Raw genomic sequence first — 144179 nt, 5'->3', positions numbered from 1 at the left:
ATGTACATATAGACCCCCTGCTGTGTACCTGTTGTTATGTACATATAGACCCCCTGCTGTGTTGTTATGTACATATAGATCCCCCTGCTGTGTACCTGTTGTTATGTACATATAGACCTCCTGCTGTGTTGTTATGTACTTATAGACCCCCTGCTGTCTACCTGTTGTTATGTACATATAGACCCCCTGCTGTGTACCTGTTGTTATGTACATATAGACCCCCTGCTGTGTACCTGTTGTTATGTACATATAGACCCCCTGCTGTATTGTTATGTACATATAGACCTCCTGCTGTGTAACTGTTGCTATGTACATATAGACCCCCTGCTGTGTTGTTATGTACATATAGACCTCCTGCTGTGTAACTGTTGTTATGTAAATATAGACCCCCTGCTGTGTAACTGTTGTTATGTACATATAGACCCCCTGCTGTGTAACTGTTGTTATGTACATATAGACCCCCTGCTGTGTTGTTATGTACATATAGACCTCCTGCTGTGTAACTGTTGTTATGTAAATATAGACCCCCTGCTGTGTAACTGTTGTTATGTACATATAGACCCCCTACTGTGTACCTGTTGTTATGTACATACATACCCCCTGCTGTGTTGTTATGTACATATAGACCTCCTGCTGTGTATCTGTTGTTATGTACATATAGACCCCCTGCTGTGTTGTTATGTACATATAGACCCCCTGCTGTGTACCTGTTGTTATGTACATATAGACCCCCTGCTGTGTATCTGTTGTTATGTACATATAGACCTCCTGCTGTGTTGTTATGTACATATATTCCCCCTACTGTGTACCTGTTGTTATGTACATATAGACTCCCTGCTGTGTTGTTTTGTACATATAGACCCCCTGCTGTGTAACTGTTGTTATGTACATATAGACCCCATGCTGTGTACCTGTTGTTATGTACATATAGACCCCCTGCTGTGTACCTGTTGTTATGTACATATAGACCCCCTGCTGTGTTGTTTTGTACATATAGACCCCCTGCTGTGTAACTGTTGTTATGTACATATAGACCCGCTGCTGTGTACCTGTTGTTATGTACATATAGACCCCCTGCCGTGTACCTGTTGTTATGTACATATAGACCTCCTGCTGTGTTATGTACATATAGTCCCCCTGCTGTGTACCTGTTGTTATGTACATATAGACCCCCTGCTGTGTACCTGTTGTTATGTACATATAGACCCCCTGCTGTGTACCTGTTGTTATCTACATACAGACCCCCTGCTGTGTTGTTATGTACATATAGACCACCTGCTGTGTAACTGTTGTTATGTACATATAGACCCCCTGCTGTGTACCTGTTGTTATGTACATATAGACCCCCTGCTGTGTACCTGTTGTTATGTACATACAGACCCCCTGCTGTGTACCTGTTGTTATGTACATACAGACCCCCTGCTGTGTTGTTATGTACATATAGATCCCCCTGCTGTGTACCTGTTGTTATGTACATATAGACCCCCTGCTGTGTACCTGTTGTTATGTACATATAGACCTCCTGCTGTGTTGTTATGTACATATAGACCTCCTACTGTGTACCTGTTGTTATGTACATATAGACCTCCTGCTGTGTTGTTATGTACATATAGACCCCCTGCTGTGTACCTGTTGTTATGTACATATAGACCCCCTGCTGTGTTGTTATGTACATATAGATCCCCCTGCTGTGTACCTGTTGTTGTGTACATATAGACCTCCTGCTGTGTTGTTATGTACTTATAGACCCCCTGCTGTCTACCTGTTGTTATGTACATATAGACCCCCTGCTGTGTACCTATTGTTACTTACATATAGACCCCCTGCTGTGTACCTGTTGTTATGTACATATAGACCCCGGCTGTGTACCTGTTGTTATGTACATATAGACCCCCTGCTGTGTACCTTTTGTTATGTACATATAGACCCCCTGCTGTGTACCTGTTGTTATGTACATATAGACCCCCTGCTGTGTACCTGTTGTTATGTACATATAGACCCCCTGCTGTGTACCTGTTGTTATGTACATATAGACCTCCTGCTGTGTTATGTACATATAGACCCCCTGCTGTGTTGTTTTGTACATATAGACCCCCTGCAGTGTACTTGTTGTTATGTACATATAGACCCCCTGCTGTGTACCTGTTGTTATGTACATATAGACCCCCTGCTGTGTTGTTTTGTACATATAGACCCCCTGCTGTGTAACTGTTGTTATGTACATATAGACCCCCTGCTGTGTACCTGTTGTTATGTACATATAGACCCCCTGCCGTGTACCTGTTGTTATGTACATATAGACCTCCTGCTGTGTTATGTACATATAGTCCCCCTGCTGTGTACCTGTTGTTATGTACATATAGACCCCCTGCTGTGTACCTGTTGTTATGTACATATAGACCCCCTGCTGTGTACCTGTTGTTATGTACATATAGACCCCCTGCTGTGTTGTTATGTACATATAGACCTCCTGCTGTGTAACTGTTGTTATGTACATATAGACCCCCTGCTGTGTACCTGTTGTTATGTACATATAGACCCCCTGCTGTGTACCTGTTGTTATGTACATACAGACCCCCTGCTGTGTACCTGTTGTTATGTACATATAGACCCCCTGCTGTGTTGTTATGTACATATAGATCCCCCTGCTGTGTACCTGTTGTTATGTACATATAGACCCCCTGCTGTGTACCTGTTGTTATGTACATATAGACCTCCTGCTGTGTTGTTATGTACATATAGACCTCCTACTGTGTACCTGTTGTTATGTACATATAGACCTCCTGCTGTGTTGTTATGTACATATAGACCCCCTGCTGTGTACCTGTTGTTATGTACATATAGACCCCCTGCTGTGTTGTTATGTACATATAGATCCCCCTGCTGTGTACCTGTTGTTGTGTACATATAGACCTCCTGCTGTGTTATTATGTACTTATAGACCCCCTGCTGTCTACCTGTTGTTATGTACATATAGACCCCCTGCTGTGTACCTATTGTTACTTACATATAGACCCCCTGCTGTGTACCTGTTGTTATGTACATATAGACCCCGGCTGTGTACCTGTTGTTATGTACATATAGACCCCCTGCTGTGTACCTGTTGTTATGTACATATAGACCCCCTGCTGTGTACCTGTTGTTATGTACATATAGACCCCCTGCTGTGTACCTGTTGTTATGTACATATAGACCCCCTGCTGTGTACCTGTTGTTATGTACATATAGACCTCCTGCTGTGTTATGTACATATAGACCCCCTGCTGTGTTGTTTTGTACATATAGACCCCCTGCAGTGTACTTGTTGTTATGTACATATAGACCCCCTGCTGTGTACCTGTTGTTATGTACATATAGACCTCCTGCTGTGTTATGTACATATAGTCCCCCTGCTGTGTACCTGTTGTTATGTACATATAGACCCCCTGCTGTGTACCTGTTGTTATGTACATATAGACCCCCTGCTGTGTAACTGTTGTTATGTACATATATACCCCTGCTGTGTACCTGTTGTTATGTACATATAGACCCCCTGCTGTGTTGTTATGTACATATAGACCCCCTGCTGTGTACCTGTTGTTATGTACATACAGACTCCCTGCTGTGTACCTGTTGTTATGTACATATAGACCCCTTGCTGTGTTGTTATGTACATATAGACCTCCTGCTGTGTAACTGTTGTTATGTACATATAGACCCCCTGCTGTGTACCTGTTGTTATGTACATATAGATCCCATGCTGTGTTGTTATGTACATACAGACTCCCTGCTGTGTACATGTTGTTACGTACATATAGACCCCCTGCTGTGTTGTTATGTACATATAGACCCCCTGCTGTGTTGTTATGTACATATAGACCTCCTGCTGTGTAACTGTTGTTATGTACATATAGACCCCCTGCTGTGTACCTGTTGTTATGTACATATAGACCCCCTGCTGTGTTGTTATGTACATATAGACCTCCTGCTGTGTAACTGTTGTTATGTACATATAGACCTCCTGCTGTGTAACTGTTGTTATGTACATATAGACCCCCTGCTGTGTACCTGTTGTTATGTACATATAGACCCCCTGCTGTGTACCTGTTGCTATGTACATATAGACCCCCTGCTGTGTACCTGTTGTTATGTACATACAGACTCCCTGCTGTGTACCTGTTGTTATGTACATATAGACCCCCTGCTGTGTTGTTATGTACATATAGACCCCCTGCTGTGTTGTTATGTACATATAGACCTCCTGCTGTGTAACTGTTGTTATGTACATATAGACCCTCTGCTGTGTACCTGTTGTTATGTACATATAGACCTCCTGCTGTGTTATGTACATATAGACCTCCTGCTGTGTACCTGTTGTTATGTACATATAGACCCCCTGCTGTGTTGTTTTGTGCATATATACCCCCTGCTGTGTAACTGTTGTTATGTACATATAGACCCCCTGCTCTGTACCTGTTGTTATGTACATATAGACCTCCTGCTGTGTTATGTACATATAGTCCCCCTGCTGTGTACCTGTTGTTATGTACATATAGACCCCCTGCTGTGTACCTGTTGTTATGTACATATAGACCCCCTGCTGTGTACCTGTTGTTATGTACATATAGACCCCCTGCTGTGTTGTTATGTACATATAGACCCCCTGCTGTGTACCTGTTGTTATGTACATACAGACCCCCTGCTGTGTACCTGTTGTTATGTACATATAGACCCCCTGCTGTGTACCTGTTGTTATGTACATACAGACCCCCTGCTGTGTACCTGTTGTTATGTACATATAGTCCCCCTGCTGTGTTGTTATGTACATATAGATCCCCCTGCTGTGTACCTGTTGTTATGTACATATAGACCCCCTGCTGTGTACCTGTTGTTATGTACATATAGACCTCCTGCTGTGTGGTTATGTACATATAGACCTCCTGCTGTGTACCTGTTGTTATGTAAATATAGACCCCCTGCTGTGTAACTGTTGTTATGTACATATAGACCCCCTGCTGTGTTGTTATGTACATATAGACCCCCTGCTGTGTAACTGTTGTTATGTACATATAGACCCCCTGCTGTGTTGTTATGTACATATAGACCTCCTGCTGTGTAACTGTTGTTATGTAAATATAGACCCCCTGCTGTGTAACTGTTGTTATGTACATATAGACCCCCTGCTGTGTACCTGTTGTTATGTACATATAGACCCCCTGCTGTGTACCTGTTGTTATGTACATATAGACCCCCTGCTGTGTTATTTACATATAGACCCCCTGCTGTGTAACTGTTGTTATGTACATATATTCCCCCTGCTGTGTACCTGTTGTTATGTACATATAGACCCCCTGCTATGTACCTGTTGTTATGTACATATAGACCCCCTGCTGTGTTGTTTTGTACATATAGACCCCCTGCTGTGTACCTGTTGTTATATACATATAGACCTCCTGCTGTGTTATGTACATATAGTCCCCCTGCCGTGTACCTGTTGTTATGTACATATAGACCCCCTGCTGTGTATCTGTTGTTATGTACATATAGACCTCCTGCTGTGTTGTTATGTACATACATTCCCCCTACTGTGTACCTGTTGTTATGTACATATAGACTCCCTGCTGTGTTGTTTTGTACATATAGACCTCCTGCTGTGTAACTGTTGTTATGTACATATAAACCCCCTGCTGTGTACCTGTTGTTATGTACATATAGACCCCCTGCTGTGTACCTGTTGTTATGTACATATAGACCCCCTGCTGTGTTGTTTTGTACATATATATCCCCTGCTGTGTAACTGTTGTTATGTACATATAGACCCCCTGCTGTGTACCTGTTGTTATGTACATATAGACCCCCTGCCGTGACCTGTTGTTATGTACATATAGACCTCCTGCTGTGTTATGTACATATAGTCCCCCTGCTGTGTACCTGTTGTTATGTACATATAGACCCCCTGCTGTGTACCTGTTGTTATGTACATATAGACCCCCTGCTGTGTACCTGTTGTTATGTACATATAGACCCCCTGCTGTGTTATGTACATATAGACCTCCTGCTGTGTAACTGTTGTTATGTACATATAGACCCCCTGCTGTGTACCTGTTGTTATGTACATATAGACCCCCTGCTGTGTACCTGTTGTTATGTACATACAGACCCCCTGCTGTGTACCTGTTGTTATGTACATATAGACCCCCTGCTGTGTTGTTATGTACATATAGATCCACTGCTGTGTACCTGTTGTTATGTACATATAGACCCCCTGCTGTGTTGTTATGTACATATAGACCCCCTGCTGTGTACCTGTTGTTATGTACATATAGACCCCCTGCTGTGTACCTGTTGTTATTGTACATATAGACCCCCTGCTGTGTACCTGTTGTTATGTACATATAGACCCCCTGCTGTGTACCTGTTGTTATGTACATATAGACCTCCTGCTGTGTTGTTATGTACATATATTCCCCCTACTGTGTACCTGTTGTTATGTACATATAGACTCCCTGCTGTGTTGTTTTGTACATATAGACCCCCTGCTGTGTAACTGTTGTTATGTACATATAAACCCCCTGCTGTGTACCTGTTGTTATGTACATATAGACCCCCTGCTGTGTACCTGTTGTTATGTACATATAGACCCCGTGCTGTGTTGTTTTGTACATATACCCCCTGCTGTGTAACTGTTGTTATGTACATATAGACCCCCTGCTGTGTACCTGTTGTTATGTACATATAGACCCCCTGCCGTGTACCTGTTGTTATGTACATATAGACCTCCTGCTGTGTTGTTATGTACATATATTCCCCCTACTGTGTACCTGTTGTTATGTACATATAGACTCCCTGCTGTGTTGTTTTGTACATATAGACCCCCTGCTGTGTAACTGTTGTTATGTACATATAGACCCCCTGCTGTGTACCTGTTGTTATGTACATATAGACCCCCTGCTGTGTACCTGTTGTTATGTACATATAGACCCCCTGCTGTGTTGTTATGTACATATAGACCTCCTGCTGTGTAACTGTTGTTATGTACATATAGACACCCTGCTGTGTACCTGTTGTTATGTACATATAGACCCCCTGCTGTGTACCTGTTGTTATGTACATACAGACCCCCTGCTGTGTACCTGTTGTTATGTACATATAGACCCCCTGCTGTGTTGTTATGTACATATAGATCCCCCTGCTGTGTACCTGTTGTTATGTACATATAGACCCCCTGCAGTGTACCTGTTGTTATGTACATATAGACCTCCTGCTGTGTTGTTATGTACATATACACCTCCTGCTGTGTACCTGTTGTTATGTACATATAGACCTCCTGCTGTGTTGTTATGTACATATAGACCCCCTGCTGTGTACCTGTTGTTATGTACATATAGACCCCCTGCTGTGTTGTTATGTACATATAGATCCCCCTGCTGTGTACCTGTTGTTATGTACATATAGACCTCCTGCTGTGTTGTTATGTACTTATAGACCCCCTGCTGTCTACCTGTTTTTATGTAAATATATACCCCCTGCTGTGTACCTGTTGTTATTTACATATAGACCCCTTGCTGTGTACCTGTTGTTATGTACATATAGACCCCCTGCTGTGTACCTGTTGTTATGTACATATAGACCCCCTGCTGTGTTGTTATGTACATATAGACCTCCTGCTGTGTAACTGTTGCTATGTACATATAGACCCCCTGCTGTGTTGTTATGTACATATAGACCTCCTGCTGTGTAACTGTTGTTATGTAAATATAGACCCCCTGCTGTGTAACTGCTGTTATGTACATATAGACCCCCTGCTGTGTACCTGTTGTTATGTACATATAGACCCCCTGCTGTGTTGTTATGTACATATAGACCCCCTGCTGTGTACCTGTTGTTATGTACATATAGACCCCCTGCTGTGTACCTGTTGTTATGTACATATAGACCCCCTGCTGTGTACCTGTTGTTATGTACATATAGACCCCCTGCTGTGTTGTTTTGTACATATAGACCCCCTGCTGTGTACCTGTTGTTATATACATATAGACCTCCTGCTGTGTTATGTACATATAGTCCCCCTGCCGTGTACCTGTTGTTATGTACATATAGACCCCCTGCTGTGTATCTGTTGTTATGTACATATAGACCTCCTGCTGTGTTGTTATGTACATATATTCCCCCTACTGTGTACCTGTTGTTATGTACATATAGACTCCCTGCTGTGTTGTTTTGTACATATAGACCTCCTGCTGTGTAACTGTTGTTATGTACATATAAACCCCCTGCTGTGTACCTGTTGTTATGTACATATAGACCCCCTGCTGTGTACCTGTTGTTATGTACATATAGACCCCCTGCTGTGTTGTTTTGTACATATATATCCCCTGCTGTGTAACTGTTGTTATGTACATATAGACCCCCTGCTGTGTACCTGTTGTTATGTACATATAGACCCCCTGCCGTGTACCTGTTGTTATGTACATATAGACCTCCTGCTGTGTTATGTACATATAGTCCCCCTGCTGTGTACCTGTTGTTATGTACATATAGACCCCCTGCTGTGTACCTGTTGTTATGTACATATAGACCCCCTGCTGTGTACCTGTTGTTATGTACATATAGACCCCCTGCTGTGTTATGTACATATAGACCTGCTGCTGTGTAACTGTTGTTATGTACATATAGACCCCCTGCTGTGTACCTGTTGTTATGTACATATAGACCCCCTGCTGTGTAACTGTTGTTATGTACATATAGACCCCCTGCTGTGTACCTGTTGTTATGTACATACAGACCCCCTGCTGTGTACCTGTTGTTATGTACATATAGACCCCCTGCTGTGTTGTTATGTACATATAGATCCCCTGCTGTGTACCTGTTGTTATGTACATATAGACCCCCTGCTGTGTTGTTATGTACATATAGACCCCCTGCTGTGTACCTGTTGTTATGTACATATAGACCCCCTGCTGTGTACCTGTTGTTATTTACATATAGACCCCCTGCTGTGTACCTGTTGTTATGTACATATAGACCCCCTGCTGTGTACCTGTTGTTATGTACATATAGACCTCCTGCTGTGTTGTTATGTACATATATTCCCCCTACTGTGTACCTGTTGTTATGTACATATAGACTCCCTGCTGTGTTGTTTTGTACATATAGACCCCCTGCTGTGTAACTGTTGTTATGTACATATAAACGCCCTGCTGTGTACCTGTTGTTATGTACATATAGACCCCCTGCTGTGTACCTGTTGTTATGTACATATAGACCCCGTGCTGTGTTGTTTTGTACATATATACCCCCTGCTGTGTAACTGTTGTTATGTACATATAGACCCCCTGCTGTGTACCTGTTGTTATGTACATATAGACCCCCTGCTGTGTACCTGTTGTTATGTACATATAGACCCCCTGCTGTGTTGTTATGTACATATAGACCTCCTGCTGTGTAACTGTTGTTATGTACATATAGACCCCCTGCTGTGTACCTGTTGTTATGTACATATAGACCCCCTGCTGTGTACCTGTTGTTATGTACATACAGACCCCCTGCTGTGTACCTGTTGTTATGTACATATAGACCCCCTGCTGTGTTGTTATGTACATATAGACCCCCTGCAGTGTACCTGTTGTTATGTACATATAGACCCCCTGCTGTGTACCTGTTGTTATGTACATACAGACCCCCTGCTGTGTACCTGTTGTTATGTACATATAGACCCCCTGCTGTGTTGTTATGTACATATAGACCCCCTGCAGTGTACCTGTTGTTATGTACATATAGACCTCCTGCTGTGTTGTTATGTACATATACACCTCCTGCTGTGTACCTGTTGTTATGTACATATAGACCTCCTGCTGTGTTGTTATGTACATATACACCTCCTGCTGTGTACCTGTTGTTATGTACATATAGACCTCCTGCTGTGTTGTTATGTACATATAGACCCCCTGCTGTGTACCTGTTGTTATGTACATATAGACCCCCTGCTGTGTTGTTATGTACATATAGATCCCCCTGCTGTGTACCTGTTGTTATGTACATATAGACCTCCTGCTGTGTTGTTATGTACTTATAGACCCCCTGCTGTCTACCTGTTGTTATGTACATATAGACCCCCTGCTGTGTACCTGTTGTTATGTACATATAGACCCCCTGCTGTGTACCTGTTGTTATGTACATATAGACCCCCTGCTGTGTTGTTATGTACATATAGACCTCCTGCTGTGTAACTGTTGCTATGTACATATAGACCCCCTGCTGTGTTGTTATGTACATATAGACCTCCTGCTGTGTAACTGTTGTTATGTAAATATAGACCCCCTGCTGTGTAACTGCTGTTATGTACATATAGACCCCCTGCTGTGTACCTGTTGTTATGTACATATAGACCCCCTGCTGTGTTGTTATGTACATATAGACCCCCTGCTGTGTACCTGTTGTTATGTACATATAGACCCCCTGCTGTGTACCTGTTGTTATGTACATATAGACCCCCTGCTGTGTACCTGTTGTTATGTACATATAGACCCCCTGCTGTGTTGTTATGTACATATAGACCCCCTGCTGTGTACCTGTTGTTATGTACATATAGACCGTGTGTCCACTGCGTGTGTGTGTATGTGTGTGTGTCTGTGTCCAGTGTGTGTGTCCTTTGTGTGTGTGTCCAGTGTGTTTGAGTGTGTGTGTGTGTGAGTGTCCAGTGTGTGTGCGCGTCTGTCCAGTGTGTGTGCGCATGGGTCCAGTGTTTGTGTGTGTGTCCAGTGTTTGTGTGTGTGTGTGTGTGTGTGTGTGTGTATCCAGTGTTTGTGTGTGTGTGTGTGTGTCCAGTGTTTGTGTATGTGTGTGTGTGTGTCCAGTGTTTGTGTGTGTGTCCAGTGTTTGTGTGTGTGTGTGTGTGTGTGTGTGTGTGTGTGTGTGTGTGTGTCCAGTGTTTGTGTGTGTGTGTCCAGTGTTTGTGTGTGTGTGTGTCCAGTGTTTGTGTGTGTGTGTGTGTGTGTGTGTGTGTGTGTGTGTGTGTGTCCAGTGTTTGTGTGTGTGTCCAGTGTGTGTCCAGTGTGTGTGTGTGTGTGTGTGGTGTGTGTGTGTGTGTGTGTGTGTGTGTGTGTGTGTGTGTGTGTGTGTGTGTGTGTGTGTGTGTCCAGTGTTTGTGTGTGTCCAGTGTGTGTGTCCAGTGTTTGTGTGTGTGTGTGTGTGTGTCTAGTGTTTGTGTGTGTCCAGTGTGTGTGTCCAGTGTTTGTGTGTGTGTGTGTGTCCAGTGTTTGTGTGTGTGTGTGTGTCCAGTGTTTGTGTGTGTGTGTGTGTGTCCAGTGTTTGTGTGTGTTTGTCCGTGTGTGTGTTTGTTCAGTGTGTTTGTGTGCAGGTTCAGTGTGTGTGTGTGTGTGTGTGTGTGTGTGTGTGTGTGTGTGTGTGTGTGTGTCCAGTGTATTCCATTGTGTGTGTGTTAGTGTGTGTGTGACAGTGTATGTGTCCAGTGTGTGTGTGTGTGTGTGTGTGTGTGTGTGTGTGTGTGTGTGTGTGTGTGTGTGTGTGTGTGTGTGTGTGTGTGTGTGTGTGTGTGTGTCCAGTGTATTCCATTGTGTGTGTGTTAGTGTGTGTGCGACAGTGTATGTGTCCAGTGAGTATGTGTGTGTGTGTGTGTGTGTGTGTGTGTGTGTGTGTGTGTGTGTGTGTGTGTGTGTGTGTGTGTGTGTGTGTGTGTGTGTGTGCTAGTGTTCAGTTTGTGTGTGTGCAGGTTCAGTGTGTGTGTGTGTGTGTGTGTGTGTGTGTGTGTGTGTGTGTGTGTGTGTGTGTGTGTGTGCCAGTGTATTCCATTGTGTGTGTGTTAGTGTGTGTGTGACAGTGTATGTGTCCAGTGTGTGTGTGTGTGTGTGTGTGTGTGTGTGTGTCCAGTGTATTCCATTGTGTGTGTGTTAGTGTGTGTGTGACAGTGTATGTGTCCAGTGTGTGTGTGTGTGTGTGTGTGTGTGTGTGTGTGTGTGTGTGTGTGTGTGTGTGTGTGTGTGTGTGTGTGGCTAGTGTTCAGTTTGTGTGTGTCCAGCGTGTGTGTGCGTGTCCAGTGTGTGAGTGAGTGTGTGTGTCCTCCTGGAGGAGGGGACGTCTATGGTAGTGGGATTATTATTGTGCCTGGCTCTGTAACTGTTGTCAGAGCAGAACAGACTCCAGGACTTGTCATTGTATCCAAGATAACAGTCCTTCAACTCTCCTCTCCTGTTGATTCCTTTATATGTCACTCCTATAACAGGCCATCCCCCACTCCACTCTACCTCCCAGTAACAGCGCCCAGTCAGACCCTCTCTACACAGCACCTGCTGCCAGCCCTTAAATCTCTCTGGGTGACCAGGATACGGCTGATCCTCTCTCCTCCATGTCACCTTTCTGTTCTCCTCAGACAGAGAGAGGTGTCTGTTTACTGTGTTTGGGTCCAGTGTGAGATCACAGGCATCTGATGAATGAAACCAGACACAATATTAGAAATCATCATCATTCACATTAGAATGTTAACTCACTTTTCACTAATTCATTTAATGTAGATGTTTCTAGGTATCAAAAGGAGAAGTTCAGGTAACTTGAGACTTGTTGAATGATCATATGTTATACTGTATGGTAATATAAAACACACTTATTCACATTAATTACACACACACACCCACACACACACACACACACCTGTATGCATGCATGAACACAAACACACATTTCTTATGCAACACGAACGCGCCACACACACAGACAGACACACACATTGTCAAAGCAACCCTTTCTAAACTTCGGTGTCCCTGATTTCTGCTTCTGCAGAACTACAGCTGATATTTAATATGACCAAGTAAGTAATGATGGTTGTCTTTGACTTATTCTTCACAGCAGTCAACACTCACATTTTCTAAGCCCAGGTTTCATTGTGTACTCTCCACCATGTTCCACACTGTAGCGGTAAGCAGAAGAACAGACAGACATTGAGGGATACACCTGAACTCACTCACACACACACACACACACACACACACACACACACACACGCAAATGTTTGTCTGTGTGTGTACAGTGTGTGTGTGCGTGTGTGTGTGTGTCCAGCGTGTGTGTGTGTATGTCATTGAGAGATTGTCACTGGACACACACAGACACACTGGACACACACACTGGACACACAACACACACACACAGTCAGCATATAACTTTGTCCAAGTGGTGGAAAGAATGTTTGTCTTAACTAGCCTGATAAGTCAAACATGTCTGATATGAAAATTGACATAAACCCTCTACATACTTGAGTTTCTCCAGTCTGCAGTGTGGATCCTCCAGTCCAGCAGAGAGCAGTCTGACTCCTGAGTCTCCTGGGTGATTGTAGCTCAGGTCCAGCTCTCTCAGGTATGAGGGGTTTGACTTTAGAGCTGAGACCAGAGAAGCACAGCCTTCCTCTGTGACTAGACAGCCTGACAGCCTGCAAAGAGTCAAATCATATTTAAACCACACTGATATTCTTTGGTGGTGAAAAAAGTGGCAGTATATTTTTTTCAATATATTCAGATATATCAGTGTCCTGAAACCTTCAGTGTCTATTCATAAATTAATGTATCATTATTAGAATTATATGTATGTAAACACTTTATATAATGTTTTCATACCCTACATTACTCATCTCATATGTATATACTGTACTCTATACCGTCTACTGCATCTTGCCTATGCCGTTCGGCCATCACTCATTTATATATTTTTATGTACATATTCTTATTCATTCCTTTACACTTGTGTGTATAAGTTGTTGTTGTGAAATTGTTAGGTTATATTACTTGTTAGATATTACTGCACGGTCGGAACTAGAAGCACAAGCATTTCGCTACACTCGCATTAACTTCTGCTAACCATGTGTATGTGACCAATACAATTTGATTTGATTTGATTAGAAATGTATGGTACAAATATTTGAGTAGACTGACCAGACCAGTTTAAAAAGCAGTATCAGTCAAAAGACAGACAGTGAGGTATCAGACTTTTATTTGAGCACATTTTGACACATATCTGTCTCACCGTTTTGAAATAAAAGCACTTTATGTATCTAGTCCCCCCATTTGAAGAAGTTATAAGTATTCTGACAAATTCACTTGTAGTATACTAAAGTGGTCAAAAGTTTAGTATTAGGTCCCAAACTCACTGGTTGTATTTGCAGTTTGTTTTGGTTGTGTTTTGTCCAATAGTAACTGAATGGTGGATGATGACTTGAGCAATTTTCTGTCTAAGTGAGTATATAACATATTTCTAAACCCTACTAATGTGATCCTGATGATGCCATGATCAAGAAAAATCATGAATGAATCTTGAATAATAATGTGAGAGAGTAACAGAGGCTACAACAAAACATGCTAACCTCTCACCATTACCAATAACAGAGGCTACAACAAAACATGCTAACCTCTCACCATTACCAATAACAGAGGCTACAACAAAACATGCTAACCTCTCACCATTACCAATAACAGAGGCTACACCAAAACATGCTAACCTCTCACCATTACCAATAACAGAGGCTACAACAAAACATTCTAACCTCTCACCATTACCAATAACAGAGGCTACAACAAAACATGCTAACCTCTCACCATTACCAATAACAGAGGCTACAACAAAACATGCTAACCTCTCACTAACACAGTGTCCAAAGAAGGGCCAGAAGTATACAGAATGGTGTCATCTGCGTGAATCAGAGAATCCCCAGCAGCAACAGTGACATCATTGATATATACAGTGAGGGAAAAAAGTATTTGATCCCCTGCTGATTTTGTGTTTGCCCACTGACAAAGAAATGATCAGTCTAGAATTTTAATGGTAGGTTTATTTGAACAGTGAGAGACAGAATAACAACAACAAAAATTCAGAAAAAACGCATGTAAACATTTTTATAAATTGATTTGCATTTTAATGAGTAATAAGTATTTGACCCCCTCTCAATCAGAAAGATTTCTGGCTCCCAGGTGTCTTTTATACAGGTAACGTGCTGAGATTAGGAGCACACTCTTAAAGGGAGTGCTCCTAATCTCAGCTTGTTACCTGTATAAAAGACACCTGTCCACAGAAGCAATCAATCAGATTCCAAACTCTCTACCATGGCCAAGACCAAAGAGCTCTCCAAGGATGTCAGGGACAAGATTGTAGACCTACACAAGGCTGGAATGGGCTACAAGACCATCGCCAAGCAGCTTGGTGAGAAGGTGACAACAGTTGGTGCGATTATTCACAAATGGAAGAAACACAAAAGAACTGTCAATATCCCTCGGCCTGGGGCTCCATGCAAGATCTCACCTCGTGGAGTTGCAATGATCATGAGAACGGTGAGGAATCAGCCCAGAACTACACGGGAGGATCTTGGCAATGATCTCGAGGCAGCTGGGACCATAGTCATCAAGAAAACAATTGGTAACACACTATGCCGTTAAGGACTGAAGTCCTGCAGCGCCCGCAAGGTCCCCCTGCTCAAGAAAGCACATATACATGCCCGTCTGAAGTTTGCCAATGAACATCTGAATGATTCAGAGGACAACTGGGTGAAAGTGTTGTGGTCAGATGAGACTAAAATGGAGCTCTTTGGCATCAACTCAACTCGCCGTGTTTGGAGGAGGAGGAATGCTTCCTATGACCCCAAGAACACCCTCCCCACCGTCAAACATGGAGGTGGAAACATTATGCTTTGGGGGTGTTTTTCTGCTAAGGGGACGGGACAACTTCACCGCATCAAAGGGATGATGGACGGGGCCATGTACTGTCAAATGGGTATTCCAGCATGACAATGACCCAAAACACACAGCCAAGGCAGAGGCTCAAGAAGAAGCACATTAAGGTCCTGGAGTGGCCTAGCCAGTCTCCAGACCTTAATCCCATAGAAAATCTGTGGAGGGAGCTGAAGGTTCGAGTTGCCAAACGTCAGCCTCAAAACCTTAATGACTTGGAGAAGATCTGCAAAGAGGAGTGGGACAAAATCCCTCCTGAGATGTGTGCAAACCTGGTGGCCAACTACAAGAAACGTCTGACCTCTGTGATTGCCAACAAGGGTTTTGTTATCAAGTACTAAGTCATGTTTTGCAGAGGGGTCAAATACTTATTTCCCTCATTAAAATGCAAATCAATTTATAACATTTTTGACATGCGTTTTTCTGGATGTTTGTTGTTGTTATTCTGTTTCTCACTGTTCAAATAAACCTACCATTAAAATTATAGACTGATCATTTCTTTGTCTGTGGGCAAACGTACAAAATCAGCAGGGGATCAAATACTTTTTTCCCTCACTGTATAAGTTAAGCTCAGACTACTCTTAGAAAAGAAGGTGCACCTAGAACCATAATGGGAGAACCATCTGAACATATCTATTTTTCCTTCGAAGTGGAACCCTTTCACCACTAAAAAGTTCTAAGTAGAACCTTTTTCACCACCCAATGGTTCTACCTGGAGCAAAAAAGGGTTCTCCTATGGGAATAAACAAAGAACCCTTTTTTAAATTCAAATAAATATACATTGGAAAGTTCTCTTCTTGGAGATAAGTGTCAGAATCTGGTGATTGTGGTTTAATCACTGTTTATATACATTTCTACACAGAACAAAGTAATAATACCCACCCAGTCCTGTAGATGAATACCTCTCTGAGTGGTTTTACAATGTTTCAGTCCTGTAGATGAATACCTCTCTGAGTGGTTTTACAATGTTTCAGTCCTGTAGATGAATACCTCTCCGAGTGGTTTTACAATGTTTCAGTCCTGTAGATGAATACCTCTCTGAGTGGTTTATCAATGTTTCAGTCCTGTAGATGAATACCTCTCTCCGAGTGGTTTTACAATGTTTCAGTCCTATAGATGAATACCTCTCTCCGAGTAGCTTTACAATGTTTCTCCACTGTGTTTAGTCTATATGACAACATCTCAGCTCTTACTGTTCTCTTCAGACTGGCTCTTCAAAACCTTCATTAGAGGCATTTTCCCATTATCCCTGTAGGATCTGCTGGAGTCTTCAGAACATTAAAGCATAATGTGAAAACAAAACAATATATTGGTACCTGCCCGAGTGGTGGGTCAAACCCGCTTTAAACAAGCTAGCATGTTAATGTCATAGAGCAGGGCTATTCAACTCTTACCTTACGAGGTCAGGAGTACTACTGGTTTTCTGTTCTACTTGATCATTAATTGCACACACCTGTTTTCCCAGGTTTAAATCAGTCCCTGATGGAGGGGAACAATTAAAAAATGTAGTGGAACTGGCTTCCAGGTCCAGAGTTGAGTTTGGGGGTCATAGAGAATAGTTGTTTGGTAAAATCACACCCTACAGGTTTGATGTTCAGTCTTGAGAAAGCCAAACATGTCTTGTGGATCACTCCAGAGAACTGCACCAGGGAACTACATTAATATGGGAAAAGACTTGCAGATGTAGGTTAATTGTACTTCCTGTTGTACTTGTTATTATTGCATTGACAGCAACACTAACACTTGGTTGGCTTCGAGGTCAAGAGTTGAGGGTTTGATAATTAGACCTTTGTTATTCCTAATTTATATAAATTACCTTGCTGCTGGATCTTCTACCATACCATAATAATCTATATCAATGACCTGCTGAGTCTTCTACCATACTAATCTATATCAATGACCTGCTGGGTCTTCTACCATACCATACTAATCTATATCAATGATCTGCCGGGTCTTCTACCATACCATACTAATCTATATCAATGATCTGCCGGGTCTTCTACCATACCATACTAATCTATGTCAATGTCCTGCTGGGTCATCTACCATACCATACTAATCTATATCAATGACCTGCTGGGTCTTCTACCATACTAATATATATCAATGACCTGCTGGGTCTTCTACCATACCATATTAATCTATATCAATGACCTGCTGAGTCTTCTACCATACCATACTAATCTATATCAATGACCTGCTGGATCTTCTACCATACCATACTAATCTATATCAATGACCTGCTGGGTCTTCTACCATACAATATTAATCTATATCAATGACCTGCTGGATCTTCTACCATACAATATTAATCTATATCAATGACCTGCTGGGTCTTCTACCATACTAATCTATATCAATGACCTGCTGGGTCTTCTACCATACCATACTAATCTATATCAATGACCTGCTGGGTCTTCTACCATACTAATCTATATCAATGACCTGCTGGGTCTTCTAACATACTAATCTATATCAATGACCTGCTGGGTCTTCTACCATACTAATCTATATCAATGACCTGCTGGGTCTTCTACCATACCATACTAATCTATATCAATGACCTGCTGGGTCTTCTACCATACTAATCTATATCAATGACCTGCTGGGTCTTCTACCATACCATACTAATCTATATCAATGACCTGCTGGGTCTTCTACCATACCATATTAATCTATATCAATGACCTGCTGGGTCTTCTACCATACTAATCTATATCAATGACCTGCTGGGTCTTCTACCATACCATACTAATCTATATCAATGACCTGCTGGGTCTTCTACCATACCATACTAATCTATAGCAATGACGTGCTGGGTCTTCTACCATACCATACTAATCTATATCAATGACCTGCTGGGTCTTCTACCATACCATACTAATCTATATCAATGACCTGCTGGATCTCCTACCATACAATATTAATCTATATCAATGACCTGCTGGGTCTACTACCATACAATATTAATCTATATCAATGACCTGCTGGGTCTTCTACCATATTAATCTATATCAATGACCTGCTGGGTCTTCTACCATACAATATTAATCTATATCAATGACCTGCTGGGTCTACTACCATACTAATCTATATCAATGACCTGCTGTGTCTTCTACCATACCATATTAATCTATATCAATGACCTGCTGGGTCTTCTACCATATTAATCTATATCAATGACCTGCTGGGTCTTCTACCATACCATATTAATCTATATCAATGACCTGCTGGGTCTTCTACCATACCATACTAATCTATATCAATGACCTGCTGGGTCTTCTACCATACTAATCTATATCAATGTCCTGCTGGGTCTTCTACCATACTAATCTATATCAATGACCTGCTGGGTCTTCTACCATACTAATCTATATCAATGACCTGCTGAGTCTTCTACCATACTAATCTAAATCAATGACCTGCTGGATCTTCTACCATACCATACTAATCTATATCAATGACCTGCTGAGTCTTCTACCATACCATATTCATCTATATCAATGACCTGCTGGGTCTTCTACCATACCATACTAATCTATATCAATGACCTGCTGGGTCTTCTACCATACCATACTAATCTATATCAATGACCTGCTGGATCTTCTACCATACAATATTAATCTATATCAATGACCTGCTGGGTCTACTACCATACTAATCTATATCAATGACCTGCTGGGTCTTCTACCATACAATATTAATCTATATCAATGACCTGCTGGGTCTTCTACCATATTAATCTATATCAATGACCTGCTGGGTCTTCTACCATACCATATTAATCTATATCAATGACCTGCTGGGTCTTCTACCATACCATATTAATCTATATCAATGGCCTTGCTGCTGGGTCTTCTACCATATTGATCTATATCAATGACCTGCTGGGTCTTCTACCATACTAATCTATATCAATGATCTGCTGTGTCTTCTACCATACCATACTAATCTATATCAATGACCTGCTGGGTCTTCTACCATACCATACTAATCTATATCAATGACCTGCTGTGTCTTCTACCATACCATACTAATCTATATCAATGACCTGCTGGGTCTTCTACCATACAATATTAATCTATATCAATGACCTGCTGGGTCTTCTACCATACCATATTAATCTATATCAATGACCTGCTGGGTCTTCTACCATACTAATCTATATGAATGACCTGCTGGGTCTTCTACCATACTAATCTATATCAATGACCTGCTGGGTCTTCTACCATACCATACTAATCTATATCAATGACCTGCTGGGTCTTCTACCATACCATACTAATCTATATCAATGACCTGCTGGGTATTCTACCATAACATACTAATCTATATCAATGTCCTGCTGGGTCTTCTACCATACTAATCTATATCAATGACCTGCTGGGTCTTCTACCATACCATACTAATCTATATCAATGACCTGCTGGGTCTTCTACCATACTAATCTATATGAATGACCTGCTGGGTCTTCTACCATACTAATCTATATCAATGACCTGCTGGGTCTTCTACCATACTAATCTATATCAATGACCTGCTGGGTCTTCTACCATACCATATTAATCTATATCAATGACCTGCTGAGTCTTCTACCATACCATATTCATCTATATCAATGACCTGCTGGGTCTTCTACCATACCATACTAATCTATATCAATGACCTGCTGGGTCTTCTACCATATTAATCTATATCAATGACCTGCTGGGTCTTCTACCATATTAATCTATATCAATGACCTGCTGGGTCTTCTACCATACCATATTAATCTATATCAATGACCTGCTGGGTCTTCTACCATACTAATCTATATCAATGACCTGCTGGATCTTCTACCATACCATACTAAACTATATCAATGACCTGCTGAGTCTTCTACCATACCATACTAATCTATATCAATGACCTGCTGTGTCTTCTACCATACCATACTAATCTATATCAATGACCTGCTGGGTCTTCTACCATACCATACTAATCTATATCAATGACCTGCTGTGTCTTCTACCATACCATACTAATCTATATCAATGACCTGCTGGGTCTTCTACCATACAATATTAATCTATATCAATGACCTGCTGGGTCTTCTACCATACCATATTAATCTATATCAATGACCTGCTGGGTCTTCTACCATACTAATCTATATGAATGACCTGCTGGGTCTTCTACCATACTAATCTATATCAATGACCTGCTGGGTCTTCTACCATACCATACTAATCTATATCAATGACCTGCTGGGTCTTCTACCATACCATATTAATCTATATCAATGACCTGCTGGGTCTTCTACCATACTAATCTATATGAATGACCTGCTGGGTCTTCTACCATACTAATCTATATCAATGACCTGCTGGGTCTTCTACCATACCATACTAATCTATATCAATGACCTGCTGGGTCTTCTACCATACCATACTAATCTATATCAATGACCTGCTGGGTCTTCTACCATAACATACTAATCTATATCAATGTCCTGCTGGGTCTTCTACCATACTAATCTATATCAATGACCTGCTGGGTCTTCTACCATACCATACTAATCTATATCAATGACCTGCTGGGTCTTCTACCATACTAATCTATATGAATGACCTGCTGGGTCTTCTACCATACTAATCTATATCAATGACCTGCTGGGTCTTCTACCATACTAATCTATATCAATGACCTGCTGGGTCTTCTACCATACCATATTAATCTATATCAATGACCTGCTGAGTCTTCTACCATACCATATTCATCTATATCAATGACCTGCTGGGTCTTCTACCATACCATACTAATCTATATCAATGACCTGCTGGGTCTTCTACCATATTAATCTATATCAATGACCTGCTGGGTCTTCTACCATATTAATCTATATCAATGACCTGCTGGGTCTTCTACCATACCATACTAATCTATATCAATGACCTGCTGGATCTTCTACCATACCATACTAATCTATATCAATGACCTGCTGAGTCTTCTACCATACCATATTCATCTATATCAATGACCTGCTGGGTCTTCTACCATACCATACTAATCTATATCAATGACCTGCTGGGTCTTCTACCATACTATACTAATCTATATCAATGACCTGCTGGATCTTCTACCATACAATATTAATCTATATCAATGACCTGCTGGGTCTACTACCATACTAATCTATATCAATGACCTGCTGGGTCTTCTACCATACAATATTAATCTATATCAATGACCTGCTGGGTCTTCTACCATATTAATCTATATCAATGACCTGCTGGGTCTTCTACCATACCATATTAATCTATATCAATGACCTGCTGGGTCTTCTACCATACCATATTAATCTATATCAATGACCTGCTGGGTCTTCTACCATACTAATCTATATGAATGACCTGCTGGGTCTTCTACCATACTAATCTATATCAATGACCTGCTGGGTCTTCTACCATACCATACTAATCTATATCAATGACCTGCTGGGTCTTCTACCATACCATACTAATCTATATCAATGTCCTGCTGGGTCTTCTACCATACTAATCTATATCAATGACCTGCTGGGTCTTCTACCATACCATACTAATCTATATCAATGACCTGCTGGGTCTTCTACCATACTAATCTATATGAATGACCTGCTGGGTCTTCTACCATACTAATCTATATCAATGACCTGCTGGGTCTTCTACCATACTAATCTATATCAATGACCTGCTGGGTCTTCTACCATACCATATTAATCTATATCAATGACCTGCTGAGTCTTCTACCATACCATATTCATCTATATCAATGACCTGCTGGGTCTTCTACCATACCATACTAATCTATATCAATGACCTGCTGGGTCTTCTACCATATTAATCTATATCAATGACCTGCTGGGTCTTCTACCATATTAATCTATATCAATGACCTGCTGGGTCTTCTACCATACCATATTAATCTATATCAATGACCTGCTGGGTCTTCTACGATACATACTTCTTCCGTACTTCCAATTATCTTTGCTGATGTCACCAATTTGATTTTGTCACATAAGGATTTTGATTCAATAATAAATTAAGCCAACTGAGGTATGGTCACACTTTCTGAATGGTTCCGCATAAACAAATTATCTTTAAATGTAAAAAAAATCCAACTTTAATGTATTCACTAAAAGAATAAGAATGATAGTAAAACATTGAATAAAAAAGAGCCAGAATCTCAATTGGTGGGAATGAAATGGAACAAGTCACATCACTAGATCAGTAGAGTTCTAACTGATGAAAAGTTATCAAGGAAAGATCATATTCAATTTGTCCGTAGCAAAGTGAAGAAATCTGTTGGTATCATCAGAAAAATGAGTGGTTTGGTTCATCAAGCTTGCTTCCTAACTCTATACTAGAGATGAATTTACCCATATCTCATTTACTGTAATATTGCCTGGGCCAGAACATATGCCTCCTACTTACACATGTTACTCATCATACAAAAGAAATGTGCAACACTAACCACCTCCTCTAATTACCTGGCTCTGTTCATACCAGTTTATATCTGTACTGTCTTCCAACCTGAACACTGTTCATACCAGTTTATATCTGTACTGTCTTCCAACCTGAACACTCTTCATACCAGTTTATATCTGTACTGTCTTCCAACCTGAACACTGTTTATACCAGTTTATATCTGTACTGTCTTCCAACCTGAACACTGTTCATACCAGTTTATATCTGTACTGTCTTCCAACCTGAACACTGTTTATACCAGTTTATATCTGTACTGTCTTCCAACCTGAACCCTGTTCATACCAGTTCATATCTGTACTGTCTTCCAACCTGAACACTGTTCATACCAGTTTATATCTGTACTGTCTTCCAACCTGAACACTGTTCATACCAGTTCATATCTGTATTGTCTTCCAACCTGAACACTGTTCATACCAGTTTATATCTGTACTGTCTTCCAACCTGAACACTGTTTATACCAGTTTATATCTGTACTGTCTTCCAACCTGAACACTGTTCATACCAGTTCATATCTGTACTGACTTCCAACCTGAACACTGTTCATACCAGTTCATATCTGTACTGTCTTCCAACCTGAACACTCTTCATACCAGTTTATATCTGTACTGTCTTCCAACCTGAACACTGTTCATACCAGTTTATATCTGTACTTTCTTCTAACCTGAACACCGTTTATACCAGTTCATATCTGTACTGTCTTCCAACCTGAACACTCTTCATACCAGTTTATATCTGTACTGTCTTTCACTTATTTTATTTGCTGAATAAATACAACCTAATTGAGGAATGTTTTTACTTGTAATGACTTGTGTTCTGTTTAAACCCTGATTTAAACTGAGACTCAGTGATATGAAATGTCAGTGTCTTTATTCATATAAGTAGCTGATTCAGACTGCGCTGTCCTCCAGCCCAGTGGCTCTTCGTGGGATACATTGAATGGAATGGAGTTGAAGTTGTGTTCTCAGAATGCCACAGGATGGCGCCAGAGCAGCATAAATGGTGAGACCTGAGTAATGTACCAGGGGAATACACTACATATACAGCCGTATGTGGACACCCCTTCAAATGAATGGAATCGGCTATTTCAGCCACACCTGTTGCTGACAGGTGTATAAAATCGAGCAGACAGCCATGCAATCTCCATAGACAAGCATTGGCAGTAGAATGGCCTTACTGAAGAGTTCAGTGACTTTCAACAAGTCAGTTCGTCAACTTCTGCCCTGCTAGAGCTGCCCCGGTCAACTGTAAGTGCTGTTATTGTGAAGTGGGAAAGTCTAGGAGCAACAACGACTCAGCCGCGATGTGGTAGGCCACACAAGCTCACAGAACGGGACTGCCGAGTGTCTATGGAGATTTCATGGCTGTGTGTTCGAATTTCATGCACATGTCAGCAACGGGTGTGGCTGAAATAGCCAAATCTGCTAATTTGAAGGGGTGTCCACATACATTTGTATATATAGAGTGTACCTTCACCTATCGTCTGCTTATTTGAGTGCCTTATTGGAATGATGTTAAGTCCACATGTTCAGACAGACAGGAAGTGGCTGATTAGATCACCTTTATTAAAAGATACAAGATGCTGGAATACCAACACTTTAGGATGCAGCAGTACTTTACACACAGGCCCAGGCTTGTGCCCAACCAAACTCACATAGAGCGTGTGTCCAAAATGACCCCTTATTCACTATATAGTGCACTACCTTTAACCAGAGCCCTATTCCCTGTATAGTGTACTACATTTAACTACAGCACTATTCCATATATAGTGCACTACTTTAGACCAGAGCCCTATTCCCTATATAGTGCACTACTTTATACTACAGCCCTATTCCCTATATAGTGCACTACCTTTAACCAGAGCCCTGTATAGACTAGACAACACCTAATCATCTGTATACATCTGAATCTAACATTGTGTTTGTCCTGTTAATCACCCAGTGAATGACTCTCTATGGGTCCAGGTCAACACTCTATAAAGGGAATAGAATGACTCTCTATGGGTCCAGGTCAACACTCTATAAAGGGAATAGAATGACTCTCTATGGGTCCAGGTTAACCCTCTATAAAGGGAATAGAATGCCTCTCTATGGGTCCTGGTCAACACTCTATAAAGGGAATAGAAGGACTCTCTATGGGTCCAGGTCAACACTCTATAAAGGGAATAGAAGGACTCTCTATGGGTCCAGGTCAACACTCTATAAAGGGAATAGAATGACTCTCTATGGGTCCAGGTCAACACTCTATAAAGGGAATAGAAGGACTCTCTGTGGGTCCAGGTCAACACTCTATAAAGGGAATAGAATGACTCTCTATGGGTCCTGGTCAACACTCTATAAAGGGAATAGAATGACTCTCTATGGGTCCAGGTTAACACTCTATAAAGGGAATAGAATGACTCTCTATGGGTCCAGGTTAACACTCTATAAAGGGAATAGAATGACTCTCTATGGGTCCAGGTTAACACTCTATAAAGGGAATAGAAGGACTCTCTATGGGTCCAGGTTAACACTCTATAAAGGGAATAGAATGCCTCTCTATGGGTCCAGGTCAACACTCTATAAAGGGAATAAGGGGCCATTTGGAACACGTACATAGTAATAATAACAAAGCTATTTTTGATCATAATCCCTGTAAATATCTGCAGTATCCCTGCCAACCTATTTCAAACTGCATATTGGTTTTCTTTTCAAATCACAATGTGACAGTAAAACAGTCTTTAAAGAAAGAAGAGATCTGAGACCATGCAACACTCAACAAGCCCACATTACAGTTACTTCTGGGTTCACCACCATTTTGAATGGCATCATCAAAATCATGATCATTATCATCAACACTTACAACACCATAAGACTTTACACAATAGTGACAAGGACGTTTTGACGTTTTTGGGAAGGACAGAATCGATCAAATCTTGAAGACCTCATCCACTGAGTTACATTACAGGACAAAAGGGTCACGTTATAGATAGAACAGGGTTCTTTTTTGTTTCATTAGTTTGTTACCCGAGTCAGTCGATGCCTTTAGGCCTCATGCTTGGTGTTAAAGGGGGACCGTGACCCTGAGCAACAGATATACACCACACTTCAGCAAACTAACCTCCATGTTGGCACCAAACGCTAACCTGCTGCTCCCAGATCAGTGTCTAACCTGCTGCTCCCAGATCAGTGTCTAACCTCCATGTTGGCACCAAATGCTAACCTGCTGCTCCCAGATTAGTGTCTAACATGCTGCTCCCAGATCAGTGTCTAACCTCCATGCTGGCACCAAACGCTAACCTGCTGCTCCCAGATCAGTGTCTAACCTCCATGTTGGCACCAAATGCTAACCTGCTGCTCCCAGATCAATGTCTAACCTGCTGCTCCCAGATCAATGTCTAACCTGCTGCTCCCAGATCAGTGTGTGCCATCATTCCATTCATTGTCATGTTTGGCCGCCAAGAAGTGGCAAGGAGTGACATGATGGTACAAACATACTGATACCCAGGCTAACCAATCACCATCATAACGTTGTAATTTACATTCTGACTGGAATAATCATGTCATGATAGTTCGGGTGCTAACATGGCGCCCATTAAGATACTAAACCTCAAACCCAGCTGACCCTCTACTCTACTGTAGAGATATGTCTTAGGGTCACTACCTGCCAGAGAGGTAAAAACACTGTGTAGGCTACTTCCATTGGGCTTTATTCTGTAGCAACTACTACAGAACATATTGTACACATCCCAATCACATTTTCTTCATCATAGCCAGACAACAGGCTTCCTCATGATGTTTACATGATGTTTAATGGAAGATGGTTGATACATGGTGAATGGCTTATCTTTTAAAGAGCAACTCTATCAATATGCAAAAGAAAAGGCAGACATTGGGAAAATGGCATTCAAGCAGCATTGAAAAATAGAGCAAATATAAGGACAAACCTCAGAAAACAACAGTTGTCTGTTGATATGTTACCATGGTAACCCATCTTCCCTGTTAAACACCTCCAGACAGTGTGAAACCATGTTGTTTTACATTAATCCAATAACAGCTCAGGTGTGTCAAGTATAACAGAGACAGAAGGCAACTGAAAGACACAGTAACAGAAATTCAGATGTAAAGAGCAAACTGAGATAGATACATTTCTAGAATTAGAACTTAGAAGATTGTCATTCTAGAACTAGAACTTAGAAGATTGTCATTCTAGATCTAGAACTTAGAAGATTGTCATTCTAGATCTAGAACTTAGAAGATGGTCATTCTAGATCTAGAACTTAGAAGATGGTCATTCTTGAACTAGAACTTAGAAGATGGTCATTCTAGAACTAGAACTTCGAACATGGTCATTCTAGAACTAGACCTTAGAAGATGGTCATTCTAGAACTAGAACTTAGAAGATGGTCATTCTAGTACTAGAACTTAGAAGATGGTCATTCTAGAACTAGAACTTAGAAGATGGTCATTCTAGAACTAGAACTTAGAAGATGGTCATTCTAGAACTAGAACTTAGAAGATGGTTATTCTAGAACTAGAACGTAGAAGATGGTCATTCTAGATCTAGAACTTAGAAGATGGTCATTCTGGAACTAGAACTTAGAAGATGATCATTCTAGAACTAGAACTTAGAAGATGGTCATTCTAGAACTAGAACTTAGAAGATGTCATTCTAGAACTAGAACTTAGAAGATGGTCATTCTAGAACTAGAACTTAGACGATGGTCATTCTAGAACTAGAACTTAGACGATGGTCATTCTAGAACTAGAACTTAGAAGATGGTCATTCTAGTACTAGAACTTAGAAGATGGTCATTCTAGAACTAGAACTTAGAATATGTAATTCTAGAACTTAGAAGATGGCCATTCTAGATCTAGAACTTAGAAGATGGTCATTCTGGAACTAGAACTTAGAAGATGGTCATTCTGGAACTAGAACTTAGAAGATGGTCATTCTGGAACTAGAACTTAGAAGATGGTCATTCTAGAACTTAGAAGATGGTCATTCTGGAACTAGAACTTAGAAGATGGTCATTCTAGAACTAGAACTTAGAAGATGTCATTCTAGAACTTAGAAGATGTCATTCTAGATGTAGAACTTAGAAGATGGTCATTCTAGATGTAGAACTTAGAAGATGGTAACTTCTTGAGGAGTATGAGACACGCTGTTGTCAAACATTCTAACTGATAACTAACATTACAAAGGGTTGCTCCTTGAAAACTTGTTGAACTGGCAATTTCCAGAATAGAACACTTTAGAATAACCTTCTAGAATGTACCTCTCACACTACGGGGTGTAAATACATCTCCATACTCCAACTTCACTGTATGAGTGAGTCCCACGTGTTTAACTTCATTTGATCCCCTTCAGTTAACACACTGTAGTAGAGAACACCAGATTACATCACAGATAGACAAGTGGATCTCCACCTACAGATCATACCCCTGCCTCCCAAATGGCCCCCTATTCCCAACATAGTGCACTACTTTTCACCAGAGCCCTGTGGGTAGTGCACTGTATAGGGAATAGGGGGCCATTTTGGGATGTAGCCCATGATGTTCGGTTGTCTACTATGATGTATACTGGTTTGGTTTATGACAACATCCTCTCTGTCTCGTTCTAGACTGTGCCTAACCTAACTTCCTGTTTACACCTTTCATACCGGTCTCTGTCTTTTACTATTATACAGGTGGGCCTTGGAAGGAGGGGGGAGAGGAGGGAGAGGGGAAGGATGGAGGGACAGGGGAGAGGAGTTGGGAGGAAGAAAGAGGGAGAGACAGTCCTTCTTAATGAAGAGGGAGAGAAGGAGGGAGAGGGGAGACACAGGGAGAGGGAAGCATGGAGAGAGGGATGAGGTCTCTATTCATCCCAGTCCTTCTTGATGGAGGGAGGGAAGGAGGGATGAAAGTGGGGGAGACAGGGGAGAGAAGGAGTAAGGAAGGAAGGAAGGAAGGAGAAAAGGAGAGGTGGAGACACAGGGAGAGGGAAGGAGGGAGAGAGGAATGAGGCTCCTCTCTATTCGTCCCAGTCCTTCTTGATCCCCAGGTTCCACTCCCAGGAGAGGTGGTCGGTCTTGTCGTCATCGGTGAAGTGGGACTTGATGTGGTAGCTGCCTCTGACAATCATGCCTTTGGGCGCCTCCTCCACCGGGGTTATGAACTCATGCTCCTCCACCCGTGGCCCGTAGCTGCCCACCATGTACACCGCCTTGTCCACTGCATGACACAATATGGACGCTCAGTTGCACACTTGCTAGCCAGGTTTAAGGTGAATGTGGGGGAAACTGTGCCAATTTGTGTCAGTGACAGCACACCAAATGGCGGCTCAGTTGCACCGTTGGTAATCAGGTTTTAAGTGTATGTGGGGGAAACTGACGTCTTGTGTCGATGAAAACACACAAAATGGCAGCTCAGTTGCATCACTGTTAACCCGGAATTAGGTGTATGTGGGGAAACTGTCATGTCTTGTGTCGATGACAACACACAAAATGGCAGCTCAGTTGCACCCTTGCTAGCCAGGGTTTAGGTGTATGTATCAGAAACTGACACGGTCTATGGGTCTAAACAGCACAGCGTATCCACAGCTCGGCACAAAATGGGGTCCTCCTTACCTCTGATTCCTTTCCTGTAGGTCAGATGGACGTACTTCAGCCCAGACACAATATCCCTGTTAACCTGGAGAGGAGAGGAGGGAAGGGGAGGGAACGGGAGAGGAGGAGGGGAGGAGAGTTATCAGGAGCAATAAATAAACAATGTAAATTCATTGGGACTTGAAATCTGTAGTGCATTTAAACACAGTATGAACTTATATGGAGGAGAGGGGGATGGGAGATGAGAGGAGAAGGGAGGGGAGGAGGGAAGAGGAGGGAAGGAGAGGAGAGGAGAGGAAAGGAGAGCTATCTTATATGAATTCTCATGAAGAGTCAACTTTACACAGCTTTGTCCCAAATGACACCCTACTCCCTATTCAGTGCACAACGTTTGACCAGGTCGCTCAGCCCTATATGTCCTGGTCTAAAGTAGTGCCCTTAGCCCTATAGGCCCTGGTCTAAAGTAGTGCCCTTAGCCCTATAGACCCTGGTCTAAAGTAGTGCCCTTAGCCCTATAGGTCCTGGTCTAAAGTAGTGCCCTTAGCCCTATAGGCCCTGGTCTAAAGTAGTGCCCTTAGCCCTATAGGCCCTGGTCTAAAGTAGTGCCCTTAGCCCTATAGGCCCTGGTCTAAAGTAGTGCCCTTAGCCCTATAGGCCCTGGTCTAAAGTAGTGCCCTTAGCCATATAGGCCCTGGTCTAAAGTAGTGCACTATATATGGAATAGGGTGCCATTTGGGACGCACCCAAGTAGGGGTGTGAACATTTCAAATTGGGATCTTTAACTTTAAGAAAAATCCCTAACAGAAAAACAGTTGTTTTGGTGGCCTAGTGATGGAAGTTAGTCCCACTGCATGTTCAGTGGTGCTTCTAAACTATCTCCAGAGAAGGTTTCCTGTTGGCATTTAAAAAGCCATAGTGTACCTTTACAAACAAACAAACAAACAAACATGCCGTAGCCGAGGTGCTTTCAAGGGTAGATAACCGCAGTAGAGAGACATGACTCTCAAGGGTAGATAACTGCAGTAGATAGACATGACTCTCAAGGGTAGATAACTGCAGTAGATAGACATGACTCTCAAGGGTAGATAACTGCAGTAGATAGACATGACTCTCAAGGGTAGATAACCGCAGTAGAGAGACATGACTCTCAAGGGTAGATAACCGCAGTAGATAGACATGACTCTCAAGGGTAGATAACCGCAGTAGAGAGACATGACTCTCAAGGGTAGATAACCGCAGTAGAGAGACATGACTCTCAAGGGTAGATAACCGCAGTAGAGAGACATGACTCTCAAGGGTAGATAACCGCAGTAGATAGACATGACTCTCAAGGGTAGATAACTGCAGTAGATAGACATGACTCTCAAGGGTAGATAACTGCAGTAGATAGACATGACTTTCAAGGGTAGATAACTGCAGTAGATAGACATGACTCTCAAGGGTATATAACTGCAGACGACAGAACTTCCTTGCCCGGCCCTAACGGTCATACATACGTAATAGGACCATTATTCTGCATCGTGAATTGAAGTGGAATTTTATTATTTAAAAAATATACGAATTTACGGAGAAAAAAAGTGACACAAAATGGTTGTTTAAACATTAAGCAAAATGGTCCATTTGTCACATCCCTACAACCAAGGCCTACTCTACTATTCCTGCCATCACTGTTCGCCAGCTGCAGTTGCACTCTTCTACCTCCAGGCGTCCTCACTGCAGAGTCTGAGGGAGAGATGGCTGCTTGGTGAGTCTGAGGGAGAGAGGGCTGCTTGGTGAGTCTGAGGGAGAGAGGGCTGCTTGGTGAGTCTGAGGGAGAGAGGGCTGCTTGGTGAGTCTGAGGGAGAGAGGGCTGCTTGGTGAGTCTGAGGGAGAGAGGGCTGCTTGGTGAGTCTGAGGGAGAGAGGGCTGCTTGGTGAGTCTGAGGGAGAGAGGGCTGCTTGGTTAGTCTGAGGGAGAGAGGGCTGCTTGGTGAGTCTGAGGGAGAGAGGGCTGCTTGGTGAGTCTGAGGGAGAGAGGGCTGCTTGGTGAGTCTGAGGGAGAGAGGGCTGCTTGGTGAGTCTGAGGGAGAGAGGGCTGCTTGGTGAGTCTGAGGGAGAGAGGGCTGCTTGGTGAGTCTGAGGGAGAGAGGGCTGCTTGGTGAGTCTGAGGGAGAGAGGGCTGCTTGGTTAGTCTGAGGGAGAGAGGGCTGCTTGGTTAGTCTGAGGGAGAGAGGGCTGCTTGGTGAGTCTGAGGGAGAGAGGGCTGCTTGGTGAGTCTGAGGGAGAGAGGGCTGCTTGGTGAGTCTGAGGGAGAGAGGGCTGCTTGGTGATTCTGAGGGAAGGGGAAAGGGAGGGGGAGGGAGGGCTGCTTGGTGTGTCTGAGGGAGGGGGAGAGAGGGCTGAGGGAGAGGGAGGTGAGGGGAGAAGGAGGTGAGGGGAGGGGGAGAGGGGGCTGCTTGGTGAATACAGTGTCTGTCAGCACGGGATCATTGCCTTTAAAAAGTGCCTTGTCGGCAATGTGCAATAGGTTTGAATCCCAGCCTAGATCAGAGTATCTCAGAGTTTCATGATTCCATAATAATCTTTCATATCAACTATAAATGATATTTCATATCCAAGTAGAACTGGCCACTGAAACTATCCATTAGAATGGGACCTAATCAACATAGCCCATCTTTCTCACTTCTTTTCAACACCACCTACAACGTCTTCAGACTGAACACAGACACAGTCTATTATTTATTTATTTACATTTGGTTGAGCTGTCAACTTATTTGAAATCAACACAAAATGTCATCATGCAATTGGATTTAGGTAAACAATTGGGTAAAAAAACAAATAATAATAATAAAAATCAAAACAGATGTTATTAGTCACATGCGCTGAATACAACAGGTGTAGACCTTACAGGGAAATGCTTACTTACAAGCCCCTAAACAACAATGCAGTTAAAAAAAATATATGTACGAATAAGAATAAGAAATAAAAGTAACAAGTAATTAAAGAGCAGCAGTAAAATAACAATAGCGAGACTATATACAGGGGGGTACCGGTACAGAGTCAATGTGCAGGGCACTGGTTAGTTGGGGTAGTTTGTACATGTAGGTAGAGTTATTAAAGTGACTATGCATAGATGATAACAACAGAGAGTAGCAGCAGTGTAAAAATGGGGGGGGGGGGGGGGAATGGGTAGCCATTTCATTACATGTTCAGGAGTCTTATGGCTTGGGGGTAGAAGCTGTTTAGAACCCTCTTGGACCTAGACTTGGTGCTCCGGTACCGCTTGTCGTGTGGTAGCAGAGAGAACAGTCTATGACTAGGGTGGCTGGAGTCTTTGACAATTTTTAGGGCCTTCCTCTGACACCACCTGATATAGAGGTACTAGATGACAGGGAGCTCGGCCCCAGTGATGTACTGGGCCGTTCACACTACCCTCTGTAGTGCCTTGCGGTCGGAGGCCCAGCAGTTACCATACCAGGCAGTGATACAACCAGTCAGGATGCTCTCGATGGTGCAGGTGTAGAACCTTTTGAGGATCTGAGGACCCATGCCAAATCTTTTCAGTCTCCTGAGGGGGAATAGGTTTTGTCGTGCCCTCTTCACGACTGTCTTGGTGTGTTTGGACCATGATAGTTTGTTGGTGATGTGGACACCAAGGAACTTGAAGCTCTCAACCTGCTCCACTACAGCCCCGTCGATGAGAATGGGGTATGCTCGGTCCTCTTTTTCCTGTAGTTCACAATCATCTCCTTTGCCTTGATCACGTTGAGGGAGAGGTTGTTGTCCTGGCACCACAATGCCAGGTCTCTGACCTCCTCCCTATAGGCTGTCTCGTCGTTGTCGGTGGTCAGGCCTATCACTGTTTTGTCATTGGTATTTTGATGATGGTGTTGGAATCGTGCCTGGCCATGCAGTCGTGGGTGAACAGGGAGTACAGGAGGGGACTAAGCACGCAGCCCTGAGGTACTCCAGTGTTGAGAATCAGCGTGGCAGATGTGTTGCTACCTACCCTCACCACCTGGGGGCGGCCCGTCAGGAAGTCCAGGATCCAGTTGCAGAGCGAGGTGTTTAGTCCCAGGGTCATTGGTGTTCCTTTTGTCCAGGTGGGAAAGGGCAGTGTGGAGTGCAATAGAGATTGCATCATCTGTGGATCTGTTAAGGCCGTATGCAAAGTGGAGTGGGTTTAGGGTTTCTGGGATAATGGTGTTGATGTGAGCCATGACCAGCCTTTTAAAGCACTTCATGGCTACAGACGTGAGTGCTACGGGTCGGTAGTTATTTAGGCAGGTTACCTTAGTGTTCTTGGGCACAGGGACTGTGGTGGTCTGCTTAAAACATGTTGGTATTACAGACTCGGACAGGGAGAGGTTGAAAATGTCGGTGAAGACACTTGCCAATTGGTCAGCACATGCTCGCAGTACACGTCCTGGTAATTCATCTGGCCCTGCGGCCTTGTGAATGTTGACCTGTTTAAAGGTCTTACTCACATCGGCTGAGGAGAGCGTGATCACACAGTTTTCCGGAACCCCCAACACCCTACTAAGCAAACTGGATGTAGTCTACCACAGTGCCATCCGTTTTGTCACCAAAGCCCCACTGGTCATCCCCAAAGCCAACACTTCCTTTGGCCGCCTTTCCTTACAGTTCTCTGCTGCCAATGACTGGAACGAATTGCAAAAATCACTGAAGCTGGAGTCTTATATCTCCCTCTCTAACTTTAAGCATCAGCTGTCAGAGCAGCTTACCGATCACTGTACCTGTACACAGCCAATCTGTAAATAGCACACCCAACTACCTCATCCCCATATTGTTATTTATCTTCTTGCTCTTTTGCACCCCAGTATCTCTACTTGCACATCATCATCTGCACATCTATCACTCCAGTGTTCATTTGCTAAATTGTAATTATTTTTGCCTCTATGGCCTATTTATTGCCTTATCTCCCTAATCTTCTACATTTGCACACACTGTACATAGATTTTTCTATTGTGTTATTGATTGTACGTACTCCAACGAAAACCTGCTGTTTTCAACTCTCTACAGACAGCAGGAGCGGTAGAGATACTCTCAATGATCGGCTATGAAAAGCCAACTGACATTTACTCCTGAGGTGCTGACTTGTTACACCCTCGACAACTACTGTGATTATTATTATTTGAGCATGCTGGTCATTTATGAACATTTGAACATCTTGGCCTTGTTCTGTTATAATCTCCACCCGGCACAGCCAGAAGAGGACTGGCCACCCCTCATAGCCTGGTTCCTCTCTAGGTTTGTTCCTAGGTTCCTGACTTTCTAGGGAGTTCTTCCTAGCCACCGTGCTTCTACACCTGCATTGCTTGCTGTTTGGGGTTTTAGGCTGGGTTTCTGTACAGCACTTTGAGATATCAGCTGATGTAAGAAGGGCTATATAAATACATTTGATTTGATTTGATTTGTACGTTTGTTTATGTGTAACTCTGTGTTGTTGTTGTTTTTGTCACACTGCTTTGCTTTATCTTGACCAGGTCGCAGTTGTAAATGAGAACTTGTTCTCAACTAGCCTACCTGGTTAAATAAAGGTGAAATAAATCAAATAATAAAAAAAGAGAAGAGAACAGAACAGAACCAAACAGAGCAGAGAAGAACAGAACCAAACAGAGCAGAGAAGAACAGAACCAAACAGAGCAGAGAAGAGCAGAACAGAACCAAACAGAGCAGAGAAGAACAGAACCAAACAGAGCAGAGAAGAACAGAACCAAACAGAGCAGAGAAGAACAGAACCAAACAGAGCAGAGAAGAACAGAACCAAACAGAGCAGAGAAGAGCAGAACAGAACCAAACAGAGCAGAGAAGAACAGAACAGAACCAAACAGAGCAGAACAGAACCAAACAGAGCAGAGAAGAGCAGAACAGAACCAAACAGAGCAGAGAAGAACAGAACCAAACAGAGCCGAGAAGAACAGAACCAAACAGAGCAGAGAAGAGCAGAACAGAACCAAACAGAGCAGAGAAGAAGAGAACAGAACCAAACAGAGCAGAGAAGAACAGAACAGAACCAAACAGAGCCGAGAAGAACAGAACCAAACAGAGCAGAGAAGAAGAGAACAGAACCAAACAGAGCAGAGAAGAGCAGAACAGAACCAAACAGAGCAGAGAAGAAGAGAACAGAACCAAACAGAGCAGAGAAGAACAGAACCAAACAGAGCAGAGAAGAGCAGAACAGAACCAAACAGAGCAGAGAAGAGCAGAACAGAACCAAACAGAGCCGAGAAGAACAGAACCAAACAGAGCAGAGAAGAGCAGAACAGAACCAAACAGAGCAGAGAAGAAGAGAACAGAACCAAACAGAGCAGAGAAGAACAGAACCAAACAGAGCAGAGAAGAACAGAACCAAACAGAGCAGAGAAGAACAGAACCAAACAGAGCAGATGTCTGTTGCCAGTTCGTCTTGTTTTGTCAGGTCTTACCAGCGTGTTTCCTGTTTCTCCTGTTCTCAAGTTTTTGTTTTCTAGTCTTCATGGATCTAACCTGTCTGCCTGCCTTGGCCCTGAGCCTGCCTGCCTGTCCTTGCCCTGAGCCTGTCTGCCTGTCCTGGCCCTGAGCCTGCCTGCCGTTCTGTCCCTGATTGACTCTGCCCTGGATTACGAACCTCTGCCTGCCCTCGACCTGCCCTTTAATCTGTCCCTTTGTTATAATAAATATTCTGACAACCGAACCATCCGACTCCTGTGTCTGCATCTGGAAAATATCCTGAGTCCTGATAGAGATGTTCTCACCTGAAAGTGTATCTTCACTCTGTAGTCCAGGATGAGAAGGTTCTTACCTTGAAGTGTATCTTCACTCTGTAGTCCACTCCTTCCTTCATGGTGAAACTCTTCTTCTTCAGAGCCTCCAGGTCACCTGCAGGTCAACACCATGACAACGTGAGGTCAACAGATGACATTATCACTTTCATTTTCAAACACAACAACCAAACCATGATATACATATTGTTCTGAAGTTCTCTGTGGCTGGTCTCTGACTGTTCCCTGTGGCTGGTCTCTGACTGTTCCCTGTGTCTGGTCTCTGACTGTTCCCTGTGTCTGGTCTCTGACTGTTCCCTGTGTCTGGTCTCTGACTGTTCCCTGTGTCTGGGCTCTGACTGTTCCCTGTGTCTGGGCTCTGACTGTTCCCTGTGTCTGGGCTCTGACTGTCCCTCTGTGCCTGGGCTCTGACTGTCCCTCTGTGCCTGGGCTCTGACTGTCCCTCTGTGCCTGGGCTCTGACTGTCCCTCTGTGCCTGGGCTCTGACTGTCCCTCTGTGCCTGGGCTCTGACTGTCCCTCTGTGCCTGGGCTCTGACTGTCCCTCTGTGCCTGGGCTCTGACTGTTCTCTGTGCCTGGGCTCTGACTGTTCTCTGTGTCTGGGCTCTGACTGTTCTCTGTGTCTGGGCTCTGACTGTTCTCTGTGTCTGGGCTCTGACTGTTCTCTGTGTCTGGGCTCTGACTGTTCTCTGTGTCTGGGCTCTGACTGTTCTCTGTGTCTGGGCTCTGACTGTTCTCTGTGTCTGGGCTCTGACTGTTCTCTGTGTCTGGGCTCTGACTGTTCTCTGTGTCTGGGCTCTGACTGTTCTCTGTGTCTGGGCTCTGACTGTTCCCTGTGTTTGGTCTCTGTGTCTGGGCTCTGACTGTTCCCTGTGTCTGGGCTCTGACTGTTCTCTGTGTCTGGTCTCTGACTGTTCTCTGTGTCTGGTCTCTGTGTCTGGTCTCTGACTGTTCTCTGTGTCTGGTCTCTGACTGTTCTCTGTGTCTGGTCTCTGACTGTTCTCTGTGTCTGGTCTCTGACTGTTCTCTGTGTCTGGTCTCTGACTGTTCTCTGTGTCTGGTCTCTGACTGTTCTCTGTGTCTGGTCTCTGACTGTTCTCTGTGTCTGGTCTCTGACTGTTCTCTGTGTCTGGTCTCTGACTGTTCTCTGTGTCTGGTCTCTGACTGTTCTCTGTGTCTGGTCTCTGACTGTTCTCTGTGTCTGGTCTCTGACTGTTCTCTGTGTCTGGTCTCTGAGTGTTCTCTGTGTCTGGGCTCTGAGTGTTCTCTGTGTCTGGGCTCTGAGTGTTCTCTGTGTCTGGGCCCTGACTGTTCTCTGTGTCTGGGCTCTGACTGTTCTCTGTGTCTGGTCTCTGACTGTTCCCTGTGTTTGGTCTCTGTGTCTGGTCTCTGACTGTTCTCTGTGTCTGGTCTCTGACTGTTCCCTGTGTTTGGTCTCTGTGTCTGGTCTCTGACTGTTCTCTGTGTCTGGTCTCTGACTGTTCTCTGTGTCTGGTCTCTGACTGTTCTCTGTGTCTGGTCTCTGACTGTTCTCTGTGTCTGGTCTCTGACTGTTCTCTGTGTCTGGTCTCTGACTGTTCCCTGTGTTTGGTCTCTCTGACTGGTCTCTGTCTGGTCTCTGACTGTTCTCTGTGTCTGGTCTCTGTCTGGTCTCTGACTGTTCTCTGTGTCTGGTCTCTCACTGTTCCCTGTGTCTGGTCTCTGACTGTTCCCTGTGTCTGGTCTCTGACTGTTCCCTGTGTCTGGGCTCTGACTGTTCTCTGTGCCTGGTCTCTGACTGTTCTCTGTGTCTGGGCTCTGACTGTTCTCTGTGTCTGGGCTCTGACTGTTCTCTGTGCCTGGTCTCTGACTGTTCTCTGTGTCTGGGCTCTGACTGTTCTCTGTGTCTGGGCTCTGACTGTTCCCTGTGTTTGGTCTCTGTGTCTGGGCTCTGACTGTTCCCTGTGTTTGGTCTCTGTGTCTGGGCTCTGACTGTTCCCTGTGTCTGGTCTCTGACTGTTCTCTGTGTCTGGTCTCTGACTGTTCTCTGTGTTTGGTCTCTGTGTCTGGTCTCTGACTGTTCTCTGTGTCTGGTCTCTGTGTCTGGTCTCTGACTGTTCCCTGTGTCTGGTCTCTGACTGTTCCCTGTGTCTGGGCTCTGACTGTTCCCTGTGTCTGGGCTCTGACTGTTCCCTGTGCCTGGGCTCTGACTGTTCCCTGTGCCTGGGCTCTGACTGTCCCTCTGTGCCTGGGCTCTGACTGTCCCTCTGTGCCTGGGCTCTGACTGTTCTCTGTGCCTGGGCTCTGACTGTTCTCTGTGCCTGGGCTCTGACTGTCCCTCTGTGCCTGGGCTCTGACTGTTCTCTGTGCCTGGGCTCTGACTGTCCCTCTGTGCCTGGGCTCTGACTGTTCTCTGTGCCTGGGCTCTGACTGTTCTCTGTGTCTGGGCTCTGACTGTTCTCTGTGTCTGGGCTCTGACTGTTCTCTGTGTCTGGGCTCTGACTGTTCTCTGTGTCTGGGCTCTGACTGTTCTCTGTGTCTGGGCTCTGACTGTTCTCTGTGTCTGGGCTCTGACTGTTCTCTGTGTCTGGGCTCTGACTGTTCTCTGTGTCTGGGCTCTGACTGTTCTCTGTGTCTGGGCTCTGACTGTTCTCTGTGTCTGGGCTCTGACTGTTCTCTGTGTCTGGGCTCTGACTGTTCTCTGTGTCTGGGCTCTGACTGTTCTCTGTGTCTGGGCTCTGACTGTTCTCTGTGTCTGGGCTCTGACTGTTCTCTGTGTCTGGGCTCTGACTGTTCTCTGTGTCTGGGCTCTGACTGTTCTCTGTGTCTGGGCTCTGACTGTTCTCTGTGTCTGGGCTCTGACTGTTCTCTGTGTCTGGGCTCTGACTGTTCTCTGTGTCTGGGCTCTGACTGTTCTCTGTGTCTGGGCTCTGACTGTTCTCTGTGTCTGGGCTCTGACTGTTCTCTGTGTCTGGGCTCTGACTGTTCTCTGTGTCTGGGCTCTGACTGTTCTCTGTGTCTGGGCTCTGACTGTTCTCTGTGTCTGGGCTCTGACTGTTCTCTGTGTCTGGGCTCTGACTGTTCTCTGTGCCTGGTCTCTGACTGTTCTCTGTGCCTGGTCTCTGACTGTTCTCTGTGCCTGGTCTCTGACTGTTCTCTGTGCCTGGGCTCTGAGTGTTCTCTGTGTCTGGGCTCTGAGTGTTCTCTGTGTCTGGGCTCTGAGTGTTCTCTGTGCCTGGGCTCTGAGTGTTCTCTGTGCCTGGGCTCTGACTGTTCTCTGTGCCTGGGCTCTGACTGTTCTCTGTGTCTGGGCTCTGACTGTTCTCTGTGTCTGGGCTCTGACTGTTCCCTGTGTTTGGTCTCTGTGTCTGGGCTCTGACTGTTCCCTGTGTCTGGGCTCTGACTGTTCCCTGTGTCTGGTCTCTGACTGTTCTCTGTGTCTGGTCTCTGACTGTTCTCTGTGTCTGGTCTCTGTGTCTGGTCTCTGACTGTTCTCTGTGTCTGGTCTCTGACTGTTCTCTGTGTCTGGTCTCTGACTGTTCTCTGTGTCTGGTCTCTGACTGTTCTCTGTGTCTGGTCTCTGACTGTTCTCTGTGTCTGGTCTCTGACTGTTCTCTGTGTCTGGTCTCTGACTGTTCTCTGTGTCTGGTCTCTGACTGTTCTCTGTGTCTGGTCTCTGACTGTTCCCTGTGTCTGGTCTCTGACTGTTCCCTGTGTCTGGTCTCTGACTGTTCCCTGTGTCTGGTCTCTGACTGTTCTCTGTGTCTGGTCTCTGACTGTTCTCTGTGTTTGGTCTCTGTGTCTGGTCTCTGACTGTTCTCTGTGTCTGGTCTCTGTGTCTGGTCTCTGACTGTTCTCTGTGTCTGGGCTCTGACTGTTCTCTGTGTCTGGGCTCTGACTGTTCCCTGTGTTTGGTCTCTGTGTCTGGGCTCTGACTGTTCCCTGTGTCTGGGCTCTGACTGTTCCCTGTGTCTGGTCTCTGACTGTTCTCTGTGTCTGGTCTCTGACTGTTCTCTGTGTCTGGTCTCTGTGTCTGGTCTCTGACTGTTCTCTGTGTCTGGTCTCTGACTGTTCTCTGTGTCTGGTCTCTGACTGTTCTCTGTGTCTGGTCTCTGACTGTTCTCTGTGTCTGGTCTCTGACTGTTCTCTGTGTCTGGTCTCTGACTGTTCTCTGTGTCTGGTCTCTGACTGTTCTCTGTGTCTGGTCTCTGACTGTTCTCTGTGTCTGGGCTCTGAGTGTTCTCTGTGTCTGGGCTCTGAGTGTTCTCTGTGTCTGGGCTCTGAGTGTTCTCTGTGTCTGGGCCCTGACTGTTCTCTGTGTCTGGGCTCTGACTGTTCTCTGTGTCTGGTCTCTGACTGTTCCCTGTGTTTGGTCTCTGTGTCTGGTCTCTGACTGTTCTCTGTGTCTGGTCTCTGACTGTTCTCTGTGTCTGGTCTCTGACTGTTCTCTGTGTCTGGGCTCTGACTGTTCTCTGTGTCTGGTCTCTGACTGTTCCCTGTGTTTGGTCTCTGTGTCTGGTCTCTGACTGTTCTCTGTGTCTGGTCTCTGACTGTTCCCTGTGTTTGGTCTCTGTGTCTGGTCTCTGACTGTTCTCTGTGTCTGGTCTCTGACTGTTCTCTGTGTCTGGTCTCTGTGTCTGGTCTCTGACTGTTCTCTGTGTCTGGTCTCTGACTGTTCTCTGTGTCTGGTCTCTGACTGTTCTCTGTGTCTGGGCTCTGAGTGTTCTCTGTGTCTGGGCCCTGACTGTTCTCTGTGTCTGGGCTCTGACTGTTCTCTGTGTCTGGTCTCTGACTGTTCCCTGTGTTTGGTCTCTGTGTCTGGTCTCTGACTGTTCTCTGTGGCTGGTCTGTGACTGTTCCCTGTGTCTGGTCTCTGACTGTTCCCTGTGTCTGGTCTCTGACTGTTCCCTGTGTCTGGTCTCTGACTGTTCCCTGTGTCTGGTCTCTGACTGTTCCCTGTGTCTGGTCTCTGACTGTTCCCTGTGTCTGGTCTCTGACTGTTCCCTGTGTCTGGTCTCTGACTGTTCCCTGTGTTTGGTCTCTGTGTCTGGTCTCTGACTGTTCTCTGTGCCTGGGCTCTGACTGTTCTCTGTGCCTGGGCTCTGACTGTTCTCTGTGCCTGGGCTCTGACTGTTCTCTGTGCCTGGGCTCTGACTGTTCTCTGTGTCTGGGCTCTGACTGTTCTCTGTGTCTGGGCTCTGACTGTTCTCTGTGTCTGGGCTCTGACTGTTCTCTGTGTCTGGGCTCTGACTGTTCCCTGTGTCTGGTCTCTGACTGTTCCCTGTGTCTGGTCTCTGACTGTTCCCTGTGTTTGGTCTCTCTGACTGGTCTCTGTCTGGTCTCTGACTGTTCTCTGTGTCTGGTCTCTGTCTGGTCTCTGACTGTTCTCTGTGTCTGGTCTCTGACTGTTCCCTGTGTTTGGTCTCTGACTGTTCCCTGTGTCTGGTCTCTGACTGTTCCCTGTGTCTGGTCTCTGACTGTTCCCTGTGTCTGGTCTGTGACTGTTCCCTGTGTCTGGTCTCTGACTGTTCCCTGTGTCTGGGCTCTGACTGTTCCCTGTGTCTGGGCTCTGACTGTTCTCTGTGTCTGGGCTCTGACTGTTCCCTGTGTCTGGTCTCTGACTGTTCTCTGTGTCTGGTCTCTGACTGTTCTCTGTGTCTGGTCTCTGTGTCTGGTCTCTGACTGTTCTCTGTGTCTGGTCTCTGACTGTTCTCTGTGTCTGGTCTCTGACTGTTCTCTGTGTCTGGTCTCTGACTGTTCTCTGTGTCTGGTCTCTGACTGTTCTCTGTGTCTGGTCTCTGACTGTTCTCTGTGTCTGGTCTCTGACTGTTCTCTGTGTCTGGTCTCTGACTGTTCTCTGTGTCTGGGCTCTGAGTGTTCTCTGTGTCTGGGCTCTGAGTGTTCTCTGTGTCTGGGCTCTGAGTGTTCTCTGTGTCTGGGCTCTGAGTGTTCTCTGTGTCTGGGCTCTGAGTGTTCTCTGTGTCTGGGCCCTGACTGTTCTCTGTGTCTGGGCTCTGACTGTTCTCTGTGTCTGGTCTCTGACTGTTCCCTGTGTTTGGTCTCTGTGTCTGGTCTCTGACTGTTCTCTGTGTCTGGTCTCTGACTGTTCCCTGTGTTTGGTCTCTCTGACTGGTCTCTGTCTGTTCTCTGTGTCTGGTCTCTGACTGTTCTCTGTGTCTGGTCTCTGACTGTTCTCTGTGTCTGGGCTCTGAGTGTTCCCTGTGTTTGGTCTCTGACTGTTCCCTGTGTCTGGTCTCTGACTGTTCCCTGTGTCTGGTCTCTGACTGTTCCCTGTGTCTGGTCTCTGACTGTTCCCTGTGTCTGGTCTCTGACTGTTCCCTGTGCCTGGTCTCTGACTGTTCCCTGTGCCTGGGCTCTGACTGTTCCCTGTGCCTGGGCTCTGACTGTTCCCTGTGTCTGGGCTCTGACTGTTCCCTGTGTCTGGGCTCTGACTGTTCTCTGTGTCTGGGCTCTGACTGTTCCCTGTGTCTGGTCTCTGACTGTTCCCTGTGTCTGGTCTCTGACTGTTCTCTGTGTCTGGTCTCTGACTGTTCTCTGTGTCTGGTCTCTGACTGTTCTCTGTGTCTGGGCTCTGAGTGTTCTCTGTGTCTTGGCTCTGAGTGTTCTCTGTGCCTGGGCTCTGACTGTTCCCTGTGTCTGGGCTCTGACTGTTCCCTGTGTCTGGTCTCTGACTGTTCCCTGTGTCTGGTCTCTGACTGTTCTCTGTGTCTGGTCTCTGACTGTTCTCTGTGTCTGGTCTCTGACTGGTCTCTGTGTCTGGTCTCTGACTGGTCTCTGTGTCTGGTCTCTGTGTCTGGTCTCTGACAGTTCTCTGTGTCTGGTCTCTGACTGTTCTCTGTGTCTGGTCTCTGACTGTTCTCTGTGTCTGGTCTCTGACTGTTCTCTGTGTCTGGGCTCTGAGTGTTCTCTGTGTCTGGGCTCTGAGTGTTCTCTGTGTCTGGGCCCTGACTGTTCTCTGTGTCTGGGCCCTGACTGTTCTCTGTGTCTGGTCTCTGACTGTTCCCTGTGTTTGGTCTCTGTGTCTGGTCTCTGACTGTTCTCTGTGGCTGGTCTGTGACTGTTCCCTGTGTCTGGTCTCTGACTGTTCCCTGTGTCTGGTCTCTGACTGTTCCCTGTGTCTGGTCTCTGACTGTTCCCTGTGTCTGGTCTCTGACTGTTCCCTGTGTCTGGTCTCTGACTGTTCCCTGTGTTTGGTCTCTGTGCCTGGGCTCTGACTGTTCTCTGTGCCTGGGCTCTGACTGTTCTCTGTGCCTGGGCTCTGACTGTTCTCTGTGCCTGGGCTCTGACTGTTCTCTGTGCCTGGGCTCTGACTGTTCTCTGTGTCTGGGCTCTGACTGTTCTCTGTGTCTGGGCTCTGACTGTTCTCTGTGTCTGGGCTCTGACTGTTCCCTGTGTCTGGGCTCTGACTGTTCTCTGTGTCTGGTCTCTGACTGTTCTCTGTGTCTGGTCTCTGACTGTTCCCTCTGTTTGGTCTCTCTGACTGGTCTCTGTCTGGTCTCTGACTGTTCTCTGTGTCTGGTCTCTGTCTGGTCTCTGACTGTTCTCTGTGTCTGGTCTCTGACTGTTCCCTGTGTTTGGTCTCTGACTGTTCCCTGTGTTTGGTCTCTGACTGTTCCCTGTGTCTGGTCTCTGACTGTTCCCTGTGTCTGGTTTCTGACTGTTCCCTGTGTCTGGTCTCTGACTGTTCCCTGTGTTTGGTCTCTGACTGTTCCCTGTGGCTGATCTCTGACTGTTCCCTGTGTCTGGTCTCTGACTGTTCCCTGTGTCTGGTCTCTGACTGTTCCCTGTGCCTGGTCTCTGACTGTTCCCTGTGCCTGGGCCCTGACTGTTCTCTGTGTCTGGGCCCTGACTGTTCTCTGTGTCTGGGCCCTGACTGTTCTCTGTGTTTGGTCTCTGTGTCTGGTCTCTGACTGTTCTCTGTGGCTGGTCTCTGACTGTTCTCTGTGGCTGGTCTCTGACTGTTCCCTGTGTCTGGTCTCTGACTGTTCCCTGTGTCTGGTCTCTGACTGTTCCCTGTGTCTGGTCTCTGACTGTTCCCTGTGTTTGGTCTCTGTGTCTGGTCTCTGACTGTTCTCTGTGTCTGGGCTCTGACTGTTCTCTGTGTCTGGGCTCTGACTGTTCTCTGTGTCTGGGCTCTGACTGTTCTCTGTGTCTGGGCTCTGACTGTTCTCTGTGTCTGGGCTCTGACTGTTCTCTGTGTCTGGGCTCTGACTGTTCTCTGTGTCTGGGCACTGACTGTTCTCTGTGTCTGGGCTCTGACTGTTCTCTGTGTCTGGGCTCTGACTGTTCTCTGTGTCTGGGCTCTGACTGTTCTCTGTGTCTGGGCTCTGACTGTTCTCTGTGTCTGGGCTCTGACTGTTCTCTGTGTCTGGGCTCTGACTGTTCTCTGTGTCTGGGCTCTGACTGTTCTCTGTGTCTGGGCTCTGACTGTTCTCTGTGTCTGGGCTCTGACTGTTCTCTGTGTCTGGGCTCTGACTGTTCTCTGTGTCTGGGCTCTGACTGTTCTCTGTGTCTGGGCTCTGACTGTTCTCTGTGTCTGGGCTCTGACTGTTCTCTGTGTCTGGGCTCTGACTGTTCTCTGTGCCTGGTCTCTGACTGTTCTCTGTGCCTGGTCTCTGACTGTTCTCTGTGCCTGGTCTCTGACTGTTCTCTGTGCCTGGTCTCTGACTGTTCTCTGTGCCTGGTCTCTGACTGTTCTCTGTGTCTGGGCTCTGACTGTTCTCTGTGTCTGGGATCTGACTGTTCTCTGTGCCTGGTCTCTGACTGTTCTCTGTGCCTGGGCTCTGACTGTTCTCTGTGTCTGGGCTCTGACTGTTCTCTGTGTCTGGGCTCTGACTGTTCCCTGTGTTTGGTCTCTGTGTCTGGGCTCTGACTGTTCCCTGTGTCTGGGCTCTGACTGTTCCCTGTGTCTGGTCTCTGACTGTTCTCTGTGTCTGGTCTCTGACTGTTCTCTGTGTCTGGTCTCTGTGTCTGGTCTCTGACTGTTCTCTGTGTCTGGTCTCTGACTGTTCTCTGTGTCTGGTCTCTGACTGTTCTCTGTGTCTGGTCTCTGACTGTTCTCTGTGTCTGGTCTCTGACTGTTCTCTGTGTCTGGTCTCTGACTGTTCTCTGTGTCTGGTCTCTGAGTGTTCTCTGTGTCTGGTCTCTGAGTGTTCTCTGTGTCTGGGCTCTGAGTGTTCTCTGTGTCTGGGCTCTGAGTGTTCTCTGTGTCTGGGCCCTGACTGTTCTCTGTGTCTGGGCTCTGACTGTTCTCTGTGTCTGGTCTCTGACTGTTCCCTGTGTTTGGTCTCTGTGTCTGGTCTCTGACTGTTCTCTGTGTCTGGTCTCTGACTGTTCTCTGTGTCTGGTCTCTGACTGTTCTCTGTGTCTGGGCTCTGACTGTTCTCTGTGTCTGGTCTCTGACTGTTCCCTGTGTTTGGTCTCTGTGTCTGGTCTCTGACTGTTCTCTGTGTCTGGTCTCTGACTGTTCCCTGTGTTTGGTCTCTGTGTCTGGTCTCTGACTGTTCTCTGTGTCTGGTCTCTGACTGTTCTCTGTGTCTGGTCTCTGACTGTTCCCTGTGTTTGGTCTCTCTGACTGTTCCCTGTGTTTGGTCTCTCTGACTGTTCTCTGTGTCTGGTCTCTGTCTGGTCTTTGACTGTTCTCTGTGTCTGGTCTCTGACTGTTCCCTGTGTCTGGTCTCTGACTGTTCCCTGTGTCTGGTCTCTGACTGTTCCCTGTGTCTGGTCTCTGACTGTTCCCTGTGTCTGGTCTCTGACTGTTCTCTGTGTCTGGGCTCTGACTGTTCTCTGTGCCTGGGCTCTGACTGTTCTCTGTGCCTGGGCTCTGACTGTTCTCTGTGCCTGGTCTCTGACTGTTCTCTGTGCCTGGTCTCTGACTGTTCTCTGTGCCTGGTCTCTGACTGTTCTCTGTGTCTGGGCTCTGACTGTTCTCTGTGTCTGGGCTCTGACTGTTCTCTGTGCCTGGTCTCTGACTGTTCTCTGTGCCTGGTCTCTGACTGTTCTCTGTGTCTGGGCTCTGACTGTTCTCTGTGTCTGGGCTCTGACTGTTCCCTGTGTTTGGTCTCTGTGTCTGGGCTCTGACTGTTCCCTGTGTCTGGTCTCTGACTGTTCTCTGTGTCTGGTCTCTGACTGTTCTCTGTGTCTGGTCTCTGACTGTTCTCTGTGTCTGGTCTCTGACTGTTCTCTGTGTCTGGTCTCTGAGTGTTCTCTGTGTCTGGTCTCTTAGTGTTCTCTGTGTCTGGGCCCTGACTGTTCTCTGTGTCTGGGCTCTGACTGTTCTCTGTGTCTGGTCTCTGACTGTTCTCTGTGTCTGGTCTCTCTGACTGGTTTATGTCTGGTCTCTGACTGTTCTCTGTGTCTGGTCTCTGTCTGGTCTCTGACTGTTCTCTGTCTCTGGTCTCTGACTGTTCCCTGTGTCTGGTCTCTGACTGTTCCCTGTGTCTGGTCTCTGACTGTTCTCTGTGTCTGGGCTCTGAGTGTTCTCTGTGTCTGGGCTCTGAGTGTTCTCTGTGTCTGGGCCCTGACTGTTCTCTGTGTCTGGGCTCTGACTGTTCTCTGTGTCTGGTCTCTGACTGTTCCCTGTGTTTGGTCTCTGTGTCTGGTCTCTGACTGTTCTCTGTGTCTGGTCTCTGACTGTTCCCTGTGTTTGGTCTCTCTGACTGGTCTCTGTCTGTTCTCTGTGTCTGGTCTCTGACTGTTCTCTGTGTCTGGTCTCTGACTGTTCTCTGTGTCTGGGCTCTGAGTGTTCCCTGTGTTTGGTCTCTGACTGTTCCCTGTGTTTGGTCTCTGACTGTTCCCTGTGTCTGGTCTCTGACTGTTCCCTGTGTCTGGTCTCTGACTGTTCCCTGTGTCTGGTCTCTGACTGTTCCCTGTGCCTGGTCTCTGACTGTTCCCTGTGCCTGGTCTCTGACTGTTCCCTGTGTCTGGTCTCTGACTGTTCCCTGTGTCTGGTCTCTGACTGTTCCCTGTGTTTGGTCTCTGACTGTTCCCTGTGTTTGGTCTCTGACTGTTCCCTGTGTTTGGTCTCTGACTGTTCTCTGTGGCTGGTCTGTGACTGTTCCCTGTGTCTGATCTCAGACTGTTCCCTGTGTCTGGTCTCTGACTGTTCCCTGTGTCTGGTCTCTGACTGTTCCCTGTGTCTGGTCTCTGACTGTTCCCTGTGCCTGGTCTCTGACGGTTCCCTGTGCCTGGGCTCTGACTGTTCCCTGTGCCTGGGCTCTGACTGTTCTCTGTGTCTGGGCTCTGACTGTTCCCTGTGTCTGGGCTCTGACTGTTCCCTGTGTTTGGTCTCTGTGTCTGGGCTCTGACTGTTCCCTGTGTCTGGTCTCTGACTGTTCTCTGTGTCTGGTCTCTGACTGTTCTCTGTGTCTGGTCTCTGACTGTTCTCTGTGTCTGGGCTCTGAGTGTTCTCTGTGTCTGGGCTCTGAGTGTACTCTGTGCCTGGGCTCTGACTGTTCTCTGTGTCTGGTCTCTGACTGTTCTCTGTGTCTGGTCTCTGACTGTTCTCTGTGTCTGTTCTCTGTGTCTGGTCTCTGACTGTTCTCTGTGTCTGGTCTCTGACTGTTCTCTGTGTCTGGTCTCTGACTGTTCTCTGTGTCTGGGCTCTGAGTGTTCTCTGTGTCTGGGCCCTGACTGTTCTCTGTGTCTGGGCTCTGACTGTTCTCTGTGTCTGGTCTCTGACTGTTCCCTGTGTTTGGTCTCTGTGTCTGGTCTCTGACTGTTCTCTGTGGCTGGTCTGTGACTGTTCCCTGTGTCTGGTCTCTGACTGTTCCCTGTGTCTGGTCTCTGACTGTTCCCTGTGTCTGGTCTCTGACTGTTCCCTGTGTCTGGTCTCTGACTGTTCCCTGTGTTTGGTCTCTGTGTCTGGTCTCTGACTGTTCTCTGTGCCTGGGCTCTGACTGTTCTCTGTGTCTGGGCTCTGACTGTTCTCTGTGTCTGGGCTCTGACTGTTCTCTGTGTCTGGGCTCTGACTGTTCTCTGTGTCTGGGCTCTGACTGTTCCCTGTGTCTGGTCTCTGACTGTTCTCTGTGTCTGGTCTCTGACTGTTCCCTGTGTTTGGTCTCTCTGACTGGTCTCTGTCTGGTCTCTGACTGTTCTCTGTGTCTGGTCTCTGTCTGGTCTCTGACTGTTCTCTGTGTCTGGTCTCTGACTGTTCCCTGTGTTTGGTCTCTGACTGTTCCCTGTGTCTGGTCTCTGACTGTTCCCTGTGTCTGGTCTCTGACTGTTCCCTGTGTCTGGTCTCTGACTGTTCCCTGTGTCTGGTCTCTGACTGTTCCCTGTGTCTGGTCTCTGACTGTTCCCTGTGTCTGGTCTCTGACTGTTCCCTGTGTCTGGTCTCTGACTGTTCCCTGTGCCTGGGCTCTGACTGTTCCCTGTGTCTGGGCTCTGACTGTTCCCTGTGTCTGGGCTCTGACTGTTCTCTGTGTCTGGTCTCTGACTGTTCCCTGTGTCTGGTCTCTGACTGTTCTCTGTGTCTGGTCTCTGACTGTTCTCTGTGTCTGGTCTCTGTGTCTGGTCTCTGACTGTTCTCTGTGTCTGGTCTCTGACTGTTCTCTGTGTCTGGTCTCTGACTGTTCTCTGTGTCTGGTCTCTGACTGTTCTCTGTGTCTGGTCTCTGACTGTTCTCTGTGTCTGGTCTCTGACTGTTCTCTGTGTCTGGTCTCTGACTGTTCTCTGTGTCTAGTCTCTGACTGTTCTCTGTGTCTGGGCTCTGAGTGTTCTCTGTGTCTGGGCTCTGAGTGTTCTCTGTGTCTGGGCCCTGACTGTTCTCTGTGTCTGGGCTCTGACTGTTCTCTGTGTCTGGTCTCTGACTGTTCCCTGTGTTTGGTCTCTGTGTCTGGTCTCTGACTGTTCTCTGTGTCTGGTCTCTGACTGTTCCCTGTGTTTGGTCTCTCTGACTGGTCTCTGTCTGTTCTCTTTGTCTGGTCTCTGACTGTTCTCTGTGTCTGGGCTCTGAGTGTTCTCTGTGTCTGGGCTCTGAGTGTTCCCTGTGTTTGGTCTCTGACTGTTCCCTGTGTTTGGTCTCTGACTGTTCCCTGTGTCTGGTCTCTGACTGTTCCCTGTGTCTGGTCTCTGACTGTTCCCTGTGTCTGGTCTCTGACTGTTCCCTGTGCCTGGTCTCTGACTGTTCCCTGTGCCTGGTCTCTGACTGTTCCCTGTGCCTGGGCTCTGACAGTTCCCTGTGTCTGGGCTCTGACTGTTCCCTGTGTCTGGGCTCTGACTGTTCTCTGTGTCTGGGCTCTGACTGTTCCCTGTGTTTGGTCTCTGTGTCTGGGCTCTGACTGTTCCCTGTGTCTGGTCTCTGACTGTTCCCTGTGTCTGGTCTCTGACTGTTCTCTGTGTCTGGTCTCTGACTGTTCTCTGTGTCTGGTCTCTGACTGTTCTCTGTGTCTGGGCTCTGAGTGTTCTCTGTGTCTTGGCTCTGACTGTTCCCTGTGCCTGGGCTCTGACTGTTCCCTGTGTCTGGGCTCTGACTGTTCCCTGTGTCTGGTCTCTGACTGTTCTCTGTGTCTGGTCTCTGACTGTTCTCTGTGTCTGGTCTCTGACTGTTCTCTGTGTCTGGTCTCTGTGTCTGGTCTCTGACTGTTCTCTGTGTCTGGTCTCTGACTGTTCTCTGTGTCTGGTCTCTGACTGTTCTCTGTGTCTGGTCTCTGACTGTTCTCTGTGTCTGGGCTCTGACTGTTCTCTGTGTCTGGGCTCTGAGTGTTCTCTGTGTCTGGGCTCTGACTGTTCTCTGTGTCTGGGCCCTGACTGTTCTCTGTGTCTGGGCCCTGACTGTTCTCTGTGTCTGGTCTCTGACTGTTTCCTGTGTTTGGTCTCTGTGTCTGGTCTCTGACTGTTCTCTGTGGCTGGTCTGTGACTGTTCCCTGTGTCTGGTCTCTGACTGTTCCCTGTGTCTGGTCTCTGACTGTTCCCTGTGTCTGGTCTCTGACTGTTCCCTGTGTCTGGTCTCTGACTGTTCCCTGTGTCTGGTCTCTGACTGTTCCCTGTGTTTGGTCTCTGTGTCTGGTCTCTGACTGTTCTCTGTGCCTGGGCTCTGACTGTTCTCTGTGCCTGGGCTCTGACTGTTCTCTGTGCCTGGGCTCTGACTGTTCTCTGTGCCTGGGCTCTGACTGTTCTCTGTGTCTGGGCTCTGACTGTTCTCTGTGTCTGGGCTCTGACTGTTCTCTGTGTCTGGGCTCTGACTGTTCTCTGTGTCTGGGCTCTGACTGTTCCCTGTGTCTGGTCTCTGACTGTTCTCTGTGTCTGGTCTCTGACTGTTCCCTGTGTTTGGTCTCTCTGACTGGTCTCTGTCTGGTCTCTGACTGTTCTCTGTGTCTGGTCTCTGTCTGGTCTCTGACTGTTCTCTGTGTCTGGTCTCTGACTGTTCCCTGTGTTTGGTCTCTGACTGTTCCCTGTGTTTGGTCTCTGACTGTTCCCTGTGTCTGGTCTCTGACTGTTCCCTGTGTCTGGTCTCTGACTGTTCCCTGTGTCTGGTTTCTGACTGTTCCCTGTGTCTGGTCTCTGACTGTTCCCTGTGTTTGGTCTCTGACTGTTCCCTGTGTCTGGTCTCTGACTGTTCCCTGTGTCTGGTCTCTGACTGTTCCCTGTGCCTGGTCTCTGACTGTTCCCTGTGCCTGGTCTCTGACTGTTCCCTGTGCCTGGTCTCTGACTGTTCCCTGTGCCTGGGCCCTGACTGTTCCTTGTGCCTGGGCCCTGACTGTTCTCTGTGTCTGGGCCCTGACTGTTCTCTGTGTTTGGTCTCTGTGGCTGGTCTCTGACTGTTCCCTGTGTCTGGTCTCTGACTGTTCCCTGTGTCTGGTCTCTGACTGTTCCCTGTGTCTGGTCTCTGACTGTTCCCTGTGTCTGGTCTCTGACTGTTCCCTGTGTCTGGTCTCTGACTGTTCCCTGTGTTTGGTCTCTGTGTCTGGGCTCTGACTGTTCTCTGTGCCTGGGCTCTGACTGTTCTCTGTGCCTGGGCTCTGACTGTTCTCTGTGCCTGGGCTCTGACTGTTCTCTGTGCCTGGGCTCTGACTGTTCTCTGTGCCTGGGCTCTGACTGTTCTCTGTGCCTGGGCTCTGACTGTTCTCTGTGCCTGGGCTCTGACTGTTCTCTGTGTCTGGGCTCTGACTGTTCTCTGTGTCTGGGCTCTGACTGTTCCCTGTGTCTGGTCTCTGACTGTTCTCTGTGTCTGGTCTCTGACTGTTCCCTGTGTTTGGTCTCTCTGACTGGTCTCTGTCTGGTCTCTGACTGTTCTCTGTGTCTGGTCTCTGTCTGGTCTCTGACTGTTCCCTGTGTTTGGTCTCTGACTGTTCCCTGTGTTTGGTCTCTGACTGTTCCCTGTGTCTGGTTTCTGACTGTTCCCTGTGTCTGGTCTCTGACTGTTCCCTGTGTCTGGTCTCTGACTGTTCCCTGTGTTTGGTCTCTGACTGTTCTCTGTGGCTGGTCTGTGACTGTTCCCTGTGTCTGGTCTCTGACTGTTCCCTGTGTCTGGTCTCTGACTGTTCCCTGTGTCTGGTCTCTGACTGTTCCCTGTGCCTGGTCTCTGACTGTTCCCTGTGCCTGGGCTCTGACTGTTCCCTGTGTCTGGGCTCTGACTGTTCCCTGTGTCTGGGCTCTGACTGTTCCCTGTGTCTGGGCTCTGACTGTTCTCTGTGTCTGGGCTTTGACTGTTCCCTGTGTCTGGTCTCTGACTGTTCCCTGTGTTTGGTCTCTGACTGTTCCCTGTGTTTGGTCTCTGACTGTTCCCTGTGTCTGGTCTCTGACTGTTCCCTGTGTCTGGTCTCTGACTGTTCCCTGTGTCTGGTCTCTGACTGTTCCCTGTGTTTGGTCTCTGACTGTTCTCTGTGGCTGGTCTCTGACTGTACCCTGTGTCTGGTCTCTGACTGTTCCCTGTGTCTGGTCTCTGACTGTTCCCTGTGTCTGGTCTCTGACTGTTCCCTGTGCCTGGTCTCTGACTGTTCCCTGTGTCTGGGCCCTGACTGTTCTCTGTGTCTGGGCCCTGACTGTTCTCTGTGTCTGGGCCCTGACTGTTCTCTGTGTTTGGTCTCTGTGTCTGGTCTCTGACTGTTCTCTGTGGCTGGTCTCTGACTGTTCCCTGTGTCTGGTCTCTGACTGTTCCCTGTGTCTGGTCTCTGACTGTTCCCTGTGTCTGGTCTCTGACTGTTCCCTGTGTCTGGTCTCTGACTGTTCCCTGTGTCTGGTCTCTGACTGTTCCCTGTGTTTGGTCTCTGTGTCTGGTCTCTGACTGTTCTCTGTGCCTGGGCTCTGACTGTTCTCTGTGCCTGGGCTCTGACTGTTCTCTGTGCCTGGGCTCTGACTGTTCTCTGTGCCTGGGCTCTGACTGTTCTCTGTGCCTGGGCTCTGACTGTTCTCTGTGTCTGGGCTCTGACTGTTCTCTGTGTCTGGGCTCTGACTGTTCTCTGTGTCTGGGCTCTGACTGTTCTCTGTGTCTGGGCTCTGACTGTTCCCTGTGTCTGGTCTCTGACTGTTCTCTGTGTCTGGTCTCTGACTGTTCCCTGTGTTTGGTCTCTCTGACTGGTCTCTGTCTGGTCTCTGACTGTTCTCTGTGTCTGGTCTCTGTCTGGTCTCTGACTGTTCCCTGTGTTTGGTCTCTGACTGTTCCCTGTGTTTGGTCTCTGACTGTTCCCTGTGTCTGGTCTCTGACTGTTCCCTGTGTCTGGTCTCTGACTGTTCCCTGTGCCTGGGCTCTGACTGTTCCCTGTGTCTGGGCTCTGACTGTTCCCTGTGTCTGGGCTCTGACTGTTCCCTGTGTCTGGGCTCTGACTGTTCTCTGTGTCTGGGCTTTGACTGTTCCCTGTGTCTGGTCTCTGACTGTTCCCTGTGTTTGGTCTCTGTGTCTGGTCTCTGACTGTTCTCTGTGTCTGGTCTCTGACTGTTCTCTGTGTCTGGTCTCTGACTGTTCTCTGTGTCTGGTCTCTGACTGTTCTCTGTGTCTGGGCTCTGAGTGTTCTCTGTGTCTGGGCTCTGAGTGTTCTCTGTGTCTGGGCCCTGACTGTTCTCTGTGTCTGGGCTCTGACTGTTCTCTGTGTCTGGTCTCTGACTGTTCCCTGTGTTTGGTCTCTGTGTCTGTTCTCTGTGTCTGGTCTCTGACTGTTCTCTGTGTCTGGTCTCTGACTGTTCTCTGACTGTTCTCTGTGTCTGGTCTCTGACTGTTCCCTGTGTTTGGTCTCTGACTGTTCCCTGTGTTTGGTCTCTGACTGTTCCCTGTGTTTGGTCTCTGACTGTTCCCTGTGTTTGGTCTCTGACTGTTCCCTGTGTCTGGTCTCTGACTGTTCCCTGTGTCTGGTCTCTGACTGTTCCCTGTGTCTGGTCTCTGACTGTTCCCTGTGTCTGGTCTCTGACTGTTCCCTGTGTCTGGTCTCTGACTGTTCCCTGTGCCTGGTCTCTGACTGTTCCCTGTGCCTGGGCTCTGACTGTTCCCTGTGTCTGGGCTCTGACTGTTCCCTGTGTCTGGGCTCTGACTGTTCCCTGTGTCTGGGCTCTGACTGTTCCCTGTGTCTGGGCTCTGACTGTTCCCTGTGTCTGGGCTCTGACTGTTCTCTGTGTCTGGGCTCTGACTGTTCCCTGTGTTTGGTCTCTGTGTCTGGGCTCTGACTGTTCCCTGTGTCTGGTCTCTGACTGTTCTCTGTGTCTGGTCTCTGACTGTTCTCTGTGTCTGGTCTCTGTGTCTGGGCTCTGACTGTTCCCTGTGTCTGGTCTCTGACTGTTCCCTGTGTCTGGTCTCTGACTGTTCCCTGTGCCTGGTCTCTGACTGTTCCCTGTGCCTGGGCTCTGACTGTTCCCTGTGTCTGGGCTCTGACTGTTCCCTGTGTCTGGGCTCTGACTGTTCCCTGTGTCTGGGCTCTGACTGTTCCCTGTGTCTGGGCTCTGACTGTTCCCTGTGTCTGGGCTCTGACTGTTCTCTGTGTCTGGGCTCTGACTGTTCCCTGTGTTTGGTCTCTGTGTCTGGGCTCTGACTGTTCCCTGTGTCTGGTCTCTGACTGTTCTCTGTGTCTGGTCTCTGACTGTTCTCTGTGTCTGGTCTCTGTGTCTGGGCTCTGACTGTTCTCTGTGTCTGGGCTCTGACTGTTCTCTGTGTCTGGGCTCTGACTGTTCTCTGTGTCTGGGCTCTGACTGTTCTCTGTGTCTGGGCCCTGACTGTTCTCTGTGTCTGGGCCCTGACTGTTCTCTGTGTCTGGGCTCTGACTGTTCTCTGTGTCTGGGCTCTGACTGTTCCCTGTGTCTGGTCTCTGACTGTTCTCTGTGTCTGGGCTCTGACTGTTCTCTGTGTCTGGGCTCTGACTGTTCCCTGTGTTTGGTCTCTGACTGTTCCCTGTGTTTGGTCTCTGACTGTTCCCTGTGTTTGGTCTCTGACTGTTCCCTGTGTTTGGTCTCTGACTGTTCCCTGTGTTTGGTCTCTGACTGTTCCCTGTGTCTGGTCTCTGACTGTTCCCTGTGTCTGGTCTCTGACTGTTCCCTGTGTCTGGTCTCTGACTGTTCCCTGTGTCTGGTCTCTGACTGTTCCCTGTGTCTGGTCTCTGACTGTTCCCTGTGCCTGGTCTCTGACTGTTCCCTGTGCCTGGGCTCTGACTGTTCCCTGTGCCTGGGCTCTGACTGTTCCCTGTGTCTGGGCTCTGACTGTTCCCTGTGTCTGGGCTCTGACTGTTCCCTGTGTCTGGGCTCTGACTGTTCTCTGTGTCTGGGCTCTGACTGTTCCCTGTGTTTGGTCTCTGTGTCTGGACTCTGACTGTTCCCTGTGTCTGGTCTCTGACTGTTCTCTGTGTCTGGTCTCTGACTGTTCTCTGTGTCTGGTCTCTGTGTCTGGGCTCTGACTGTTCTCTGTGTCTGGGCTCTGACTGTTCTCTGTGTCTGGGCTCTGACTGTTCTCTGTGTCTGGGCTCTGACTGTTCTCTGTGTCTGGGCCCTGACTGTTCTCTGTGTCTGGGCTCTGACTGTTCTCTGTGTCTGGGCTCTGACTGTTCCCTGTGTCTGGTCTCTGACTGTTCTCTGTGTCTGGGCTCTGAGTGTTCTCTGTGTCTGGGCCCTGACTGTTCTCTGTGTCTGGGCTCTGACTGTTCTCTGTGTCTGGTCTCTGACTGTTCCCTGTGTTTGGTCTCTGTGTCTGGTCTCTGACTGTTCTCTGTGGCTGGTCTGTGACTGTTCCCTGTGTCTGGTCTCTGACTGTTCCCTGTGTCTGGTCTCTGACTGTTCCCTGTGTCTGGTCTCTGACTGTTCCCTGTGTCTGGTCTCTGACTGTTCCCTGTGTCTGGTCTCTGACTGTTCCCTGTGTTTGGTCTCTGTGTCTGGTCTCTGACTGTTCTCTGTGCCTGGGCTCTGACTTTTCTCTGTGCCTGGGCTCTGACTGTTCTCTGTGCCTGGGCTCTGACTGTTCTCTGTGCCTGGGCTCTGACTGTTCTCTGTGTCTGGGCTCTGACTGTTCTCTGTGTCTGGGCTCTGACTGTTCTCTGTGTCTGGGCTCTGACTGTTCCCTGTGTCTGGTCTCTGACTGTTCTCTGTGTCTGGTCTCTGACTGTTCCCTGTGTTTGGTCTCTCTGACTGGTCTCTGTCTGGTCTCTGACTGTTCTCTGTGTCTGGTCTCTGACTGTTCCCTGTGTTTGGTCTCTGACTGTTCCCTGTGTTTGGTCTCTGACTGTTCCCTGTGTCTGGTCTCTGACTGTTCCCTGTGTCTGGTCTCTGACTGTTCCCTGTGTCTGGTCTCTGACTGTTCCCTGTGTCTGGTCTCTGACTGTTCCCTGTGTCTGGTCTCTGACTGTTCCCTGTGTCTGGTCTCTGACTGTTCTCTGTGGCTGGTCTCAGACTGTTCCCTGTGTCTGGTCTCAGACTGTTCCCTGTGTCTGGTCTCAGACTGTTCCCTGTGTCTGGTCTCAGACTGTTCCCTGTGTCTGGTCTCAGACTGTTCCCTGTGTCTGGTCTCTGACTGTTCCCTGTGTCTGGTCTCTGACTGTTCCCTGTGTCTGGGCTCTGACTGTTCCCTGTGTCTGGGCTCTGACTGTTCCCTGTGTCTGGGCTCTGACTGTTCCCTGTGTCTGGGCTCTGACTGTTCCCTGTGTCTGGGCTCTGACTGTTCTCTGTGTCTGGGCTCTGACTGTTCCCTGTGTTTGGTCTCTGTGTCTGGGCTCTGACTGTTCCCTGTGTCTGGTCTCTGACTGTTCTCTGTGTGTGGTCTCTGACTGTTCTCTGTGTGTGGTCTCTGACTGTTCTCTGTGTGTGGTCTCTGACTGTTCTCTGTGTCTGGTCTCTGACTGTTCTCTGTGTCTGGTCTCTGTGTCTGGGCTCTGACTGTTCTCTGTGTCTGGGCTCTGACTGTTCTCTGTGTCTGGGCCCTGACTGTTCTCTGTGTCTGGGCCCTGACTGTTCTCTGTGTCTGGGCTCTGACTGTTCTCTGTGTCTGGGCTCTGACTGTTCCCTGTGTCTGGGCTCTGACTGTTCCCTGTGTCTGGGCTCTGACTGTTCCCTGTGTCTGGGCTCTGACTGTTCCCTGTGTCTGGTCTCTGACTGTTCTCTGTGTCTGGTCTCTGACTGTTCTCTGTGTCTGGTCTCTGACTGTTCTCTGTGTCTGGTCTCTGACTGTTCTCTGTGTCTGGTCTCTGACTGTTCTCTGTGTCTGGTCTCTGACTGTTCTCTGTCTGGGCTCTGAGTGTTCTCTGTGTCTGGGCCCTGACTGTTCTCTGTGTCTGGGCTCTGACTGTTCCCTGTGTTTGGTCTCTGTGTCTGGTCTCTGACTGTGCTCTGTGCCTGGTCTGTGACTGTTCCCTGTGTCTGGTCTCTGACTGTTCCCTGTGTCTGGTCTCTGACTGTTCCCTGTGTCTGGTCTCTGACTGTTCCCTGTGTCTGGTCTCTGTGCCTGGGCTCTGACTGTTCTCTGTGCCTGGGCTCTGACTGTTCTCTGTGCCTGGGCTCTGACTGTTCTCTGTGTCTGGGCTCTGACTGTTCTCTGTGTCTGGGCTCTGACTGTTCTCTGTGTCTGGGCTCTGACTGTTCTCTGTGTCTGGGCTCTGACTGTTCTCTGTGTCTGGGCTCTGACTGTTCCCTGTGTCTGGTCTCTGACTGTTCTCTGTGTCTGGTCTCTGACTGTTCCCTGTGTTTGGTCTCTCTGACTGGTCTGTGTCTGGTCTCTGTCTGGTCTCTGACTGTTCTCTGTGTCTGGTCTCTGACTGTTCCCTGTGTTTGGTCTCTGACTGTTCCCTGTGTTTGGTCTCTGACTGTTCCCTGTGTTTGGTCTCTGACTGTTCCCTGTGTTTGGTCTCTGACTGTTCCCTGTGTCTGGTCTCTGACTGTTCCCTGTGTCTGGTCTCTGACTGTTCCCTGTGTCTGGTCTCTGACTGTTCCCTGTGTCTGGTCTCTGACTGTTCCCTGTGTCTGGTCTCTGACTGTTCCCTGTGTCTGGTCTCTGACTGTTCCCTGTGTCTGGTCTCTGACTGTTCCCTGTGTCTGGTCTCTGACTGTTCCCTGTGTCTGGTCTCTGACTGTTCCCTGTGTCTGGTCTCTGACTGTTCCCTGTGTCTGGTCTCTGACTGTTCCCTGTGTCTGGTCTCTGACTGTTCCCTGTGTCTGGTCTCTGACTGTTCCCTGTGTTTGGTCTCTGACTGTTCTCTGTGTCTGGTCTCTGACTGTTCCCTGTGTTTGGTCTCTGTGTCTGGTCTCTGACTGTTCCCTGTGTTTGGTCCCTGTGTCTGGTCTCTGACTGTTCTCTGTGTCTGGGCTCTGACTGTTCTCTGTGTCTGGGCTCTGACTGTTCTCTGTGTCTGGGCTCTGACTGTTCTCTGTGTCTGGGCTCTGACTGTTCTCTGTGTCTGGGCTCTGACTGTTCTCTGTGTCTGGGCTCTGACTGTTCTCTGTGTCTGGGCTCTGACTGTTCTCTGTGTCTGGGCTCTGACTGTTCTCTGTGTCTGGTCTCTGACTGTTCCCTGTGTTTGGTCTCTGTGTCTGGTCTCTGACTGTTCTCTGTGTCTGGTCTCTGACTGTTCCCTGTGTTTGGTCTCTCTGACTGGTCTCTGTCTGGTCTCTGACTGTTCTCTGTGTCTGGTCTCTGTCTGGTCTCTGACTGTTCTCTGTGGCTGGTCTCTGACTGTTCCCTGTGTCTGGTCTCTGACTGTTCCCTGTGTCTGGTCTCTGACTGTTCCCTGTGTCTGGTCTCTGACTGTTCCCTGTGTCTGGTCTCTGACTGTTCTCTGTGTCTGGGCTCTGACTGTTCTCTGTGTCTGGGCTCTGACTGTTCTCTGTGTCTGGGCTCTGACTGTTCTCTGTGTCTGGGCTCTGACTGTTCCCTGTGTCTGGTCTCTGACTGTTCTCTGTGTCTGGTCTCTGACTGTTCCCTGTGTTTGGTCTCTCTGACTGGTCTCTGTCTGGTCTCTGACTGTTCTCTGTGTCTGGTCTCTGTCTGGTCTCTGACTGTTCTCTGTGTCTGGTCTCTGACTGTTCCCTGTGTCTGGTCTCTGACTGTTCCCTGTGTCTGGTCTCTGACTGTTCTCTGTGTCTGGGCTCTGACTGTTCTCTGTGTCTGGGCTCTGACTGTTCCCTGTGTCTGGTCTCTGACTGTTCTCTGTGTCTGGTCTCTGACTGTTCCCTGTGTTTGGTCTCTCTGACTGGTCTCTGTCTGGTCTCTGACTGTTCTCTGTGTCTGGTCTCTGTCTGGTCTCTGACTGTTCTCTGTGTCTGGTCTCTGACTGTTCCCTGTGTCTGGTCTCTGACTGTTCCCTGTGTCTGGTCTCTGACTGTTCCCTGTGTCTGGTCTCTGACTGTTCCCTGTGTCTGGTCTCTGACTGTTCCCTGTGTCTGGTCTCTGACTGTTCCCTGTGTCTGGTCTCTGACTGTTCCCTGTGTCTGGTCTCTGACTGTTCCCTGTGTCTGGTCTCTGACTGTTCCCTGTGTCTGGTCTCTGACTGTTCCCTGTGTCTGGTCTCTGACTGTTCCCTGTGTCTGGTCTCTGACTGTTCCCTGTGTTTGGTCTCTGTGTCTGGTCTCTGACTGTTCCCTGTGTTTGGTCCCTGTGTCTGGTCTCTGACTGTTCTCTGTGTCTGGGCTCTGACTGTTCTCTGTGTCTGGGCTCTGACTGTTCTCTGTGTCTGGGCTCTGACTGTTCTCTGTGTCTGGGCTCTGACTGTTCTCTGTGTCTGGGCTCTGACTGTTCTCTGTGTCTGGGCTCTGACTGTTCTCTGTGTCTGGGCTCTGACTGTTCTCTGTGTCTGGGCTCTGACTGTTCTCTGTGTCTGGGCTCTGACTGTTCTCTGTGTCTGGGCTCTGACTGTTCTCTGTGTCTGGGCTCTGACTGTTCCCTGTGTTTGGTCTCTGTGTCTGGTCTCTGACTGTTCTCTGTGTCTGGTCTCTGACTGTTCGCTGTGTTTGGTCTCTGACTGTTCCCTGTGTTTGGTCTCTCTGACTCTTCCCTGTGTTTGGTCTCTCTGACTGTTCTCTGTGTCTGGTCTCTGACTGTTCTCTGTGTCTGGTCTCTGACTGTTCCCTGTGTTTGGTCTCTGTGTCTGGTCTGTGACTGTTCCCTGTGTTTGGTCCCTGTGTCTGGTCTCTGACTGTTCTCTGTGTCTGGTCTCTGACTCTTCCCTGTGTTTGGTCTCTCTGACTGTTCTCTGTGTCTGGTCTCTGACTGTTCTCTGTGTCTGGTCTCTGACTGTTCCCTGTGTTTGGTCTCTGTGTCTGGTCTGTGACTGTTCCCTGTGTTTGGTCCCTGTGTCTGGTCTCTGACTGTTCTCTGTGTCTGGTCTCTGACTGTTCCCTGTGTCTGGTCTCTGACTGTTCCCTGTGTCTGGGCTCTGACTGTTCCCTGTGTCTGGGCTCTGACTGTTCCCTGTGTCTGGGCTCTGACTGTTCCCTGTGTCTGGGCTCTGACTGTTCCCTGTGTCTGGGCTCTGACTGTTCCCTGTGTCTGGGCTCTGACTGTTCCCTGTGTCTGGGCTCTGACTGTTCCCTGTGTCTGGGCTCTGACTGTTCCCTGTGTCTGGGCTCTGACTGTTCCCTGTGTCTGGGCTCTGACTGTTCTCTGTGTCTGGGCTCTGACTGTTCTCTGTGTCTGGTCTCTGACTGTTCTCTGTGTCTGGTCTCTGGGTGTTCTCTGTGTCTGGGCTCCGACTGTTCTCTGTGTCTGGGCTCTGACTGTTCTCTGTGTCTGGGCTCCTACTGTTCTCTGTGTCTGGGCTCTGACTGTTCCCTGTGTTTGGTCTCTGTGTCTGGTCTCTGACTGTTCGCTGTGTTTGGTCTCTGACTGTTCCCTGTGTTTGGTCTCTGACTGTTCCCTGTGTTTGGTCTCTCTGACTGTTCTCTGTGTCTGGTCTCTGACTGTTCTCTGTGTCTGGTCTCTGACTGTTCTCTGTGTCTGGTCTCTGACTGTTCTCTGTGTCTGGTCTCTGACTGTTCTCTGTGTCTGGTCTCTGACTGTTCTCTGTGTCTGGGCTCTGACTGTTCCCTGTGTCTGGGCTCTGACTGTTCCCTGTGTCTGGGCTCTGACTGTTCCCTGTGTCTGGGCTCTGACTGTTCCCTGTGTCTGGGCTCTGACTGTTCCCTGTGTCTGGGCTCTGACTGTTCCCTGTGTCTGGGCTCTGACTGTTCCCTGTGTCTGGGCTCTGACTGTTCCCTGTGTCTGGGCTCTGACTGTTCCCTGTGTCTGGGCTCTGACTGTTCCCTGTGTCTGGGCTCTGACTGTTCCCTGTGTCTGGGCTCTGACTGTTCCCTGTGTCTGGGCTCTGACTGTTCCCTGTGTCTGGGCTCTGACTGTTCCCTGTGTCTGGGCTCTGACTGTTCCCTGTGACTGTTCCCTGTGCCTGGTCTCAGACTGTTCCCTGTGCCTGGTCTCAGACTGTTCCCTGTGCCTGGTCTCAGACTGTTCCCTGTGCCTGGTCTCAGACTGTTCCCTGTGCCTGGTCTCAGACTGTTCCCTGTGCCTGGTCTCAGACTGTTCCCTGTGCCTGGTCTCAGACTGTTCCCTGTGCCTGGTCTCAGACTGTTCCCTGTGCCTGGTCTCAGACTGTTCCCTGTGCCTGGTCTCAGACTGTTCCCTGTGTCTGGTCTCAGACTGTTCCCTGTGTCTGGTCTCAGACTGTTCCCTGTGTCTGGTCTCAGACTGTTCCCTGTGTCTGGTCTCAGACTGTTCTCTGTGTCTGGTCTCTGACTGTTCTCTGTGTCTGGGGTTTATAGATAAAATATAAGTCCCAAATGGCACCCTATTCCCTATATAGTGCACTACTTTTTACCAGGGCCCAATGGCAACCTATTCCTCTACATAGTGCACTACTTTTGACTAGAACCCACTCTAGAACCCTCTGATCACAGATACAGCACAGTAATGGGTGTTTAATACATTTAAACTCTACACTTTAACCTGCTGTAAAAGCCTTATCACGGAGGAGGAGGAGGACAGGGGAAGGAGGAAGAAGAGGAGAGATAAAAGGAGAGAGATGAACAGAGAAAAGAGTGATGATGGTGTTGAGGGGGAAGAAGGAATGAGAGGAGAGATAAATGGAGAGAGATGAAGAGAACAGAGTGATGATGGTGTTGAAAGGAAGAGAGGGAAGGAGGAGAGTAGAAGAATGAAGCAGAGGAGAGATAAATGGAGAGAGATTAAGAGAACAGAGTGATGATGGTGTTGAAAGGAAGAGAGGGAAGAAGGAAGCAGTAGAGATAAAAGGGAAAGGAGAGCACTGATGTGTTGTGGTGGACACACACAGCCCTGCCCCCTCCCTAGACCTAGTTTAACAGTAACTCCTGGTATTACCAGTTAACATCAAAGTCACATCAGACAACCATTACACTCTCAGAAAAAAAGGGTTTGGCTGTCCTCATAGGAGAACCCTTTAGCTCTCTCTCTCTCAAGACAGGATCAGACATTGGTCCCCTGGAGAGTGCTTCTCACTGAGACTGAAAAAATGGGTCAACAATAGAACAACCTCTCTCTCCCTCACCCTCCCTCTAACTCCCTCTCTCCCTCCCTCTCTCAGTCTGCTGTGGTAAAAACCCACAAGCTGCAGACAGAGAGAACCAGCACATCACATGCAGGTATATCAGGCATCTCTTTTCCCTCTCTGTCTCTCTCACCCTCTCTGTCTCTCTCAACCTCCCTCTCTCTCCATCCCTACCCCTTAGCTTCCCTCTCTCTTATTTCAGTCTCCTCTTTCCATCAGAAAATCCTTTGACTCTATATAGAATAGGTTGTAGCGAGAATGGAGGAGGGAGCAGCGTAGGGAAAGGAGCTTAGTTCTCTCAAATTATGTGCAAATTTTGTTTACATCTCTGTTAGTGAGCATTTCTCCTTAGCCAAGATAATCCATCCACCTGACAGGTGTAGCATACCAAGAAGCTGATTAAACAGCATAATCATTACACAGGTGCACCTTGTTCTGGGGACAATAAAAGGCCACTATAAAATGTTCAGTTTTGTCACACAACGCAATACCATAGATGTCTCAAGTTTTGAGGGAGCGTGTATTTGGCATGCTGACTGCAGGAATGTCCACCAGAGCTGTTGCCAGAGAACTGAATGTTCATTTCTCTTCCATAAGCCGCCTCCAATGTCGTTTTAGAGAATTTGGCCGTACGGCCAACAGACCACGTGTATGGCGTCGTGTGGGCGAGCGGTTTGCTGATATTAACATTGTGAACATCCCTGTTTATTATCTATTGTCACACCCTGATCTGTTTCACCTGTCTTTGTGATTGTCTCCACCCCCCTCCAGGTGTCGCCCATCTTCCCCATTATCCCCTGTGTATTTATACCAGTGTTCTTTGTTTGTCTGTTGCCAATTCGTCTTGTTTGTAAAGTCAACCAGCGTTTTTGTATCAGCTCCTGCTTTTCCCCAGTCTCTCTTTTCTCGTCCTCCTGGTGTTTGACCCTTGCCTGTCCTGACCCTGAACCTGCCCGCCTGACCACTCTGCCTACCCCTTACCCTGAGCCTGCCTGCCATCCTGAACCTTTGCCCCACCTCTGGATTACCGACCTCTGCCTGACCTGAGCCTGCCTGCCGTCCTGAACCTTTGCCCGTTGCTGTAATAAATGTTGTTACTTCAACACGGTCTGCATCTGGATCTTACCTTGACTCCTGATATCTACAGTGGGGGAAAAAAGTATTTGATCCCCTGCTGATTTTGTACGTTTGCCCACTGACAAAGAAATGATCAGTCTATAATTTTAATGGTAGGTTTATTTGAACAGTGAGAGACAGAATAACAACAAAAATATCCAGAAAAACGCATGTTAAAAATGTTATAAATTGATTTGCATTTTAAATGAGGGAAATAAGTATTTGACCCCTCTGCAAAACATGACTTAGTACTTGGTGGCAAAACCCTTGTTGGCAATCACAGAGGTCAGACGTTTCTTGTAGTTGGCCACCAGGTTTGCACACATCTCAGAAGGGATTTTGTCCCACTCCTCTTTGCAGATCTTCTCCAAGTCATTAAGGTTTCGAGGCTGATGTTTGGCAACTCGAACCTTCAGCTCCCTCCACAGATTTTCTATGGGATTAAGGTCTGGAGACTGGCTAGGCCACTCCAGGACCTTAATGTGCTTCTTCTTAAGCCTCTGCTTTGTTGCCTTGGCCGTGTGTTTTGGGTCATTGTCATGCTGGAATACCCAACCACGACCCATTTTCAATGCCCTGGCTGAGGGAAGGAGGTTCTCACCCAAGATTTGACGGTACATGGCCCCGTCCATCATCCCTTTGATGCGGTGAAGTTGTCCTGTCCCCTTAGCAGAAAAACATCCCCAAAGCATAATGTTTCCACCTCCATGTTTGATGGTGGGGATGGTGTTCTTGGGGTCATAGGCAGCATTCCTCGTCCTCTAAACACAGCGAGTTGAGTTGATGCCAAAGAGCTCCATTTGTCTCATCTGACCATAACACTTTCACCCAGTTGTCCTCTGAATCATTCAGATGTTCATTGGCAAACTTCAGACGGGCATGTATATGTGCTTTATTGAGCAGGGGGACCTTGCGGGCGCTGCAGGATTTGAGTCCTTCACGGCGTAGTGTGTTACCAATTGTTTTCTTGGTGACTATGGTCCCAGCTGCCTTGAGATCATTGACAAGATCCTCCCGTGTAGTTCTGGGCTGATTCCTCACCGTTCTCATGATCATTGCAACTCCACGAGGTGAGATCTTGCATGGAGCCCCAGGCCGAGGGAGATTGACCGTTCTTTTGTGTTTCTTCCATTTGCGAATAATCGCACCAACTGTTGTCACCTTCTCACCAAGCTGCTTGGCGATGGTCTTGAAGCCCATTCCAGCCTTGTGTAGGTCTACAATCTTGTCCCTGACATCCTTGGAGAGCTCTTTGGTCTTGGCCATGGTGGAGAGCTTGGAATCTGATTGATTGATTGCTTCTGTGGACAGGTGTCTTTTATACAGGTAACAAACTGAGATTAGGAGCACTCCCTTTAAGAGTGTGCTCCTAATCTCAGCTCGTTACCTGTATAAAAGACACCTGGGAGCCAGAAATCTTTCTGATTGAGAGGGGGTCAAATACTTATTTCCCTCATTAAAATGCAAATCAATTTATAACATTTTTGACATGCGTTTTTCAGGATTTTTTTGTTGTTATTCTGTCTCAAATAAACCTACCATTAAAATTATAGACTGATCATTTCTTTGTCAGTGGGCAAACATACAAAATCAGCAGGGGATCAAATACTTTTTTCCCTCACTGTATATTATTGTTATTTTATTGTGTTACTTTTAATTATATTTGTTTTTTATTGTATTTTTTATTAATTGTTTTACCAAATATTTTGTTACTTACTTTTTTTAAACTCCACATTGTTGGTTAAGGGCTTGTAAGTAAGCATTTCACGGTAAGGGCTACAGCTGTTGTATTCGACACCTGACAAATAAAAATGGACTTGAAGCAAGCGCACTATTCTTCAGGAAAATTACGTTTTCTATTTTACGGTGTACTGTCATGTACGAGAGGCATCAAAGGCCTTTCAATCGATGCTTCAAGATGTCCTGTACCCAAGAAAGCGAAGGTAACTGAACTTAATGACTATCGCCCCGCAGCACTCACTTCTGTCATCATGAAGTGCTTTGAGAGACTAGTTAAGGATCACCTCCACCTAACCTGACAACCTAGACACACTACAATTCACATACTGCCCCAACAGATCTACGGACGACGCAATCGCCTTTGCACTTCACACTGCCCTATCCAACTTGAACAAGAAAAATACCTACAGTATGTAAGAATCAAGGGTTGGAACCGGCTCAGGGAACAAATCTGAAAAACGAAGAAAAAAAATTGAGGAACAGAACCAGAACCGAGAACAAAATGAAACTATACCGTTCCGGAACAGAAACATTATTTTAAAAGCATGGGAAACAGTTTATAACATTATTTTATGTTCCGTGCATTTTTTCAAACCCTCTGTCACTCAGAAATGTATTCCAGTGTCTGCCTGCATGCCAGCTGAACATCTTTACCAGTGTGTGAGTGTGTAGGCCAGCTGCCCCTCCCCCTCCCTCTGCCCTTCTGAAGCTTAGTCTACTGTAGCTACTGACGTTACAAGGGTGATTCAGAAATTAAGGAGAGATTTTTAATTAGAGAAGAATGGATTAACTTTTTCAATGCTAATTAAGAATACTATCGTTATCACGTTACACATTGTTGTTTTTTTAACTCTAAAAACGTGTTTTTATAAAAATGTTGGTGCCGCTCTGCTCACAAGCTTGTTAGCTAGCTCTGATCTAGCTCTCAAACTCTAGGCGGCATTATGTACTGTATAACGTAATGATGAAGAGCTATCTGTGGTCCAACATTAGTTAAGCCAACTCTATGAAGTATCTACATTACAGCATCGGTCTCTCTATGCTACTGTGCTAGCTTATACATGTTGTAGGGAACCGTCACAGACGCTGCTCTCTCGCTCTGCCTCTATCGCTGTGTATCTCTCTCTCTCTGTATCTCTCTCTCTCTCTCTGTATCTCTCTCTCTCTCTCTCTCTCTGTATCTCTCTCTCTCTGCCTCTATCTCTGTATACCTCTCTCTGTATCTCTCTCTCTAACTCGCTCTCTCTGCCTCTATCTCTGTATACCTCTCTCTGTATCTCTCTCTCTAACTCGCTCTCTCTGCCTCTATCTCTGTGTACCTCTCTCTCTGTACCTCTCTCTCTAACGCTCTCTCTCTAACGCTCTCTCTCTCTCTGCATCTCTCTCTCTCTGCATCTCTCTCTCTCACTGCATCTCTCTGCAGCTCTCTCACTGCGTCTCTCTCTCTGCGTCTCTCTCTCTCACTCTGCGTCTCTCTCTCTCACTCTGCGTCTCTCTCTCTCACTCTGCGTCTCTCTCTCTCTCACTCTGCGTCTCTCTCTCTCTCACTCTGCGTCTCTCTCTCTCACTCTGCGTCTCACTCTGCGTCTCTCTCACTCACTCTGCGTCTCTCTCACTCTCTCACTCTGCGTCTCTCTCACTCTCTCACTCTGCGTCTCTCTCACTCTCTCACTCTGCGTCTCTCTCACTCTCTCACTCTGCGTCTCTCTCACTCTGCGTCTCTCTCACTCTCTCACTCTGCGTCTCTCTCACTCTCTCACTCTGCGTCTCTCTCACTCTCTCACTCTGCGTCTCTCTCACTCTCTCACTCTGCATCTCTCTCTCTCTCTGCATCTCTCTCTCTCTCTCTCTGCATCTCTCGCTCTCTCTCAATCTGCATCTCTCTCTCTCTCACTCTGCATCTCTCTCTCTAACTCTGCATCTCTCTCTCTCACTCTGCATCTCTCTCTCTCTCTCACTCTGCATCTCTCTCTCTCTCTCACTCTGCATCTCTCTCTCTCTCTCACTCTGCATCTCTCTCTACCTCTCTCTCTACCTCTCTCTATCTCTCTCAATTCAATTCAAGGGGCTTTATTGGCATGGGAAACACATGTTAACATTGCCAAAGCAAGTGAAGTAGATAATATACAAAAGTCTCAATCTCTCTCTGGAGCTCTCGCTACATCTCTCTCTCTCTGCCTCTCTGTGCAGCTCTCTCTCTCTGTTTCTCTCTCTCTCGGATGGTTCTATCGCCTAGCAACCAGGTGACCTTTCCTATTTGTCTCAGTCTGTTTGTATTTGTATGTGTGTGTGTGTGTGTGTGTGTGTGTGTGTGTGTGTGTGTGTGTGTGTGTGTGTGTGTGTGTGTGTGTGTGTGTGTGTGTGTGTGGTTGTCCTTTGTGAAATAGAAGATAGTGGTGTATACCTAGATATCATCTCATTCGAGGGAAGCCCCTCCGCACCCACCCACCCACACAATCACCCACCCACCCGCCCAACACACCCACCAGACACCACACACACGGTCCTCCACAGTCTCCGGCTCTATGGGAGGATGACATCATCATGGCCACACACACACACACACACACACACACACACACACACACACACACACACACACACACACACACACACACACACACACACATTCAGTTACTGTATATCCACATACAGACACAGACAGACAGATACACCCACCAGTGCATACACAGTCCCCAAGAACAGGATCCAGCGCCTGGTCTTTCTCCATCCCAGAATAACAGTGGAACAAAACCATACATACCCTCATCCCACCACTGAATTCATTCATATTGGAGCCTCATCCCACCACTGAATTCATTCATATTGGAGCCTCATCTCACCACTGAATTCATTCATATTGGAATCTCATCCCACCACTGAATTCATTCATATTGGAGCCTCATCCCACAATAGAATTAATTCATATTGGAGCCTCATCCCACCACTGAATTCATTCATATTGGAGCCTCATCCCACTACACTGAATTCATTCATATTGGAGCCTCATCCCACTACACTGAATTCATTCATATTGGAGCCACATCCCACCACTGAATTCATTCATATTGGAGCCACATCCCACCACTGAATTCATTCATATTGGAGCCACATCCCACCACTGAATTCATTCATATTGGAGCCACATCCCACCACTGAATTCATTCATATTGGAGCCACATCCCACCACTGAATTCATTCATATTGGAGCCACATCCCACCACTGAATTCATTCATATTGGAGCCACATCCCACCACTGAATTCATTCATATTGGAGCCACATCCCACCACTGAATTCATTCATATTGGAGCCACATCCCACCACTGAATTCATTCATATTGGAGCCACATCCCACAATAGAATTCATTCATATTGGAGCCTCATCCCACCACTGAATTCATTCATATTGGAGCCTCATCCCACTACACTGAATTCATTCATATTGGAGCCACATCCCACCACTGAATTCATTCATATTGGAGCCTCATCCCACCACTGAATTCATTCATATTGGAGCCACATCCCACCACTGAATTCATTCATATTGGAGCCACATCCCACCACTGAATTCATTCATATTGGAGCCACATCCCACCACTGAATTCATTCATATTGGAGCCTCATCCCACTACACTGAATTCATTCATATTGGAGCCTCATCCCACTACACTGAATTCATTCATATTGGAGCCTCATCCCACCACTGAATTCATTCATATTGGAGCCACATCCCACTACTGAATTCATTCATATTGGAGCCTCATCACACCACTGAATTCATTCATATTGGAGCCACATCCCACAATAGAATTCATTCATATTGGAGCCTCATCGCACCACTGAATTAATTCATATTGGAGCCTCATCCCACCACTGAATTCATTCATATTGGAGCCTCATCCCACTACACTGAATTCATTCATATTGGAGCCACATCCCACAACTGAATTCATTCATATTGGAGCCACATCCCACTACACTGAATTCATTCATATTGGAGCCTCATCCCACCACTGAATTCATGCATATTGGAGCCTCATCCCACTACACTGAATTCATTCATATTGGAGCCTCATCCCACCACTGAATTCATTCATATTGGAGCCTCATCCCACCACTGAATTCATTCATATTGGAGCCTCATCCCACCACTGAATTCATTCATATTGGAGCCTCATCCCACTACAGAATTCATTCATATTGGAGCCTCATCCCACCACTGAATTCATTCATATTGGAGCCTCATCCCACCACTGAATTCATTCATATTGGAGCCTCATCCCACCACTGAATTCATTCATATTGGAGCCACATCCCACAACTGAATTCATTCATATTGGAGCCTCCTCCCACTACACTGAATTCATGCATATTGGAGCCTCATCCCACTACACTGAATTCATTCATATTGGAGCCACATCCCACAACTCAATTCATTCATATTGGAGCCACATCCCACCACTAAATTCATTCATATTGGAGCCACATCCCACTACACTAAATTCATTCATATTGGAGCCACATCCCACCACTGAATTCATTCATATTGGAGCCTCATCACACTACTGAATGCATTCATATTGGAGCCTCATCACACCACTGAATTCATTCATATTGGAGCCACATCCCACTACACTGAATTCATTCATATTGGAGCCACATCCCACTACACTGAATTCATTCATATTGGAGCCTCATCCCACCACTGAATTCATTCATATTGGAGCCTCATCACACCACTGAATTCATTCATATTGGAGTCACATCCCACAACTGAATTCATTCATATTGGAGCCTCATCCCACCACTGAATTCATTCATATTGGAGCCTCATCCCACCACTGAATTCATTCATATTGGAGCCTCATCCCACTACACTGAATTCATTCATATTGGAGCATCATCCCAATTCACTGAATTCATTCATATTGGAGCCACATCGCACCACTGAATTCATTCATATTGGAGCCTCATCCCACCACTGAATTAATTCATATTGGAGCCTCATCCCACCACTGAATTCATTCATATTGGAGCCTCATCCCACTACACTGAATTCATTCATATTGGAGCCACATCCCACCACTGAATTCATTCATATTGGAGCCACATCCCACCACTGAATTCATTCATATTGGAGCCACATCCCACCACTGAATTCATTCATATTGGAGCCACATCCCACCACTGAATTCATTCATATTGGAGCCTCATCCCACCACTGAATTCATTCATATTGGAGCCACATCCCACCACTGAATTCATTCATATTGGAGCCTCATCCCACCACTGAATTAATTCATATTGGAGCCTCATCCCACTACACTGAATTCATTCATATTGGAGCCTCATCCCACCACTGAATTCATTCATATTGGAGCCTCATCCCACTACACTGAATTCATTCATATTGGAGCCTCATCCCACCACTGAATTCATTCATATTGGAGCCTCATCCCACAACTGAATTCATTCATATTGCAGCCACATCCCACTACACTGAATTCATTCATATTGGAGCCGAATCCCACCACTGAATTCATTCATATTGGAGCCTCATCCCACTACACTGAATTCAGAGAGTTACACATAATAGATGGAGAGATAGTGAGGGCAGGAGAGGGATGGAGAGATAGTGAGGGCAGGAGAGGGATGGAGGGATGGAGAGATAGTGAGTGCAGGAGAGGGATGGAGAGATAGTGAGGGCAGGATGGGGATGGAGGGATGGAGATATAGTGAGGGCAGGATGGGGATGGAGAGATGGAGATATAGTGAGGGCAGGATGGGGATGGAGGGATGGAGATATAGTGAGGGCAGGATGGGGATGGAGGGATGGAGATATAGTGAGGGCAGGATGGGGATGGAGATATAGTGAGGGCAGGAGAGGGATGGAGGGATGGAGAGATAGTGAGGGCAGGATAGGGATGGAGGGATGGAGAGATAGTGAGGGCAGGATAGGGATGGAGGGATGGAGAGATAGTGAGGGCAGGATAGGGATGGAGGGAAGGAGAGTTAGTGAGGCCCGGAGAGGGATGGAGAGATAGTGAGGGCAGGAGAGGGATGGAGGGATGGAGAGATAGTGAGGGCAGGAGAGGGATGGAGGGATGGCGAGATAGTGAGGGCAGGAGAGGGATAAGGGATGGTGAGATAGTGAGGGCAGGAGAGGGATGAGGGATGGTGAGATAGTGAGGGCAGGAGAGGGATGAGGGATGGTGAGATAGTGAGGGCAGGAGAGGGATGAGGGATGGTGAGATAGTGAGGACAGGAGAGGGATGGAGAGATAGTGGTGAGATATGAGAGAAAGGATGGATAGGGATAAAGTTGTGGTATTTACCTGAGAGGTCCATGGTGATAGGACCAGGGATAAAGGAGTGGTATTTACCTGAGAGGTCCATGGTGATGGGACCAGGGATAAAGGAGTGGTATTTACTTGAGAGGTCCATGGTGATGGGACCAGGGATAAAGGAGTGGTATTTACTTGAGAGGTCCATGGTGATCAGACCAGGGATAAAGGAGTGGTATTTACCTGAGAGGTCCATGGTGATCTGACCAGGGATAAAGGAGTGGTATTTACCTGAGAGGTCCATGGTGATAGGACCAGGGATAAAGGAGTGGTATTTACCTGAGAGGTCGATGGTGATCTGACCAGGGATAAAGGAGTGGTATTTACCTGAGAGGTCCATGGTGATAGGACCAGGTGCTTGGTCGCACATCAGGGTCAGTCTGGTGACCTGGACATTTGGAATGGTCGGGTCTGAAAAAACACACCGAGAGATGGTTCAGAGAAGGTGTGTGTGTGTGTTCTTGTTGGTAATATTGAGTTATAGCTATTATTAATGCAGCAGTAACACCAGATACCAGGATGAATCAACTCTATTAGACAGAGGATTATTACAGCAGCAGTAACACCAGATACCAGGATGAATCAACTCTATTAGACAGAGGATTATTACAGCAGCAGTAACACCAGATACCAGGATGAATCAACTCTATTAGACAGAGGATTATTACAGCAGCAGTAACACCAGATACCAGGATGAATCAACTCTATTAGACAGAGGATTATTACAGCAGCAGTAACACCAGATACCAGGATGAATCAACTCTATTAGACAGAGGATTATTACAGCAGCAGTAACACCAGATACCAGGATAAATCAACTGTATTAGACAGCATTACTAACATTACTGTGGTCTTTGATGCAGGGCCCAGTACCAACATTAGTGTGGTCTTTGATGCAGGGCCCAGAACTAACATTACTGTGGTCTTTGATGCAGGGCCCAGAACTAACATTACTGTGGTCTTTGATGCAGGGCCCAGTACCAACCTTACTGTGGTCTTTGATGCAGGGCCCAGAACTAACATTACTGTGGTCTTTGATGCAGGGCCCAGTACCAACATTACTGTGGTCTTTGATGCAGGGCCCAGAACTAACATTACTGTGGTCTTTGATGCAGGGCCCAGAACTAACATTACTGTGGTCTTTGATGCAGGGCCCAGTACTAACATTAATGTGGTCTTTGATGCAGGGCCCAGAACTAACATTACTGTGGTCTTTGATGCAGGGCCCAGAACTAACATTACTGTGGTCTTTGATGCAGGGCCCAGTACCAACATTACTGTGGTCTTTGATGCAGGGCCCAGTACTAACATTACTGTGGTCTTTGAAGCAGGGCCCAGAACTAACATTACTGTGGTCTTTGATGCAGGGCCCAGAACTAACATTACTGTGGTCTTTGATGCAGGGCCCAGTACCAACATTACTGTGGTCTTTGATGCAGGGCCCAGAACTAACATTACTGTGGTCTTTGATGCAGGGCCCAGAACTAACATTACTGTGCCTTGCAATAGAAGTGATTCCATGTCAATTGCTACAAAGCACACACACAGTAAAACACACTGACCACAGTAACACAGTAAGACACAGTAACACACACTGACCACAGTAACACACACTGACCACAGTAACACAGTAAGACACAGTAACACACACTGACCACAGTAACACACACTGACCACAGTAACACAGTAACACACACTGACCACAGTAACACAGTAACACACACTGACCACAGTAACACAGTAAGACACAGTAACACACACTGACCACAGCAACACAGTAAGACACAGTAACACACACTGACCACAGCAACACAGTAAGACACAGTAAGACACACTGACCACAGTAACACAGTAAGACACACTGACCACAGCAACACAGTAAGACACAGTAACACACACTGACCACAGTAACACAGTAAGACACACTGACCACAGCAACACAGTAACACACACTGACCACAGTAACACACACTGACCACAGTAACACACACTGACCACAGTAACACAGTAAGACACACTGACCACAGTAACACAGTAAGACACACTGACCACAGTAACACAGTAAGACACACTGACCACAGTAACACAGTAAGACACAGTAACACACACTGACCACAGTAACACAGTAAGACACACTGACCACAGTAACACACACTGACCACAGTAACACAGTAAGACACAGTAAGACACACTGACCACAGTAACACAGTAAGACACAGTAAGACACACTGATCACAGTAACACAGTAAGACACAGTAACACACTGACCACAGTAACACAGTAAGACACAGTAAGACACACTGACCACAGTAACACACTGACCACAGTAACACAGTGAGACAGTAAGACACACTGACCACAGTAACACACACTGACCACAGTAACACAGTAAGACACAGTAAGACACACTGACCACAGTAACACAGTAAGACACAGTAACACACACTGACCACAGCAACACAGTAAGACACAGTAACACACACTGACCACAGCAACACAGTAAGACACAGTAACACACACTGACCACAGTAACACAGTAAGACACAGTAACACACACTGACCACAGCAACACAGTAAGACACAGTAACACACACTGACCACAGTAACACAGTAACACACACTGACCACAGCAACACAGTAAGACACACTGACCATAGTAACACAGTAACACACACTGACCACAGTAACACAGTAAGACACAGTAACACACACTGACCACAGCAACACAGTAAGACACAGTAACACACACTGACCACAGTAACACAGTAAGACACACTGACCACAGCAACACAGTAAGACACAGTAAGACACACTGACTACAGCAACACAGTAAGACACAGTAAGACACACTGACCACAGCAACACAGTAAGACACAGTAACACACACTGACCACAGTAACACAGTAAGACACACTGACCACAGCAACACAGTAAGACACACTGACCATAGTAACACACACTGACCACAGTAACACAGTAAGACACAGTAAGACACACTGACCACAGTAACACAGTAAGACACAGTAACACACACTGACCACAGCAACACAGTGAGACAGTAAGACACACTGACCACAGTAACACACACTGACCACAGTAACACAGTAAGACACAGTAACACACACTGACCACAGTAACACAGTAAGACACAGTAAGACACACTGACCACAGTAACACAGTAAGACACAGTAACACACACTGACCACAGTAACACAGTGAGACAGTAAGACACACTGACCACAGTAACACACACTGACCACAGTAACACAGTAAGACACAGTAAGACACACTGACCACAGTAACACAGTAAGACACAGTAAGACACACTGACCACAGCAACACAGTAAGACACAGTAACACACACTGACCACAGTAACACAGTAAGACACAGTAAGACACACTGACCACAGCAACACAGTAAGACACAGTAAGACACACTGACCACAGTAACACAGTAAGACACACTGACCACAGTAACACAGTAAGACACACTGACCACAGTAACACACACTGACCACAGTAACACAGTAAGACACAGTAAGACACACTGACCACAGTAACACAGTAAGACACAGTAACACACACTGACCACAGCAACACAGTGAGACAGTAAGACACACTGACCACAGTAACACACACTGACCACAGTAACACAGTAAGACACAGTAACACACACTGACCACAGTAACACAGTAAGACACAGTAAGACACACTGACCACAGTAACACAGTAAGACACAGTAACACACACTGACCACAGTAACACAGTGAGACAGTAAGACACACTGACCACAGTAACACACACTGACCACAGTAACACAGTAAGACACAGTAAGACACACTGACCACAGTAACACAGTAAGACACAGTAACACACACTGACCACAGCAACACAGTAAGACACAGTAACACACACTGACCACAGCAACACAGTAAGACACAGTAACACACACTGACCACAGTAACACAGTAAGACACAGTAACACACACTGACCACAGCAACACAGTAAGACACAGTAACACACACTGACCACAGTAACACAGTAACACACACTGACCACAGCAACACAGTAAGACACACTGACCATAGTAACACAGTAACACACACTGACCACAGTAACACAGTAAGACACAGTAACACACACTGACCACAGCAACACAGTAAGACACAGTAACACACACTGACCACAGTAACACAGTAAGACACACTGACCACAGCAACACAGTAAGACACAGTAAGACACACTGACTACAGCAACACAGTAAGACACAGTAAGACACACTGACCACAGCAACACAGTAAGACACAGTAACACACACTGACCACAGTAACACAGTAAGACACACTGACCACAGTAACACAGTAACACACACTGACCACAGCAACACAGTAAGACACAGTAACACACACTGACCACGGTAACACAGTAAGACACAGTAACACACACTGACCACAGTAACACAGTAAGACACAGTAAGACACACTGACCACAGTAACACAGTAAGACACAGTAAGACACACTGACCACAGCAACACAGTAAGACACAGTAACAAACACTGACCACAGTAACACAGTAAGACACAGTAAGACACACTGACCACAGCAACACAGTAAGACACAGTAAGACACACTGACCACAGTAACACAGTAAGACACACTGACCACAGTAACACAGTAAGACACACTGACCACAGTAACACACACTGACCACAGCAACACAGTAAGACACAGTAAGACACACTGACCACAGTAACACAATAAGACACAGTAACACACACTGACCACAGTAACACAGTAAGACACAGTAAGACACACTGACCACAGCAACACAGTAAGACACAGTAACACACACTGACCACAGTAACACAGTAAGACACAGTAAGACACACTGACCACAGTAACACAGTAAGACACAGTAACACACACTGACCACAGTAACACAGTAAGACACACTGACCACAGTAACACACACTGACCACAGTAACACAGTAAGACACAGTAAGACACACTGACCACAGTAACACAGTAAGACACAGTAAGACACACTGACCACAGTAACACAGTAAGACACAGTAACACACTGACCACAGTAACACAGTAAGACACAGTAAGACACACTGACCACAGTAACACACTGACCACAGTAACACAGTGAGACAGTAAGACACACTGACCACAGTAACACACACTGACCACAGCAACACAGTAAGACACAGTAAGACACACTGACTACAGCAACACAGTAAGACACAGTAAGACACACTGACCACAGCAACACAGTAAGACACAGTAACACACACTGACCACAGTAACACAGTAAGACACACTGACCACAGTAACACAGTAACACACACTGACCACAGCAACACAGTAAGACACAGTAACACACACTGACCACAGTAACACAGTAAGACACACTGACCACGGTAACACAGTAAGACACAGTAACACACACTGACCACAGTAACACAGTAAGACACAGTAAGACACACTGACCACAGTAACACAGTAAGACACAGTAAGACACACTGACCACAGTAACACAGTAAGACACACTGACCACAGCAACACAGTAAGACACAGTAACACACACTGACCACAGTAACACAGTAAGACACACTGACCACAGCAACACAGTAAGACACAGTAAGACACACTGACCACAGTAACACAGTAAGACACACTGACCACAGTAACACAGTAAGACACACTGACCACAGTACACACTGACCACAGTAGACACACACTGACCACAGTAACACAGTAAGACACAGTAAGACACACTGACCACAGTAACACAGTAAGACACAGTAACACACACTGACCACAGCAACACAGTAAGACACAGTAACACACACTGACCACAGCAACACAGTAAGACACAGTAACACACACTGACCACAGTAACACAGTAAGACACAGTAACACACACTGACCACAGCAACACAGTAAGACACAGTAACACACACTGACCACAGTAACACAGTAACACACACTGACCACAGCAACACAGTAAGACACACTGACCATAGTAACACAGTAACACACACTGACCACAGTAACACAGTAAGACACAGTAACACACACTGACCACAGCAACACAGTAAGACACAGTAACACACACTGACCACAGTAACACAGTAAGACACACTGACCACAGCAACACAGTAAGACACAGTAAGACACACTGACTACAGCAACACAGTAAGACACAGTAAGACACACTGACCACAGCAACACAGTAAGACACAGTAACACACACTGACCACAGTAACACAGTAAGACACACTGACCACAGTAACACAGTAACACACACTGACCACAGCAACACAGTAAGACACAGTAACACACACTGACCACAGTAACACAGTAACACACACTGACCACAGTAACACAGTAACACACACTGACCACAGTAACACAGTAAGACACAGTAACACACACTGACCACAGCAACACAGTAAGACACAGTAACACACACTGACCACAGCAACACAGTAAGACACAGTAAGACACACTGACCACAGTAACACAGTAAGACACACTGACCACAGCAACACAGTAAGACACAGTAACACACACTGACCACAGTAACACAGTAAGACACACTGACCACAGCAACACAGTAACACACACTGACCACAGTAACACACACTGACCACAGTAACACACACTGACCACAGTAACACAGTAAGACACACTGACCACAGTAACACAGTAACACACACTGACCACAGTAACACAGTAAGACACACTGACCACAGTAACACAGTAACACACACTGACCACAGTAACACAGTAAGACACACTGACCACAGTAACACAGTAAGACACACTGACCACAGTAACACAGTAACACACACTGACCACAGCAACACAGTAAGACACACTGACCACAGTAACACACACTGACCTGCCACCACTGGTCCAGCTCCTAGTAGAGTCTGTTTGTATTTCCTGAGACTCTCATCATCCTTGTCTAGTTCCTGTATTTCCTGCAGGCTCTTCTGGGCTGGAGGAGTGTAGTTCAGGTCTGTCTCGTCCTCCTCCTCTCCCACAGGCTTCTCCTCCTTATCCGCCATCAAACCTGCATGGGAACACAGGGTATCAACACAATCAGGGACCCTGCATCTCTCTTTCTCTGTCTTTCTCTCTCTATCCCTCTCTCTCACTCTCTTTCTCTCTGTCCATCTCTGTCTTTCTCTCTCTCACTCTCTTTCTCCATATCTGTCTTTCTCGCTCTGTCCCTATCTGTCTTTCTCGCTCTGTCCCTCTCTGTCTTTCTCGCTCTGTCCCTCTCTGTCTTTCTCGCTCTGTCCCTCTCTGTCTTTCTCGCTCTGTCCCTCTCTGTCTGTCTCGCTCTGTCCCTCTCTGTCTTTCTCGCTCTGTCCCTCTCTGTCTTTCTCGCTCTGTCCCTCTCTGTCTTTCTCGCTCTGTCCCTCTCTGTCTTTCTCGCTCTGTCCCTCTCTGTCTTTCTCGCTCTGTCCCTCTCTGTCTTTCTCGCTCTGTCCCTCTGTCTTTCTCGCTCTGTCCCTCTCTGTCTTTCTCGCTCTGTCCCTCTCTGTCTTTCTCGCTCTGTCCCTCTCTGTCTTTCTCGCTCTGTCCCTCTCTGTCTTTCTCGCTCTGTCCCTCTCTGTCTTACTCTCTGGCCTTTTCTCATTTGGGCAAAAGCCTGTCCTCCACCCTCTCTCCTCTCTCCTCCATGACCCGGAAACCGATAACTGGTTGAGGAGTGTGTCAGTTTGTTAATAGGCAAACAGAAGACCGTCTGTCTCCCCTCCTAAACAGACTCCTTTTGGCGAGGAAGCACAAGTCTATCCTACCAGGAAGAGTTTTGATATCTGCCACACACTCTTTGAATCACATGTTGTATTGTCGGAGGAGAAAAGCATTGTTGCTACAGGTTACAGATGTAGGACCTTCATTTGATCACCCTGTTGTTTCTACAGGTTACAGATGTAGGACCTTCATTTGATCACCCTGTTGTTTCTACAGGTTACAGATGTAGGACCTTCATTTGATCACCCTGTTGTTTGCTACAGGTTACAGATGTAGGACCTTCATTTGATCACCCTGTTGTTTCTACAGGTTACAGATGTAGGACCTTCATTTGATCACCCTGTTGTTTGCTACAGGTTACAGATGTAGGACCTTCATTTGATCACCCTGTTGTTTGCTACAGGTTACAGATGTAGGACCTTCATTTGATCACCCTGTTGTTGCTACAGGTTACAGATGTAGGACCTTCATTTGATCACCCTGTTGTTTGCTACAGGTTACAGATGTAGGACCCTCATTTGACCACCCTGTTGTTTGCTACAGGTTACAGATGTAGGACCTTCATTTGATCACCCTGTTGTTGCTACAGGTTACAGATGTAGGATCTTCATTTGATCACCCTGTTGTTACTAAAGGTTTCTTACAGTGAATTGAGTACTGTAAGTGGTTAGCTGTTTAACAGCTTGTGGTGGGATATAGAGTTGTTTGTATGGTTAATTATGTAGAACAGACCAGCTCTGAAAACACACATGTGCACGCACATGGACAAACACACACACACTACAGGATGACATAATGCCTTCCACCTGTCTAGATGGTGTCAACTCCCCATGGAGGATAGATAGGTGTGTGTGTGTGTTCTCTCCTGAGTGTCTGTTATTTACAGCGTCTCCTAGACGACCAGGGCCGAATAAGCTGCTCTCTTTCTCTCTCAGTCTCCATGGCAACCACTTAAAAAATAATTAAATAACATGACATCACTATAGTGATAATGTCCATACCATGAAGATAAACAATGACTCTTTTACCTCTATAAATCACTTGGTATCTGATTTCAATGGTTTCACTTGAGGAAGTATCCACTAACTCAGTCAGTACACAGAATAAGGGAACGAGGTTAAATGGCCCACTGCCTGGGGTGCTGGAGCGGTCAAACTCTGATCTACTTCCTATTTCTGTATCTCTATCCTGTCCAATAAACATCATGGCTCAAGCCTCATGACACAACACAATATGAGGAAGTAGAAGAGGATCAACAGTGGGGCATTACTAAAACAACCTACAACTGACTGACTACAACTGAGTCAAACTGACTACAAACAAGTCTTACTGACTGAGTCCTACTGACTACAACTGAGTTCTACTGACTACAACTGAGTCAAACTGACTACAAACAAGTCTTACTGACTGAGTCCTACTGACTACAACTGAGTTCTACTGACTACAACTGAGTCAAACTGACTACAAACAAGTCTTACTGACTGAGTCCTACTGACTACAACTGAGTTCTACTGACTACAACTGAGTCAAACTGACTACAAACAAGTCTTACTGACTGAGTCCTACTGACTACAACTGAGTCCTACTGACTACAACTGCATTCTACTGACTACAACTGAGTTCTACTGACTACAACTGAGTCAAACTGACTACAAACAAGTCTTACTGACTGAGTCCTACTGACTACAACTGAGTCCTACTGACTACAACTGAGTTCTACTGACTACAACTGAGTCCAACTGACTACAACCAAGTCTTACTGACTGAGTCCTACTGACTACAACTGAGTCCTACTGACTACAACTGCATTCTACTGACTACAACTGAGTTCTACTGACTACAACTGAGTCCAACTGACTACAACCAAGTCTTACTGACTGAGTCCTACTGACTACAACTGAGTTCTACTGACTACAACTGAGTCCAACTGACTACAAACAAGTCTTACTGACTGAGTCCTACTGACTACAACTGAGTCCTACTGACTACAACTGAGCTCTACTGACTACAACTGAGTCCAACTGACTACAAACAAGTCTTACTGACTGAGTCCTACTGTTTGCGTGAATTGTTTTGTTGTTTTGTGTACATTTTGAGAAAACAAGTTATTTTAAGTGAGCTAGCTAACCAGCTGAGCAACGATGTAACAAAAGTATTAAAACATAATACTCCATTAACAGACCAGGAATCCCAGTACCCCTGGTGCACTGTTCAACTATTTGCACATTTAAACGCATTATTTCTTAAATAAAACTCTTTGTTTTGCCATAACCCTCACTGCCTTTCATGCCATGAGCTTGTCCGAAGTGGCGACGGCAGTTGCTGTCCATTGGAATGTTGTGATTGGTTCTGGGGCGGGGCTTAGCGAAGGGTTGATGAAGAACAAATGTTATTTACAATGACGGCCTCAAACAGAGATAAGGAGATGGTGGGGGTCGGGGTCCCCTCAGGTACAAACACAAACACACACTGACACTCTCACACGCAAACACACACTGACACAGACTGACACTCTCACACGCAAACACACACAAACACACACTGACACTCTCACACACTGACACACACTGACACACACTGACACTCTCACACACTGACACACACTGACACTCTCACACACTGACACACACTGACACTCTCACACACTGACACACACTGACACTCTCACACACTGACACACACTGACACTCTCACACACAGACACACACTGACACTCTCACACACTGACACACACTGACACTCTCACACACTGACACACACTGACACTCTCACACACAGACACACACTGACACTCTCACACACAGACACACACTGACACTCTCACACACAAACACACACTGACACTCTCACACACAAACACACACTGACACTCTCACACACAAACACACACAAACACACACTGACACTCTCACACACAAACACTCTCACACACAAACACACACAAACTGACACTCTCACACACAAACACACACAAACTGACACTCTCACACAGAAAAACACATACTGACACTCTCACACACTGACACTCTCACACACTGACACACACACACTGACACTCTCACACACAAACACACACTGACACACACACAGGCAGGTGCTCACAAACACACACTGACACTCTCACACACAGGCACACACACACACACACACACACACACAGGCAGGTGCTCTCAAACACACACTGACACTCTCACACACAGGCACACACACAGGCACACACACAGGCACACACACACACACACAGTAGTACAGTGGGGGAAAAAAGTACACTGCTCAAAAAAATAAAGGGAACACTTAAACAACACAATGTAACTCCAAGTCAATCACACTTCTGTGAAATTAACTGTCCACTTAGGAAGCAACACTGATTGACAATACATTTCACATGCTGTTGTGCAAATGGAATAGACAACGGTAGAAATTATAGGCAATTAGCAAGACACCCCCAATAAAGGAGTGGTTCTGCAGGTGGGGACCACAGACCACTTCTCAGTTCCTATGCTTCCTGGCTGATGTTTTGGTCACTTTTGAATGCTGGCGGTGCTTTCACTCTAGTGGTAGCATGAGACGGAGTCTACAACCCACACAAGTGGCTCAGGTAGTGCAGCTCATCCAGGATGGCACATCAATGCGAGCTGTGGCAAGAAGGTTTGCTGTGTCTGTCAGCGTAGTGTCCAGAGCATGGAGGCGCTACCAGGAGACAGGCCAGTACATCAGGAGACGTGGAGGAGGCCGTAGGAGGGCAACAACCCAGCAGCAGGACCGCTACCTCCGCCTTTGTGCAAGGAGGAGCAGGAGAAGCACTGCCAGAGCCATGCAAAATGACCTCCAGCAGGCCACAAATGTGCATGTGTCTGCTCAAATGGTCAGAAACAGACTCCATGAGGGTGGTATGAGGGCCTGACGTCCACAGGTGGGGGTTGTGCTTACAGCCTAACACCGTGCAGGACGTTTGGCATTTGCCAGAGAACACCAAGATTGGCAAATTGGCCACTGGCGCCCTGTGCTCTTCACAGATGAAAGCAGGTTCACACTGAGCACGTGACAGACGTGACAGAGTCTGGAGACGCCGTGGAGAACGTTCTGCTGCCTGCAACATCCTCCAGCATGACCGGTTTGGCGGTGGGTCAGTCATGGTGTGGGGTGGCATTTCTTTGGGGGGCCGCACAGCCCTCCATGGGCTCGCCAGAGGTAGCCTGACTGCCATTAGGTACCGAGATGAGATCCTCAGACCCCTTGTGAGACCATATGCTGGTGCGGTTGGCCCTGGGTTCCTCCTAATGCAAGACAATGCTAGACCTCATGTGGCTGGAGTGTGTCAGCAGTTCCTGCAAGAGGAAGGCATTGATGCTATGGACTGGCCCGCCCGTTCCCCAGACCTGAATCCAATTGAGCACATCTGGGACATCATGTCTCGCTCCATCCACCAATGCCACGTCGCACCACAGACTGTCCAGGAGTTGGCGGATGCTTTAGTCCAGGTCTGGGAGGAGATCCCTCAGGAGACCATCCGCCACCTCATCAGGAGCATGCCCAGGCGCTGTAGGGAGGTCATACAGGCACGTGGAGGGCACACACACTACTGAGCCTCATTTTGACTTGTTTTAAGGACATTACATCAAAGTTGCATCAGCCTGTAGTGTGGTTTTCCACTTTAATTTTGAGTGTGACTCCAAATCCAGACCTCCATGGGTTGATAAATTGGATTTACATTGATTATTTTTGTGTGATTTTGTTGTCAGCACATTCAACTATGTAAAGAAAAAAGTATTTAATAAGATTATTTCTTTCATTCAGATCTAGGATGTGTTGTTTAAGTGTTCCCTTTATTTTTTTGAGTAGTATATTTGATCCCCTGCTGATTTTGTACGTTTGCCCACTGACAAAGAAATGATCAGTCTATAATTTTAATGGTAGGTTTATTTGAACAGTGAGAGACAGAATAACAACAAAAATATCCAGAAAAACACATGTCAAAAATGTTATAAATTAATTTGCATTTGAATGAGGGAAATAAGTATTTGACCCCCTCTCAATTAGAAAGATTTCTGGCTCCCAGGTGTCTTTTATACAGGTAACGAGCTGAGATTAGGAGCACACTCTTAAAGGTAGTGCTCCTTATCTCAGTTGGTTACCTGTATAAAAGACACCTGTCCACAGAAGCAATCAATCAATCAGATTCCAAGCTCTCCACCATGGCCAAGGATGTCAGGGACAAGATTGTAGACCTACACAAGGCTGGAATGGGCTTCAAGACCATCGCCAAGCAGCTTGGTGAGAAGGCGACAACATTTGGTGCGATTATTCGCAAATGGAAGAAACACAAATGAACTGTCAATATCCCTCGGCCTGGGGCTCCATGCAAGATCTCACCTCGTGGAGTTGCAATGATCATGAGAACGGTGAGGAATCAGCCCAGAACTACACGGGAGGACCTTGTCAATGATCTCAAGGCAGCTGGGACCATAGTCACCAAGAAAACAATTGGTAACACACTACGCCGTGAAGGACTGAAATCCTGCAGCGCCCGCAAGGTCCCCCTGCTCAAGAATACATATACATGCTCGTCTGAAGAATGCCAATGAACATCTGAATGATTCAGAGGACAACTGGTGAAAGTGTTGTTGTTAGATGAGACCAAAATGGAGCTTTTTGGCATCAACTCAACTCGCCGTGTTTGGAGGAGGAAGAATGACTCCAAGAACACCATCCCCACCGTCAAACACGGAGGTGGAAACATTATGCTTTGGGGGTGTTTTTCTGCTAAGGGGACAGGACAACTTCACCGCATCAAAGGGACGATGGACGGGGCTATGTACCGTCAAATCTTGGGTGAGAACCTCCTTCCCTCAGCCAGGGCATTGAAAATGGGTCGTGGATGGGTATTCCAGCATGACAATGACCCAAAACACACGGCCAAGGCAACAAAGGAGCAGCTCAAGAAGAAGCACATTAAGGTCCTGGAGTGGCCTCGCCAGTCTCCAGACCTTAATCCCATAGAAAATCTGTGGAGGGAGCTGAAGGTTCGAGTTGCCAAACGTCAGCCTCGAAACCTTAATGACTTGGAGAAGATCTGCAAAGAGGAGTGGGACAAAATCCCTCCTGAGATGTGTGCAAACCTGGTGGCCAACTACAAGAAACATCTGACCTCTGTGATTGCCAACAAGGGTTTTGCCACCAAGTACTAAGTCATGTTTTGCAGAGGGGTCAAATACTTATTTCCCTCATTAAAATGGAAATCATTTTATAACATTTTCGACATACGTTTTTCTGGATATTTTTGTTGTTATTCCGTCTCTCACTGTTCAAATAAACCTACCATTAAAATTATAGACTGATCCTTTCTTTGTCAGTGGGCAAACTTACAAAATCAGCAGGGGATCAAATACTTTTTTCCCCCACTGAAGGTTGGTTGTAATACTGTATGTCGTAAGGAGGATATTAGTCTCCGACTCTCTCTCTGTGTCTCTCTCTCTCTGTGTCTCTGTGTCTCTCTCTCTCTCTGTGTCTCTCTCTCTCTCTCTCTGTGTCTCTCTCTCTCTCTCTCGTGTCTCTCTCTCTCTCTCTGTGTCTCTCTCTCTCTCTCGTGTCTCTCTCTCTCTCTCTCTCTCTCTGTGTCTCTCTCTCTCTCTGTGTCTCTCTCTCTCTCTGTGTCTCTCTCTCTCTCTGTGTCTCTCTCTCTCTCTGTGTCTCTCTCTCTCTCTGTGTCTCTCTCTCTCTCTGTGTCTCTCTCTCTCTCTGTGTCTCTCTCTCTCTCTGTGTCTCTCTCTCTCTGTGTCTCTCTCTCTCTGTGTCTCTCTCTCTCTCTGTGTCTCTCTCTCTCTCTGTGTCTCTCTCTCTCTGTGTCTCTCTCTCTCTGTGTCTCTCTGTGTCTCTCTCTCTCTGTGTCTCTCTCTCTGTGTCTCTCATGTCCCTTCATGAGACTGTCACATGGGCCAGTGCATTTTACTGGATACACTCAGAAGGCAATGGGGCGGAGTACACACACATGAACGAACACACGCATCTACACCAACACAGAACGAACAAACACATCTACACCAACACAGAACGAACAAACACATCTACACCAACACAGAACGAACAAACACATCTACACCAACACAGAACGAACAAACACATCTACACCAACACAGAACGAACAAACACATCTACACCAACACAGAACGAACAAACACATCTACACCAACACAGAATGAACAAACACATCTACACCAACACAGAACGGACAAACACATCTACACCAACACAGAATGAACAAACACATCTACACCAACACAGAACGGACAAACACATCTACACCAACACAGAACGGACAAACACATCTACACCAACACAGAACGGACAAACACATCTACACCAACACAGAACGGACAAACACATCTACACCAACACCTTGGGGAAAACATGCCGTCTAATTGATTCACTCAGTGTAACATGTGTCTGCCCCTGTCCCCCCCACACTCACACACAATCTCATCCATCACTTTTGACGGGGGGGTGGGTAAATGTGGTGACATCATTCAGCTAACAGACACACACAAACACACAAACATACGCCCAATTGGCAGACAACTAGGAGTGTGTGAACAGAAAAGCCCTGATACAACAAGATCTGAGACGTACAATTACAACAGACACCACAACACACACACACCACAACACACACACACACACAACACACACACACAACACACACACACCACAACAACACAACACACACACACCACAACACACCACAACACACAACAACACACACACACACACACACCACAAAGGACACAGGATCAATACAATATGGACCACCTTTGGCTTGTCTTATCAAACATAAAACCATCTCCAACCACCTAGAGACTGATCATATATATACAGTGGGGAGAACAAGTATTTGATACACTGCCGATTTTGCAGGTTTTCCTACTTACAAAGCATGTAGAGGTCTGTCATTTTTATCATAGGTACACTTCAACTGTGAGAGACGGAATCTAAAACAAAAATCCAGAAAATCACATTGTATGATTTATAAGTAATTAATTTGCATTTTATTGCATGACATAAGTATTTGATACATCAGAAAAGCAGAACTTAATATTTGGTACAGAAACCTTTGTTTGCAATTACAGGGATCATACGTTTCCTGTAGTTCTTGACCAGGTTTTCACTCACTGCAGCAGGGATTTTGGACCACTCCTCCATTCTGACCTTCTCCAGATCCTTCAGGTTTCGGGGCTGTCGCTGGGCAATACGGACTTTCAGCTCCCTCCAATGATTTTCTATTGGGTTCAGGTCTGGAGACTGGCTAGGCCACTCCAGGACCTTGAGATGCTGCTTATGGAGCCACTCCTTAGTTGCCCTGGCTGTGTGTTTCGGGTCGTTGTCATGCTGGAAGACCCAGCCACGACCCATCTTCAATGCGCTTACTGAGGGAAGGAGGTTGTTGGCCAAGATCTTGCGATACATGGCCCCATCCATTCTCCCCTCAATACGGTGCAGTCGTCCTGTCCCCTTTGCAGAAAAGCATCCCCAAAGAATGATGTTTCCACCTCCATGCTTCACGGTTGGGATGGTGTTCTTGGGGTTGTAACTCATCCTTCTTCTTCCTCCAAACACGGCGAGTGGAGTTTAGACCAAAAAGCTTTATTTTTGTCTCATCAAATCACATGACCTTCTCCCATTCCTCCTCTGGATCATTCAGATGTTCATTGGCAAACTTCAAACGGGCCTGAACATGCGCTGGCTTGAGCAGGGGGACCTTGCGTGCGCTGCAGGATTTTAATCCATGACGGCGTAGTGTGTTACTAATGGTTTTCTTTGAGACTGTGGTCCCAGCTCTCTTCAGGTCATTGACCAGGTCCTGCCGTGTAGTTCTGGGCTGATCCCTCACCTTCCTCATGATCATTGATGCCCCACGAGGTGAGATCTTGCATGGAGCCCCAGACCGAGGGTGATTGACCGTCATCTTGAACTTCTTCCATTTTCTAATAATTGCGCCAACAGTTGCCTTCTCACCAAGCTGCTTGCCTATTGTCCTGTAGCCCATCCCAGCCTTGTGCAGGTCTACAATTTTATCCCTGATGTCCTTACACAGCTCTCTGGTCTTGGCCATTGTGGAGAGGTTGGAGTCTGTTTGATTGAGTGTGTGGACAGGTGTCTTTTATACAGGTAACGAGTTCAAACAGGTGCAGTTAATACAGGTAATGAGTGGAGAACAGGAGGGCTTCTTAAAGAAAAACGAACAGGTCTGTGAGAGCCGGAATTCTTACTGGTTGGTAGGTGATCAAATACTTATGTCATGCAATAAAATGCAAATTAATTACTTATAAATCATACAATGTGATTTTCTGGATTTTTGTTTTAGATTCCGTCTCTCGCAGTTGAAGTGTACCTATGATAAAAATGACAGACCTCTACATGCTTTGTAAGTAGGAAAACCTGCAAAATCGGCATTGTATCAAATACTTGTTCTCCCCACTGTATATATATATACACACACACACACACACACACACTACAATAACACTAATCAATACAGCTGATCAGGCATCTGACACAGCTCACACACACACACACACACACACACACACACAGGTAAAACAGCATAAAAGGCAGTGTTGTTACCTTGGTAACACATGGTTAGCCAGAGAAGCTCCAGAACCTGACCCCCAAACTCACACACATCCAAGCCCAGCATGGTGGCTGCGGCTGGGGGCTACACACGCTCCAGAGGCTGGCTGACTACCGGGATCCTCCACAGGTAGGGCAAAGTAACCAGCACACAAACGCTTTCAAGTCTACAGCATCAAAAAGAGTCCTTTCAAACAGAGGAATGAAACAAGCATCCCTTCTCCTAAAAAGACAGATATCGACAGAGAGAGAGAGAGAGAGAGAGGGAGAATCCTTGGGTGTGGGTGGGGATGAGAGAGGGATGGAGCATGTGTGAAGCAGAGGGAGCGAGTCAGAGAGAGGGAGAGAGAGAGAAAGAGAGAGAGGGAGAGAGGAAGGAGTGTCTGTGCCGTCTCCCTACAAAATGTGTAAGCTAGCACGGTAGCATAGAGAGACCGATGATGTCATTGACTAAGTCCTCTATTGATTTATATTGGAAATGCTAACGGCTAATTTTGAAAATCATATTCAGTTAGCTTAAGATGCTAAAGTAGAAATGTTAATTCCAATTTGTATTTAGTTAGAGATGCTAGCCCTGTCTGCAGTATTGTGTGCTGGAGATGCCATTCCAGTATGCAGACGATAGCTATCGATTCTCAGACAGAAGTAGCTAAACCTCTGCCTCCTCTCCTCCTCCTCTCCCTCCATCCTCTCCTCCCCCCTTCAGTCACCAGCCCAGAGACTGCAATGAGCTCATCTTTCCCCCTTTCCCACCCTCCCTCCCTCTCTCGCTCGCTTGCTTTCGTTCACTCCCTTTCTCCTACTCACTCTCATGCTCTTTTTTTTCTTCCTCAGTACACAAGCCACTCTCCCTCTCCATCCACCCTCCCTCTCCATCCACTCTCCCTCTCCTCCCGCTCCATCCACTCTCCCTCTCCATCCACTCTCCCTCTCCATCCACTCTCCCGCTCCATCCACTCTCCCGCTCCATCCACTCTCCCTCTCCTCCCTCGCCATCCAATCTCCCTCTCTTCCCTCTCCAATCACTCTCCTTCTCCTCCCTCCATCCACTCTCCTCCCTCCCTCTCTATTCCTCTATGTATTACTTTTTCATCCAATGTCTGTTCTCCCTCTCACTACCTTTATTCAACCTTTCTATCTCTTCTGCATCTCTCACACAGTCATTACCCTCTCTCTCTCTCTCTCTCTCTCTCCTGCATCTCTCACACAGTCATTACCCTCTCTCTCTCTCCTGCATCTCTCACACAGTCATTACCCTCTCTCTCTGTCCTGCATCTCTCACACAGTCATTACCCTCTCTCTCTCTTCTGCATCTCTCACACAGTCATTACCCTCTCTCTCTCTCTCCTGCATCTCTCACACAGTCATTACCCTCTCTCTCTCTCTCCTGCATCTCTCACACAGTCATTACCCTCTCTCTCTCTCCTGCATCTCTCACACAGTCATTACCCTCTCTCTCTCCTGCATCTCTCACACAGTCATTACCCCCTCTCTCTCCTGCATCTCTCACAGTCATTACCTTCTCTCTCTCTCCTGCATCTCTCACAGTCATTACCCTCTCTCTCTCTCTCCTGTATCTCTCACAGTCATTACCCTCTCTCTCCTGCATCTCTCACAGTCATTACCCTCTCTCTCTCCTGCATCTCTCACACAGTCATTACCCTCTCTCTCTCTCCTGCATCTCTCACACAGTCATTACCCCCTCTCTCTCCTGCATCTCTCTCACAGTCATTACCTTCTCTCTCTCTCCTGCATCTCTCACACAGTCATTACCCTCTCTCTCTCTTCTGCATCTCCCACACAGTCATTACCCTCTCTCTCTCTCCTGCATCTCTCACACAGTCATTACCCTCTCTCTCTCTCTCTCTCTCCTGCATCTCTCACACAGTCATTACCCTCTCTCTCTCTCCTGCATCTCTCACACAGTCATTACCCTCTCTCTCTCCTGCATCTCTCACACAGTCATTACCCCCTCTCTCTCCTGCATCTCTCACAGTCATTACCTTCTCTCTCTCTCCTGCATCTCTCACAGTCATTACCCTCTCTCTCTCTCCTGTATCTCTCACACAGTCATTACCCTCTCTCTCCTGCCTCTCTCACAGTCATTACCCTCTCTCTCTCCTGCATCTCTCACACAGTCATTACCCTCTCTCTCTCTCTCTCCTGTATCTCTCACAGTCATTACCCTCTCTCTCTCTTCTGCATCTCCCACACAGTCATTACCCCCTCTCTCTCCTGCATCTCTCTCACAGTCATTACCTTCTCTCTCTCTCTCTCTCCTGTATCTCTCACAGTCATTACCCTCTCTCTCTCCTGCATCTCTCACACAGTCATTACCCTCTCTCTCTCTCCTGCATCTCTCTCACAGTCATTACCCTCTCTCACACAGTCATTACCCTCTCTCTCCTGCATCTCTCACACAGTCATTACCCTCTCTCTCTCCTGCATCTCTATCACAGTCATTACCCCCTCTCTCACACAGTCATTATCCCCGCTCTCTCTCCTGCATCTCTCACAGTCATTACCCTCTCTCTCTCCTGCATCTCTCACACAGTCATTACCCTCGCTCTCTCTCCTGCATCTCTCTGTCATTACCCTCTCTCTCCTGCATCTCTCTCACAGTCATTACCCTCTCTCACACAGTCATTACCCCCGCTCTCTCTCCTGCATCTCTCACACAGTCATTACCCTCTTTCTCTTTCTTCTGCATCTCTCACAGTCATTACCTTCTTTCTCTTTCTTCTGCATCTCTCTCACAGTCAATACCATATTTATCTCTTCTGTATCTCTCTTAAAGTCATTTCTCTCTCTCTCTTCTACATCTCTCTCACAGTCATTACCCTCTTCCTCTCTCTATCTCTTCTGCATCTCTCTCAGAGGTACCTAGAGAGTTAACCAACCCTTTGAAGGGGTTTGGTACCTCAGAGGTACCTAGAGAGTTAACCAACCCTGTGAAGGGGTTTGGTACCTCAGAGGTACCTAGAGAGTTAACCAACCCTGTGAAGGGGTTTGGTACCTCAGAGGTACCTAGAGAGTTAACCAACCCTGTGAAGGGGTTTGATACCTCAGAGGTACCTAGAGAGTTAACCAACCCTGTGAAGGGGTTTGGTACCTCAGAGGTACCTGAAGAGTTAACCAACCCTGTGAAGGGGTTTGGTACCTCAGAGGTACCTGAAGAGTTAACCAACCCTGTGAAGGGGTTTGGTACCTCAGAGGTACCTGAAGAGTTAACCTACCCTGTGAAGGGGTTTGGTACCTCAGAGGTACCTAGAGAGTTAACCAACCCTGTGAAGGGGTTTGATACCTCAGAGGTACCTAGAGAGTTAACCAACCCTGTGAAGGGGTTTGGTACCTCAGAGGTACCTGAAGAGTTAACCAACCCTGTGAAGGGGTTTGGTACCTCAGGTACCTCATATTTTTATACTTCAACAAAGAAGTGAGGTATGTTGGCAGCTTGTTTAGGAGAACTTTGGAAATGAGAAGGGAGTAATAACTGTTTTATTTATCCTTTATTTAACTAGGGAAGTCAGTTCAGAACAAATTATTATTTACAATGACGGCCTACACCAACCAAACCCAGACGACGCTGGGCCAAATGCGCGCCACCCTATGGGACTCCCAATCACGGCCGGTTGTGATACAGCCTGGAATCGAACCAGGGTCTGTAGTAGAGAGCTTTGGAAACAGGACCCTGATCTAGAATCAAACTTAACGTTCACAGTAAACACTGCAAATGCCCCACTCAATCAGAAATCCCCTTTAAATACGGATTGAATCCCGGCCCTGGGATCAGATTACACTGTTATTTGAATATATACTAGCATTGCTATTCTAGTTCTACTATCATGGTGGGAAAATAACTTCTGGGAATGTTTGCTTTATGATGTCAGTTTGTTGACCTCTGAATGACAGACTACTGGACAGCTGACGCAAGCACACAATTCTTCAGGAAAATGGCACTTTCTATTTTACGGTGTACTGTCTTGTACGAGAGGCCTTCATAGAAGCCGTTCCTCAATAGGTATCATTTTGTTGGCCTAATTCAGATAAGAACAACATGCCCACTGATATCTCCTACACCACCCTACCCTACGCTACCCTGCCCTACCCTACTCTTTCCTACACTACACTACCCTACGCTACCCTACACGACCCTACACTACCCTACACGACCCTACCCTACACGACCCCACCCACCCTACACTACCCTACTCTACACGACCCTACCCTACACTACACTACCCGACCCTACACTACACGACCCAACCCTACCCTACATGACCCTACCCTACCCCACACTACCCTACCCTACACTACCCGACCCTACACTACACGACCCTACCCTACACGACCCTACCCTACCCTACACTACACGACCCTACCCTACACGACCCTACCCTACCCCACACTACCCTACCCTACACTAACTGACCCTACCCTACACTACCCTACACTACACTACCCGACCCTACACGACCCTACCCTACCCTACACGACCCTACCCGACCCCACACCACCCTACCCTACCCGACCCTACACTACCCGACCCTACCCCACACTACCCGACCCTACCCTACCCCACACCACCCTACCCTACACTACACTACCCTACACTACCCTACACTACCCTACCCTACACTACACTATTCTACCCTACACTACTCTACCCTACACTATCCTACCCTACACTACCCGACCCTACCCTACACAACCCTACCCTACACTACCCGACCCTACTCTACACTACCCTACACTACCCGACCCTACCCCACACTACCCTACCCTAAACTACCCGACCCTACACTACCCTACACTACCCGACCCTACCCTACACGACCCTACCCTACACGACCCTACCCTACCCCACACTACTCTACCCTACACTACCCGACCCTACACTACCCGACCCTACCCTACACTACTCGACCCTACCCTACCCCACACCACCCTACCCTACTCTACCCTACACTATCCTACCCTACACTACCCTACTCTACCCTACATTATCCTACCCTACACTACCCTACTCTACACTACACTACCCTACACTACCCTACACGACCCTACCCTACACGACCCTACCCTACCCCACACCACCCTACCCGACCCTACACTACCCTACCCTAAACTACCCGACCCTACACTACCCTACACTACCCGACCCTACCCTACACTACACGACCCTACCCTACACGACCCTACCCTACCCCACACTACTCTACCCTACACTACCCGACCCTACCACACTACCCTACACTAGACGACCCTAACCTACCCTACCCTACACGACCCTACCCTACCCTCACCCTACCCTCACCCTACACTACACTACCCAACCCTATCCTACCCTACAATATCCTAGCCTACACTATACTACTCTACACTACCCCACACTACCCTACCCTACACTACTCTACCCTACACTATCCTATCCTACCCTACACTACCCTACACTACCTTACCCTACCCTACACTACCCTACACTACCCTACACTACACTATTCTACCCTACACTACCCTACCCTACACAATGCTACCCTACACTACCCTACACTACCCTACTCTACACTACTCTACTCTACCCTACACTACCCTACACTACCCTACCGTACCCTACCCTACACGACCCTACCCTACACTACACTACCCGACCCTACGCTACACGACCCTACCCTACCCTACCCTACCCCACACTACCCTACCCTACACTACCCGACCCTACCCTACATTACCCTACACTACACTACCCGACCCTACACTACACGACCCTACCCTACCCCACACCAACCTACCCTACACTACCCGACCCTACCCTGTCCTACCCGACCCTACACTACCCTACACTACACGTCCCTACCCTACACGACCCTACCCTACACTACCCGACCCTACACTACACGACCCTACCCTACACGACCCTACCCTACCCTACACTACACGACCCTACCCTACCCTACACGACCCTACCCTACCCCACACTACCCTACCCTACACTAACTTACCCTACCCTACACTACCCTACACTACACTACCCGACCCTACACGACCCTACCCTACCCTACACGACACTACCCGACCCCACACCACCCTACCCTACCCGACCCTACACTACCCGACCCTACCCCACACTACCCGACCCTACCCTACCCCACACCACCCTACCCTACACTACACTACCCTACACTACCCTACACTACCCTACACCACCCTACCCTACACTACACTATTCTACCCTACACTACTCTACCCTACACTATCCTACCCTACACTACCCTACTCTACACTACACTACCCGACCCTACCCTACACCACCCTACCCTACACTACCCGACCCTACTCTACACTACCCTACACTACCCGACCCTACCCCACACTACCCTACCCTAAACTACCCGACCCTACACTACCCTACACTACCCGACCCTACCCTACACGACCCTACCCTACACGACCCTACCCTACCCCACACTACTCTACCCTACACTACCCGACCCTACACTACCCGACCCTACCCTACACTACCCGACCCTACCCTACCCCACACCACCCTACCCTACTCTACCCTACTCTACACTACACTACCCTACACTACCCTACACGACCCTACCCTACACGACCCTACCCTACCCCACACCACCCTACCCTACCCTACACTACCCGACCCTACACTACCCTACCCTAAACTACCCGACCCTACACTACCCTACACTACCCGACCCTACCCTACACGACCCTACCCTACCCCACACTACTCTACCCTACACTACCCGACCCTACCACACTACCCTACACTAGACGACCCTAACCTACCCTACCCTACACGACCCTACCCTACCCTACACGACCCTACCCTACCCTCACCCTACCCTCACCCTACACTACACTACCCAACCCTATCCTACCCTACAATATCCTAGCCTACACTATACTACTCTACACTACCCCACACTACCCTACACTACTCTACCCTACACTATCCTATCCTACCCTACACTACCCTACCCTACACTACCCTACACTACCCTACACTACACTATTCTACCCTACACTACCCTACCCTACACTATGCTACCCTACACTACCCTACACTACCCTACTCTACACTACTCTACTCTACCCTACACTACCCTACACTACCCTACCGTACCCTACCCTACACGACCCTACCCTACACTACACTACCCGACCCTACGCTACACGACCCTACCCTACCCTACACGACCCTACCCTACCCCACACTACCCTACCCTACCCCACACTACCCTACCCTACCCTACATTACCCTACACTACACTACCCGACCCTACACTACACGACCCTACCCTACCCCACACCAACCTACCCTACACTACCCGACCCTACCCTGTCCTACCCGACCCTACACTACCCTACACTACACGTCCCTACCCTACACGACCCTACCCTACACTACCCGACCCTACCCTACACGACTCTACCCTACCCTACACGACCCTACCCCACCCGACCCTACACTACCCTACACTACACGACCCGACCCTACACGACCCTACCCTACGCTACCCTACACTACCCGACCCTAACCTACACTACCCTACACTACACGACCCTACCCTACACAACCCGACCCTACACGACCCGACCCTACACTACTCTACCCTACACTACACGACCCTACCCTACACTACCCGAGCCTACGCTACCCTACACGACCCTACCCTACCCTACACGACCCGACCCTACCCCACACCACCCTACCCTACCCGACCCTACCCTACACGACATCTCTCACACAGGTATTACCCCCTCTCTCTCTCCTGCATCTCTCACACAGTCATTACCCTCTCTCTCTCCTGCATCTCTCACACAGTCATTACCCTCTCTCTCTCTCCTGCATCTCTCACACAGTCATTACCCTCTCTCTCTCCTGCATCTCTCACACAGTCATTACCCTCTCTCTCTCTCCTGCATCTCTCAGTCATTACCCTCTCTCTCTCCTGCATCTCTCACACAGTCATTACCCCCTCTCTCTCCTGCATCTCTCACAGTCATTACCTTCTCTCTCTCTCCTGCATCTCTCACAGTCATTACCCTCTCTCTCTCTCCTGTATCTCTCACACAGTCATTACCCTCTCTCTCCTGCATCTCTCAGTCATTACCCTCTCTCTCTCCTGCATCTCTCACACAGTCATTACCCTCTCTCTCTCTCTCTCCTGTATCTCTCACACAGTCATTACCCTCTCTCTCTCTTCTGCATCTCCCACACAGTCATTACCCTCTCTATCTCTCCTGCATCTCTCACACAGTCATTACCCCCTCTCTCTCCTGCATCTCTCACAGTCATTACCTTCTCTCTCTCTCCTGCATCTCTCACAGTCATTACCCTCTCTCTCTCTCCTGTATCTCTCACACAGTCATTACCCTCTCTCTCCTGCATCTCTCACAGTCATTACCCTCTCTCTCTCCTGCATCTCTCACACAGTCATTACCCTCTCTCTCTCTCCTGCATCTCTCACACAGTCATTACCCCCTCTCTCTCCTGCATCTCTCTCACAGTCATTACCTTCTCTCTCTCTCTCCTGCATCTCTCACACAGTCATTACCCTCTCTCTCTCTCTCTCTCTCTCTCCTGTATCTCTCACAGTCATTACCCTCTCTCTCTCCTGCATCTCTCACACAGTCATTACCCTCTCTCACACAGTCATTACCCTCTCTCTCCTGCATCTCTCACACAGTCATTACCATCTCTCTCTCCTGCATCTCTATCACAGTCATTACCCTCTCTCTCTCTCTCTCCTGTATCTCTCACAGTCATTACCCTCTCTCTCTCTCCTGCATCTCTCACACAGTCATTACCCTCTCTCACACAGTCATTACCCTCTCTCTCTCCTGCATCTCTCACACAGTCATTACCCCCTCTCTCTCTCTTCTGCATCTCTCACACAGTCATTACCCTCTCTCTCTCTCCTGCATCTCTCACACAGTCATTACCCTCTCTCTCTCCTGCATCTCTCACACAGTCATTATCCTCTCTCTCTCCTGCATCTCTCACACAGTCATTACCCCCTTTCTCTCCTGCATCTCTCACAGTCATTACCTTCTCTCTCTCTCCTGCATCTCTCACAGTCATTACCCTCTCTCTCTCTCCTGTATCTCTCACACAGTCATTACCCTCTCTCTCCTGCATCTCTCACAGTCATTACCTTCTCTCTCTCTCCTGCATCTCTCACACAGTCATTACCCTCTCTCTCTCTCTCTCTCTCTCTCCTGTATCTCTCACAGTCATTACCCTCTCTCTCTCCTGCATCTCTCACACAGTCATTACCCTCTCTCACACAGTCATTACCCTCTCTCTCCTGCATCTCTCACACAGTCATTACCATCTCTCTCTCCTGCATCTCTATCACAGTCATTACCCTCTCTCTCTCTCTCTCCTGCATCTCTCACAGTCATTACCCTCTCTCTCTCTCCTGTATCTCTCACACAGTCATTACCCTCTCTCTCCTGCATCTCTCACAGTCATTACCCTCTCTCTCTCCTGCATCTCTCACACAGTCATTACCCTCTCTCTCTCCTGTATCTCTCACACAGTCATTACCCTCTCTCTCTCTTCTGCATCTCCCACACAGTCATTACCCTCTCTCTCTCTCCTGCATCCCTCACACAGTCATTACCCTCTCTCTCTCTCCTGCATCTCTCACACAGTCATTACCCTCTCTCTCTCTCCTGCATCTCTCACACAGTCATTACCCCCTCTCTCTCCTGCATCTCTCTCACAGTCATTACCTTCTCTCTCTCTCTCCTGCATCTCTCACACAGTCATTACCCTCTCTCTCTCTCTCTCTCTCTCTCCTGTATCTCTCACAGTCATTACCCTCTCTCTCTCCTGCATCTCTCACACAGTCATTACCCTCTCTCACACAGTCATTACCCTCTCTCTCCTGCATCTCTCACACAGTCATTACCATCTCTCTCTCCTGCATCTCTATCACAGTCATTACCCTCTCTCTCTCTCTCTCCTGTATCTCTCACAGTCATTACCCTCTCTCTCTCTCCTGCATCTCTCACACAGTCATTACCCTCTCTCACACAGTCATTACCCTCTCTCTCTCCTGCATCTCTCACACAGTCATTACCCCCTCTCTCTCTCTTCTGCATCTCTCACACAGTCATTACCCTCTCTCTCTCTCCTGCATCTCTCACACAGTCATTACCCTCTCTCTCTCCTGCATCTCTCACACAGTCATTACCCTCTCTCTCTCCTGCATCTCTCACACAGTCATTACCCCCTTTCTCTCCTGCATCTCTCACAGTCATTACCTTCTCTCTCTCTCCTGCATCTCTCACAGTCATTACCCTCTCTCTCTCTCCTGTATCTCTCACACAGTCATTACCCTCTCTCTCCTGCATCTCTCACAGTCATTACCTTCTCTCTCTCTCCTGCATCTCTCACAGTCATTACCCTCTCTCTCTCTCTCTCCTGTATCTCTCACAGTCATTACCCTCTCTCTCTCCTGCATCTCTCACACAGTCATTACCCTCTCTCACACAGTCATTACCCTCTCTCTCTCCTGCATCTCTCACACAGTCATTACCCTCTCTCTCTCCTGCATCTCTATCACAGTCATTACCCTCTCTCACACAGTCATTACCCTCTCTCTCTCCTGCATCTCTCACACAGTCATTACCCTCTCTCTCTCTCTCCTGCATCTCTCTCAGTCATTACCCTCTCTCTCCTGCATCTCTCTCACAGTCATTACCCTCTCTCACACAGTCATTACCCTCTCTCTCTCCTGCATCTCTCACACAGTCATTACCCTCTCTCTTGCATCTCTCTCACAGTCATTACCCTCTCTCTCTCTCCTGCATCTCTCATACAGTCATTACCCTCTTTCTCTTTCTTCTGCATCTCTCACAATCATTACCTTCTTTCTCTTTCTTCTGCATCTCTCTCACAGTCAATACCATATTTATCTCTTCTGTATCTCTCTTAAAGTCATTTCTCTCTCTCTCTTCTACATCTCTCACACAGTCATTACCCTCTCTCTCTCCTGTATCTCTCACACAGTCATTACCCTCTCTCTCTCTTCTGCATCTCCCACACAGTCATTACCCTCTCTCTCTCTCCTGCATCCCTCACACAGTCATTACCCTCTCTCTCTCTCCTGCATCTCTCACACAGTCATTACCCTCTCTCTCTCTCCTGCATCTCTCACACAGTCATTACCCCCTCTCTCTCCTGCATCTCTCTCACAGTCATTACCTTCTCTCTCTCTCTCCTGCATCTCTCACACAGTCATTACCCTCTCTCTCTCTCTCTCTCTCCTGTATCTCTCACAGTCATTACCCTCTCTCTCTCCTGCATCTCTCACACAGTCATTACCCTCTCTCACACAGTCATTACCCTCTCTCTCTCCTGCATCTCTCACACAGTCATTACCATCTCTCTCTCCTGCATCTCTATCACAGTCATTACCCTCTCTCTCTCTCTCTCCTGCATCTCTCACAGTCATTACCCTCTCTCTCTCTCCTGTATCTCTCACACAGTCATTACCCTCTCTCTCCTGCATCTCTCACAGTCATTACCCTCTCTCTCTCCTGCATCTCTCACACAGTCATTACCCTCTCTCTCTCCTGTATCTCTCACACAGTCATTACCCTCTCTCTCTCTTCTGCATCTCCCACACAGTCATTACCCTCTCTCTCTCTCCTGCATCCCTCACACAGTCATTACCCTCTCTCTCTCTCCTGCATCTCTCACACAGTCATTACCCTCTCTCTCTCTCTCCTGCATCTCTCACACAGTCATTACCCCCTCTCTCTCCTGCATCTCTCTCACAGTCATTACCTTCTCTCTCTCTCTCCTGCATCTCTCACACAGTCATTACCCTCTCTCTCTCTCTCTCTCTCCTGTATCTCTCACAGTCATTACCCTCTCTCTCTCCTGCATCTCTCACACAGTCATTACCCTCTCTCACACAGTCATTACCCTCTCTCTCTCCTGCATCTCACACAGTCATTACCATCTCTCTCTCCTGCATCTCTATCACAGTCATTACCCTCTCTCTCTCTCTCTCCTGTATCTCTCACAGTCATTACCCTCTCTCTCTCTCCTGCATCTCTCACACAGTCATTACCCTCTCTCACACAGTCATTACCCTCTCTCTCTCCTGCATCTCTCACACAGTCATTACCCCCTCTCTCTCTCTTCTGCATCTCTCACACAGTCATTACCCTCTCTCTCTCCTGCATCTCTCACACAGTCATTACCCTCTCTCTCTCCTGCATCTCTCACACAGTCATTACCCTCTCTCTCTCCTGCATCTCTCACACAGTCATTACCCCCTTTCTCTCCTGCATCTCTCACAGTCATTACCTTCTCTCTCTCTCCTGCATCTCTCACAGTCATTACCCTCTCTCTCTCTCCTGTATCTCTCACACAGTCATTACCCTCTCTCTCCTGCATCTCTCACAGTCATTACCTTCTCTCTCTCTCCTGCATCTCTCACAGTCATTACCCTCTCTCTCTCTCTCTCCTGTATCTCTCACAGTCATTACCCTCTCTCTCTCCTGCATCTCTCACACAGTCATTACCCTCTCTCACACAGTCATTACCCTCTCTCTCTCCTGCATCTCTCACACAGTCATTACCCTCTCTCTCTCCTGCATCTCTATCACAGTCATTACCCTCTCTCACACAGTCATTACCCTCTCTCTCTCCTGCATCTCTCACACAGTCATTACCCTCTCTCTCTCTCCTGCATCTCTCTCAGTCATTACCCTCTCTCTCCTGCATCTCTCTCACAGTCATTACCCTCTCTCACACAGTCATTACCCTCTCTCTCTCCTGCATCTCTCACACAGTCATTACCCTCTCTCTTGCATCTCTCTCACAGTCATTACCCTCTCTCTCTCTCCTGCATCTCTCATACAGTCATTACCCTCTTTCTCTTTCTTCTGCATCTCTCACAATCATTACCTTCTTTCTCTTTCTTCTGCATCTCTCTCACAGTCAATACCATATTTATCTCTTCTGTATCTCTCTTAAAGTCATTTCTCTCTCTCTCTTCTACATCTCTCTCACAGTCATTACCCTCTTCCTCTCTCTATCTCTTCTGCATCTCTCTCAGAGGTACTTAGAGAGTTAACCAACCCTTTGAAGGGGTTTGGTACCTCAGAGGTACTTAGAGAGTTAACCAACCCTGTGAAGGGGTTTGGTACCTCAGAGGTACCTAGAGAGTTAACCAACCCTGTGAAGGGGTTTGGTACCTCAGAGGTACCTAGAGAGTTAACCAACCCTGTGAAGGGGTTTGGTACCTCAGAGGTACCTAGAGAGTTAACCAACCCTGTGAAGGGGTTTGGTACCTCAGAGGTACCTAGAGAGTTAACCAACCCTAACACTACCCTACACTACCCTACCCTACAATACCCAACCCTACACTATTCTACCCTACACTACTCTACACTACCCTACCATACCCTACCCTACACTATCCTACCCTACTCTAATCTACACTACACTACCCTACACTACCCTACACGACCCTACCCTACACGACCCGACCCTACACGACCCTACCCTACACTACACTACACTACCCGACCCTACGCTACACTACACGACCCTACCCTACCCTACACGACCCTACCCTACCCCACACCACCCTACCCTACCCTACACTACCCGACCCTACCCTACCCTACCCCACACTACCCTACCCTAAACTACCCGACCCCACCCTACCCTACACTACCCCACCCTACCCCACACTCTCCTACCCTAAACTACCCGACCCTACACTACCCTACACTCCCCGACCCTACCCTACACTACACGACCCTACCCTACACGACCCTACCCTACCCCACACTACTCTACCCTACACTACCCTACCCTACACTACCCTACACTACACGACCCGACCCCACCCTACACTAGACGACCCTAACCTACCCTACACGACCCAACCCTACACCACCCTACCCTACACTACCCTACCCTCACACTACCCTCACCCTACACTACCCGACCCTATCCTACCCTACACTACACTACACTACACTACCCGACCCTATCCTACCCTACACTATCCTACCCTACACTATACTACTCTACACTACCCCACACTACCCTACCCTACCCTACACTATCCTATCCTACACTACACAACCCTACCCTACACTATTCTACCCTACACTACCCTACACCACCCTACCCTACACCACCCTACCCTACACTATACTACCCTACACTACTCTACACTACCCTACCCTACACTATCCTAACCTACACTACCCTACACTACCCTACACTATCCTACCCTACACTACACTACTCTACACTACCCTACACAACCCTACCCTACACTATCCTACCCTACACTACACTAACATACCCTACCCTACACTATCCTACCCTACACTATCGTACCCTACACTACCCTACTCTACACCACTCTACCCTACACAACCCTACCCTACACATCCTACCCTACACTACACTACTCTACCCTACCCTACACTATCCTACCCTACACTACACCACTCTACCCTACTCTACTCTACCCTACACTACACTACACTTGTCTGTCCATGTACATAGCTGTCCTGCTCCACAGCAAGCTGCTCTATCCTGAAGTCATTTAATGTCCAGCTAAATGTTCATTTTGATTTATTTCAGAGGTTTAAAAAGGAATGATATAAACCAGTACTTTTTTGGGGGGGTTGTAACCAGTTCAGAACTTTATTTTGTTGGTCGGAACAGTGGAACGGAACTAAAAATATAATGGTTCTGTTCAGAACTTTATTTTGCTGGTCAGAACAGTGGAACGGAACTAAAAATATAATGGTTCTGTTCAGAACTTTATTTTGCTGGTCGGAACAGTGGAACGGAACTAAAAATATAATGGTTCTGTTCAGAACAAAACAATTGGAAAATAATTTAGGTTCCAAACCCTTGGAAGGAATGTTTTCATCAATTACAGCTCAGCCTTCAACACCATAGTTCCCTCCAAGCTGAGGGCCCTGGCGGAGTAGTGCCAGGAAATAACCTGTCCCTTAACGTTAACTAAACCAAGGAGCTGATCGTGGACTTCAGGAGACAGCAGAGAGAGCACGGCCCCATCCACATCGACGGGGCTGCAGTGGAGAGGGTCAAAAGCCTCAAGTTCCTCTGCGTTCACATCACTGAGGACCTGAAATGGTCCCCCCAAACCGACAGTGTGGTGAAGAAGGCACAACAGCGCCTCTTCAACCTCAGGAGGCTGAAGAAATTTGGCGCCTAAAACCCTCACAAACGTTTACAGAAGCACAATTGAGAGCATCCTGTTGGGCTGCGTCACCGCCTGGTACGGCAACTGCACCGCCCGCAACCGCAGGGATCTCCAGAGGGTGGTGCGGTCTGCCCAACGCGTCACCGGGGGCACACTACCTTCCCTCCAGGACACCTACAGCACATAATTACAACAGTAATTCATTTAAATTAAACACAATTACTTGTTTAGTGTTCTAATTACTTTGGTAACCAGTTTTCAAGGACCTCAGCCCCTGAGACCTGGCCTGTTCAGCCCAATACCACTGTCACTAACCACCCGGTACTCTACCCTGCACGTTACAGGCTGCTGCCCTATGTACATCTAGTCATTGAACACTGGTCACTTTAATAATGTTTACATACGGTTTCACCCACTTCATATGTATATACTGTATTCTAGTCAAGGCTCCTCCTACTGTATAACTACTGCTGTCCACTTCATATGTATAAACTGTATTCTAGTCATGGCTCATCCTACTGTATAACTACTGCTGTCCACTTCATATGTATATACTGTATTCTAGTCATGGTTCATCCTATATAACTACTGCTGTCCACTTCATATGTATAAACTGTATTCTAGTCATGGTTCATCCTATATAACTACTGCTGTCCACTTCATATGTATAAACTGTATTCTAGTCAAGGCTCATCCTACTGTATAACTACTGCTGTCCACTTCATATGTATATACTGTATTCTAGTCATGGTTCATCCTACTGTATAACTACTGCTGTCCACTTCATATGTATAAACTGTATTCTAGTCAAGGCTCCTCCTACTGTATAACTACTGCTGTCCACTTCATATGTATATACTGTATTCTAGTCATGGTTCATCCTATATAACTACTGCTGTCCACTTCATATGTATATACTGTATTCTAGTCAAGGCTCATCCTACTGTATAACTACTGCTGTCCACTTCATATGTATATACTGTATTCTAGTCATGGTTCATCCTACTGTATAACTACTGCTGTCCACATCGTTTCTATTCATATACTGTCCATACACACAATCTATACACACCATCTATACACACCATATATACACACTATTATACACACCATGATACACACTATTATACACACCATGATACACACTATTATACACACCATCTATACACACACCATCTATACACACCATTATACACAGAGTGTACAAACATGAACAGGAAGTAATATTGAGTTGCCTTCAGAGCTGCCTCAATTGGAAAGTGTTCCACAGGGATTCTGGCCCATGTTGACTCCAATGGTTCCCACAGTTGTGTCAAGTTGGCTGGATGTCCTTTCGGTGTTTGACTATTCTTGATATACACAGGAAACTGTTGTGCGTGGGAAACCCAGCAGCGTTTCAGTTCTTGACACAAACTGGTATACTTGGCACCTACTACCATACCCCGTTCAAAGGCACAAATAGTTTGTCTTGCCCTCTGAATGGCACACATGCACAATCCATGTCTCAATTGTCTCAAGGTTTAAAAATCATTCTTTAACCTGTCTCCTCCCCTTCATCTACACTGATTGAAGTGGATTTAACAAGTGACATCAATAAGGGATCACTGCTTTCACCTGGATTCACCTGGTCAGTTTATGTTATGTATGTCATGCATAACACCTGGTCAGTCTATGTCATGCATAACAACTGGTCAGTCTATGTCATGCATAACACCTGGTCAGTCTATGTCATGTATAACACCTGGTCAGTCTATGTCATGCATAACACCTGGTCAGTCTATGTCATGCATAACACCTGGTCAGTCTATGTCATGTATAACACCTGGTCAGTCTATGTCATGTATGTCATGTATAAGACCTGGTCAGTCTATGTCATGTATGTCATGTATAACACCGGGTCAGTCTATGTCATGTATAACACCTGGTCAGTCTATGTCATGTATAACACCTGGTCAATCTATGTCATGTATAACACCTGGTCAGTCTATGTCATGTATAACACCTGGTCAGTCTATGTCATGTATGTCATGTATAACACCTGGTCAGTCTATGTCATGTATAACACCTGGTCAATCTATGTCATGTATAACACCTGGTCGGTCTATGTCATGTATAACACCTGGTCGGTCTATGTCATGTATAACACCATGGTCAGTCTATGTAATGTATAACACCTGGTCAGTCTATGTCATGTATGTCATGTATAACACCTGGTCAGTCTATGTCATGTATGTCATGTATAACACCTGGTCGGTCTATGTCATGTATAACACCTGGTCAGTCTATGTAATGTATAACACCTGGTCAGTCTATGTCATGTATGTCATGTATAACACCTGGTCAGTCTATGTCATGTATGTCATGTATAATACCTGGTCAGTCTATGTCATGTATAACACCTGGTCAGTCTATGTCATGTATACCACCTGGTCAGTCTATGTCACGTATACCACCTGGTCAGTCTATGTCACGTATACCACCTGGTCAGTCTATGTCACGTATACCACCTGGTCAGTCTATGTCATGTATTTCATGCATAACACCTGGTCAGTCTATGTCATGTATTTCATGCATAACACCTGGTCAGTCTATGTCATGTATGTCATGTATAACACCTGGTCAGTCTATGTCATGGAACGAGCAGGTTTTCCTGATGTTTTGTACACTATATGGCCGTTCTTTGACACAACGCATCACAGAGTCTACAGCCTGGATACAGCCCTTAGCCGTGGTATATTGATCATATACCACAAACCCCCGATGAGCCTTATTGCTCATTATTAACAGGTTACCAATGTAATGAGACCAGTAAACAAGTCGTTTAGTTTCATACCCATGTTATATTGTCTGATATACCACGGGTTTCAGCCAATCAGCATCCAGGACCAAAACTACCCGGATTATAAATATATTTATATATTTTTTTGATACTGACATTTCTCATTCTGATATTTCTTAATTTCCTGTATTTTGTGTGTATTGTTTTGTATTGCTAGATATTACAACACTGTTGGAGCTAGAAAACACAAGCATTTCGCTGCACCTGCAATAACATCTGCAAATCTGTGTATGCAACCAATAAAACATTGATTTGGGTAGAAGTTTCCTCTAGCAGGCACAGATCTAGGATCAGTACACTCACCAGAACCTATGTTCACTTTTCCTGACAAAGAAAGCAGATTTTGTTTGTCCTGTTGCTAGGATACCAATGTCCACCAGTGAGTAATGGGATGTCTATGTAATAAACCAAAGTCATGTAGGAGATATATCTCTATAATGTGTATATAGATAACTGGGATTAATGATGTGGCTTACTGCCAACCATAACCATGCCACTGTACTGATGGTCAGATAGGGGTTAATGAACTGGTTTAAGGAGTATCAGGGGCTGGTATAGAGGGGTGGTCAGATAGGGGTTAATGAACTGGTTTAAGGAGTATCAGGGGCTGGTATAGAGGGGTGGTCAGATAGGGGTTAATGAACTGGTTTAAGGAGTATCAGGGGCTGGTATAGAGGGGTGGTCAGATAGGGGTTAATGAACTGGTTTAAGGAGTATCAGGGGCTGGTATAGAGGGGTGGTCAGATAGGGGTTAATGAACTGGTTTAAGGAGTATCAGGGGCTGGTATAGAGGGGTGTGAGGCGGGTCATATTAAGACAAACACACACCTAATGGATGGAGAACAATAATTCTCCAGGACTGTAAGTCTGTTTGTAGGCCTGTTCAGTGAGGATGGTGAGAGAGTGAGAAGCTGATCTGACTTGTTCTTCTGTTAGCTACAGTTCAGGAGGAAATGAAGATGCCAAAAAAAGATTCTCAAAGGAGCGGAAGACACACACACAGATTTAACAAATAATATGGTGTATTCTCTCTCACAAACGCACGCAGGCACACACACACACACACGCAGGCACACACACACACACATGCAGGCACATACACACACGCAGGCACACACACACGCAGGCACGCACACACACACACGCAGGCACACACACACACACACATGCAGACACACACACACATGCAGGCACATACACACACGCAGGCACGCACACACATGCGCACACACACACATGCAGACACACACACATGCAGACACACACACACGCAGGCACACACACACACAGGCAGGCACGCACACACATGCGCACACACACACACACGCACGCAGGCACGCACACACATGCACACTCATGCTGACTCAAAAGAGGAAGACAGACCAACATTTCTCAACAATGGGTTGATCAACAATATTAACTTTCATACCAACTGCCAACAGAAAAGACTAATGCATTATTACTGGATATAATAAGTTATTAGTTATTATATATACTTATCATAGTAAGATGATCATTTATTATCAACTCTAGGATCAGCTGAACTACAGCTCTAGGATCAGCATCCCCTCCCCCCAATACTAACCTGAACTACAGCTCTAGGATCAGCATCCCCTCCCCCCAATACTAACCTGAACTACAGATCTAGGATCAGCATCCCCTCCCCCCAATACTAACCTGTACTACAGATCTAGGATCAGCATGCCCTCCCCCCAATACTAACCTGAACTACAGATCTAGGATCAGCATCCCCTCCCCCCAATACTAACCTGAACTACAGATCTAGGATCAGCATCCCCTCCCCCCAATACTAACCTGAACTATAGATCTAGGATCAGCATCCCCTCCCTCCAATACTAACCTGAACTATAGATCTAGGATCAGCATCCCCTCCCTCCAATACTAACCTGAACTATAGATCTAGGATCAGCATCCCCTCCCCCCAATACTAACCTGAACTATAGATCTAGGATCAGCATCCCCTCCCTCCAATACTAACCTGAACTATAGATCTAGGATCAGCATCCCCTCCCTCCAATACTAACCTGAACTATAGATCTAGGATCAGCATCCCCTCCCTCCAATACTAACCTGAACTATAGATCTAGGATCAGCATCCCCTCCCTCCAATACTAACCTGAACTATAGATCTAGGATCAGCATCCCCTCCCTCCAATACTAACCTGAACTATAGATCTAGGATCAGCATCCCCTCCCCCCAATACTAACCTGAACTAGAGATCTAGGATCAGCATCCCCTCCCCCCAATACTAACCTGAACTACAGCTCTAGGATCAGCATCCCCTCCCCCCAATACCAACCTGAACTACAGATCTAAGATCAGCATCCCCTCCCCCCAATACTAACCTGAACTATAGATCTAGGATCAGCATCCCCTCCCCCCAATACTAACCTGAACTATAGATCTAGGATCAGCATCCCCTCCCCCCAATACTAACCTGAACCATTAGATGACAGAACATAAAACAGACCTTAGATCAGTGTATCTAGGAGCTACTTCATATTACTCCCTCCACACTTCCAGCGATGAATTGTGTCCCAAAATTGGACCCTGCTATTCCTCTATATTGTGAACTACTTTTGACCAGATGCAGGATCCTATGGAACCAGGTCAAAAGTAGTGCACTATATAGGGAACAGAATGCCATTTGGAGCGCAGATCTCGCCAACCCTTCTACTCTGGACCTGATATTTCTGACCAGCGTTCAACATCAATAATGTAAGATTATTCAGATGAATAATAAATAGTCCCTATGAATCAATATTTAATGATGGTGAATATTTGCTTTAAAGCCAATCTGTTTAATCTATCTGTGTATACACTCAGGCGGTGGTCAGAGGCCTTGCCCTAAATGGCACCCTATTCCCTATATAGTGCACTACTTTGTCACCCTATTCCCTTTATAGTGTACTACTTTTGCACCTTATTCCCTTAGGATGCAGGCAGAGTGCTGATATCAGTTTTAACTTCTCTAGGGTAGGGGGCAGTATTTTGACGTCCAGATGAAAGGCGTGCCCGTAGTAAACTGCCTGCTACTCAGGCTCAGAAGGTAGGATATGCATATTATTAGTATATTTGGATGGAAAACACTCTGAAGTTTCTAGAACTGTTTGAATGATGTCTGTGAGTATAACAGAACTCATATGGCAGGCAAAAACCTGAGAAAAATCCAACCAGGAAGTGTGGAAATCTGAGGCTTGTAGTTTTTCAAGTGATTGCCTATACAGTATACAGTAAGTTAGGGTTCATTTTGCACTTCCTAAGGCTTCCACTAGATGTCAACAGTCTTTAGAACGTTGTTTCATGCTTCTACTGTGAATAGGGAGAGAATAAGAGCTCCTGGAATTAGCTGACATAGAAAATGACATGAGCTCAGTGGCGCGCGCTCACATGAGAGTTAGCTGTGTTCCTTTTCTTTTTTGAAGACAAAGGAATCGTCCGGTTGGAATATTATGGAACATTTATGATAAAAACATCCTAAAGATTGATTCTATACATTGTTTGACATGTTTCTACAAACTGTAGTATAACTTTTTTGACTTTTCGTCTGGACTTAGACTTAGTGAACCTAACGCGCAAACAAAATGGAGGAATTTGGACATAAAGATGAACTTTATCGAACAAAACAAACATTTATTCTGGAACTGGGATTCCTGGGAGTGCATTCCGATGAAGATCATCAAAGGTAAGTGAATATTAATAATGTAATTTTTGTCATTTCTGTTGACTCCAAAATGGCGGGTATATGTATGGCTTGTTTTGATATCTGAGCGCTGTACTCAGATTATTGTAAAATTTGCTTTTTTGAAATCTGACACAGTGGTTGCATTAAGGAGAAGTGTATCTATAATTCTTTGAATAACTGTTGAATATTTTATCAACGTTTATGATGAGTATTTCTGTAAATTGATGTGCTAATTCACCGGAAGTTTTGGGAAGCAAAACATTTCTGAACATTACACGCCAATGTAAAATGGGGTTTTTGGATATAAATATGAACTTAATCGAGCAAAACATACATGTATTGTGTAACATGAAGTCATATGAGTGCCATCTGATGAAGATCATCAAAGGTTAGTGATTAATTTTAGCTCCGTTTCTGGTTTTTGTGACGCCTCTCCTTGCTTGGAAAATGGCTGTGTGGTTTTTCTTGTCTCGGCGCTGTCCTAACATAATCTAATGTTATGCTTTCACCGTAAAGCCTTTTTGAAATCGGACAATGTGGTTGGATTAACGAGAAGTGTATCTTTAAAATGGGATATAATAGTTGTATGTTTGTAGCGTCCCACATACCCCAGAGAGGTTAATGCCCTCTAGGCCTACTAGGGTGCTGGTTAAACACCTACGTAGGGATGGCACCCATCTAGGGTGCTGTTTAACCTCCCTGGGCAAGGTGGGACGTTTGCGTCCCACCTAGTCAACAGCCAGTGGAATCGTGTGGCGCGAAATACAAATACCTCATAAATGCTATAACTTCAATTTCTCAAACATATGACTATTTTACACCATTTTAAAGACAAGACTCTCGTTAATCTAACCACACTGTCCGATTTCAAAAAGGATTTACAGTGAAAGCAAAACATTAGATTATGTCAGGAGAGTACCCTGCGGGCGCATTTCGTGACAAAAAAAAATCTAAATATTCCATTACCGTACTTCGAAGCATGTCAAACGCTGTTTAAAATCGTTGTATTCATTCAAAGAGAGAAAGAAAAACATGGAGTCCTCTCGTGCACGCGCACTCCAGTGTCAGTGTTCCCTGCCTGACCACTCACAAAAACTCCTGCTTTTTTCGCCCAGAGACTGCAGAGCTCTCATTCCACTTTCTGGCGCCTTCTGAGAGCCAATGGAAGCCTTAGAAAATGTCACGTTACAGCAGAGATGCTGTATTTTTGATAGAGATGCCCTAGAAGGACAACAAATTGTCAGACAGGGCACTTCCTGCATGGAATCTTCTCAGGTTTTGGCCTGCCATATGAGTTCTGTTATACTCACAGACACCATTGAAACAGTTTTAGAAACTTTAGAGTGTTTTTTATCCAAATCTACTAATTATATGCATATTCTCGTTTCTGGGTAAGAGTAATAACTAGTTTAAATCGGGTCTGTTTTTTATCCGGCCGTGAAAATACTGCCCCCTAGCCCCAACAGGTTAAACACCTACGTAGGGATGGGACCCATCTAGGGTGCTGGTTAAACACCTATGTAGGGTTGGCACCCATCTAGGGTGCTGGTTAAACACCTACGTAGGGATGGGACCCATCTAGGGTGCTGGTTAAACACTTCTGTAGGAATGGGACCCATCTAGGGTGCTGGTTAAACACCTACGTAGGAATGGGACCCATCTAGGGTGCTGGTTAAACACCTACGTAGGAATGGGACCCATCTAGGGTGCTGGTTAAACACCTACGTAGGGATGGGTCCCATCTACGGTGCTGGTTAAACACCTACGTAGGGATGGTACCCATCTAGGGTGCTGGTTAAACACCTACATAGGGATGGGACCCATCTAGGGTGCTGGTTAAACACCTACGTAGCGATGGGACCCATCTAGGATGCTGTTTAAACATCTACGTAGGGATGGGCCCCATCTAGGGTGCTGTTTAAACACCTACGTAGGGATGGGACCCATCTAGGATGCTGCTTAAACACCTACGTACCGATGGGACCAATCTAGGGTGCTGGTTAAACACCTACCTAGCGATGGGACCAATCTAGGGTGCTGGTTAAACATCTACGTAGGGATGGGACCCATCTAGGATGCTGCTTAAACACCTACGTACCGATGGGACCAATCTAGGGTGCTGGTTAAACACCTACCTAGCGATGGGACCAATCTAGGGTGCTGGTTAAACATCTACGTAAGGATGGGACCCATCTAGGGTGCTGTTTAAACACCTACGTAGGGATAGGACCCATCTAGGGTGCTGGTTAAACACCTACATGGGGATGGGACATATCTAGGGTGCTGGTTAAACACCTATGTAGGGATGGGACCCATCTAGGGTGCTGGTTAAACACTTCTGTAGGGATGGGACCAATCTCAGGTGCTGTTTAAACGTGTAGGGATGGGACCAATCTAAGGTGCTGTTTAAACGTGTAGGGATGGGACCAATCTAGGGTGCTGTTTAAACATGTAGGGATGGGACCAATCTAGGGTGCTGTTTAAACGTGTAGGGATGGGACCAATCTAGGGTGCTGTATAAACGTGTAGGGATGGGACCAATCTAGGGTGCTGTTTAAACATGTACGGATGGGACCAATCTAGGGTGCTGTTTAAACGTGTAGGGATGGGACCAATCTAGGGTGCTGGTTAAACGTGTAGGGATGGGACCAATCTAGGGTGCTGGTTAAACGTGTAGGGATGGGACCAATCTAGGGTGCTGGTTAAACGTGTAGGGATAGGACCAATCTAGGGTGCTGGTTAAACGTGTAGGGATGGGACCAATCTAGGGTGCTGGTTAAACGTGTAGGGATGGGACCAATCTAGGGTGCTGGTTGAACGTGTAGGGATGGGACCAATCTAGGGTGCTGGTTGAACGTGTAGGGATGGGACCAATCTAGGGTGCTGGTTGAACGTGTAGGGATGGGTCTCAAACGGATCTTAGTTCAAACGGCTTAATAATCGATCAAGAACCAAGAAAAAAAAAGAAAATCTCCCATGTAAAGCCAAAAAGGGAGGCTACCATTATGTCAGATGGGGAAATGCGTGTTGAAATCCATTTTTAGCTGGCCAAATTATTAGATGGCCTTTACTGAAAATATCAGCGTGGACCAGATTGATAAACTCTCCACACTATTTAATGGGGATTCACCCTCTTCAGAGAATCATTTGTAATTTATTTGCAGAAACACGTTGTTTTTCCGTTCGTTCGCGAACGACTCATCACTAGCCATTAGAGCAAGGCAGGGTCTGCTGACAGTCTCTGGTTCAGACTCTACTTGTTCCTCCACCTAAATCACTACCTAAGCCTGACCTCAATAGAGAGATGAGTGTAGGCCTACACTTAATAAGTAGGGGAGAACGTTTGCTATAATTTAGAGCAACATTTAAAAAGGGGTCACTGTGTAGACTAGTGTAGGCCTAGCTCCTTCCCGAATGGGAAAAGTTTTCTGTATCTGATGTCTTTCAAAAGTACAAAAACTGTTTACAGATAGGCCCACGGCAGGCTTTTTGATGTCAGGTGCTTTCCCTCATCTTTATCAATGCGCGCAAAATCATCTATAGACAATCAACGCGCATGAAATGACCAAATCTCTCTGCAACTGCGTCAATCACCCGACAATTTACCACGGAAACTCATCAAACCTACACGCAAAACAACAAACACAACATTATACTCTTGCATTAGATGATAAATTATTACTCTTACCTTTTTAGCAAAGGACAATTGTTCTGTAAAACTTTACTTGCGCAGAAATAAAACTATTTCTCTTGCGTCTCTATCTCTCACTCTCTCTGAGCAGGAAATAAACGTATCTACCAATAAGATCGGTACACACGAAATGACACCAGTCTTTTTTTTACATCCGTTACTTCGTTACTGATGTCTTCTGTAGCTGTACACGTCTCGTGGTGTCTTTGTTCAACCTGGTCTCAGAGCATTTCGTATTATTCTTTACGCAAATCCGATATAGTCTCTTTTGTATGATATGTTATGTATGTATTATTTTGTGGATGTCCATCACCCATTTAGTATGATATTTTACAAATGACAATTTTCATTATAATGTTACGAATTTGAAAAACATACAATATGTTACGAAATTACAAAACACGTATGATAGTTCACGAATTGCAATTAGTATTATGTTATGTTACGAATTGCAATATGTTACGAATTGCAGAGCTTGGGTAACAAAGCTGAAAAAACGTATGATATGTTACAAATTGTAGGTAGGTGGCTAATGTTAGCTAGCTCGCTAACGTTAGCTAGGCTAGGGTTAGGTTAAATGGTTAAAGTTAAGGTTAGTTAAATGGGTCAAGGTTAGGTTTAGGGGAAGGGTTAGCTAACATGCCAAGTAGTTTAAAAGTAGCAAAAAAGTAGTAAGTAGTTGAAAAGTTGCTAAAGTTGCTAAACATAACTTTTCATATTAAATGGAGTGTCTCGTTTTTACGTAAAGAATAATATGAAATGCTCTGAGACCAGGTTGCGTTGTTTGTTGAGGAGACATTAAATAAAGCAGGGTTGTTCTCTCTAGGGGGCAACTAGTACTATCCCTTGTTTGACAGAATAAGTTGTGCCTAACTGGAGGCAGTACTTTGGTCAAGGAGTCCAACTGGAGACAGTACTTTGGTCAAGGTGTCCAACTGGAGGCAGTACTTTGGTCAAGGAGTCCAACTGGAGACAGCACTTTGGTCAAGGAGTCCAACTGGAGACAGCACTTTGGTCAAGGAGTCCAACTGGAGACAGCACTTTGGTCAAGGAGTCCAACTGGAGACAGCACTTTGGTCAAGGTGTCCAACTGGAGACAGTACTTTGGTCAAGGTGTCCAACTGGAGACAGCACTTTGTTCAAGGAGTCCAACTGGAGACAGCACTTTGGTCAAGGTGTCCAACTGGAGACAGCACTTTGGTCAAGGTGTCCAACTGGAGACAGCACTTTGGTCAAGGAGTCCAACTGGAGACAGCACTTTGGTCAAGGTGTCCAACTGGAGACAGCACTTTGGTCAAGGTGTCCAACTGGAGACAGTACTTTGGTCAAGGTGTCCAACTGGAGGCAGTACTTTGGTCAAGGTGTCCAACTGGAGACAGTACTTTGGTCAAGGTGTCCAACTGGAGACAGTACTTTGGTCAAGGTGTCCAACTGGAGACAGCACTTTGGTCAAGGAGTCCAACTGGAGACAGCACTTTGGTCAAGGTGTCCAACTGGAGGCAGTACTTTGGTCAAGGAGTCCAACTGGAGACAGCACTTTGGTCAAGGAGTCCAACTGGAGACAGCACTTTGGTCAAGGTGTCCAACTGGAGACAGCACTTTGGTCAAGGAGTCCAACTGGAGACAGCACTTTGGTCAAGGTGTCCAACTGGAGACAGCACTTTGGTCAAGGTGTCCAACTGGAGACAGTACTTTGGTCAAGGTGTCCAACTGGAGACAGCACTTTGGTCAAGGAGTCCAACTGGAGACAGCACTTTGGTCAAGGTGTCCAACTGGAGACAGTACTTTGTCAAGGTGTCCAACTGGAGACAGTACTTTGGTCAAGGTGTCCAACTGGAGACAGCACTTTGGTCAAGGTGTCCAACTGGAGACAGCACTTTGGTCAAGGTGTCCAACTGGAGACAGTACTTTGGTCAAGGTGTCCAACTGGAGACAGCACTTTGGTCAAGGTGTCCAACTGGAGACAGCACTTTGGTCAAGGTGTCCAACTGGAGACAGCACTTTGGTCAAGGTGTCCAACTGGAGACAGTACTTTGGTCAAGGTGTCCAACTGGAGACAGTACTTTGGTCAAGGTGTCCAACTGGAGACAGCACTTTGGTCAAGGTGTCCAACTGGAGACAGTACTTTGGTCAAGGTGTCCAACTGGAGACAGCACTTTGGTCAAGGTGTCCAACTGGAGACAGTACTTTGGTCAAGGTGTCCAACTGGAGACAGTACTTTGGTCAAGGTGTCCAACTGGAGACAGCACTTTGTCAAGGTGTCCAACTGGAGACAGCACTTTGGTCAAGGTGTCCAACTGGAGACAGTACTTTGGTCAAGGTGTCCAACTGGAGACAGTACTTTGTCAAGGTGTCCAACTGGAGACAGTACTTTGTCAAGGTGTCCAACTGGAGACAGCACTTTGGTCAAGGTGTCCAAGTGGAGACAGTACTTTCTGCATATTGGCGATAAGGAAGGGAAATGGGGGGGAATTAGCCATTGTTAGGATTGTGATTTTGGGGTGAATCTCGTGTCAGGTATAGAAGCAGTGTGGAGATGTTATATGTGCGTCGACCTGGGGTCTGTGACAATAGATAATGTACACTTTGATAACAGGCTTGAAAGGGAATGCAATAGAGTAGACTAGACATGAGACAGGGGACATTATTTCCAGTCTATTTCCAGTGTCCACATCACCAACAAACTAACATGGTCCAAACACACCAAGACAGTCGTGAAGAGGGCACGACAAGGCCTACTCCCCCTCAGGAAACAAAAAAGATTTGGCATGTGTCCTGAGATCCTCAAAAGGTTCTACAGCTGCAACATCGAGAGCATCCTGACCGGTTGCATCACTGCCTGGTACGGAAACTGCTCGGCCTCCGACCTCAAGGCATACAGAGGGTAGTGCGTACGGCCCAGTACATCACTGGGGCTAAGCTGCCTGCCATCCAGGACCTCTACACCAGGCGGTGTCAGAGGAAGGCCCTAAAAATTGTCAAAGACCCCATCCGCCCCAGTCATAGACTGTTCTCTCTACTACCGCATGGCAAGCGGTACCGGAGTGCCAAGTCTTGGACAAAAAGGCTTCTCAACAGTTTTTACCCCCAAGCCATAAGACTCCTGAACAGGTAACCAAATGGTTACCCAGACTATTTGCATTCTGTGCCCCACCCAACCCCTCTTTTACGCTGCTGCTACTCTCTGTTTATCATATATGCATAGTCACTTTAACTATACATTCATGTACATACTACCTCAATTGGGCCAACTAAACCAGTGCTCCCACATTGGCTAACTGGACTATTTGCATTGTGAGCCCCCCCCCCCCCCCCCTCTTTTACGCTGCTGCTACTCTCTGTTCATCATATATGCATAGTCACTTTAACCATATCTACATGTACATACTACCTCAATCAGCCTGACTAACCGGTGTCTGTATGCTACTGTATATAGCCTCGCTGCTGTAATTTTTCACTCTTTTTACTGTTGTTTTTATTTCTTTAACTACCTATTGTTCACCTAATAACTTTTTTGTACTATTGGTTAGAGCCTGTAAATAAGCATTTCACTGTAAGGTCTACACCTGTTGTATTCGGCGCACGTGACAAATAAACTTTGATTTGATTTGATATGTCTGTAGGCCTACCATGCAGCAAGTGGATGGGAGTGAATATACTCTAGATAATGACACCAACTGTATAGCATTGATCCTATCTATTCTACCTATTTATATGTCTGTACCATGCATCAAGTGAATAGAATATAATATAGATAATTACACCAACTGTATGGCATTGATCCTATCTATTCTACATATTTCTATGTCTGCACCATCCATGAAGTGAATAGAATAATTTAATTTACTCTAGATGACACCAACTGTATGGCATTGATCCTATCTATTCTACCTATTTCTATGTATGTATCATCCACCAAGTGAATATAATATAATTTACTCTAGATGACACCAACTGTATGGCATTGATCTTATCTATTCTACCTATTTCTATGTATGTATCATTCACCAAGTGAATAGAATAGAATTTACTCTAGATGACACCAACTGTATGGTATTGATCCTATCTATTCTACCTATTTCTATGTATGTATCATCCACCAAGTGAATAGAATAGAATTTACTCTAGATGACACCAACTGTATGGCATTGATCCTATCTATTATATCTATTCCTATGTGTCTACCATCCATCAAGTCATTCAGACTGAGTTCTGGTCATCTTACTTTTAGGTAGTACTGAGAGACGGGGGGATAGGGAGAGGAGAGACGGGGGGAGGGAGAGGAGAGACGGGGGAGGGAGAGGAGAGACGGGGGGGAAGAGGGAGAAGAGAGTGTGTGTGTGTGTGTGTGTGTGTGTCCCTTCTCCTACCCTTATCTGAGCTCACAGATAGAGGAAGAGAGCGGAGGAGTGAACAGAGGGAGACATGAAAGACTGGAGAAACGCTGAGACGGGAGAAAAACCTTACCCTGGGGCATGGCATAGATCACACACACACAGACGGCAACGCTTCTGAGCAGAAGTATGAGAAATGGCCAAAACGTGTGTGTGTGGAGGCGGTGGTTGTAATTACATGTCTCAGGTCTTGTTGAATCAGGTATTTTCTGGAAACACATTCCTGGTTCTCTGCCATGTGGGAGCAGGTGTGTATATACATGTGTGTGTGTGTACATACAGTACCAGTCAAAAGTTTGGATTCAAGGGTTTTTCTTTATTGTTACTATTTTCTATATTGTAGAATAATAGAAGACATCAAAAGTATGAAATAACACACATGGAATCATGTAGTAACCAAAAGAAAGGGTTATTAAACAAATGAAAATATATTTTATATTTGAGATTCTTCAAAGTAGCCACCCTTTGCCTGGATGACAGCTCTGAAGACTCTTGGCATTAGAGATGTAGAAGGTCATTGTCACGGCTGTCTGAAGAATGGGACCAAAGCGCAGCGTGTGTATCGTTCCACATTTTATTATAACTGTGAAACTGTGCAAGACATACAAATAAACTAATGAACAAAACAACAAACCGTGACGAAGAGGTGCAACATACACTTACTCAAAATAATCTCCCACAACTCCTAGTGGGAGAAACAACTTAAATATGATCCCAATTAGAGACAACGATGACCAGCTACCTCTAATTGGAGATCATCCCCCCCAAAAAATAGAAATACAACAACTAGAACCCCACATAGAAACACATAAACTAGACAAAAAAACAACAAAGAAACTAGAACCAACATAGACATAAATAAACTAGACAAAACCCTCTGTCACGCTCTGACCTACTCTACCATAGAAAAATAAAAGCTTTCTATGGTCAGGACGTGACAGTACCCCCCCAAAGGTGCGGACTCCGAACGCACAACCCCAAACAACAACAAAAAAACAGGGAGGGTTAGGGTGGGTGTCTAATGTCGGTGGCGGCTCTGGTGCAGGACGAAGAACCTTCACATCCCGCGGATCCTTCTGCATCGGAGGCGGTTCTGGTGTGGGAAGAAGAACCCTCACATCCTGCTTATCCGCCAGCATAGGAGGCGGCTCCGGTTCAGGGCATAGCCCCTGCTCTGCCAGCTGATCACTCCGCTTTCGTGTCACCGGACCGCGGATCATCGCCAGAGGCTCCGGACCGCGGGCCGTCTCAGGAGGCTCCGGACTGGGAACTGTCGCCGGAAGCCCTGGACTGGGAACTGTCGCCGGAAGCCCTGGACTGGGAATGCGCACTGGAGGCCTAATGCGTGGGGGCACAGGTGGCGCCAGACTGGTAACACGCACCTCAGGGCGAGTGCGGGGAGCAGGAACAGGACACACCGGACTGGAGAGACTCACTGAAGGCCTAGTGCGTGGAGCCGGGACAGGTGGCCCCAGACTGGTGACACGCACTTCAGTGCGAGGAGGAGGCACGGGACTTACTGGGCTGTGAAGGCGCACTGGAGACCTGGTGTGTATAGCCGGCCTCAATTGTACCGGAACTTTAACACACTTCTCAGCATGAGTACGGGGAGCTGACACAGGTGACATTGGACGACTAACACGCTCCTCAGGGTGAATGCCGTGTATACTACACCAAACCAACAGCTCTCTCTCTTCACTCTCCTCCAATTTATCCAACAATTCCCTCAACGGACTCTGACTCACCCCAATATTCCTCTTTGCTCTCCGACTCGTCCCTCGGCCTCGCCGACCAACCCATGTGCCCCCCCCAAAAAAAATATTTGAGGTTGCTTCTTGGGCTTGCGTTGTTGCCATGCTAGTTCCTTGTAGCGTTGCCGTTCTTCTCTCGCTGTCTCTGCCTGCTTGCCTTGATGGTATAACACCTCGTAATATCGCCGTTCTGCTCTCACTGCTTCAATCTCCTCCTTTGGACAGCGATACTCCCCGGGCCTTGTCCAGGGTCCTGCACCATCCAGGATTTCCTCCCAGGTCCAGTCCTCCTGACCACGCTGCTTGGTCCGTTGGTGGTGGGAGATTCTGTCATGGCTGTCTGAAGAATGGGACCAAAGCGCAGCGTGTGTATCGTTCCACATTTTATTATAACTGTGAAACTGTGCAAGACATACAAATAAACTAATGAACAAAACAAACCGTGACGAAGTGGTGCAACATACACTTACTCAAAATAATCTCCCACAACTCCTAGTGGGAGAAAAAACTACTTAAATATGATCCCCAATTAGAGACAACGATAACCAGCTGCCTCTAATTGGAGATAAACCCCAACATAGAAATACAACAACTAGAACCCCACATAGAAATACATAAACTAGACCAAAAAAAACAACATAGAAAAAAGAAACTAGAACCTACAGAGACATAAATAAACTAGACAAAACCCTCTGTCACGCCCTGACCTACTCTACCATAGAAAAATAAAAGCTTTCTATGGTCAGGACGTGACAGTCATGGCATAGGGGTTCACACAAGTGTGCTAAAATCCATTTATATCACTTTTATTTAGTCATTCTTTAGTAAGTAATACTTAAATGATAAGTCTAGTTGTCTTATTTTAATGATTTAAATAAAATATTGGGGGGTGGTGTTGCACATGTCACCATTAATATCCGCACTATGAGGAGATTTGATGTAAAGTCCCTCTTTTTAACTCACCTGCACATTCATTTTCTTTGTTCTTTCTTTGTTGGTCCTTTTCCATACAATCCTTTACTGTATGTACAATTGTACTAAATATTATTTGAATAATGTAAGATTTTAAATCCCAACAGACTTTAAAATTACATTCAGGAGCAAAAGGTTTTCAATAGTTGTTTTTAAATTCATACAAAAAAAAATATTAATTGGAATTTAACATTGGAATAACATTTAATAACAATAACTTAATAAACTCAGTGTAACATTGATGTGGCAACTCTCTTATGCTCTGCTATTGGACAATTGTAATTCGTACATAGGTCACAAATAAAGCTGTCCCCAGTAAAAATGTGAACACAACACGAGCCCACGTCCTGCACTGCTCACACCTAATCCAGTCCCCACCTATGACTGAAAACAGGGGGACAGATGCCAGTTGAAAAGCTCTCTCAAAAACGTAGCTAACTATCTAGCTGTATTGGGGCAGCAGGTAGCCTAGTGGTTAGAGCGTTGGACTAGTAAGCGAAAGGTTGCAAAATCAAATCTCTGAGCTGCCCGTGAACAAGGCAGTTAACCCACTGTTCCTAGGCTGTCATTGAAAATAAGAATTTGTTCCTAACTGACTTGTCTAGTTAAATAAAGGTAAAATTACATAAAATGCTAATGTAAAAGGCTATAAAGTGACATTACTTCTAAACCTATCAGTCACTAGTGGAAACATTTACAACTGCAATGTTACGTTATCTTTTTAATGTATTTTACCTCAGACGATCTGGTAGTAAGGTTGCTAGCTAGCACTCTTAGCAGCTAATGCTAACTAGCTAGCATCTACCGCTAGTGAAGTTGCTAACTAGTAATTTAGCAGAAACTATCCCTAACGGTGCTGTCATTGTCTAAATAACATGTATAACCATAAAGGGGTAACTAACCAGGAGGGAAGGGGGGTGGCAAGTTGCCCCCAACACACTGATCCAACATATTACTAATTTACAAAAAAAATGATCTATATTTTTCTCTCTAAAAAAGTTGATTATTTATCTACTTGTATATATTTTTTAAACTATTATAGATCTAACTTCATTGGAATATGTACAAGTACTAAATTGTTTGTTGAGCAAGAGCAGTGGCAGCCAGGAAAAGTGTTGGGGAAATAATTTGGTGACATCTTGTGGTGTTAATGTGAATTACAGGTGGAGGGGGCTAGTTACCCCTTAGTACCCTAAACAACATTTCGTTGTATTAAATCATTATGGTCTATAAATTGCGCCAGTGGGCTTTGACTTACTTAGAATTAAATACAAATGAAACAAACAATAACTTATTAGTGCCTTTGAATTTAATTTCAGAATTCATTCTTAGAACCAGGATTTTGGCCAGTCTGTCTGCAGGCTCATGTGATGGTGACTGGAGAGCAGGACAGCAGTGGAGAAGGTCCTCTCCTCACTTTCAGAGCCACTGGGGATGATAAACACCCTTTTGGCCACTCTATCCAGGCTGGGCAGAGATGCAGAGTTATTTTATCTATAGGCAGGCCTAAAGGCTTTTAGGCAAAATAACCCAATCAAAACAGAAAGCTCCTTGAACATGGGAATATGCCAGGTCTATTGGGCTAAAATCAATTATGCCCTATCGTATAGATAATAGAATGTAAATGAACAAAACTTTTAAGCGATCAGATTTTTTGTTAACTAACTGTGTTATTGTAGAAAATTATTTTTATCTACCCACCTCGTTCCTTTCTGTTTGCATGTACACAGTAAGTACACCATCATACTTTCAGGATAGGTGTCTTTTCAGATTCCACAATGGTTCTTTAGTTGTGGACACTACATCACCACACTCCCTCTCTTCTTTAGTTGTGGACACTACATCACCACCCCCCCAGGGGCCTCCCCCCTCCCTCTCTCTTTAGTTGTGGACACTACATCACCACACTCCCTCTCTTCTTTAGTTGTGGACACTACATCACCACACTCCCTCTCTTCTTTAGTTGTGGCCCCCCCGGGGACACTACATCACCACACTCCCTCTCTTGGGGCCTCTCCCCTCCCCCCAGTTGTGGACACTACATCACCACACTGCCCTCTGGGCCTCTCCCCCTGCCTCTTCAGTTGTGGACACTACATCACCACACTCCCTCCCTGGGGCCTCTCCCCCTCCCTCTCTTCAGTTGCGGACACTACATCACCACACTCCCTCTCTTCTTTAGTTGTGGACACTACATCACCACACTCCCTCTCTTCTTTAGTTGTGGACACTACATCACCACAATCCCTCTCTTCTTTAGTTGTGGACACTACATCACCACACTCCCTCTCTTCTTTAGTTGTGGACACTACATCACCACACTCCCTCTCTTGCTCTTGGTCCTCATCTTTGTAAGTCTCCTTGATTTAGCACCTGTGTGTTTTATCAGTCTTTTTATTAAAATATTTAGCGAACTCCATGACAGCTAAAGCAAGGGGCTATAGCAGACTGCAATGCTGGGCAGGGCATGCCCTCGCTACTGGAGCGAAATTAGAGGGTGGAGAAGGTCGATGCTCCAGCCTTTGGGAATCTCACTCCGGGCTCCATACAAATTGGGCACGTTCCGCTCACCTATTCCATCCAAGAATGAAACGCTCTGAACCGACAATCTGACAGCACTCTGAATTTACAAACACACAGAGCGCGCTCTGACACTCCAGAATGAATTTACAAACACACAGAGCGTGCTCTAACACTCCAGAATGAATTTACAAACACACAGAGCGCGCTCTGACACTCCAGAATGAATTTACAAACACACAGAGCGGCGCGCTCTAACACTCCAGAATGAATTTACAAACACAGAGAGCGCGCTCTGACACTCCAGAATGAATTTACAAACACACAGAGCGGCGCGCTCTGACACTCCAGAATGAATTTACAAACACACAGAGCACGCTCTGACACTCCACAATGAATTTACAAACACACAGAGCGCGCTCTAACACTCCAGAAATAATTTACAAACACACAGAGCGCGCTCTAACACTCCAGAAATAATTTACAAACACACAGAGCGCGCTCTAACACTCCAGAATGAATTTACAAACACACAGAGCGCGCTCTGACACTCCAGAATGAATTTACAAACACACAGAGCGCGCTCTAACACTCCAGAATGAATTTACAAACACACAGAGCACGCTCTGACACTCCAGAATGAATTTATGAACACACATAATTACAAATAATTTGTAGACTGCAAATTGACCACAGATATATTTGACTAAAACATAATAATTTCAAACTTTGCTTACATTTGTGTACGATCACATCTCTCTATTATGAATGGGAATACTTGGGAACAAATTTCCAAAATGTAAATAAATTGTAGCTGATATCCTGGTAAAGAAAATATACAAATGCATATATACTGCTCAAAAAAATAAAGGGGACACTTAAACAACACAATGTAACTCCAAGTCAATGACATTTCTGTGAAATCAAACTGTCCACTTAGGAAGCAACACTGATTGACAATACATTTCACATGCTGTTGTGCAAATGGAATAGACAACAGGTGGAAATGATAGGCAATTAGCAAGACACCCCCAATAAAGGAGTGGTTCTGCAGGTAGTAACCACAGACCACTTCTCAGTTCCTATGCTTCCTGGCTGATGTTTTGGTCACTTTTGAATGCTGGTGGTGCTTTCACTCTAGTGGTCGCATGAGACGGAGTCTACAACCCACACAAGTGGCTCAGGTAGTGCAGCTCATCCAGGATGGCACATCAATGCGAGCTGTGGCAAGAAGGTTTGCTGTGTCTGTCAGCGTAGTGTCCAGAGCATGGAGGCACTACCTGGAGACAGGCCAGTACATCAGGAGACGTGGAGGAGGCCGTAGGAGGGCAACAACCCAGCAGCAGGACCGCTACCTCCGCCTTTGTGCAAGGAGGAGCATTGCCAGAGCCCTGCAAAATGACCTCCAGCAGGCCACAAATGTGCATGTGTCTGCTCAAACGGTCAGAAACAGACTCCATGAGGGTGGTATGAGGGCCCGACGTCCACAGGTGGGGGTTGTGCTTACAGCCCAACACCGTGCAGGACGTTTGGCATTTGCCAGAGAACACCAAGATTGGCAAATTCGCCACTGGCGCCCTGTGCTCTTCACAGATGAAAGCAGGTTCACACTGAGCACATGTGACAGACGTGACAGTCTGGAGACGCCGTGGAGAACGTTTTGCTGCCTGCAACATCCTCCAGCATGACCGGTTTGGCGGTGGGTGAGTCATGGTGTGGGGTGGCATTTCTTTTGGGGGGCCGCACAGCCCTCCATGTGCTCGCAAGAGGTAGCCTGACTGCCATTAGGTACCGAGATGAGATCCTCAGACCCCTTGTGAGACCATATGCTGGTGCGGTTGGCCCTGGGTTCCTCCTAATGCAAGACAATGCTAGACCTCATGTGGCTGGAGTGTGTCAGCAGTTCCTGCAAGAGGAAGGCATTGACGCTATGGACTGGCCCGCCCGTTCCCCAGACCTGAATCCAATTGAGCACATCTGGGACATCATGTCTCGCTCCATCCACCAACGCCACATTGCACCACAGACTGTCCAGGAGTTGGCGGATGCTTTAGTCCAGGTCTGGGAGGAGATCCCTCAGGAGACCATCCGCCACCTCATCAGGAGCATGCCCAGGCGTTGTAGGGAGGTCATACAGGCACGTGGAGGCCACACACACTGAGCCTCATTTTGACTTGTTTTAAGGACATTACATTAAAGTTGGATCGGCCTGTAGTGTGGTTTTCCACTTTAATTTTGAGTGTGACTCCAAATCCAGACCTCCATGGGTTGATAAATTGGATTTCCATTGATTATTTTTGTGTGATTTTGTTGTCAGCACATTCAACTATGTAAAGAAAATAGTATTTAATAAGATTATTTCATTCATTCAGATCTAGGATGTTATTTTAGTGTTCCCTTTATTTTTTTGAGCAGTGTATTTTTTTTTACTTGGGGGGGGGGGGGTGATTAAACATAACCTTCTCAGACAAGACAGTTACCGGTCTATAGTCAGTTGTGTTTCAGTAGTGTTTCCACTGTCACTTCATGATCTGGGACATTGGTTCTTATACTTTAAACCTTAAAATGTCTGGTAAGGTTAACGGCCTTAAAATGTAGCTTTGTTTTGAAATATTTATTTTTGAGATTTATTGAGGTGTGTGTTTTACACCTCCTGCTGTCTATTAAATATGAACTACTTCCTTATTGACTTCAGATTGCTCTGTGCTGCTGAACGGTTTTGTCTTTGTCATTCTGCCAGTCCCTTGATTTATAGTGCAGTATAACATGCTTTTGTCATCTGTTTTGCCTTGTTGTCTTAACCACATGGAGTAATGGCATGTGTAACAAAGAGAACAAAGTGGAGGGAGAGAGAACGAGAGTCAGAGATTCAATAACGCAGTAAATCACCTGCTGGGTCCAACATGTAGAATCGTCAAGAAAATGTATAAAAAATGGGGGCCAATATTGGGTGGTCAGAGGCGATAGGACAGACCCCCGCTGCTAATCACAGTTGGTCTGCGACTCCCAGCGGTGTGTTTTCTCTTTAAGAGACAACATGAGGCAGATAGTAATACATGACTTTATTAGTTCACAAAACAGCCTTTTAAAATAGTTACAAAACAGGACATCATCTTTACTGAGCATCTAGAACTGTACAAAAACAAACAAAACAAGCAAGAGACAGTAAATCTACATCCCAAATGGCACCCTATTCCCAACATAGTGCACTACTTCTGATCAGAGCCCTACATAGGGAATAGGGTGCCATTTCAGATGCAGCCTAAATCATCCAGTGACCGAGGCAAAGTGTCAAAACAACAGAGGATTAAAAGAAAAACAACTGATTTTAAATCATGTCAAAAATGTCTCGAAAAACGAGTTGATTTGCTGATTCCAAATCTGAGGGTTTGGAGTCAATTGTAAATCTGAATGACCAACATCACAAAGAATAAACCAGGGGGTCCAATCTAACCCTACAGCTGCAGGTTTCTGTTCCTACTCAACAGTAACAACTCATTCAACTAATCATGGTCTTTATTATAGAAATGTTATCAATTATTATTTATTTATTTTAGATTGATTAGTTGAATCAGGTTCTGTTAGCGCTTGGCTGGAACAAAAGCCTACACTAACAGCAGGTCGCCTGACGACTCAAACTGAATTCTTCCACTGCTTTATGTTCCCTACATACTTCAGTCTGAGACTACCATCGTTGAAGTAGTTTGTGGTGATGTCAAAATGAGGGCTGTTGTACAAAACAAAGTCATCAGCGATTGGATCATCTCTAACCAATCAGAGTATCAAAACGAAGCTATAGCCACATGTGTTCTGGCTCTGGTCCCAGAAACCGATGGGTTGGACCAATCAGACGGTCTAGTATGGATTTCCATTCTAGAAATCGTCGGGGAGTTTGGGTAACCAGGCAATACAGCAGACCTTTTGTAGAGACGATTAGTCATCCCTGTTTAAAATAATTCAGCCGGGTTGCCAGGCCCGTCTCTGCACTAGCCAGCTTCTGCAGACAGTCACAACAAACATATCTGGCATCCTGGCTAGCAATGACTGACACACCAACTGAAATTCAAACAGACCATCTGTATCCCAAATGGCACCCTATTGCCAATATAATGCACTACTTTTGACCAGAGCCCACCCTGTCTGTATGTTGTCATTCAGATGGACATATGTTTTCACATCAGGGAAACACAGCGTCGGTTTTTACATTCATCATGTAAATGTACATGTTTCTATAGTAGGAGGTCAGAGTGCAAAACGTCTAGAGAAAATAATAAATATTCTGTGTCCCAAATGGTACCCTACGAGAGACACAGACACAGAGAGCAAAAGACACAGCGAGAGACACAGAGACAGACAGAGAGGGAGTGAGACAGACAGAGACACAGAGAGCGAGACAGACAGACAGAGGGAGAGAGAGACAGACAGAGACAGAGAGATATAGTGAACTATATAGGGTTCCATCTAGAACACAAGCAGAGTTCTGGGTCGGTACCGTAACATCACTATACAGGAAGTAGTATATAATGAGGGTCCAGAGTAGGCTTGGCTGATATACCGTATACCGCCGTATTTCAGAATACCCCCGGCATGATTTTCCATACCGTAAAATGTTTAAAATAATAGGAATTTGAAATAGTTTCCTTTATGTGCACCCCTGGTAGTACCGTACGCCCCAGTATGGTACAGAAACAGTATGAAAGTGTGGATACCGCCCAACCCGAGGCCAGAGGTCTCCCTGGTTATGTCAGGAGAAACCCCTGGCCATGTTGTATAGACTGTCAAAATAACCTTCATTTCAATCCCACAACCACTGTGGTCCTGCTACGAAAGCTACAGATCTCAACAGCCCCACTTAGCGAACGCAGACAATCACTGCAGGCCAACTGTTAGCAGGAGGGATCAATGAATAACAATTCATTCTATTCATTTCAATACATTCATTCTAATTCCACGTTGTGAAACATCCACAAAGTACAAAATATACCTGCAATTCTGACCTCATGTCATTTTCTACTGAATGAAGTCTACAACAGAAAACAAAGGTTTGTAGTCTGTAGCTCAGCAGCATCTCCCAGTGGTCTACAGACTACTTTAAAACAGGTCTAGAATAAATAAAAGCTTCCTTCTTCTCCTTCTTTCACACAGTGCAAAACAGATTTATCGACAGGCTTAACGTGTTGTGTCAGGGAGTCTTCAGAACGTGAGCACCAACAGGTATAATGCATTATAGCGCATCTATAGGAGCCCTTTGTAAACTCATGACGTCATAATGGCTTTCGATAAGGCCACTAATCAACAAACTCAAAACGGCTGTCAGCAACAAGTCAGGATCATTATAAAACCACAGACATTAGCTCATCTTACAAGTCTTATGACTGCGATATGATGCATTATAGCCTTGTTGAGCAGGCAGAGAGAGAGACGCTGTAGAGCTGTAGATGTTATGGTGAAAGTCAGACAGACTGTTTTGGCATCGGTGATTGACAAGGACCTCTGACCTCTAACCAATGGGAGCATCAGAATGCATAGATGGGGGGTCTCACAGGTAACTAGGCAACAGGTGACCACTGTAGTCTCTCGGTCGTGTGTGTGTGTATGCGTGTAATAGTGTGTGTGTGTGTGTGTGTGTGTGTGTGTGTGTGTGTGTGTGTGTGTGTGTGTGTGTGTGTGTAATAGTGTGTGTGTAGTAGTAATAATAATAATAGTAGTAGTATGTGTATCATGTCTGAGCCAGTTGCATCTCCTCCAGTCCGTGCTTCCCCAGGTGGTAACGAGCCAAGTCCTTCCTAGTCACCAGACCTACAACCTATAGAGAGAAGAGACAGGTTATACCAGACCTACAACCTATAGAGAGAAGAGACAGGTTATACCAGACCTACAACCTATAGAGAGAAGAGACAGGTTATACCAGACCTACAACCTATAGAGAGAAGAGACAGGTTATACCAGACCTACAACCTATAGAGAGACAGGTTATACCAGACCTACAACCTATAGAGAGAAGAGACAGGTTATACCAGACCTACAACCTATAGAGAGAAGAGACAGGTTATACCAGACCTACAACCAATAGAGAGAAGAGACAGGTTATACCAGACCTACAACCTATAGAGAGAAGAGACAGGTTATACCAGACCTACAACCTATAGAGAGAAGAGACAGGTTATACCAGACCTACAACCTATAGAGAGAAGAGACAGGTTATACCAGACCTACAACCTATAGAGAGAAGAGACAGGTTATACCAGACCTACAACCTATAGAGAGAAGAGACAGGTTATACCAGACCTACAACCAATAGAGAGAAGAGACAGGTTATACCAGACCTACAACCTATAGAGAGAAGAGACAGGTTATACCAGACCTACAACCTATAGAGAGAAGAGACAGGTTATACCAGACCTACAACCTATAGAGAGAAGACAACCACAGGTTCCATTGACATCACACATCAGTCTACTTTTTTAAGTCTAGTTGTCATTTCTTTGCTGTGTTTGCATTCTTAAGCTGTATATGACGCTTGCTTGTTTTTAAAGGCGTTTTAAATTGAACAGAGTGACTGAGGATCCCACTTTCTCTGTATCTTTATCCCACCACATTAAAAGAGCTGGTGCTTCCCGAAGCTTCTGATGACGTCCTGTCCATATGCTCTGCTTTAGGCTCAGAGAACAGGCTACTGATGACGTCCTGTCCATATGCTCTGCTTTAGGCTCAGAGAACAGGCTACTGATGACGTCCTGTCCATATGCTCTGCTTTAGGCTCAGAGAACAGGCTACTGATGATGTCCTGTCCATATGCTCTGCTTTAGGCTCAGAGAACAGGCTACTGATGACGTCCTGTCCATATGCTCTGCTTTAGGCTCAGAGAACAGGCTTCTGATGATGTCCTGTCCATATGCTCTGCTTTAGGCTCAGAGAACAGGCTACTGATGACGTCCTGTCCATATGCTCTGCTTTAGGCTCAGAGAACAGGCTACTGATGACGTCCTGTCCATATGCTCTGCTTTAGGCTCAGAGAACAGGCTACTGATGACGTCCCGTCCATATGCTCTGCTTTAGGCTCAGAGAACAGGCTACTGATGACGTCCTGTCCATATGCTCTGCTTTAGGCTCAGAGAACAGGCTTCTGATGATGTCCTGTCCATATGCTCTGCTTTAGGCTCAGAGAACAGGCTACTGATGACGTCCCGTCCATATGCTCTGCTTTAGGCTCAGAGAACAGGCTACTGATGACGTCCCGTCCATATGCTCTGCTTTAGGCTCAGAGAACAGGCTACTGATGACGTCCTGTCCATATGCTCTGCTTTAGGCTCAGAGAACAGGCTACTGATGACGTCCTGTCCATATGCTCTGCTTTAGGCTCAGAGAACAGGCTTCTGATCACGTACAGGCCATATGCTCTGCTTTAGGCTCAGAGAACAGGCTACACAGCAGAATGGTGCTGTTTAATAACGTTAGATAAAGCTGAATCAGTGTCTGCAAAAATCACATCAGGATCCCAGTATTCTACATAACAATATAACAGCATAGTATGTTACTGTAAGACTGAAACCCTCCCATCTGCAGCCACAGCCTCGTTTAATACATTATTATCATCATTAGAGAACAAGGACTGGTCCCAAATGGTATAAGTACACTATATAGGGAATAGGACATCATTTGTAGAAAAATGTATTCTTAACAAAATATTAAATATATGCTATTAACAGATACAAAATCTATATAGTTGAACCTATACACACCAGCTTATATATACACATACATTATCACACATACGCAGTACCGTAGGTGTACACACACACACAGTAACTCACCCTGTTCTCGCCGTCCACTACCACCAGGTGTCTGAGACCCAGAGCTCTGAACAACTTAAACACACGAGGAAGAGACGTCTCCTGGGGGGGAGAGAGAGGGGGGACGATCAAAAGTGTGTACTGTGTGTGTGTGTGTGTGTGTGTGTGTGTGTGTGTGTGTGTGTGTGTGTGTGTGTGTGTGTGTGTGTGTGTGTGTGCAGTGCCTTCAGAAAGTATTCACACCCCTTGACGTTTTCCACATTATGTTGTTTTACAGTTTAAATCTCTATATAAATGTAGAGGTGTTACAGTTTAAATCTCTATATAAATGTAGAGGTGTTACAGTTTAAATCTCTATATAAATGTAGATGTGTTACAGTTTAAATCTCTATATAAATGTAGATGTGTTACAGTTTAAATCTCTATATAAATGTAGATGTGTTACAGTTTAAATCTCTATATAAATGTAGAGGTGTTACAGTTTAAATCTCTATATAAATGTAGAGGTGTTACAGTTTAAATCTCTATATAAATGTAGATGTGTTACAGTTTAAATCTCTATATAAATGTAGAGGTGTTACAGTTTAAATCTCTATATAAATGTAGAGGTGTTACAGTTTAAATCTCTATATAAATGTAGAGGTGTTACAGTTTAAATCTCTATATAAATGTAGAGGTGTTACAGTTTAAATCTCTATATAAATGTAGATGTGTTACAGTTTAAATCTCTATATAAATGTAGATGTGTTACAGTTTAAATCTCTATATAAATGTAGAGGTGTTACAGTTTAAATCTCTATATAAATGTAGAGGTGTTACAGTTTAAATCTCTATATAAATGTAGAGGTGTTACAGTTTAAATCTCTATATAAATGTAGATGTGTTACAGTTTAAATCTATATATAAATGTAGATGTGTTACAGTTTAAATCTATATATAAATGTAGATTTTGTGTCACTGGCCTACACACAACACCCCATTATGTCAAAGTGGAATTCTGTTTTTAGTCATTTGTACATATAATTACAAATGAAAAGCTGAAATGTATTGAGTCAATAAGTATTCAACACCGTTGTTATGGAAACGCCTAAATAAGTTCAGGAGTAAAAATGTGCTTAACAAGTCACATAATAAGTTACATGGACTCACTGTGTGCAATAATAGTGTTTAACATTATTTTTGATTCACCACCTCATCTCTCTACCCCACATACACAATTATCTGTAAGGTCCCCGAGTCGAGTAGTGAATTCCAAGCACAGATTCAACCACAAAGACCAGGGAGGTTTTCCAATGCCTCGTTAAGAAGGGCTCCTATTGGTTAGACAGGGTTGGTAGGTTACTTTCTAAATGTAATCTGTTACTCCCCAAACCCTAGACGGGTCAAAATAAAAAAAAAAGCAGACATTGAACATCCCTTTGAGCATGGTGAAGTTATTAATTACACTTTGGATGGTGTATCAAATCACCCAGTCACTACAAAGATACAGGCGTCCTAACTCAGTTGCCGGAGAGGAAGGAAACCGCTCATGAATTTCACCAAGAGGCCAAAGTTGACTTTAAAACAGTTTGAGTTTAATGGCTGTGATAGGAGATAACAGTGAAGTTCACTTTGTCATTATGGGGTATTGTGTGTAGATGGGCATAACAACAAAAGGTGTAATTCATCAAGGGGTATGAGTACTTTCTGAAGGCACTGTATATACCTGTGGTACGGTGTAGGGTGTAGGGTTCATGAACTCTGTAAGGTCCATCATGCACTCCCTCTCATCCTGTGATACGTGGATACTCTGGATGGGGGGGAAGCGAGGGTAGGCATCCCTAAAGTCCTTCAGCTGTAGCTTCCTCTGGGTCAACCTGGATCGAGCCAGCTCTACAAACACCTGGACAGAGACAGAGACCGAGAGGAGAGAGGAGAGAGAGAAACAGGGAGGGAGAGAAGGTGAGAGATGAGGAAGAGAGAGAGATTAATACAGAGACAGACAGGACAGACAGACAGGACAGATAGACAGGACAGATAGACAGGACAGATAGACAGGACAGATAGACAGGACAGATAGACAGGACAGACAGGACGGACACACAGGACGGACAGACAGACAGGACAGACACCTAGAGCTTCTCTCACCTTGTGTTTGAGCAGAACAATGAGCTGAGAACGAAGGATGAGTCCACAGACCTTCCCCATCTGAGGAGAGGATGAAGGGATGAGTGAAAGAGAAGACAGAAAGCAGGGATGAATGAAAGAAGGAGAGTCATAGACCATTCAGAGATAGTCAACTTTCTCAGGCAATTAGAAGTCAAGCCCAACTATAAGACATTAATGGCCTTCGGGCGGAGCTTTCCATACATCGTCGCTAGCGGCGACCGGCACGACGACAGGGAAGCCGTTGTGATTGGTGGAGGTGTTGCTAAGGACGTCCACGATGGTGCCAACCTTTTCTATACGGTTAAAACAGGTGACTGGGGCACTCATCACCTCCCTGAGAGAGAGGAAGGATGGAGGGGGGGCCAGATGGAGGGAGAGATGGAGGGGGGGCCAGATGGAGAGAGAGATGGAGGGGGGGCCAGATGGAGAGAGAGATGGAGGGGGGGCCAGAGGAGAGAGAGATGGAGGGGGGGCCAGATGGAGAGAGAGATGGAGGGGGGGCCAGATGGAGAGAGAGATGGAGGGGGGGCCAGATGGAGAGAGAGATGGAGGGGGGGCCAGATGGAGAGAGAGATGGAGGGGGGGCCAGATGGAGAGAGAGATGGAGGGGGGGCCAGATGGAGAGAGAGATGGAGGGGGGGCCAGATGGAGAGAGAGATGGAGGGGGGGCCAGATGGAGAGAGAGATGGAGGGGGGGCCAGATGGAGAGAGAGATGGAGGGGGGGCCAGATGGAGAGAGAGATGGAGGGGGGGCCAGATGGAGAGATAGATGGAGGGGGGGCCAGATGGAGAGAGAGATGGAGGGAGGGCCAGATGGAGAGAGAGATGGGGGGGGCGAGACGGATGGAGAGAGAGAGAGATGGAGGGAGGGTGAGATGGAGAGAAAAAGGAGAGTATTGAGGTCAGAGGGTCAACTGGTAGTTATGCCAATGGGAAACAGGCTCATCGGCCAGTAAGCCTATAGGAGAAGGGCTCACTCAGCAGTCGGCCAATGAGAGAGTGGCTTACCTGGCTGTTAGCCAGTGGGAGGTGGCAGGGGCCTCCAAGTGCAGGAAGGGAACACTCTGCAGCTTGATGTGGATGTCATACAGACCCTAAGAAACCAGATGGATTACTACACACTGAACCTCAGAACGACAAATGGTCCACTGAGACACACACACTGAACCTCAGAACGACAAATGGTCCACTGAGACACACACACTGAACCTCAGAACGACAAATGGTCCACTGAGACACACACACTGAACCTCAGAACGACAAATGGTCCACTGAGACACACACACTGAACCTCAGAACGACACATGGTCCACTGAGACACACACACAGTGAACCTCAGAACGACACATGGTCCACTGAGACACACACACAGTGAACGTCAGAACGACACATGGTCCACTGAGACACACACACACTAAACCTCAGAATGACACATGGTCCACTGAGACACACACACACTGAACCTCAGAACGACACATGGCCCACTGAGACACACACACACTGAACCTCAGAACGACAAATTGTCAAGCTGAGACTTTGCCACGAGCAGCACCACAGATACTGAGATGAGATGCAACACACAGTCTCCCACAGTGTCAGTGGACAGGGAACTCTCACACAGTCTCCCACAGTGTCAGTGGACAGGGAACTCTCACACAGTCTCCCACAGTGTCAGTGGACAGGGAACTCTCACACAGTGTCAGTGGACAGGGAACTCTCACACAGTGTCAGTGGACAGGGAACTCTCACACAGTCTCCCACAGTATCAGTGGGCAGGGAACTCTCACACAGTCTCCCACAGTGTCAGTGGACAGGGAACTCTCCCACAGTGTCAGTGGACAGGGAACTCTCCCACAGTCTCCCACAGTGTCAGTGGACAGGGAACTCTCCCACAGTCTCCCACAGTGTCAGTGGACAGGGAACTCTCCCACAGTGTCAGTGGACAGGGAACTCTCACACAGTCTCCCACAGTGTCAGTGGGCAGGGAACTCTCACACAGTCTCCCACAGTGTCAGTGGGCAGGGAACTCTCACACAGTCTCCCACAGTGTCAGTGGACAGGGAACTCTCCCACAGTCTCCCACAGTGTCAGTGGACAGGGAACTCTCCCACAGTGTCAGTGGACAGGGAACTCTCCCACAGTCTCCCACAGTGTCAGTGGACAGGGAACTCTCCCACAGTGTCAGTGGACAGGGAACTCTCACACAGTCTCCCACAGTGTCAGTGGACAGGGAACTCTCACACAGTCTCCCACAGTGTCAGTGGACAGGGAACTCTCCCACAGTGTCAGTGGACAGGGAACTCTCACACAGTCTCCCACAGTGTCAGTGGACAGGGAACTCTCACACAGTCTCCCACAGTGTCAGTGGACAGGGAACTCTCACACAGTGTCAGTGGACAGGGAACTCTCACACAGTGTCAGTGGACAGGGAACTCTCACACAGTCTCCCACAGTGTCAGTGGGCAGGGAACTCTCACACAGTCTCCCACAGTGTCAGTGGGCAGGGAACTCTCACACAGTCTCCCACAGTGTCAGTGGACAGGGAACTCTCACACAGTCTCCCACAGTGTCAGTGGACAGGGAACTCTCCCACAGTGTCAGTGGACAGGGAACTCTCACACAGTCTCCCACAGTGTCAGTGGACAGGGAACTCTCACACAGTCTCCCACAGTGTCAGTGGACAGGGAACTCTCCCACAGTGTCAGTGGACAGGGAACTCTCACACAGTCTCCCACAGTGTCAGTGGACAGGGAACTCTCACACAGTGTCAGTGGACAGGGAACTCTCACACAGTCTCCCACAGTGTCAGTGGGTGTTCAGGGGAGAGCTTCAGGCTGCTACTACTTGGTAGCTACGTCACCAAGACAACGGAGGAGTTTAGCCCCACCCTTCAACACACTTCATTGACAGGATATTGCTGTTAACGCAATGCGCAGTCGCTACATCCATTTTGGGATTTCTAGATGAATAATAAATACTAATTGATTGTTCTAGAAAATAACTTGCATCCTGAGCTGATATTAATTGAACTGTTGTACCCCATCAGAACCAAACGATAAGCTACAGTAGTCTATTATCTGTAACATAAACACTGTACAGCCTCGACATATGGTTCAAACTAGCATGTTGATATCTTTCACGGTCACTCCTTGCATTAATAGTTGTGTCTATTTAAGAGGGGTAACATGTCTTCAGGCCAAGACAGTGGCCTTGTTTTGGTCCACTACGGATTGCCCCAGTCAGTATAGTATATGTACCTCAGACTCACCTCCACAAAGTAGTCTCCTACTATCTTGGCCGTCAACAGCACCAACATGATGGGGAGACCGTACGTCACATTTCCTGTTGCTTCCACCATGATGACTGTTAAACTGAGAGTCATCCTCACTATGCCCCCTAGAGGAGACATTACATTAGTTATTATAATATACACACACACAGTCAGTGTGACATCTCTAAACCAGACTGATAGGAATGACATTATCAGGTAACCAGTCAGTGTGACATCTCTAAACCAGACTGATAGGAATGACATTATCAGGTAACCAGTCAGTGTGACATCTCTAAACCAGACTGATAGGAATGACATTATCAGGTAACCAGTCAGTGTGACATCTCTAAACCAGACTGATAGGAATGACATTATCAGGTAACCAGTCAGTGTGACATCTCTAAACCAGACTGATAGGAATGACATTATCAGGTAACCAGTCAGTGTGACATCTCTAAACCAGAGGTAGGACTCCAGGAATGACACTCACCCAGTTGTGCTGCAGCTCCTATTAAAGCATACTTCCCTGGATCGGCCCAAATCTGAGAAAGAGAGAGAGACACACACAGACATTATTGACAACAACCTGGCCAGTGTACTATGCTATGCTGTGTTTGTCAAAGCAGCTGTTGAAGAGCCAATGGGTAAAGCAGCAGGCCCCCCAAGCGTTGACACCAGAGTGCACTACGGGGTTCAAACCAGAGTGCACTACGGGGTTCAAACCAGAGAGCACTACGGGGTTCAAACCAGAGAGCACTACGGGGTTCAAACCAGAGAGCACTACGGGGTTCAAACCAGAGAGCACTACGGGGTTCAAACCAGAGAGCACTACGGGGTTCAAACCAGAGAGCACTACGGGGTTCAAACCAGAGAGCACTACGGGGTTCAAACCAGAGAGCACTACGGGGTTCAAACCAGAGAGCACTACGGGGTTCAAACCAGAGTAATGTGTACTACTGTATTGGGGCCAGCCCGTCATTGTGTTGGGATTAACTGACTGGGAGATTGACTGGGAGAATAATATACCCCCATAATGATGTCCACATTACCCCCACAATGATATCCGCATAACCCCCACAATGATGTCCACATAACCCCCACAATGATGTCCACATAACCCCCACAATGATGTCCACATAACCCCCACAATGATGTCCACATAACCCCCACAATGATGTCCACATAACCCCCACAATGATGTCCACCTAACCCCCACAATGATGTCCACCTAACCCCCATAATGATGTCCACATAACCCCCATAATGATGTCCACATAACCCCCATAATGATGTCCACATAACCCCATAATGATGTCCACATAACCCCCATAATGATGTCCACATAACCCCCATAATGATGTCCACATAACCCCCATAATGATGTCCACATAACCCCCATAATGATGTCCACATAACCCCCATAATGATGTCCACATAACCCCCATAATGATGTCCACATAACCCCCATAATGATGTCCACATAACCCCCATAATGATGTCCACATAACCCCCATAATGATGTCCACATAACCTCCATAATGATGTCCACATAACCTCCATAATGATGTCCACATAACCTCCATAATGATGTCCACATAACCTCCATAATGATGTCCACATAACCTCCATAATGATGTCCACATAACCTCCATAATGATGTCCACATAACCTCCATAATGATGTCCACATAACCTCCATAATGATGTCCACATAACCTCCATAATGATGTCCACATAACCCCCATAATGATGTCCACATAACCCCCATAATGATGTCCACATAACCCCCATAATGATGTCCACCTAGCCCCCATAATGATGTCCACCTAGCCCCCATAATGATGTCCACATAACCCCCATAATGATGTCCACATAACCCCCATAATGATGTCCACATAACCCCCATAATGATGTCCACATAACCCCATAATGATGTCCACATAACCCCCATAATGATGTCCACATAACCCCCATAATGATGTCCACATAACCCCCATAATGATGTCCACATAACCCCCATAATGATGTCCACATAACCCCCATAATGATGTCCACATAACCTCCATAATGATGTCCACATAACCTCCATAATGATGTCCACATAACCCCCATAATGATGTCATATAACCCCCATAATGATGTCATATAACCCCCATAATGATGTCAATTAACCCCCATAATGATGTCACACTCACCGATCCGTCAGGCGTGATAGAAGCCAGCAGTATTCCAAACAGTCTTCCCCAGGCAGCTCCTATGAGCAGAGACGGGATGAAGACTCCAGCTGAAACAGTCAGGCCATAGGTCCAACAGGCCAGGAAGAAATAGGTCAAAGTAAACAGACTTAGAGTCAGAGGGTTGTAGGAACCTGGAAGTGTATAGATAGAAAGAGAGAGAAGACAGAGAAGAGAGCAAGACATAAATACAAAAATGTGTCATTGCAAACTTTGTACATTCATAGTAATTAAAACGAATGACTTTCCAACTGAATAGTGTGTTCTAGTGTAAACAGACATCTGATGGGAACAGTGGTGAAGCAGTCTGGTATTTCAACACTAGGGGGCACTATCACATAGCAGAGACACAGTGCACCATAAAACCACTGATAATGGTGAATCAACCAGGCACACAAACAGTCTACCTGGTGGGTTGTGGAAGAGACTGCGGACGCTCCTCTCAGGTGTGTTGAAGAAGGCCGTTGCCATGGAGTTATACTCTCCATCCGCACAGAACAACTGGAGACAGAGCATGTGAGTGAGTGGGAGTTATACTCTCCATCCGCACAGAACAACTGGAGACAGAGCATGTGAGTGAGTGGGAGTTATACTCTCCATCCGCACAGAACAACTGGAGACAGAGCATGTGAGTGAGTGGGAGTTATACTCTCCATCCGCACAGAACAACTGGAGACAGAGCATGTGAGTGAGTGGGAGTTATACTCTCCATCCGCACAGAACAACTGGAGACAGAGCATGTGAGTGAGTGGGAGTTATACTCTCCATCCGCACAGAACAACTGGAGACAGAGCATGTGAGTGAGTGGGAGTGTGTGTGGACGTGTTTAACTATACTTGTGGGGACCAGAAGTCCCACAAGAAAAATAAACGAACAAAAATGTGACCAACTGGGGACATTTTGTTAGTCCCCACAAGGTCAAACGCTATTTCTACGGGGTTTAAGGTTAAAGCTAGAATTAGGGTAAGGAGCTAGGGGGAGGGTTAAGGAAAATAGTACTTTGAAAGGGACTTAATTGTGTCTCCACTACTGTGTGTGTGTGTGTGTGTGTGTGTGTGTGTGTGTGTGTACCTGTAGAGGGTAGTCCTCTGACTGGTCAGGTCCGAGAGGCTGACAGTCATTAGAGAAATAGATCATGGCGAACGACACCGTCGCCGTTACCGCGGCAACTAGCATGGCCTCCATCACCTGGAGACAGGGCCGGTGGACGTACCTGAGAACACACACACACACACACACATGCACACACACCAGACAAAGACACCACACACAAACATTTCAGAATGGCACCATGGTTTACGAGCAGCAGGGTGGAAAAGTCAAGAAACTAAAACAAGGAAGAAACTCAAATGCCTTTCAAGTGAAGTGTCCTCTCACATGTCTGAAGCAGGAGAGTGACCTGATGTCTATTTTTATCCCACAGTGTTGCAGGTATAAAAGTAAGGAGCCGAGATGTGTTCTCACATAGCTACCTGTCACCTGTACCTGACAACAGTCACCTGGACAGCACACCTGTCTAAACTACCACTACATACAACACCTGTCTAATCTAACACCACCACACCTGTCTAAACTACCACTACATACAACACCTGTCTAATCTAACACCACCACACCTGTCTAAACTACCACTACATACAACACCTGTCTAATCTAACACCACCACACCTGTCTAAACTACCACTACATACAACACCTGTCTAATCTAACACCACCACACCTGTCTAAACTACCACTACATACAACACCTGTCTAATCTAACACCACCACACCTGTCTAAACTACCACTACATACAACACCTGTCTAATCTAACACCACCACACCTGTCTAAACTACCACTACATACAACACCTGTCTAATCTAACACCACCACACCTGTCTAAACTACCACTACATTCAACACCTGTCTAATCTAACACCACCACACCTGTCTAAACTACCACTACATACAACACCTGTCTAAACTAACACCACCACACCTGTCTAAACTACCACTACATACAACACCTGTCTAAACTACCACTACATACAACACCTGTCTAATCTAACACCACCACACCTGTCTAAACTACCACTACATTCAACACCTGTCTAAACTACCACTACATTCAACACCTGTCTAAACTACCACTACATTCAACACCTGTCTAATCTAACACCACCACACCTGTCTAAACTACCACTACATTCAACACCTGTCTAAACTACCACTACATTCAACACCTGTCTAATCTAACACCACCACACCTGTCTAAACTACCACTACATTCAACACCTGTCTAAACTACCACTACATTCAACACCTGTCTAATCTAACACCACCACACCTGTCTAAACTACCACTACATTCAACACCTGTCTAATCTAACACCACCACACCTGTCTAAACTACCACTACATACAACACCTGTCTAATCTAACACCACCACACCTGTCTAAACTACCACTACATACAACACCTGTCTAATCTAACACCACCACACCTGTCTAAACTACCACTACATACAACACCTGTCTAATCTAACACCACCACACCTGTCTAAACTACCACTACATACAACACCTGTCTAATCTAACACCACCACACCTGTCTCCCACCCCACCTGTCTCCCACCACCACCACACCTGTCTTGAAAACACATATCTGAGTTGTTGTTTTCTTCAGATAATCAACAGCCATTTCTGTATATTCATTAAGGTAAGCTGGTTAACTCATTGATCTGTTTTGTAGACTACCCCTCAGGGGGAGTGTGTTCTTAAAAAACATAGACCACAACCCTACCTGATCCTGAATATAGTCAGCCAGTAACCTGATCCTGAATATAGTCAGCCAGTAACCTGATCCTGAATATAGTCAGCCAGTAACCTGATCCTGAATATAGTCAGCCAGTAACCTGATCCTGAATATAGTCAGCCAGTAACCTGATCCTGAATATAGTCAGCCAGTAGTTGAGGATATTGAACCTGATCCTGAATATAGTCAGCCAGTAGTTGAGGATATTGAACCTGATCCTGAATATAGTCAGCCAGTAGTTGAGGATATTGAACCTGATCCTGAATATAGTCAGCCAGTAGTTGAGGATATTGAACCTGATCCTGAATATAGTCAGCCAGTAGTTGAGGATATTGAACCTGATCCTGAATATAGTCAGCCAGTAGTTGAGGATATTGAACCTGATCCTGAATATAGTCAGCCAGTAGTTGAGGATATTGAACCTGATCCTGAATATAGTCAGCCAGTAGTTGAGGATATTGAACCTGATCCTGAATATAGTCAGCCAGTAGTTGAGGATATTGAACCTGATCCTGAATATAGTCAGCCAGTAGTTGAGGATATTGAACCTGATCCTGAATATAGTCAGCCAGTAGTTGAGGATATTGAACAGTTACCTGATCCTGAATATAGTCAGCCAGTAGTTGAGGATATTGAACAGTAACCTGATCCTGAATATAGTCAGCCAGTAGTTGAGGATATTGAACAGTTACCTGATCCTGAATATAGTCAGCCAGTAGTTGAGGATATTGAACCTGATCCTGAATATAGTCAGCCAGTAGTTGAGGATATTGAACCTGATCCTGAATATAGTCAGCCAGTAGTTGAGGATATTGAACCTGATCCTGAATATAGTCAGCCAGTAGTTGAGGATATTGAACCTGATCCTGAATATAGTCAGCCAGTAGTTGAGGATATTGAACAGTTACCTGATCCTGAATATAGTCAGCCAGTAACCTGATCCTGAATATAGTCAACCAGTAACCTGATCCTGAATATAGTCAGCCAGTAACCTGATCCTGAATATAGTCAACCAGTAACCTGATCCTGAATATAGTCAACCAGTAACCTGATCCTGAATATAGTCAGCCAGTAACCTGATCCTGAATATAGTCAGCCAGTAACCTGATCCTGAATATAGTCAGCCAGTAACCTGATCCTGAATATAGTCAGCCAGTAACCTGATCCTGAATATAGTCAGCCAGTAGTTGAGGATATTGAACCTGATCCTGAATATAGTCAGCCAGTAGTTGAGGATATTGAACCTGATCCTGAATATAGTCAGCCAGTAGTTGAGGATATTGAACCTGATCCTGAATATAGTCAGCCAGTAGTTGAGGATATTGAACCTGATCCTGAATATAGTCAGCCAGTAGTTGAGGATATTGAACCTGATCCTGAATATAGTCAGCCAGTAGTTGAGGATATTGAACCTGATCCTGAATATAGTCAGCCAGTAGTTGAGGATATTGAACAATATAGTCAGCCAGTAGTTGAGGATATTGAACCTGATCCTGAATATAGTCAGCCAGTAGTTGAGGATATTGAACCTGATCCTGAATATAGTCAGCCAGTAGTTGAGGATATTGAACCTGATCCTGAATATAGTCAGCCAGTAGTTGAGGATATTGAACAGTTACCTGATCCTGAATATAGTCAGCCAGTAGTTGAGGATATTGAACAGTTACCTGATCCTGAATATAGTCAGCCAGTAGTTGAGGATATTGAACCTGATCCTGAATACAGTCAGCCAGTAGTTGAGGATATTGAACAGTTACCTGATC

The 144179-nt window shown here is 46.3% G+C and overlaps 2 protein-coding genes across 5 annotated transcripts in view; both read right to left on the bottom strand.

The window, feature by feature from the left end:
• Positions 1-24750: 24750 nt before the first annotated feature.
• On the bottom strand, positions 24751-114731 carry LOC106606251 (rho GDP-dissociation inhibitor 2). 2 transcript variants are annotated; one of them, XM_045719693.2, is made up of 6 exons: positions 114537-114731; positions 78562-78735; positions 71975-72058; positions 36558-36634; positions 29796-29859; positions 24751-29400 (listed from the first exon to the last, which is right to left on the bottom strand). In XM_045719693.2, exons 2-6 carry the CDS (start codon positions 78728-78730, stop codon positions 29201-29203), a joined length of 594 nt encoding a protein of 197 aa, XP_045575649.1. In that variant the 5' UTR covers positions 78731-78735; positions 114537-114731; the 3' UTR covers positions 24751-29200. The 2 variants fall into 2 exon arrangements, with proteins under 2 accessions (XP_045575649.1, XP_045575648.1); XM_045719692.2 differs by lacking the exon at positions 114537-114731 and adding an exon at positions 89046-89404.
• Positions 114732-127223: 12492 nt separating this feature from the next.
• LOC106594444 (H(+)/Cl(-) exchange transporter 7) overlaps positions 127224-144179 on the bottom strand; it is a 47647-nt gene continuing 30691 nt past the window's right edge. For all 3 annotated transcript variants that reach the window (XM_045719689.2, XM_045719690.2, XM_045719691.2), the window contains 11 exons: positions 140693-140834; positions 140029-140122; positions 139583-139755; positions 137879-137930; positions 137386-137513; positions 135126-135211; positions 134319-134451; positions 134097-134156; positions 133675-133851; positions 131991-132071; positions 127224-129982 (listed from right to left, as the gene is read on the bottom strand). In XM_045719689.2, the coding sequence (XP_045575645.1) occupies positions 129896-129982; positions 131991-132071; positions 133675-133851; positions 134097-134156; positions 134319-134451; positions 135126-135211; positions 137386-137513; positions 137879-137930; positions 139583-139755; positions 140029-140122; positions 140693-140834 (1213 nt within the window). In that variant the 3' untranslated portion in view covers positions 127224-129895. The remainder of the gene's footprint in view (positions 129983-131990; positions 132072-133674; positions 133852-134096; positions 134157-134318; positions 134452-135125; positions 135212-137385; positions 137514-137878; positions 137931-139582; positions 139756-140028; positions 140123-140692; positions 140835-144179) is intronic.

Source organism: Salmo salar, chromosome 06, assembly GCF_965601325.2.
Source record: "Salmo salar chromosome 06, fSalSal1, whole genome shotgun sequence".
NCBI classification, from domain to species: Eukaryota; Metazoa; Chordata; class Actinopteri; order Salmoniformes; family Salmonidae; genus Salmo; species Salmo salar.
Note: the sequence above shows the minus strand (reverse complement) of the source record. Positions and strands in the feature narration are given on the sequence as shown.

Excerpts from the sequence above, each read along its gene's own strand:
- LOC106606251 (XM_045719692.2), bottom strand. The coding sequence starts at position 89,118 with ATGCTGGGCTTGGATGTGTGTGAGTTTGGGGGTCAGGTTCTGGAGCTT. Across the intron at positions 78,736-89,045 it reads GCTAACCATGTGTTACCAAG|GTTTGATGGCGGATAAGGAG; the intron begins GTAACAACACTG and ends GTTCCCATGCAG. Across the intron at positions 72,059-78,561 it reads AGCTGGACCAGTGGTGGCAG|ACCCGACCATTCCAAATGTC; the intron begins GTCAGTGTGTGT and ends GTGTTTTTTCAG.